At 41.7% G+C, this 128,454-nt stretch overlaps 1 protein-coding gene across 1 annotated transcript; it reads right to left on the reverse strand.

The window, feature by feature from the left end:
* Window positions 1–532: 532 nt before the first annotated feature.
* Window positions 533–80,317, reverse strand: SLC7A10 (solute carrier family 7 member 10). The gene is made up of 11 exons (XM_073307872.1): window positions 80,104–80,317; window positions 25,790–25,994; window positions 15,527–15,678; window positions 14,194–14,319; window positions 12,625–12,778; window positions 10,198–10,321; window positions 9,999–10,102; window positions 8,787–8,883; window positions 3,342–3,491; window positions 2,313–2,490; window positions 533–694 (listed from the first exon to the last, which is right to left on the reverse strand). The coding sequence occupies exons 1-11, from the start codon at window positions 80,255–80,257 to the stop codon at window positions 546–548; spliced, it is 1,593 nt and encodes a 530-aa protein (XP_073163973.1). The 5' UTR covers window positions 80,258–80,317; the 3' UTR covers window positions 533–545.
* Window positions 80,318–128,454: the final 48,137 nt, after the last annotated feature.

Consider the following 128,454-nt stretch of genomic DNA (forward strand, 5'->3'; position numbering starts at 1 on the left):
CCAAACTTGCAAATACAGAGGCTTGGGTGTAGCTTGGGTGTAACTTTGCTCTCAGGGGTAAAGTTATGCACGTGCAGAAGTGTTCACACAATTGAGTTTTTTTAGATTGTAATTTGAAAACTACCTGGGTTAGAGTTGTGTCACTGGCTCCCGTGGGAGCATGAGTAGGACCACTGGCTTTCCCTATTCCATTGACTTTTCCCCATTTTATTTTCATTATTGGAAGAGGTCCCAATCTTGAAATTTCCAGATTAATCTGCTTTACAGTACAACCCCAAGGCTGCTGGAATTGGTGATGAAGAACTTAGCTTACTGTACCTGCACTAAACTTCCTTGCTGACTGAAATACACTGTCAGAAATAAATAACCAGCTCCTTATTTTATTTTTTTAGGAAAAGCTAAGAGCTAAGGACTGTTGTAAAGGTGTAGCTCATTTCATGGGCTTCTGTATCTGACTTCTAAAAACTTTTTTTTTTTCCAAGAAAAACTTTTTGCAAAAATCAACATGTAAACAAAAAGCTACTTCTGTCTCATCGATTGCTTTATTATTTCTCAAGGACTTTTCGCTGTTTCTTCAAGGACTTTTCACTTCGTGGTAGCTGAGAATGAGTGAAAGGCAGATCATCCTCTTCTGGAGCTCCCTCTTGAGGGTGGACGACGAAACACAACTTCTGTCCCCAGTATGTCATGGATTCTATGAAAAACACAAACTCGCTTTGTTAAAGTGATGATTATTTGAGTCCTCTCAAAAAGTCTTCTACGTGAGCACGCATACATCCAAAGCTCTGCTGTTTATGCAAGTCCACGTACAGTGAGGCTTACCCCATCATACCATATTATTGCTTTTTTCCAGTGAAAATGATGAATTAATTTTTTTCCTAAAGCATTGAGTCCTGAGAGTCAAAGGACCCTAAGGGAGTTAGGCACACAATTCCCACTGACTTTCACAGGGTGGAAAGTTTCTAGACTCCTTTGGACATCCTAGCCTTAAAGCAAATAGTTTTTTAAAAAAACCTTAAAGACCTTTTTCTAGCTAAGATGTACGACTGGTGTGTAATTTATTTTCATGAGAGTGGTAGATCCTGGCTTTCCTATCTTATGCACGTGGGAATTCTGGACATACATTGGGATGGATATCAGTACTGTGCTGGGGGAATGAACACATTCAAAATCGTCACAAAAGTAGGGTGGGGGTGGGATAGTGCTAAAGTCTGATTTGCCAAAGCACTTAAGTGTTGGTTTATTATTTATTTAACACTTGAGCTCAATGAGACTTACTTGCATGCTGAAAGGTACACGCCTGAACAAGTGCTTTGCTGAACAGGCCAAATAAGCAAGCTGGATGAATGGAGGAATGTGCCATGTCAAAGAGGGGCAGAAAACATGCAAAGGGAGAACTACAGTAACCTAAATGAACAAGTTGCAGCATCATAAAAATAAAACTTGAAATTTCGTGCCTCTTCCCACAGCTGAATACTCACAGTCCAGCTGAATGGAGTAGGTCAGACTGGCTCAGCTTACATCTCTGGGACCTGGCAGTAAACCCGGGCTATCCCTATCTGGATACCATTATGAAATAATCATTTCAATAAGGTTACTTTTTGAATATTTCCCCATTGTACAAGCCACTGAAACCTTTGCTAAATTCTAGAAAGTGGCGTATTAATGAGAGCACTTTTGTACAAGGGATGTCAGCTTCTTTGCAGAAAAGAACGGGTAAGCTAGTAGTGGTCTTCTGAATTTTACTGTCAGTCACATGCTAGCTACACCTCTTCACTGCTCTCTCTCTTCTTTTTGTTCTCTCTCTCGTCTGTTTCTGTTTCTCCATTTGCATTTCACAGCCTGACCTTAGCATCCTTATGTCTTATTGAAAAATTAAGCACTGAAAGTCTGCACTTTGACAGAAACCTAGTTCCTTCTGTGTACAGGTTTAGGGTCTAAAAATTGGCAGGGGTATCTTTATCAATAGGCAGTTTTCCCATGCTCTGTTATAAATCTGATGATTTCTTGTGCCCTATGCATCATGTTTTCCTGCTCCTAGCTTTATATTGTATATTGGCATTAAGGCAGTTCTCTTTCATGTGGTCAAGAAGTAAATAATTGGGGTAAAATCTAAACACTTTGATCAGCAAAATCCTGTCCAAAGAGCTCTGCAGAGCTGCATAATTTAATGGTAGTTTTGGTGAATGCCACACAGTCACTGGGACCCTTTGTGGATTGGTGGAAATGTAGACCTGAGAGGTTGAAACAAATTCCTACATGTTCATGAACAAACAGTGAGGCTGAATTAATGAACTATAATGTGTTCTTACCAGCTAGTCTATTTATACACTTTGGTTTATTTCTCCAGTATACTCCAAGAAAAAACACAGGCACTCCAGTTAATATGATGATTAGTCCAATTCCACAGACGACTGGCTCAGAATAGAAACTGAAGATCAGAAGAAATGCCCAAAATAGCAGGTAAGTGACTGGAACAAGGAGATTCACCTAAGAGGGCAGGGAAGAGAAGAGACATGTACAGAAATGTAACAGCATTCTGTAAGGTATACAGGGGAGAGGCAGTGAGGGCTAGTGGATCAAGCAATGGACTGGGAGTCACAAGACCTGGCTTCTATTTCTATCTGGCAAAACGCAGCTGTGTGAGCTTAGGCTTCACCTCGCTGTGTCTCTGTTCCCTCTCCCATCCTTTGTCTGCCTTGTCTCTTTAGACCAAGAGTGGCCAACTTGGGCCTGAGAAGGAGCCAGAACTTATCAATGTATATTGCCAAAGAGCAACAGTAATACATCAGCAGCCCCCCACATCAATTCCCCACCCCCGGCTCCCAGTGCCTCCCACTCACCGGCACCTCCTCCTCTCTCCCGGTCAGCTGTTTTGTGGCATGCAGGAGGCTCTGGAGGGAACAGGGGGAGGAGCGAGGGCATGGCAGGCTCAGGGGAGTGGGCGGACAGGGGTGGAGCGGGGACAGGGCCTGTGGCAGAGCCAGGGGTTGAGCAGTCCTGGCCCATTGGAAAGTTGGCGCCTGTCACTCCAGCCCCGGAGTCGATGCCTATACAAGGAGCCGCATATTAACTTCTGAAGAGCTGCATGCAGCTCCAGAGTCACAGGCTGGCCACCCCTGCTTTAGACTATAATTACTACTAGGCAGAGATATGTCTCTTGCTATGTGTTTGTATGGTACATCCCACCACAGGGCCTCTAGGCACTACCATAATAAACAACAGAAATAATAATAAACAGTACTTCAAGTTCTGATGAGGGATTTGCTGTGGTTGACACATTCTTTAGATTGTTAATAGGAAGACCATAGAACTAAGAAATTTGGCTTAAATATTTTCACCTTGATAGGTCTGAAGATTTTGGGTTTCTTCCAACGCAACACAATCAGGCCTATGATTGTCACTCCATAGCAGAGGTAGTTAATAAACGACACATAATTAATTAATGTGTACGTGTCTCCAACAAGCATGATGATAATTGTGGTCAAACACTAAACAAGAGAGAAGCACATTCTTGTTTGAGTCATCACCAGAAAGGCTTACTTAAAAACAACAACGAGCAATTACGTTCCTTTTCTTTACATCCCACACTGGGTGTTGCTACTGATTCCTGTGAGTCTGTTTACTACATAAAACATGTACCACAAAACCCCAGGCTTGAATGGAGATTCTGCATTTATTTTTTTTATGTTGAAGTCAGATGCCTATAGATCTATTTATAAAAATGCATGGAGAATGTTCCCTGAAATGATGCTGCTGATTGTGGTCCTTCAATAACATCTGTGTATACTTGCAGAGCTCGCCTCACTAATGAGATGAATGACTCTGACAAGCTCTTGAAGCCCAATATTCAAAGGGGCCTCAAACCAGCCTTTGCATGTGCAGAACTGCGAGTGCCAATTAAGAGGCTGTCTTTGAAAATGATACTATTGATATTGGCATTGGGTAAATTTGATGACCCTGGTCAAACAATGACTAGAGGACACACCAGAAGTGGAAGGAAGTGGCCTGGATATCCAAAGAGGTAATGTGGAGTAAGAGATAGCCAGGGTGTGTGTAATTCTCCCCATTTTCCCTACAAAATGACTATGCACATTTTTAAGACCAAATGCTGGGCTTAATCCCACCATCTTGGTGTGCAGGTTCCTGAATTGAAACTCCAGTGATGGTCTGCTGCATAGGAGTGGGGGACATGGGGCAAGATGAGTCTGCAACCTGTGCATTGTGAACCTCATCCACGGGGACTTCCAGACTAGCACGCAAGAAGTTTCAGTGTAGCGATACAGGGAGTATCAGAGGGGTAGCTGTGTTAGTCTGCATCTTTTGCCGCTTTTACAGATCCAATTTGTAAAAGTTGCGTGTGATGAAGTGGGTTTTCACCCACGAGAGCTTATTCTCCAATACGTCTGTTAGTCGATAAGGTGCCACAGGACTCTTTGCTGCTGATACGGGGAGTGTAGCTCATCAACCATGAAGGCACCTGTAGCGTACCTGGTGCTGCTATGTGGTTGAGGGGTTTTCCATTCCTTTCCCTCTCTTGATCACAGTGTTGGCTGAACTCCCAGCACAACCCAGATATTAAGGCTGTTCACAACAACCTTGGCTTAAGGCAGAATTTGTGATACTCTGTTCAGAAAGCAGTAGAACATCTGCAATGCGCCATAGCTGAAGAATGTTCAGCACCAATATTAACTATGTACTATGTCAAAAATGAACACGCTTTGAGAAAAGGCCTGATCACCTGACACCCACCCGCCCCGCCACCCGCAGTCAGCATATTTCCAGTGTTTGCGCTTCATAATGTATACGATCAGGTTGCACACAAGGGGATGAGGGTGCTAATGAACAGTAAGACCAATGAAGGCGACTGACTTTTAACTGGAGAATGCTATAGGATCTAAACTGCTGTAAGCTTTATTCCCAGGAAGACGCTTTCTGTAACTCAGTAACTTTAATCACCAAAAATTTCCCCCTGAATTGAAGCTTTTTCTTGCTTCCTAATGAAATCAATGGAGTTTTTAATCATGGACATCAAAGGGCACAGGATTGATCCTAAGTGCTGCAGGTGTAACTACACTGGAGAACAGAGTACTTACTGTACTTGCTTTTAATGGCTTCACTCCACCAATTTCTGTTGTGTGTTTTTAAAAGCTGCTGAACTCTAGGACAGGACTTCTGGCAAAATTAAAGTTGTCTCTTATGGGAAAGGATAGATTTATTGTAGACAAACATTCTGCGGTTAGTACATTACTTTGTTCTAGGTGACCTGAATATATTATAAAGAATAAAAGCTTTAGCTTTCTTTTTTCCCAGCTAGTGGGACACGCTGAAAATGACCTATATCATTAATCTTTTTTGCATTACTACTGTTTAGATACTGGCAGATGGCTGGTAGAAATTTCCATGCATCCGCTTGCTTATTTGTACTTGCTTTGTTAGTGAATAACACTGTGTAATGTTAACAGAGCTGACTTACTGTTTATGGGCCAGATCCTGAGAGGTCTTGAGTGCCTCACTCCCCACTGACATTAGCCAGGAGTTAAGGATGCTCAGAAGATTGCAGAAAGGGACCCAATTGAGATAATTACGCCTCACTAAACTTAGGTTTTTCAAACATCTTTTGATCACATTTTTACCTGCATTAATCAAAACCCATATTTATTCTGCAACAGTGTTGTGTTCTAAAACTATAATAGTCATTCATCCATATGCTGTGTTACTGTCATACAAATGACCCAGAACTATAAAGTATCATCCATTAAATTCCAGAATCTGAGCGCCTGTAGATCCCAAGGTGGGATCCCAGAACCAATCATGATTTGTCTTTCCATTATTGTGAGACTTCACCCCGCTCAGATTCCTGTTTCCCATGACTATCTGGTTTGTGGCAGTACCCCTGAAGGTGGGTGGCTCTCATGTGCCACTGGCACCAGCAAATAATGCTAGAGGTCCAATGCATCCGATGAAGTGAGCTGTAGCTCACGAAAGCTTATGCTCAAATAAATTTGTTAGTCTCTAAGGTGCCACAAGTCCTCCTTTTCTTTTAGAGATCCAAGTGTCTCACCACTCCGTGTGCTCATGTGAATCCCTAAGGAGATCTCGAGACCTTGAAGACTTTCATCATGAAGCTGGTGACTTGAAAAGGTTTAAAATAGGAAAGCATAATATTTTATATCAATGTCATATAATACCTCCATCTGATTTGCTCTAAGTGCTCTCTTTGCCATGATTAGCTGGTTTTGTGGCAAAGCCCCTTAGGCTGATGAGATCTCAGGTGTAAGTGACACTAAGGTGATCAGCTCTGGTGTTCACTCATATCGGGATATGTATCCAGCGTATTCCTGATCAAATGACCCTGTTGCCAAATTGGTTGGCTCCCATTTCCCCTTCAAATACTTTCTTGAGTTCTTAGAGTGGAAAGTGTTGCTTGCGTGCCATACTGTTTGCTCTGATGACTATCCTGGTGGACAACAGTGCCACGGATAATGCTTGGGAAAAGTTTCAAAACATGTGACACAGGATGTCTGTACATCCTGTTCTGGCTGGGACAGTCCTTTTTTTAAGCCCTGTCCCGGCGATCCCGACTTTGGGCATTTGTCCCATTTGTTCTTGCCAACTTGATCAGCTGGCAAGAGCAAACAGGACAAATGCCCACTTTTGTCAAGAAAGTGGGGCACAAAGGAACATGGGTGGGCGATAATGGTGGTGAGCAGCAATGCCAGTCCCACACAGCGGGGGAGGCAGGGCTCCGGTGTGGGGCACGCAGGGCTTGAGTGAGCAGCAACGTCCGCCCCAGCCTTTGGGAAATATGGTCACCCTAAAGTGATAGCATCTAGAATCACAGAACTATAGGGTTAGCAGTGACCCCAAGGATCATCTAGTCTAATCTCCTGCCAAGGTGCAGGATTTGTTGTGTCTGAACCATCCAGGACAGATGGCTATCCAGCCTCCTTTTGAAAACCTCAGGTGAAGGAGCTTCCACGATCTGAATCTATTGAGCTGTGCACCCCAATAAAATAGACTTTTAAATGATTTGAACCCCATTCACTTTGCATTAATGACCACCTTGTTTAAACACCCAATTTTGGAAAGGAACAGCAAAAACATGGTAATCTTCTGAGACCTTAAGTAGGTCTACCTTAATGCACAGGCTACGATTAATTTAAAAAATCCTGATGCATTAATTAGGTTTGCCTAAAGTCTGATGTAATTTGCTATTGTAACTGCAGACTATAATATTTTTATATTACTATTTATATAGAAATTAATATTTCAGAGCAACACTTAGTACATCCCGAGATGTAAAATAAACCCCTACCACTGAATGATTCATTAATATCCAGTGTTGGTTCTGTAATTTGCACAGTAATTTAAAGGGAATGTTCTCTACAAACTGGGTAGCTGGCATTTGTTTGATTTGCCAGTTCTGCTCTGCACAGGGAGCTTGCTCATGCTCTGGCTATTTCACAAAGTGATAGTCACTGACACTCAGCACATTATTTGAGCTGATGTATTTTTATGGACAAAGGGACTTTGCTTCATCTGCATCACCACAGCTCGGCTGCCCAATGAGTCCATATAGGAGCTGGATCTTGTTTTTTTTTATACACCGCACAGATTGCGTAGTGCAGCTCAACCAGAAAAGATTCCAGACACTGAGTTATGTGGGTGTGTATGGGCATTAAAGCCTGTGCAGGAAAGATGCCAGGGCACTGCTACCTTTTGGCTAAATCATGATTTTATATTAACATAGATTATGCAGAACGGTTACTGAGAAAAAGATAGTGCTGGGCTGTGATAGCACGACTGCTATAGCTAGCCACACACTGGGAGAATAACACACTGGGAGAATAATAATATGGGTGTAAATCCTGGATGCGCTGAAGTCAGTTGACTACCACTGCAATGCAAAAGCCTCTCATTAACTGCAGTGGGGCCAAGATTTCAGCCAATGTGCCTGTGAGGGAATTTTCATGCTAACCGTTATTGAAGCATGAGGAATGTAAAATAAAATATAACTGAACATTTTAGGCTTACTACAACCCTTTAGAACCCTACTAAACTCTGGAAGGAAGTGGCCTTCATCCCCATGATGTGTTGTGGAGTAAGAGAGAGTTGGGAGTGTGTAATAATTCTCCCTCTTTTTCCTACATGATGACTATGCACATTTTTAAGACCAAATGCTGGCTCAACCCCACCACCTGGCTAACAACTCAATCTGAGTAATAACTTGTGGAACTCACTGCTATAAGGTAAGTTTACATTGTGTAAAAAAACAAACCAAGAAACAAATCAAAATCTTTCCTTTCTACATTTTAAAATGTGTCGCCTTTTAATGTAATTGGGTGTCCCCCTTGTTTTACCCAATGTGTTCAGCTGGTATATGCTTCTTTTGAATCTGTTACGCTGATCTTCTCTACTCACTTTCTTTACAGGGCCAAAGTAAAGGGGACACATCCTGATTCTCCAGAAGCTCAATGCAGAGCATCAATGTATCACTGCACAAAGCATCTAGTTTTTACAGAACAACGAGTAGCATTTAGCCCTGTACCTGGGGCCCACTATGGCTATTAGCTTGGCAGCAAGCTCTGAACTAGCCCTGTGGAGTGGAATTAGCATTGACTGCAGGGAGATTTTCTCCACATTAAATGTTTGCAGTGAGCTGACAGAATCAGTAAAAGAGCTCACAATTTCTTAAATGAAGCATTTCAGTTTGCAAACAAAGATTTTTCTAAATTGCACTCCCGTTTAAGCAGATGAGACGTGACAGAAAAAATAAAACTTACACACACTAGAAGGGCAGGGATTGGGGTGCAGTGTTTAACGTGAATCATAGCAAGCAAGCTGGGCAAGTGACCTTCACGAGCTCCAGAAAAACATAACCTGGGAAGCAGAATAGGAACATTCAGTATACAAGTTACTCCAACATTTAGCTGCACTGTTTCATCAGCCTCCATCGGCCTGATTCAAAACCTGGGGGAGTCTTGGAGTGGAAGGATGTTCTAGTGGTTAGGGGGCTAGTCTGATACTTTGGAGACGGTGGTTCAATTTCCTGTTCCACTACAGACTTCCTGTGTGCCTTGGGCAAGTCAGTTAGGCTCAGATCCTCAAAGGTATTTGGAAGTTAGGAGCTAAGTACCTTTGCGCCTTAGTCTCAATCTGGCTCAGCAACCCAGCTGTAAATATAGGGCTTATAGAACTGCCCTCCTTCACAGGGATATTTTGAGGATAAATACATTAAAACTGTGGGCTCCCAGATACTATGGTGATGGGAACCATATAAATATCTACGATAGAGCCTAAATCAACAGTCTGTCCAGTGACTAATGGGCTTTGGATCAGGCCCAGTATCTCTCAAGGTTTTATTTTTTTAAATACCTGAATTGTTATGTTTTTAAATGTCCTCAGGTTTGTCAGGTCTCACCACATTTTGAGAGCACTAAGGTATGTGACTTGGCTAAAGCACTAAGGAGCTGTATTGTTACCTCTTTCCTGACAGATGTTTGTATTTTATTTTCTTACGGAACTCATATTTCTATTAAATTTAAAATTTAAATAGACTATGGGCAAGATTCTGGTTCCAGTTCCACTAGTGCAAACTACCCATCAAATGAATGGGTTTACTTTGGATTTATGTCCATGTCACTGAGAATCGAATTTGGCCCTACAACTCTCATTTCTTCAATCTACTTTTTGAGCTAAGCATAGCTTAGCTTGTAGCTACTGAAATTGTATTGTAAAATTACATTGTCTAAGTATGTAGCCAATGTTTTATTCTTAGTACAAATCATTCCATCAGACATTTCCAGTAGATCATAAGCGCTCTTTTTCAGGAGATCCTGCTATTCAGTATGATATCTGCTGACTGAAATGGCACAATTCATAATTTAATGTTTCTAATGTGCCCAACACTTGAGATCAAGGTCTATAACACACAAAATGTCTAGCAAGCGTTGTAGAAAATTAGATAATGTTCATAAAATTGCACTCCAACTAACCTTGATGAGGTAAAAAGGTATCCATTTATTCCTCCAAATGTAGATAAGGCCACTGAGACTGGCATAACCCAGGAAAAATAGCCCAGTAACTTTTCACCAAATGTCTAAAGCAACAGAAGGCAGAGAAACTGAAATATACTGCACAGCACAGAACTGAAATTAAAGTGTATTTTAGACATCCATGGAATGGTTTACTTACTACTGCCACAGCATTGGAGGACAAGAGCTCTTGAGGTGACATGGCAGTGAAATATGCAATATTGGTGAATGTATACACAAATGTCACCAATGGGATGGATATGAATATGGCACGAGGTAGGTTCCTAATTGAAGAATTAGGAGGTTTGATAAGAAATTACATTCACATATAACTGGACCATACCACCCCACCCATTGTCCCTCCGCCTCATGGCAACTTTGGAGAAGTTTTTATCCAGTTTTGTGCTTTACTGCCCCTCCTTCCTCCCGCCACCCCATATCTGTACTTCTCTCAGTAGCTTGACATATTGCAGTTCTGAGAATACTAAAACCATTACAGGGCTTCAGGATATCACCACAGAGCTGAAGCCCATCAAACAGAATTTACAACATGGCTGCGATGGAGATACCAGAAAGCTTTTTCTTCATAAAGAATTCCTATACGTTTTCTATGTTGTGTAAGCTATACGGTAATAACTAACAAGACTAATAATGACAGGTTTCAGAGTAACAGCTGTGTTAGTCTGTATTTGCAAAAAGAAAAGGAGTACTTGTGGCACCTTAGAGACTAACCAATTTATTTGAGCATAAGCTACAGCTCACGAAAGCTTATGCTCAAATAAATTGGTTAGTCTCTAAGGTGCCACAAGTATTCCTTTTCTTTTTAAGACTAATAATGTTTCTGTAAGTTTAAGTTAGTTTACATGAGGCTCTGTTTGATAAAAATGATGCCATGGAAAATAACGGACTTGCCTTTTTCTCTCATTTATTCATTGAGAAACTTAGCCAAGTGACGAAAGCATTCTACAGACTGTGAGAGCTGTTTAGTGTGTACACTCCACTCAGGCTAATGTGTTCACTATAGCTCTGATTTTTGACTTTGTCAGATGAGCAAAAAAGATTAATAAACAGTTTTCACCAGTGTAGTTTTGCAAGGTTTTGGTATAGACATGAAGTTGGGTTTTATTTCTTTTCCCTAATGAAAATAGCTTTTTATTTTGTATTTCTCCCTCAAAAACTGTAGAATTGATAAAATTCCATTGTAAAACTTTCAGAGAGCTGGAATTGGCATCTCTAACACTCAGTTTAACCTGATGGGTTATCAATAATGTGCCAAACTGTTTTTTTTTCCTGTAGCTATAGATGCTACAAAACACAAACTGAATTATTTTTCTTCTTAAACTTGTGCATATGACAGTAGTATCCAATTCCTGCTGGCAAACACTACATTAATTCTTTCCCTTGTTTCTTTTTTGCTCAGTTGAGACCACACTAGGAAATTCTGGATGTTTGTGAAAATGTTTACAGTTGCTTGAGAGAGCACCATACGTACCTCCTTTCCCCTTAAATTCTTTAAAGATTTATAAATTGATTTATAAATATGCATAACTTTATGTACATGAACATCTCACTACTTACATAGGTAAAGTTAAAGTATGCAAATAAGTTTTTGCAGGGTTGAGGCTGTAATTTGTTTCCATCCAGAATGTGTAATACGTGAAATTATACTTTGCTTAACTGGGGATGTTGGGGTACGTGTGCTGAACATCCAGAAGCAATTGAAGACCCAAAAACTCTCGTATGAATTTATTATTCTATTTTTTCATCTCAGAAATTCTGAAACCTTTGCGCTTTTGCTGCTTCTTGGTGGAAATCACACTCCCCCTGGCTTTTCAAACATGATGGAGGATAACTCATTTCAAAGCCTGCACTATCAGCACCAAACCTGATGCCAATCACCCTGAGAGAACTTTCTTTCTATAGCCAGCAGCCAGTATCCACACTGCACATATAACTGAAGAAGGCAGGTTTCAGAAGTGTTTCATAAATGGAGTGGAGTGGGGGAGGGAGAATTCTGCCTCTTCTGTAAAAAGACATTTTAATCTCTTCTTTATGTGTTCCCTTTGGGGGGAAATGTTGTCTGAAGAACCAAGACCACAGACAATATGTTTTGGTATTATATAGATATAAAATACACACACACACACACATAAAATATAATGTAATTTTGTGAGGCATCCCATCAATGATATAGATTAATACATAAACAATAGCTAGTTATGTTTAGTGCCATTAACATATAAGCAATAGGTAGTTATATTTATGTTTAGTCCCATTAATATAGATTAATATGTAAGCAACAGACAGTTCAATAATGCCATAATGTCAGTGTTACACCTATATGATATCTTCATTCGGTGAAAGCTATGTCTAACTTGATGGGCCAAATACATTCTTAATTTCAGCACCTTCATTTAACTTGCCTCATTTGGGATCTAAAAAGGAAGGTAATTACCTTTACTTCGGATACGTATAGACATTTAGTGATGTCAGTCCTCCTGCAGAACACACTGTGCATAGTACCAACAGACTGATCCCACTGTCTTTACCTCAAAAGTATCTGGGTCATATGGAAATAAATACTTGCCTGCGGGGATCAACTAATTCTTCTGTGACATAATTCAAGAAGTTCCACCCACTGAATGCAAATGACCCTTGAAGAAAAGCTAATGCTAATTGTCCCACAGATGGAGACATCCAAAAATCAAATGCATTGCTTGGTGTCAGTTCTTCATAGTTTCCTATAGACAGAACAAAAGCAAGAAGTTAAGTCAGAAGTGTAAACTATTTTGATGGTGACTGGTGGAAGTGCCACCTACCCGGGGAACCAGGACATAAGAAAAGTATTATTTTCAGAGAATTGTAAACTTCCTAGAATTGTGTTCATTCAATTTTATATTACGTTTACTAACCTTAGACTGTGCTACACTGGTTTGCACCCTGAGAACTGGGAAACATTAACATTAAACTACCAGTGCTTCTTTTAGATTCTCATACAAAACTGTCCTGGGGCACAGCCTTGATGGTGTAAATTGTCATAGCTGTATAGACAGAGCTGCCACAAAACCTGTGTGATCCCCATTGACTTCAAGGGAACTATGACAATTTATACCAGCTCAGCATTGGTCTCTGATGCCCTACACTTTCATCTCATCTGAATGGAGTGAGTGTCTCCTCTACAGGAATCCAGGGTTCTTCGATAACATTCACTCTACTTTGAAAAAAAAAACCCTGCAGGGCAGGTGGAATTTTTCAGGCTGTGGGGCTTTTTTATTTTTAACCTGGAAAGTGGTGCCCTTGCCTCTTCCTGTTGTAAATACTGTATTTCTGTCCTCTCTACATGACCCATTTCACACATGCTGAAAACATCATCATCCCTTGGGTCCTGTGCTTTTCATTAAGGGGCTGAATCAGTAAGATACACAAGCACTTGTCTAATTTTAAGTACGTGAGTAGTCCCATTGCTTCCAGGGGAACTGGAACTACTCATATACTTAAAGTTAGGCAACTGCTTACATTGCTTGTTGATTTAGGGCCTATATTTCTTAGGATTATTTTATACAGAGTTCATCAAAAGCAATTAAAATTTGAGGAACATATCATTGATAAAATTACATTATAAATCTACCCAGTGAGATATTTCTCAATATTTCAGTTCCACGCTTTACTTTATTGAAAACAACAGTTTTCTTTGAGAGAGAAACTTGTGCAAGGATGCTACATCTTATTTCTGTAGTATGTTGCCTGTTTGATATCATGCTATGTTCTGAAGAATACTTCCTTTGTGATTGCACCCGTACTTGGAAGGAATCCTGTAGCTTCAATTAACAGCAATTAATATTAATTATTTTCAGTTTAGTTACACATTTATGTGCACCTTACACAGTGGTGTCTTTGCTAGGCCCTGCTTGAAACTTGGCCTCCCACAGATCAAGTAACTTCACCGGCTACCTCCTTCTCCAGTTTCTTTCAAATCCAAATGCTTGCTAATTGTAGCAGAGAACTCTGTCAGCAGGGGAAATAAAATAAGCCCTCAGAATTCTTCCCCTGCCTGCTAAGAACTAGAAAACAAGGGGATGGGTACAACAGGCTTTCTAAAGAGAATTTAATTTTACCAATAGTACAGTACTGATGGTTAGGCTTTCTCAGTGAGTACCTTTAAAGATCTGTATGAAGCCCATAGTAATGATAAGGGCCAAGGCTAACAGTTTTCCTGCTGTAAATATATCCTGGATGCGAGTTGCCCATCGAACGCTGGAGCTGTTCACCCAAGTCAGGAGTACTAGAGAGCAGAAAACCGAATTCAGTGGAACAAAATTTTGTATATTTCAGAATATTCATTAACAAATGCTGAGAAACATAGACTGCTAGTTTCCTATCAGCAGACCAGATGGAAATCTAGCTTGGGTTTGGATTGGTCTGATGAGCAGGATTAACTCCACCCTAGAAAACTGCCTGTTTCAGAAGGACATTTGCCAGAGCTCTATCCCTGATGCCCCCATCAATACTTAGGAAGTCCTAATTGTGGGGAGGGACTTCTGTGAACTGAGGGCATGTGTACACTACAAAATTAAGTCAACCTAACTTACGTCGGCATACAGCTGCTGCAGTAATTACATTACTTGTGTGTGTCTACACTTCGCTTCCTGTGTTAGCAGTGTGCATCCTCATCAGGAGCACCGATTAAACTGTCAGTGTGGGGCATTGTGGGATGGCTTCTGAAAGCCAGCAACAGTCGATGTTAGTAATGTAGTATCTACACTGACACTGCGCTAACCTAACTGCATTGACATTGACTCTACGCTTCTTGTGGAGGTGGCTTTATTAAGTCAGTGTAGTGGGCAAGTCATGGCAGCAGGAGTGAACCTTTAGCGTAGACACGTACATAGTTAGGTCGATGTAAGCTGCTTTGCATTGACCTAATTCTGTAACGTAGACCAGGCCTGAGCGGAAGTGGTGAGTCTCTCCATCCCTTTTCATTCTGATTTTCTCCCCTCTGGGTCCTTAGTAATTAATTAAGAACTGGTGGCATTTGTTTTTTTACACACACATATAAAGTACTTGTGAATTGCTAATCCATTTGTTGAGTTAGCAACAGTGGTTTAAATACAGTGAAAGGTTCTTAGCTACACATACTGAGCCCTACCCCTTATTCATCTTTCAACCTGAACCTCAGACCTCAGTTTATACCTAATCCAGATGGGCACATCTCCTCTTTGGTCCATTTCTTTGTGGAATATATCACCCTATAGTACACAATGAAACTGAAAATAAGACTCAGCTGAGCCAGCATGATATATAGCACCTCCCCTCCTCACATCCAGCCTCCGACCACCATAGTGGAATTGCCTTGGTTGCTGCAAAGGGGACTTCAGTGACCATTAGGGTGGGGTGGGGGATGGATTTGCCCCTTAGAGAATATTAAACCTCTTTGACGTAAAGATGACCTAAACTTCATAGGAGCATAAAGAACATTAGGAAATACTCACATAAACACACCGTGGAGAGGACCCTGGAGGCATTATAGGGTGGGATGCAATTAGGGAACACCGGTTGTAGAACATAGTTTGAAAATGTCAATGCGATAACAGCCAGGCTGGTAGGGTACATGATAAGCACTGCACTCCATAGCAGCAAAAACCTGTATTCACAAGAAAACCATTGGTGCTGCTGTTATGCCAGTAAGAATCATTTGACTGTACAACAGTTTCATAATCTGATGACTATCTTTATAGGAGGCTCAGAATTAGGTAGCTATTTTTCTAAACCCCACCAAAATAATCACTTCTCTGATTTCCCTCAACCTTTCTTTACTCCTATTTTCCCAGCTCAATATGTTTTTTCATTTAAATTTGATGTGATACAGCGCACAGTTTAAACATGCACACAACAAGGAATAGAGACATACTGTCAGCATATTGAGGTAGCTTTGCATGTCACAGTGAGAGTATCACCAATGGATTAAATGGTGCCCCTGGAAAGGAAAAAGATGTGTTCTAGCACTAGGTGTTACCACAACACACTCTTTGTTCTTTAATCTTAAAGTTGTCTTGAGCATTGTCTAATGGCTAGAGCAGAAGTTCTGAGCTATATTCCTGACTGGGCCATGGACGCTGTGACTTGTGTCAAGTTTCTGCCTGCCCTTTATTTATAGGTGCTTCTGTTTTTGTTAGCCCAACCTGAGACACATAGGACCTGAATAAGAGCAACTGAGCACCCGCAACTTCTACTGACTTCAATGGTATCTGAAACGGGTTGCCCAAAATGAGTGAATCTTTTGAAAATGTAGGCCTTTACATTCCTCAGTTGCTCACTCTGTGGAAGGGGTTAAAAATACCTGCCTCACAAAGATGTAGGAAACCTAGCTGATGTTTATAAAATGAGATCACTGGATGAAAGGGGTATATAAAGAAAAAGTATTATTTATGGGTTGCTTGTCTCTGACTAAGATACTTTGGTGCCCAGTGAGCTTCCTTCTTGCAGGAACAGAACCCTCAGGCCTCACTTCTGAACACTTCAGAGGCATCTCCTTTGGTCAGATGGAGCCTCACAAACTTTTAACATGTTCAGCGGTTTTTACTTTAAGAGGGAAGCATTCATCTTAACTTAAAATAAAAAAATTCTCTTAGGCACTGGATGGGAACTATGTGGTAAGATGTAATCAATACAAGAAGATGAGATGCTACTGATTTTTATATATATATATATATATAGTAGTGGCATGCATAACACAGCACCTAGTCCAGGGTTGTTCTCTTATAAGCTCTTCTTTCCCAGCATGCCTTTCTGTAGCTGGCCCTTTAAATTTGGCAGAGCAAAGCAGCTCCAGCCCTGAAGGAGTCATTTTAAAACTCATTGTTCTTTGCTGCACCCTCCTTTCTTGTCGCTGGTAAGTGCTCTTTGTTCCTGTTATGTTAGTTTTCCCCTTTTTGCTCCAGAGGATTATGGCATGTTCTTGCACTTTCTTTTTCTTATAAACCACTGTATCATTAACTTTGCCAATCAACTGGCACATGGAAAGAATTGGTTACATTTCAAAATGACAAAATGTACTTTAAAACCCCCACACCATTTCTCTCTTTCTTTACCTTTTTTGAGTAGTTTTCCTTCAGTTTTCATTGCTTTAAAGAGGCTAGCTCAGCCAAGTTCTTTCACACTGTTTATTATTATTTGTATTACTGTAGTGCCTAGGAGCACCAGTCATGGACCAGGATACCATTGTGTGAGGTACTGTACAGACACTGAATTTTACATAATAATTGTTATCCTGTGGCTGTGTGAAAAAGCATAACACCAGGTGTTTATCTGTGCTGTTCGTAGTTGTTTTTGGGATGTGAATGTTATAGTTATAACACATTTTGAAGTATTTTTGGATTCTCTCTAAAGGAATTTATTTGGATTATAATGTTAGAGCCTGAGGGTTAAATAATCAAAGATTAATAAAACTTAAAGATTGAAATAATCAGTTGTTGACAATGCTGATCTCTGACAATGCTGACTCACCTGATTGCTTTCCTGGTTAAATGAAAGTGCTCCTTTCCCCTCAAACCAGCCTCTGCCTGAGTGTATGCAATTTTGATGGGTGTGGACTGGTGTGAGTGCACTGTAGCACTGACACATGTGTGTGCAAGGACTGGAGTGTTTGTGAGTAAAACTCATGAGTTTTTCCCATTAATGTTGTATCATCTTCATGTACAGTGATGAATGCAGCAAAGTCCACATAGTGGTGTATACAGGTGAAAATGCATATGCCCATTGGAAGCAAGAATTTGAAAATCAGGTCCTAAAAGCAATATCTCATTCAACATCGGCAGTCACTTGTACAGTGCAATATTAAGCACATTAAAATTGGTATTTGGTACTATGAAATTTACTGGGAATGTGAATAATTCAGTAGAGAGATCTCATAGTCAATTTGTTTCACGTGGAATGAAGTATATGTAGATTTGATAAAACCAATTAAGTTAAATGCAGATTGTTGCCAGAGGATTATGAAGCCAAACAGTCAAAAGGGAGCTCAAAACAGAGATCAAATGATGATGAAAGGATGATACAATTAACATTTAGGCATATTTTAATCTTAATTTTGCTATTATTCTCAGGTGTTTTAATTAAATCCTGGTCTTGAGTAAAAGATATTAACACTTGAGCCCAAACTGGTATTTGTTAAAAGGGGTTCAATTTGTTCCTATTAAGCTTGGGGGAATTAATGCACAGATGGTTATCCAACATGATGAGTCGCCAAGGTAACGTTTGTGTCTAAACTACGACATGGGTGGGAGAGTATGATTTACAGAACAGAAAAAGAACTGTTTTGAGTAAACTAAGGCCTGGCCTATATTTAAAAGTTAGGTCTACATAGCTACCGTGCTCGGAGCGTGAAACATTCACCCTCCTGAATGTCTTTATTAAGCCGATCTAACCTCCCCACTATAGACATGGCTAGGTTGATGGAAAAATTCTTCGGTAGACAGCTGCCTCCACTTGGGGAGGTGGATCAGCTACAGCAATGGGAGAGCCCCTGCAGCCGCTGTAGGAAGCAGCTACGCGATGGCACTGCAGTGGCATAGCTGCAGTTGTAGCTGTGCCACTTGTGTTTAAGTTTCTGTATTGTCAGTGGAATACATAACTGCCAAACTAAACAGCAAGGCAAATGGTTAAAGCCGCGGTGATTTATTTTCTTAGCAGTTCCAGTCATGAAGATCGCATACTAGGGGACTTTAACCAAAGCTGATAATACAAAAAGTTCAGCTTTGAAAAAAGAAAGGGCAGTTATGCCATGTATTCAGGTAACTGCCCCAGGTGTTTGGATGGAAAGTCATGCTCCTGAGACTTGATCTGTGTGTCTGAGAATGTCAGGGCAGCAGAAGCTGAAGCCTTATGTGATAAACTTTTGGGATTATCGCTGTAATTCACTACTCCGGTGGAATCTGAGATGTTAAAACCATTCTTGTCTTACCAAAGCTGAGAAGGAGTCAGACATTTTAGAAAAAGAGGTTTAGACAGTTTAAAATAAGAACTAGGGGACTTAGGCGCTGACTTTTTTGTTTTTCTCAGTGGGTGCGCCACCCTGGCTCTGCCCCAAGGCCTCAGCCCTACTTCATCCCTTCCCTCAAGGCCTCGCCCTCGCTCCACCTCTTCCTGCCCCCGCTCTGCTCCCTCCCCCGAGCCCCTGCACCTGTCACTCAGTTCTCTCAGCCCCTCCCCCAAAGCCCCCCCACCATCCTGTTGCTGCTCCTCTCCATCCTCCCCTGGACCCCTCCCACCAGCTGCCTAAGAGCTGATTGGCAGCCAGGCCCGGAGCTCCACGGAACAGCTGATCGGCGGCTAGCCCTGGGGCCCACTCAACAGCTGTGGCTGGTGTGTGCTGAGCACCCCCTATTTTTTATCATGGGTTCCAGGGTGTCTGTGCTAGGGCCCAAATCTTCAAAGATATTTAGGTGCCTAACTCCCACTGAAATCAATAGGTGTAAAGTGCTTAAGTACCTTTGAGGATCTGGGCCTAGGGAAAATGTAGTTGTTCTTGTCAGTGATTTAGAGGGATCAGATTAAACGGAGCCGTAGCCCTGTGACACACTGCCTTTTGTTTACTGTGAGAAGATCTGAATGTACGAACTTTCAGTCGGAAATGTCAGTGGTGTGAGTGGCTAGCAGGAGCTGAGGTGCCCGACTAGCTCCTGGATGTTTCTAGGAGCAGCCTACTGTAAAAGTGCCAGTCAGAACACTTCCTTTATGTAGGCATCATGGGCTGGTGAACAGAGCATGGGTCTGGGCATCAGCAATTCTCAAATCCTAATCCCATCTCTGTTCCTGAGTGTGAGGCCTAGAACAAATTGCAGCCTTGGCGAGCCTCATTTCCCCTGTCTGTGGGATAATACAGGCCTCCCCTTGGTACTCTGAGAAACAACTTGTTAATGTTTGTGAAATGCTTTGGAAGTGGAAAGTGCTGAGTATTATATTTATTGCTCTTAATTCCTCAGCATCCATGATAGTTCTTGCTTGGTTACTCTCTAGAGAGTCCTGGAGGAAGGAGACAAAACTGCAGAGGAACGTCTCATTTCCTCGTGGACTCTTCCTGCATGCCATGCCTCTCTTTCCTTGAGTGAGATGAATGATCTTGTGTTTGAGGAGTGTTCAGACACTCTTTCTGCATGTGGTGATGGACAAGACAAGGGTTTTTTTCACCTTACCAAGGACCTAACCCTGCAGGGTGCTGAGTATCTCCTTGAAGGGCTGTGAGCTCTCAACTGGTGTGGCAATCAGTGGGGCTTAAGGGCACTTGGCACTACTCAGGATTGGCCCTTAACTGGCTTGTAGGACCCAGTGTCCTAGAGCCATTGTTTGAAACAGGAAGGAGGTCAGACATGGAGAGGAGTTCGGTAACAGCAGAGCTGGAGTCAAGAAGTTCATTTGATCCACATCCCAAGCAATTTTTCAGTTTGCTAACATGACCCTGGAGGCTCTTTTGAGGCTTCCTCAACATGATCTTAATAGGTAGCTGTCTGTAGCCACTAGGAGCTTTACACAGGCCAGAAGGCCAGGACCACTTTCTTCAGGATAGAGCCCTTGGCTACAAAGCCTGTTGGAGTTGGTGGTGGTAAGACTCCAATTGACTTTAATGGGCACTGGATCAGGCCCTTTCCTGTTTGAGAGACACTCTGGTGTAAATGTAAATCTACTAAGGCTTTTACTGATTTATTATTTTTGGATGGATTTGTAACCTACGTAAACATATTGTTCATTCTAGGCCAACGCTGTGTATTATGCAAGCATCCCTGGAGAGTAATTCTCCTCATCTACATTTTGGAAACAAATTAAAAAAGTATTGAGATCAAACATTCTCTCTTTTTGCATTTGGGTAATGAGAGCCTACTGGATTGAATAAAACAGTTATTGAATATATAGATGTACTCCAGATCAAAAAAGCATCCCAAGCTGAATTCACAAGTCAAATGGATAAAAATGAAAACAGTTCATACAAATATCTATTTTACCTACTGATATTTAAAAATATGCATTAGACATAAATAGAATGATGGAATCAAAGTACATTTCTCTTTAAGATTTGAAACCCATGGAAACTAGTAAATAAATCTCTCTCTCTCTCCACATCTATAGATATATAGATATGAATGATATGATACTATGAAACTGGTGCATCTTTAAAACATGAGGAAAACATCTTGCTCTGGAAACTATAACAAAGATAGTCCCATAAGGACAAAAAATCTCTGTAAAATTATCAACCATTCTAATTATTCCTAGCATTGTCTCAAATGCAGGTTGAATTTTTGCTTTCAGAATCTTGAGGCTTTGTAATAAATGAAAACATTTAACTTCTTATAAGTTCATTTAAGGCATGTTTTGTTTAAAGTTGGAGGTAGCATTTATTAAAGCCTTGGCTTAGGTCTCTATGCTGGACGTAATATTTATTGATTTATATGAAGTACTTGATATGATCAATAATGATCTGATTAAAAAAAAGCTTACCTTTAGTTACATTGTTCTTACTGAGCATAGAGAAGAAAGATTATATTTATCAGAAATGCATTTGTAAGTTTTATGAACCTGAACTTGTTGGTTAAATGCCACAGGCATACATATGAAGCCTATTATTTACTATTTTGGGTAATGTTCTTTTTATGACCTGTATACACATGAAAATCCGTATGTATGCAAATGCACTGCACCCAGTTACACTGCTTTGGCAATACAGGATGTGACAAAAATACTGCAGTTAGTGTGATCATATTCAAATGCTATTTAAAAATTATATCATAAAAATAATAGGAAAAAAAGGAAAAATTAGGCTCATTGGCATAAGATTCAAGCTAGTGCTATACCATCCAACTCTTTTTCTTTTTACTTAAAAAATGAGAAAGAGAGAGCGAGCGTAACTCCTCCTTGGAAATGTACATCATGCAAAAATATGACAAAGGGAAAAGCTAATCCAAACTGCATGTGCAAAGGGACACTGCTACACTGTGGGTTTTGTGTGATTACTAAGGAAAAGGACAGCAGGGTTATAGGCAAGATTTTTAAAGATGCCTAAGGGATTTGGAAGCCCAGTTCTCATTAAAATTAATGGGAATTGAGTGCTCCACTCCCTTAGGACATAATTCCCAAAAACATATTTGTAAAGTTCTCCAAAGAGCTGGATCTCAATCAGCTTGGCTTTAGAAATTAATCATTTTGGTTAGTTTGTCCTTGATAATTTGCTGTAGCAAAGAATCACACCCTGGATGCACAGTCCTGCATACCTTTCTCATCTTCCTACCGTACTCCCAGGTTGTGCAGGCACAGGGTCATACCATAAAGGGTAGCACATAGGAGGCTGCTCCCATTTTCTTGTCTATATCCTTTCCTGCAGCTGCTTCTTCCCTTGTCCCATGCAGATGCTCATTCCCTTCACAAAACCAATCTCTCTCCCTTTCTGCCCCCCAGTATCACCCACCATATTCCCAGCACTATCCTACCACTGTTTCTCCATCCCTATCCACCTTCAATGTTGCTTACTCCTATTTGGCCCTTCCCATGCCAGCTTCCTTCTGCTTGTCTATTCCTCTCTGGCTTTTAAGTAGCTCCCACTGCCCTCCACCACTGGCCTGACCAGGATTCCCTGTTGGCACCCCGCTTTTCTACTGACCAGGCTGCCCTCTCAGATTAACCACCATCTCAGTGAGCAGATCTCTGTAGTGATAATTGAGGCCTAGTGAGCCTAACATTGGGAAAGTGGATACAAGTTTATAAAGTGTTAAATAACTTATCACAACAAATGTTGATGGGAAAGGTGTAAAAGGGAGACAAAGACCAAATTAGTCTAAACAAAAAGTCCTAGTGAAATAAATGATTGTTAAAATCATGCCTAGTAAAAGAAAGAAAAGTGGGACTAGAAATCAATGGACTAAAATTGGTGTGTAGGAAATTAGGCCTAATTGGTGGACAAAATAATCAGGGGATGGACTATTCCACCCACCACTCCCTTCTGGGGTCCTCAAAAAGAGTTTTTTGTGGGAAATTAGCAACCACAATGGTGGATGCCTGAAAGATGGGAGACCACAAAGGGCTTCACCATTATGGCTGCCACCCCGGCAGCTCCTGGGATCCACAGTGACACTACTGGGTCTGATCCTGAGAGATATCCTGACCAGAGTTGGCCAAAGAAAAGCACCCACATGACATCATCGCCTCCACCGGCTTCCACTAAATCCCAAACACCATCTGGGGTGTGAGATTTAGTTAGTCCCCTCGTGTGTTCTTTTCCTTCCCCACTTCCTCAACTATCACTTAGCCAGAAAAGGTGCCTGAAGACTCCTCAACCCTATGTCATACTCTTATGACATCCTTTGGTTTTCTCCTCAGGAGCACAAATGAAGTCATTTTGGAGATAGAGAATTGGAGCATTATTTTTCATCAGTAGATAAGATTATACTTCTCTTGATATTGCCAGGCTAGTGCAGACCTAAAGAAGAAAGCTGCTGCCACTTTGATTAGGAACTAAAACAGGTTTTATTCTCCAGTTTTTGATTAGGGTTTTTCTCTTACTCTCTTTTTTCGCTTACTAAAATTCATTGATATTGTGAAATTGTGGTGGTGAATACTGACTTTCTGGGTTCCCTTATATGAAACATTCATATCATAGCAAGTGGCATTTTCTGTAATGTCTTACGCTTTCCCCCTCATTTCAAGGAGCAGCCATGATTACAAAAACTGCTGGCAACTTGTCCCTGGCAGCAATATGTCCCTGGCAGCAACATTGCTATCCATGGGAAGCAGGTGGCAATGTGGAAGCAAGTGGTCCTTGTGTGGACATTGCGCTCCTGTAACAGAATCCCTGAGCTCAGCCGGTTTGACTCTGTGTTCGCTAGAAAAAAGATATGATAGTAACTTGAGCTGGCTAACTCGAGGTGAAATTCTAGTTGAAGACAAAACAGTTTGTAGTTTTCTTTAAGGTAAACCATAATCTTTAAATTGCTTGACCTAGTATTTCATGTGAAAACAACAAACTGCTTTGCCTTCACTAGGATTTTGCCATGAAGTAGCGAACACAAGTGAAGAATACCTTTCCCCCGCTATGGAAAAACAATGCCGCATACATGGAGCCATCTTACTTTCTATTCTCGAATGGAAGAATTCAAAGTAAACTCTGCTGGTTAAAATTTACATTCTCCGTTCCTTATTTTGAATTATTCCCACAAGGGCACAATGAGCCACTTGGTTCTTAAGAGATTAGGTAGCCTGGTTGTTTAATATCTTCAGTCCTGAATTCTTTGGTGCTATATGCAAAGTGTGTCACATAAGTAGCTAATACGTACTGAGGGATGTTAATAAAGTGATGGTTCATCTCAGGAACCTAGGTTCTCACAGAAATTTATTAAGTGGCCTGAACCCTGTGGTCAGTATCTGAAAGTTACCTTTACATTTGCAGTAGCTGTCTGTACACAGAAAGTATCAGGGGGTAGCCGTGTTAGTCTGTATCCACAAAAACAATGAGGAGTCTGGTGGCACTTTAAAGACTACCAGATTTATTTGGGCAAGAAGTGGGTTTTTTACCCACGAAATCTTATGCCCAAATAAATCTGTCTTTACAGTGCCACCGGACTCCTCGTTGTTTTTGTACACAGAAACAAATTGGTGGAAGTGTGGCAAAACAAGACTGTAATCTGACAAGCATGAGCAAAGCTATAGTCCACAGGGAATGTTTTGCAGTGCCTGCTTGTATTATGGGCGTAGGCCTCACTGTCCTGAGCACAACAGTGAGCTAAAATGAGAGAATATTTTTGTTTAATACTAAAAAAAGTCAATACCCACCCCCATTCATTTTGTCATTTAAGTTTGCACAGAGTGTGTTTACTCTTCATATATAAAACAGTAACACATAAAACACCCATTTTGATTATAAAATCGCCAAGGAATCCAGAAGCATCTAAAATAGAGATGTGAATACAGACCAAGAACAGCTTTTTTAAACTTACATTTAATATGCAGTATAAACTTATTGTTTCTTACTCCTCCTCCCTCCCTTTATCACTGTATTCCTCTCGCAGTTGTTTAGGGACACACATGGTGTGAATTCTCATATTTTCCCTTCTACAAATTTTTCACAATATCATGGTGAAGTGATCTGTACACTTCTATAATATGAACCACAGTGGTGCAAGCTAAGGACCAAAATCCTGAAGTGCTTCTCTAGAAAAATTTTAATTTGGCCTGTAAGTGATTTACCATATCCTATTGTGGGAAGGTGAAATCACATCACAGAAGTAGGAGTATGTTGTCTCTTACTCTGCTAATTAGGGATGGGCTTGGACTATGAAGTCTAGCTCCAGTTCAAATTTCCCCATGTCTGAGGCTGCTCAGATTCAGGGTATTCATTCAGACTTATCTTCAGTGGTTATATCTATATGTATATCTATGAGAGAGAGAGAGAGAGAGTGTGAGTAAATACCAGATGGTATAGTTTTCAACACTGTATTTTCACAACATCAGTTTTATTCAGTTGGCTGAGGTTAGCCAGAGAGTTTCTTTCACCAAACTGAACTAAAATAACCAAAAGGTAGACATAGGTACAGGATAGTATTCTTTGAAAATGGTCAGAATCACTTAATAAAGTTTCTTATAGACAGACACTTCAATTGCAACTTCAGCACAAGGTAAAATTGACTTTTTCCACTAAATATTTAATATAGATGTTTTCAAAGCACCTCATAAACATAATAAAAGATGAAGGATTAAATGGATGCAATACTTACCCAGCTAACCCACCAAAAATCTCGGTGACATAGGAATAATCCCCTCCTGATTTCGGGATAGCAACTCCTAGCTCAGCATAACATAGAGATCCAAGGACAGCAATCCCTCCTCCAATCACCCAAACAACAAGAGCTAGTCCCACTGACCCAGAGTGTTCCAGAACTCCTTTTGGAGAAATAAAGATTCCAGAACCAATAATGTTACCTGGAATAAACAAAAGATCGGTGGGGTATTAGAGGAAGGAGATAGATGCAAGGTCTCTCATTGCTCTTCCAAGGTTTGATTGCATTTATGTTTGCATAAACCTTAAGGAAAATGTTGCAACTTAGCAAAAATCAAGTAAAATGGAGAGCATTAGGTCTGCTGAAGTAGTCTGTGGGAAGCTGGTGAACGTGTTTTTACTAAAGCACTGCAATTATACAAATTTAACAGTTTGTAAAATTGCTCCCCCTCACCTGCACTGTCCCCAACTATTATAATTAAAGGGTTCAGGATTTTATTCACAAAGAAGAGTATTTCATCTCCTTCTAAGAGGAGTCTAAGTAATATAAGGTCCATCTACAATATGGATCAGAGTCTAAATCAGGGGTGGGCAAACTACGGTCTGCGGGCAGCATCCTGCCCGTGAGCCGTTTTAAGCCGGCCATCGAGCTCCACCCAGCTCAGCCCCACTCCGGCTGGGGCATTGGGTCGGGGGGGCTACACCACCTGGCTTGGCCCCGCTCTGGCTGGGGCACTGGGTTAGGGGCTACACCACCTGGCTCGGCCCTGCTCTGGCTGGGGTGCTGGGTCAGGGGCCACACCACCTGGCTCGGCCCCGCTCCGGCTGGGGCGCTGGGTTGGGGGCTGCACCTGTGGCTCGGACCTGCGGCTCGGACCTGCTCTGGCGCTGGGTCGAGGGCTGCATCAGCGGCTTGGCCCTGCTCTGGCTGGGGCACTCAGTCGAGGGCCGCAGCACGCGGCTCAGCCCCACTCCAGTGTCCCGGCTGGGGCGTTGGGTCAGGCCGCACCATATGGCTCACACAGAAGCTGGACATGGCCCCACTTTGGCTCCTAGGTGCTCCAATGTCCCTCTCTGGCACTCGAATGTAAGCTGCAGGGGTGGTGCCTGTGGACGGGGTAGTGTGCAGAGCTGCCTGGCCACACCTCTGCGTAGGAGCTGGAGAAGGGACATGCCACTGCTTCCGGGAGCCGCTTGAGGTAAGCGCCACTCAGAGCCTGCACCCTGAGCCTCTGCCCATATCCCGAGCCTCTGCCCCAGCCCTGATCCCCTCCTGCCCTCCAAACCTCTTGATCCCAGCCCAGAGCACCCTCTTACACCCCAAACTCTTCATCTCCAGCCCCACCCCAGAGCCCGCACCCACAACAAGAGCCCACACCCCAACCCCAATTTTGTGAGCATTCATGGCCCGCCATACAATTTCTATTCCCTGATGTGGCAAGTTTGCCCACCCCTGGTCTAAATAATACATGGTTTAGCTACAATGTGGTGACCAATCAGAGGCTGTCATTTGGGGCTCTGGCCAAAGGAACAAATGAAGTTAAACCCATGTTATAGCTTGTACTTGAACAAAATCCTTAAAAAGGCTGAAGTCCTTGAAGTCCATTAAAGTCTTGATATTTCTAACATGTGCTCAGTGTCCATGGATTCTTAAGGGATAAATAATATTGTGTGAACAATATATAGGACAACGTGAACTTTGTAGTACTAATGATTGATACATGAGCTGAAGTAATGCTAAAATTACAAAGTGAACACTCGATTGTTGCAGCATTTTTCTTTCACATGGAGCCTGTCTACTCTCACTGAACTCAATGGAAATTCTGCCATTGTCTTCCTCAGGTGCAGGAGCAAGCCCACAGAGATCAGTCTCAGGGATGAGCCCTAACAGGAGACCCCTAACAGGACACCCCTGTTAGACTTAGGGTTTTCCGTGCAATATCCTTATCCTGGCAGGCTCAAGTACATATTTTTTCCAATATCAAAACTTCTATGAAGAGGATAGGGAAACTCCTGCAATAATATTCTATAAAGAGACTTTTCTCCTTTGTGTACATGCATACACACACAAAGTTGGCTAACTTTGAGCTACAGTTGTTGAAGTGCATTTCCTATCAATGCAATAACTAAAAATCCTGGATATCAGCAGTTAATCAGCATTGACATCTAGACCAACCACACTTCATATGCCTGTCCACCCACGTCATCGCATCAGATTCACTCTTTCTCACCTTCTGCACAACAAACATCCTTTCATTTCTAACATATAACCACACCCAATGCACACTTCCCATTCTTCAAATCATGCTAGCATGCATTGCCTTAACTCTTATCTCAAATTTTTTTAGGTAGAATTAACACAGACTTTCTTTGCATCGATCTTCACTGGAGAGGATGTGGGGGAGATATCCACATCAGAACTAGTCTTTTTGGGTGACAAATTTGAAGTATTATCCTACACTGATGTGTCAATAGAGGAGGTTTTAGAACAAATTGCTTACATTAATACAGTACATTATTGCTTACATTAACAGTAATAAGTCACCAGGACCAGAGGGTATTCAGCCAAGAGTTCTGAAGGAACTCAAATATGGAATTGCAGAACTACTAACTGTAGTATGTACCCTATCACTGAAAAAATGCCTCTGTACCAGATGACTGAAAAGTAGCTAATGCAATGCTGATTTTGAAAAATGGTTCCAGACTTGATACTGGCAATTACAGGACAGTGAGTCGAACTTCAGTACTGGGCAAATTGGTAGAAACTGTAGTAAGGAATAGAATGATCAGACACATAGATACATATGCTTTGTTGGGTAAGAGTCAACATGACTTTCGTAAAGGGAAGTCATGCCTTACCAATCTATAAAATTCTTTCAGTGTGTCACTGTGGATAGTTCTCTGAAAACTTCAGGTCAATGCGCATCAGCAGTAAAAAAGGCTAACAGAATGTTAGGAACTATTAGGAATAGAATAGAAAGTAAAAGAGAAAATATCATAACACTGCTATATTAATCCATGGTATGCCCATGCCTTGAATACTGTGTCTAGTTCTCAGCATTTCAAAAAGGATACAGTGGAATTGGACATGGTTCAGAGAAGGGGAACAAAGAAGATTAAGGGTATGGAAAGGTGTCCACATGAGGAGAGACTACAAAACTGTTCAGCTTAGAAAAAAAAACAGCTAAACAGGGATATAATAGAGGTCTATAAAATCATAAATGGCAAGGAAAAAGTGAAGAGAAAAGTGTTATTTGCCCTTTCCCACAATACAAAAACCAGGGGTCACCCAATGAAATTAATACACAGCAGGCTTAATACAAACAAGAGGAAATACTTTTTCACACAATGCACAATTAACCTGTGGAACTCATTGCCATGGGATGTTGTGATAACCAAAAGTATAACTGGATGCAAAAAAGAACTGTATAAGTTCATGGAGGATAGGTCCACAAATGGCTATTAGCCAAGATGTCAGGGATGCAATCCCATGGTAAGGGTGACCCTAGACCTCTGACTGCCAGAAGCCATGGGTGGATCACTCCAACTGCCCTGTTCTGAACATTCCCCCTGAAGCTCTGGTACTGGCAACTGTTAGAAACAGGTTTCAGAGTAGCAGCCGTGTTAGTTAGTTGGGGGGAAACAAGGGGAAATAGGTTACCTTGCATAATGACTTAGCCACTCCCAGTCTCTATTCAAGCTTAAGTTAATTGTATCTAATTTGCAAATGAATTCCAATTCAGCAGTCTCTCGCTGGAGTCTGGTTTTGAAGTTTTTCTGTTGTAATATCGCAACTTTCATGTCTGTAATCGCGTGACCAGAGAGATTGAAGTGTTCTCCAACTGGTTTATGTTTCTTTGTTTTTTCCTCCCCCCTCCCCGTTCCACAGACGTTCTTGTTAAACCCTGTGTTGGATTTGTGCTGGAAATGGCCCACCTTGATTATCATACACATTGTAAGGAGAGTGATCACTTCAGATAAGCTATTACCAGCAGGAGAGTGGGGTGGGGGGAGAGAAAACCTTTTGAAGTGATAAACACCCATTTTTTCATGGTCTGTGTGTATAAAAACATCCTCACTGCATTTTTCCACTTTTATGCATCCGATGAAGTGAGCTGTAGCTCACGAAAGATTATGCTCAAATAAATTGGTTAGTCTCTAAGGTGCCACAAGTCCTCCTTTTTTTTTTTGTTAGAAACATGATACTGGTCTCACCCAGTATAGCAGTTCTTATGCATGGAAGGAAGCAGCTCTCTAATAGGAGGTATTAGAAGGCTGCAAGGTACAGAATGGTCCACTTGGTGGGGAGTGGGGGGGACTGATGACTAGCTTGGTATTTCACAGCAAGACAAAGAGTCACTATTTCTCCAGTGGATGGCCCTGGTGTTCAGAGGCGATGCGTGGCGGCAGCGCTCGGCGTCACATGTCCCATCCAGAGGTGCCGCTTGGCTTGTATTGAGCACGTTCAGTAATATCTGCTGAAGCCACTGCCCTCACTCTGCGCCCTCCCCTCCCCACTATCAGCAGGTACAGGTCATCTCTGCTAGTATTTGTTGCTGGAGGGGTGTCCCACAGTTGTGGACACAGTTGTGCTGAAGTAGGGCTTTCTGCTGCAGAGTCTAGAAGGTTCCTAGCTCCTCATACATCAAACAGCCTACTCCCCCCCAGATGTCAGGCCACAGATAGAGCTGTTAGCACACAGAGATTTTTGATAAAATCATGGGAGTTGGCAACCCAGTTAAAGTAGGGTTAAATCTGCTGTGGAACCAGAATCACACACAAAAGAGCAGATTTTGCTAGTGTATTGGTACAGGAACTCAGTGAGTAACTTCTGCAGTTGCCTGACTTCTATCTTGTAACAACATTGAATCTCTTCTTAAATATTTTCCCCTGGATGACACCATTTTTTGTAGTAAAAACTACTAGGTTGCTTTACATTGGTGATTAATTGCACCTACACATAAGTGACACTATCCCCTGAGGATGCATTAGAATGCTACAATATCAGGATGAGGTAATCTCATGGTATCTCATTAAAAAGTGGCAAAATCCAAGGCAGGAGCAGACTCAATTTGATCCTATTTGTATTCAGGAAGGAACTCTGTGTGTTTGTGCATGTGTGCAAAGAAACAGATTAAAGATTGATTACAGAGTGCTGTTTAAGATTTTTCCCTTTGGATTTACAGCCTAGTACTAATTTCAGTGGATTATAAAACTGAATTACATCTTTTAAAATCAAATGATCCCTCCCACACCCCCAAAAAGCAAACAAAGTGCTGCTGTATCTTAAAATGATTAATTTAAACTGTTTATAGAGTTAAATAAATATTGATCACACAAAAATATAGAAACATTCAAAATAGAATTTTCCTCACCATTTTGAAATGACTGAGTGCTGGATAGAATCACACACAAAAGGAATTCCTATTGGACATAGGCTAGAATGATTGAAAAATATGGTAGAAATCTGGTTAATATTAAGTTTGTGGCAGAGCAGCTTTCTGGCTGACACTTGAGATCAGGACAGTAAAAATCTAATTAACATTCAAAATAACCTTCTCAAGGGAAGACAGTCACCCTGGGTGGAATGCTAAACTAGTCTGAGGGAACCTGATGAGTCAAACTGGAACAAGAACAGCTATGCAAATAAACTGCCTTCTAAACAAGTGATGTGCTGACAGGTCCAGTGCATTCCTTTTGAGTGCTGCAGATTACATAAGAAAAAATTGGAACAATAAGACTGAACGCATAGAAATGGCTAATTTCAGGAAAATGCCAAAAATACAATGGGTACTGTGCCAGAGAGAAGTGTATGACCAGGTGCAGAAATGGAGTAAACTCCATTATCGCCTGTTTTGACAGGGGAAAAAAGGGTTGTGTGGCTGGTATGGCAAGGCAGGCTATTTACACCTATGTATCAAAGTAACCTGAGAGTATAACAGACATCCAAAGAAAGGAGGGGAAGCTTCACTGACACAGGGGTAGGTGACTGAGGCCAGGTCTACGCTACAAACTTTGGTCAACACAAGTTATATTGGCATAAAGCCATCACAGTTAGTGTATTGCTTATGCATGTGCATATCTGGCTCCTTGCGTCAGCACTGTGTGTGCTTACTGGGAGTGCTTGTGTTAATGCACGGTGCGGTGCACCATGGGTAGGTATCCCAGTGTACAACTTGCACTGTTCAGTGCACTGTCTTTTGGGAAGTCTTGGCAATGTATCACTGGGCAGAAATGTGTTGTGCAGGGGTGACTGAGAACAAGGGGTCAACTTCCAAGTGTGCAACTCTCTCCATTCCATAATGTCATCTATATCCCATAATTTTTGTACCTTTTTTCAAAATCCCATGAACCTGGGCGACCCTCCTTGCTGTCTGCCATTTCTGACAGAAGCTTGTAGCCTGCACAGATCTGCACTATTGCCATAAGTGTTGCATGCACAAGATGCATGATCCTCCAGTATTTGCAGTGGTGTAAGAAAAACCGAATCAGTGGGGAACATGACAATTTCTTGGAGGACAGATAGCTGTGGGACATAATGAGAACCAATACATGTGGTTTTTAGTCTTTTTCGACTTTATGATTCCCTCTATTCCTCTGCCACTGTGGATGAGAATTTCAGTCTTTGAAAAGTCACAAAAATGCATGCCTCTCCTGGCTGCTCAGATGAAGACGTCACTTTACCCCCTCCTCATTCCTAGATAGGGGAACTCCCTCCATTTCCTATTTCTGTCTTGACCCAGCAGCAAGAATTCTCTACCTCTCACTGCCCTGATGCTTCTCCTCTGATTGGGTCCCAGCAGCACCACTTCTCTGGTTTCCCCCTCTCCTACCTCCTGCTGCCCCAGGACTGTCTCCTTGATATAGGGCCATACATGAAAGCAGGGCAGGTCTATGTTCTTAGCCCCGAGGCTCTTCCATGAAGCTTCACTCACATACTGAGCCATGAAAACTGGGGGATCGATAGTGCTTCTCTCATCGTGACAGCTCATCCTGCGGCACCAAAATCACATGACTTGCAATTAATTTGTGTAAGTTTGGCAACACTGTCTTCCCCTGGTTGCCTGTAGGGGACTACCCCTACCCACCACTACCCGCAGGCTACGGTGCTGTCATCCAATCTCCTCCATCTCCCATTCAATCACTATCCTGTGTACCCCCCTCAGTCTCCTTCCTGCCCCGACATTCCCTGCAACCCTAAATCTGCCTTCTGCTCCCCCTCACTCTTCCCTTTCACCTTTCATAGTGTCTCCGCACAGTCTCTGTGTCCGGTCTACCCCACTGAACTAGGACAGCAGCCATTTTGCCTGGGGGCTTGGCTTCAATGTAATTGAAAACAGTGGGAGACAGCAGCTGACTTTATTAAAGGCAGCCTCACTTCCACATTCAGATAGACTAATGGCAGCCATCTTGCCGACTTTAGCCCCAGTTACAGTAATAGAAGATGGTGGCCACTTTGAATAAAGGAGAATTCATGAGTTGGTGCCTTTCATCATGTTTTAATGAGACAGGTTAAAAAAACACACAAATTGCTAAAGTCATGATACAGTCATGAGAGTTGACAATACTGAGATTTGGTAATTGAGCAGAGCCTTTATCTACACATCACTAGTTCCAAACCAGCCTTAAGTCAGCAGGGAGTGTAAATAGCTTAAAATCTGCGTGTTCTGTGAACTCCTCTACAGATGTGGCCCTTCCATAGCAAGAGGTACATTGGCAGGGCAGTATGGGGAGATCTGTATTGCCATTCTCATTAATGTACCTATATTATGGATACTTTGCTTCAGTTCTACCAGCTCATGTGCACTAAATTCACTTTTTGCTTTCATGTTCTCTATGGTATTCTCTCCTGTGAACATATGAGTTCCATCTTTCTTCTTGCAATGTCTTGCTGCAGATCGGAGGCCTGCTGCAAGAGCTTTCTGTTCTTTCATTGCCATGGCTGGAGTTCTGTTCTAAGGAGCTGCCACTCTGATCCTGGCAGAAGACACCACTTGACTCTGAAGTGTGTTGAGGCATTGATCATAGTTTATAAAGAAATTGCAGAAGCAAGGGTGCAGAATGATGTGTGGTACTGTAGTGGGGCGGTGCGGCTCCCTGCTGCCCCAGAGAGGGTCGAGCTAGCCGCATTACACATGGTGGAGAAAGTGGGCACAATCCCTCAGCCCCTGTGAGAAGGGGTCTGACGGGGAGAGCCACCCCGAGAGAGCCCTGGAGATGGATCAACTAATTAAGCTCCTGACAGAGACCCAGGAGCGACAGCAGGCTGCCACCCAGCTCCAGCTCCAGCAGCAGCAGGACATTCAGCAGCTAGGAGCCCAGCTGCAGCAGTTAGTGACAGCATTACCGCGCCCCACGGAGCTGCAGCCGGGAGACGTGGCCGGGTCATCGCGCACCACTGCGCCGGTCCAGCTAACCAAGATGGGACGTGACGATGACCCCGAGGCTTTCTTGGTGACTTTTGAACTGGTGACAGCTGGTTGCTGGGTGGGCCCCTGACCAATGGGCCACTCTTTTGGCCCCATACTTGACTGGGACGGCCCACATGGCATACCAGGGCCTGGCTACGGATGAGGCAAGAGATTATAACCAGGTAAAAGCAGCGATCCTGGATGCCTTGGATGTCAGCCCAGACACCTTTTGGCAGCAGTTCCGAAGTCAGACATACCCCACAGGCACCCGACCCCGGCTGGTGGCCCAGGCCCTGAAGGAAACATGTAAGCGGTGGCTACAGCTAGAGAGCAGGACGGCAGAGGAGGTCACGGAACAAGTCATTCTAGAACAGTTCGTGCACATCCTCCCAGCCCAAGGACGGGCCTGGGTGCTCTGCCATCAGCCAGCGTCGCTAGCAGCCACCGTCACACTGATGGAAGACTTCCTCACGGCCGAAGTGCCAGTGGGGCCTGCCATCTGAGCCCACCCCCCTGGGCCAGAGCGTCCTAACGCCGAAAGGAAAGGGGGCACCCCGACCGAGTGGCAGAACCACCCCTGGGGACAAGAGGCTCGCTCAGGGCCTCAGGCCAGACGCCCCGAACTCCCCACTTGACAAGGGTCTGCAACCACCATGCTGAATGTTCCGGGGGCCAGTTGGAGTGCACCCAGGAGCCCACCGGGAGCCCCCACCCGGGGCAGTCACCCTGAACTCGGGCCCTGCTTTCTATGTGGGAAATATGGACATTTGCAGTGGGCCTGCACAGAAATGGACTGCAGCTTCGGCTGTGTCTGTGCGGGGGAAACGAGGGCCCGGCTACCACAGGCTCCCAAGATCACTGTTCCGGTAGTTGTCGGGGACCATCCCACCCAGGCCCTGATAGACTCTGGCTGCGGGCAGACACTGATTCTCCAGGCTTTGGGACCCCGGGCTGACCCCAACTTGGGAACAATTTGGCTGCAATGCATCCACAGTGATGTGTGGTCCTACCCCAGTGCCTGGATCCCGTTGACCGTGACCGGGGTCACCCAACAAATTGTTGTCGGCCTGGCCCCTCGACTTGCATACCTGGTGATCCTTGGGTGGGACTGGCCCGCATTTGAGGAGATCCTCCACTCTGCCCTGGCGGTGGAAGGAGAGTGTCCCGAGGCCTTACCGGAGGAGGAGGATGGGACCCCAGAACCCGAGGGAGGGACCGAGGAAACAGACTGCCTCCTGCCGGGGCCCTCTGTTGAACCCCAACTTCATACCGATTTTTGCCGGGACCAAAAAGCCGACCCCATCCTGAGCCGGGCCTTTGAACAGCTAGCGGCAGTCGATGGGACCATGGTTGACCCCCAGTGTGCAATCCAGTGGTCCCACTTCGAGCTACGCCGGGACCGTCTTTCTTGGATTGACAGCAATCCCCGCATGAAGGAACCATGAACGCAGCTGCTAGTACCGCGGTGTCACTGACGGGCTGTGATGAAGCTCACATATGACATCCCCGCTGCCAGGCACTCAGGCCATGAAAAGACCCTCGCCCAGATTTTGACATGGTTCTTCTGGCCCGGTGTTCACCAGGAGGTGAAGAACTATTGTAGCTCCTGCCCGGAGTGCCAGTTAGCTGCTCCCCCACGAGTACCCAGGGCCCCTCTAGTTCCCATGCCCATAGTGGAGATGCCATTCAAGCGAGTGGCCATGGACCTGGTGGGCCCGCTCCCGAAAAGTGCTTCAGGGTTCCAGTATGTCTTAATCATCATTGACTACGTCAACGGTTCCTGGAGGCTGTGCCATTGCAGAGCACCACCGCTCGGACCATCGCCAGTGAACCATCCACGGGGCCCCCACAACGTTCCAGCAACTGATGGATCGCCTGTTGCGACCACATCAAGCCTATGTGGCGGCCTATTTGGATGATGATGTGATATACAGCCGCCACTGGGAGGACCACCTGGAATGCGTAGCAGCGGTCCTGAGATCCCTGCGACAGGCGGGACTGACAGCCAACCCAAAAAAGTGTCGCATCGGGTAGCAGGAGGCCACGTACCTCAGCTACATCATAGGGGGAGGATGAGTGAAACCCCTCATGGGGAAAGTTCAAGCCCTGGCAGCCTGCCCACCACCCACTACAAAATGCCAAGTACGACAGTTCCTGGGGCTCGCTGGCTACTATCGGCGGTTCATTCCACGGTTTGCTTCCATTGCAGCCCCCTTAACAGGACTTTTGAGAAGGACAGTGCCCAGCGGGTGCAATGGTCCCAAGACTGTGAAAATGCCTTCTGGACACTCCACACGTGTCTCTGCCAGGAGCCAGTCCTATACAGTCCGGACTTTGACCAGGGGTTCATCCTCCACACGGATGCCACGGAGGTGGGGCACAGGGCCGTCCTGTCCCAGGACATTGATGGAAACGACCACGCGGTCCTTTACCTTAGCCAAAAATTATTCCCCTGCAAGAACTACACCGTACTCGAGAAGGAAGCACTCGCCGTGAAGTGGGCCTGTGATGCCTTACAGTTCTACCTCCTGGGGGCGCTGTTTACGCTAGTCACGGATCATGCTCCCCTCCAATGGTTAACGAGGATGAAAAATAACAACAATAGATTACCGCGGTGGTATCTGGCCTTACAGCCCTATGCTTTCACCATCCGGCATCGAGGTGGCAAAGACCATGCGAATGCAGACTTCCTGTCGCCTAGGGGGATGGAAGTGCCTGGCCCCGACGAGCAGGAGCCAGACTTGGGGTGTGTATGTGTGTGTAGTGAGGCGGTGTGGCTCCCCGCCACCCCGGAGAGGGACGAGCCCATCCGGGTGCCGGAATGGGCGGAGACAGGGAGTTCTGAGCCCACTCCTCAGAGGGTCAGGCGGCGACCCGGAAGTATAAAAGCTCGCCCTCAGAGCTCACTGAGGGCCCAGCCGCTGAGGAGACCAGATGCTTCCAGCCTGGCCCGCGACTGGGAAACCCCCACGGTGCATGGTGCATGCCAGGAGTTGCCGGACCTGCCCTGCGTCTGCTACCCAGAGAAGTTGCCGGACCTGCCCTGTGCCCGCTACCTGGAGGAACCCATGGTGCTGGATGCCCCGGAGGACATTGCCTGGACCCAGGTACCCCAAGAGGGGGGATTAGGAAGTAGCCCGGGGACAGCCGACCCTAATCTGGCTGTAACGCTGCCAGAGCCCATGTCAGTGTGTTGCTGCCAGGATCCCCACTGACGCAGCAGCGGGTCTTCTGCCGATGCTAGGGCCCCGGGCTGGGACGCAGTGGAGTGGGAGGGCCTGCGTCCCCCCTGCCACCCAACTCGTGGGTGGCAATCTCCCCCTCTCCCAGGTCCTTTAGAGGCCTGGGTCTGCTAACATAGAACTATTTGCTTAGCCACTGCCTGAGAGCCTGAGCTATTGACTTGGTTGCCCTGCCCTGATCCAGCGCCTGGGCCTGCTACTATTGAACTGTTTGCTCAGCCCCTGCCTGAGGGCCAGAGCTACTGACTTACTTGCCCTGCCCTGACCCAGGGCCTCGGCCTATTTCTATATACTGTTTGCTCCTGCTCAGCCCCTGCCGGAGGGCCTGAGCACCTGATTTATTGTTGCCCCACCCTGACCTAGGACCCGGGCTTATGGTACTTGTTTCAGTTGCCGCAAGGGCTGCTGAGGGAGACTCCCGCAGCCGGACTAATTTCCCCAAACATTATCTGGGTGTAGTGAGCCGGTGTGGCTCCCCGCCGCCCCGGAGAGGGTCGAGCCCTGGCTAGCCGCATTACAGGTACATACACAAATGCTTGAAAACCTTTTCATGACTATCTAGGCTCAATCTGCTGGGAAAGATGGTGAGAATGGTTTCTGAATAGGCTAGTGAAGGAGGCTGTATGATCAATTCCAACAAATCAGTGATTGGTGGCCACAGAAAACTGGACCTGAAGTAAAAGGATCCAATCTTACACTTCCTGTGCAGCCAAAATTCCCATGGATAGAGCCGAGTACATAGTGATGTATTTCCACAAGATGGGTATTTGGGCAGGATTGGTGTTACGCATTTTCATTGTACTAAGGTATATCCTACACAAACTTGTGATTTCAGATACTCTGTGAACACAATCATCCATCTACAAAGAGCCGAGGACAGATAAAGGCCAATCTAAATTGTTCCAGTAGCAGCAATGGAAAAAACTGGGCAGGTGAAGTGTGTCAAGAGTGTGAGCCAGTCAAATAAATTAGATTTAGTCTCCATCTGCTGGCACAAGAGTGTAACCCAACAGTCCAGATTTAGTACAGTAGAATCTCAGATTCATGAGCTGACCGGTTAACCTAGCGTGACCAGATACCCCGATTTTATAGGGACAGTCCCGATATCTGGAGCTTTGTCTTATATAGAATCATAGAAGATTAGGGTTGGAAGAGACCTCAGGAGGTCATCTAGTCCAACTGCCTGCTCAAAGCAGGACCAAACCCAACTAAATCATCCCAACCAGTGCTTTGTCAAGCTGGGCCTTAAAAACCTCTAAGGATGGAGATTCCACCACCTCCTTAGGTAACCTATTTGAGTGCTTCATCACCCTCCCAGTGAAACAGTCTTTCCTAATATCCAACCTAGACCTCCCCCACTACAACTTAAGACCCACTGCTTTTTGTTCTGTTTCAGAGTAGCAGCCATGTTAGTCTGTATCCGCAAAAAGAAAAGGAGTACTTGTGGCACCTCAGAGACTAACAAATTTATTTGAGCATAAGCTTTCGTGAGCTACAGCTCACTTCATCGTGTCACCTGCCACCACTGAGAACAGCCTACTCCATCCTCTTTGGAACCCCCCCTTCAGGTAGTTGAAGGCTGCTATCAAATCTCCCCTCACTCTTCTCTTCTGCAGACTAAATAAGCCCAGTTTCCTCAGCCTCTCCTCGTAAGTCATGTATCCCAGCCCCTTAATCATTTTTGTTGCCCTCCGCTGGACTGTCTCCAATTTGTCCACATCCTTTCTGTAGTGGGAGGCCCAAAACTGGACGCAATACTCCAGATATGGCCTCACCAGTGCCGAACAGAGGGGAATAATCACTTCCCTCAATCTGCTGGCAATGTTCCTACTAATGCAGCCCAATATGCTGTTAGCCTTCTTGGCAACAAGGGCACACTGTTGACTCATACCCAGCTTCTCTTCTACTGTTATCCCCAGGTCCTTTTCTGCAGAACTGCCGCTTAGCTAGTCGGTCCCCAGCCTGTAGCAGTGCATGGGATACTTCCATCCTAAGTGCAGGACTCTGCACTTGTCCTTGTTGAACCTCATCAGATTTCTTTTGGCCCAATCCTCTAATTTGTCTAGGTCACTCTGGACCCCATCCCTACCCTCCAGCGTATATATGTCTCCATCCAGCTTAGCGTCATCCGTGAACTTTCTGAGGGTGCAATCCATCCCATCATCCACATCATTAATGAAGATGTTGAACAAAACCAGCCCCAGGACCTACCCCTGGGGCACTCTGCTTGATACCGGCTGCCAACTAGACATCAAGCCATTGATCACTGCCTGTTGAGCCCAATGATCTAGCCAGCTTTCTATCCACCTTATAGTCCACTCATCCAATCCATACTTTTTTAACTTGCTGGCAAGAACACTGTGGGAAACGGTATCAAAAGTTTTGCTAAAGTCAAGGTATATCACGTCCACTGCTTTCCCCATATCCACAGAGCTAATTATCTCATCACAGACGGCAATCAGGTTGGTCAGGCATGACTTGCCCTTGGTGAATCCATGTTGACTGTTCCTGATCACTTTCCTGTCCTCCAAGTGCTTCAAAATGGATTCCTTGAGGACCTGCTCCATGATTTTTCCAGGGACTGAGGTGAGGCTGACCAGCCTGTAGTTCCTCGGATTCTCCTTCTTCCCTTTTTAAAAGATGGGCACTATATTTGTCTTTTTCCAATCATCCGGGACCTCTCCCGATCGCCACAAGTTTTCAAAGAGAATAGGCGCCTATTACCCCCCACCCTATGTCCTGATTTTTCACACTTGCTGCCTGGTCACCCTAGGTCAACCACACATCTCCTTTGGAACCATAAGTATGCAGTCAGGCAGCAGCAGAGACAAAAAAACATAAATACAGTACAGTACTGTGTTAAATGCAAACTACTAAAAAATAAAGGGAAAGTTTAAAAAAAAGATTTGACAAGGTATGGAAACTGTTTCTGAGCTTATTTCATTTAAAGAAAGATGTTTAAAAGCAGCACTTTTCTTCTGCACAGTAAAGTTTCAAAGCTGTATTAAGTCAATGTTTAGTTGTAAACAAGCATAATGTCTTGTTCAGAGTTATGAACATTTCAGAGTTATGAACAACCTCCATTCCTGAGGTGTTCGTAACTCTGAGATTCTACTGTACAGCAAAGTAAAATAAACATTTTTATAACGTTTATCTGGCCTTAGGCCAAATTCTGCTGTTACATTGCAGCAAATCTGGAGCAACATATGTAAGATATTGGAATGACCTTGGATATACACCAGAGTTCCTGAGAGCAAAATGTTACTCATTGTTTTGTTTGCATATGTGAAATACATGAATGAAAATGTGTACATTCAAAGAAGTGAAATTTGTAAGTGAAGCATGCAATGGCAAAGGGACTTTTTGTGTTATCTGATTGATATTATGGGAAGACATATGTACACTCTGTAAGGAATAGACTAGCATAGAGAGAAAATTATGATAGTAGAACTACAATACATTATTTTTGTATAATTATTCTGTATAGGCTAATACACACACTCTAGTACTGTAGCATCCATGGCAAAGAAAGTATGTCTAACCACTTGTAATATTTAGTATTATGCATAATGTGAGAACACAAATGACAATTTCAGTGTGTGCAGTGTGCGAGTCTGATCCTGCTACCATTGACATTTGCCAGAGATTGCAGTGGAAGCAGGATTAGGCCCTGTGGTTTTAATTTAGTTTTTCTAAAATTAATATTGCTTTTATAGTTTGCGTGAAGATTTATATGCTCTTTAATAAATAAAAACAAGATGTTCTCCTAATTAACTTAGAAGTATCTGACATATATCTGTCTTGGCCCCAATTATAGCAGAATCTAAGCATCTCATGCATTTATCCTCACAATACCCGTTGTGAGGTAAGGAAGTGCTATTATTCCCATCTTGCACATGTTAGGGCCTTGTCTTCACTATAAAAAAGTGTACTCTTGAGTTACCTAACTTGAGTTAAGAACATTCCTTTTTTGTAGTGATGACTGACTTGCACAAAGTCACACACAATGTCCGTGATGGAAGATGGAATTGAACCCAGGTCTCCTGAGTCCCTAGTACCCTAATCACTAGATTCCTTTTATCTTAGATAAAATATTTAGGACCCAATTCTGCATTCCTTATACTTTCATTAGCTTCAGTAAGAAGTCTTTCTGAACCTCCTCCAAATGATTAAAGCCCTTCTGCATTATGTAAAGAGAGGGAAATATAGGTATTTGTTTCTAGAGGCTTCAGATCCTGCAGTTTGGCTCCCCACTGAAATCATAATCATCTCTTTGTGACACGATCAGCATTTCAGCTGCGATCAATGATGAGGTCAAAAACAGGATTATAACTTCAAGTGGGAAATAAGCAACAGGAGCAGATGGACTTTTTAAGAAAGAATGATGCTCTTTTTTTTCAACTAGTAAAAATATTATGGAAGAGGAACACAAAGTAAAATGTAGCAATTCTGCAAGTTAAATGTTTATCCAAGTTTTCTACAAGACAGAAGTATCTCTCAAAAAACCACTTATGTGGCACACATGAAACTTGAAAAGGGATCCTGTAACAGTACAGATCTGTTTCTGGTCTACTCATTTGGGAAATTAAGTTCAGAGCTGTCCAATGTCTCTTTTACAAAGTCTATACTTTTTTTTGCCTTACTCACAATAACTATATTATTTGAAAAGGGGTGAGAGAAAGAAACCTAGTAGCCATATATGCTTGATGTTAATGAAAAGGCTTGTTGTTCCGAGTAACTTAGAGAAATTGACCCATAAATTGTTCAAGAGCCGTTCAGTCGTGCAAAAATATGACCCCTGTAGCACAGCCAAAGTCCATGAGACCTTGGGTGATCTACTCAGAATTTCTAGTCACCCAAATTAATTAAACCTCTGGTGTCTTCAAGCTCCTGCACACAATGATTCCAAGATGTGTAACTGTACTGGAAAGGAGAAAACATGTAACTGTTTGGTTTTTTTTAGCTATTTCCTTCTTTTTTCACTGTTCTTGGATATGGGAACCACTCCCTTTCATATTCATTACTGCTAAGTTCAATCACTCAAAAATCATGAGTCAGCCCTCCCCCTGCCCCCCATGAGATTTTTAAAATAATACATTTCAGGTTCTTTTTACTTGTCTTTTGGTTTTTGAGACTTTAGGGTTCATATTTTCAAGATTTTCTCTGAAACCATGAAACATACTTTTATTTTTTAAAATAAAAGCTGAGATTCTTATCTGTAATATTGACTCCAGGAACAGAGACTTTAAGAAAAATATCATATTGCAAGATTCAAGATAAAATTGTGAGAGTTGGCGGCATTGCTACTGTTGCCAGTGATTGACTGAGATGAGCATCAAATGATATGAGAGCGAGAAAATAGCCCATAATGCAGGAAATTGTGTCAGATTTTATTAAGTTTTTTAACAAATGCTTTAACAAATACTGACCTGGAGTAAATGGTGGAGCCTAAGTGAGATGACACTAGGGCTGTTATTATTTAAAATAGTCATTATGAAAGTAGAGAGAGAGAATGGACAGGAAGCATTGGGAGGAACACAACACTTTCAAAACGGGTAGTACTTTGGAATACCTCTGTTATGAATATAGACACTCCAAATACATTAAGAAAACCATTTAAGAACCTGTTGCTCAGAATAAGGGAGGATCTACAGAAGTGTTCTGGAAAGAAAACACAGGAGGACAGCATGTATGCTGCTATTTATGTTGCAGAAGCCTTTAGGATTGGGATCAGCACTGGTCCTGCCACAAAGAGAACACAAAATTGAAATCAGTTGGTACAGAATATAGGACAAAAGTAAGTTTGCTTTTTGCCTGCTGTTTTTCCTGGAGGCCAGGTTGAAGTCAATGGAGCTGTGCTTCCTCACAGCAACGCTGAATTGGGACCAACATCTTGAAAGGTAGTGCATACAGCAATCTTTCCTTACTCTTAAAGAAATAGTCTATGACTGATTTTCCCTTAAACTGCAAAGTATATACACAGATATGTAGGGAGACACAGTGCTGGACTAAGAATAGGTTCTATGATAGAAAATGGACAGTACAGGTAAGAGGAGCTGTAATCAATGGTCAGAGAGTTTTCTACAGAGATCTGAGTTCAGACCTGTCATTAGTAAACCATATAAATAACTTTATATGGACAGACCAACTGTAAACCACGTAAATTTGCTGATGACACAGAACTCTGAGTGGGCTGATGAAAACAAAGCAACTATTACATACACTGTGGATCTGCCTTGCAACAGGCAGTGAACTGTGTGTTCCACAGTTCAGTGCTCGAGGGACTAATTGAGACGGGACAATTACCTGTTCCTTACAAAAGATCAAATATATTCTTGCTTGATGGATATCATTGATGGACCAAGTAGGGAATGCCCCGAAACTAAGGATAAATTCGTGTTCACATTTTGAATGTTCTACTGTAAGTTATGCAGTATTTGTCTAAATAGGTGGAATTTGTTAATTTACACATTTGTTACTGACTAGTTCATTTGTGGACTGTGAAACCTTATTTTTATTATTATTTATTTGTATTACAGTAGCATATAGAGACCCCAACCAAGATCAGGGCCCCAACATGCTAGGCACACACCTGAAGCCCTAGCACACACGTAGGTCTTCTCCTGAAGAGTTTGCCTATCTTTTCTATTGAGAATGTAATGTGGGAGGGGAAACAGGAAAAGAGAGGTGGACTAACTTGCCCAAAAGCACACAGCAAGTTGGTGGCAGCCAGAAACAGAATGCAGATCTCCTGAACCCCAGTGAAGTGCCCAATCCACTGGACTACCCAGCCTCTCTAGTTTGATCTTAGATTTCATTAGTAGAAGGAAAATTCTCTTTTTTAACAGGAGTTCTGTTACTACAGAACAAAATAGGGAATAACCTCAAGCAGCTGATAAACCATTTTGCATCTGCTGTCTACTTTATATTTCAAATTATGTAAAATACATTTTATTTTAAGTCAGTTGCTGAGCTGAGACGTTTCAGCCCAATTAAACTGTTTACAGACATGTTGTTTGGATTTCTATAAAAATAAAATAAAAAATGCCTAGAATGAAATAGACTGGGTCAGTGGCAGTATTGACACAACTCAACACAGATGTATAAAAGAAAAGGTCTGCCATTCTCAGCATCCCCCAGTTTGGTTAATTATGTCAATTGCTTATTGGTCTTTGGGAGCTCATAAGTGGGAAAATTTGTGACCACATTGCCATCATCTGTTAGTGAATCCAAGACATGATGCACCCACAAAACCAGCCAAGAAGCAACCAAGCCTAGCTTATAATGTTGGTTCTATTCACAATTTCACCCGAGGATAGGATAGTTGAATATGTTGGTAGCACCAAAACCTGTTGTCTTGTTTAAACTTTTATGTGATTTAATCAGTGTTAAGTTTTAAATGTACTAAGATTGTCTCCATGCCATCTTTTTGAGGAGAACACACAGATGCAGCATCAGAATGTATACTTACAAATATATATGTACTTGACTCGGAGCGAGTGCTGAGCTGTGTTCATTTAAGATCTGATCCTGCATTTAGTTCTCACAGAGTTCACTGGGAATTGAGGGTGCTCATAAACATGAACACTTGCAGGTCAGGGGCTTTACTTGTTGGCTGGTTCATGTATGGGTCATGTCCTGGACTCAGTACTTCAAGAACTTAGACTGGTCTCTTCTTTAACTGTGAACAGCAAAGCTAAAAGGCCATGATTTAGCAAAAAAACGTAATTACAGGACTTAAGTTCTTCGCGAATAGGGATAGCCTTAACAAACATTTAAAGATAAGGATGAGCTTGAGTGCTTTGTTCAGTGGGGGCCACATTGAACTATCCTAGATATCTCATGTAATAGTTTAAAACAGAGATATTCAGACTGAGACTCGTGAGCTGCAAGTGGCTCTTTAATGTGTCTCCTGCTGCTCTTTGCAGCACATAGTATTAAAACACTGTGTGATTTAATTATTAACCCGTCTAAGTTAATAACCAATCAGGATGCTTGAGAATATATATATAAATAGTAAATGAAACAATGAATCACAGTGCTGTGGCTCTTTTCAGTAATGTTAATTGCTAATTTTTCTCCTGAACCACTGAGGTCTGATTTCAGAGTAACAGCCGTGTTAGCCTGTATTCGCAAAAAGAAAAGGAGTACTTGTGGCACCTTAGAGACTAACACATTTATTTGAGCATAAGCTTTCGTGAGCTACAGCTCACTTCATCGGATGCATGCAGTGGAAAATACAGTAGGGGGGTTTTATATACACAAAGAACATGAAACAATGGTTGTTACCATACACACTGTAATGAGAGAAATCAGGTAAGGTGAGCTATTACCAGCAGGAGAGACACTTTGCGGATACAGACTAACACGGCTGCTACTCTGAAATCTTCAAATTTAAGTTCCTTTGCCTTCAAATAGGATACCTAAAACACAGCATGAAGAATTGACTGACAGAAATAAATCTATACAAAATAAAGGTAGAAAAAATTAAATAATCAACCAGTTATTTTCATGTGACTCAAAAGTATAAGTATTGCATGGGTGGAAAATGAAGTATGCTCTCCTATTAATGAGATTATAAAAATTATGATACAAAATGATTTACAAGTAATAGAATGATACTTTAATGTCCACTGGAGATTGGCATTTAAAGAATGAAATGATCTTAGAATCTGACTTCAGTTCAAATATTTATGTTAAAATTCTTAGCAAGTAACAACATGACCAGTCATTATGAATTGTAATTCCAGCATTCCAACTGGATTTTACTAGGTTAAGCATTTATAATCTGATTAGGCTATGCCCAACTTTAAAGATTTTTAAAATTAGGCTACTTGAAATACTGACATGTTCATTCTTTAAGGCTTTACAGGTTTATGAAGAAGATATTTGGCTTTTGAGCACAAAATTAAGGATTTCAGAAACCTGATTTTTTGCTAATGGTGGATGGTGATCAAAACAAATAATTAAATCAAAAGTTTGGAAAAGCAGATAAAGATTTCAGCCATACTTATAATAATATTGCATGATGCAGCAATACAAGACAATTTTAAATTACTTGTTTAGATATTTTAATCAGATTATTACCTTGTTTATGCCAAGTATTGTATTTTAGTTTTTAGAAATCTTTCATAATTGTGGACCTTTGAAGAAGCTCAGTATTTAGTATAGCACAGTATTTATCACACCATCCCTTTGTCAATGCAACAAACAGATTATTTTTAAAAGAATATAAATTAAGCCTCAGTTTTCCTGGTAAATAATTTTGCTTAGTAAAAAGAACTTTTTGAAAATGTAAAAATAACTAATAGCACAAAGTTAAAATGATCAAAGTTAAAGACAAATCCTGTTTGAGAGTTTTTCAGCAAGAAGAGATGCTTAGGTTCAAAGTTGCACAAATTTAAAATAGCTGGCGCAATGCTGCTGTCATTGAAATTAATGGCAAAACTCCCACTGACCTCAGTGGGGAGGATAAAAGACTATGCCCATTTCCTTCAACAATGTCCATTATTCTTTCTAACATACTGGTAGGTCATGCCCAAAGACTATTTCCTCTGAAACATGTACAGGTTAATTTAGAAAATAATAAATTTCAGAAACAGGAAAATGTCATCCAAGCCCAAGTCCTTTCCTTTTGAAAGTATCTTAAAATTTGGGAAGGTGGAAAGAGATGATTTTTTGACCTATAACAATAAAAAGGTGATAAAATAAGATTGGTGGGTGTTAAATATAAAACAATTTAATACAAACCTTGTGTACGAGCCAAATTATGTCTGCCTTCACTTCAGACCTAAAAACGAACACCAGATACTGCCGCTCTCCTCTCCCCACACCCACAACCTCCTCACCCACCACTTCCCTTCCCTCTGTGCTGTCTCCCTCCTACTCTAACCAGCTGAAAACCTGGATGAGTCTGCAAAAATTACATTCCTCTTCCCAGCTTCTCTTCCTGGCCCCATTCCTCCACCTCTCCTATTCTCTGCCCCAGTCTAGCTATGGGACAGTCATGCAGCATACTGCTGCCAGCACAGGCAGTAAGGGAGGAAGAAGCTCTCATCTGCAGGGGGGAGCTATGAAGACAGGCCAAAGGTCTTGCTTTCAACAGGGTCCCCTCATCGCCGCCACACTACAGCCATACTGGGAGCAGGAGAAAGAGAGTGTGAGTGAAAAGACGAATGAGGGACAGAGTTATTGAGTGAAGGTGAAGGCCAGTGAGTGGAAAGGGGGAAAACGCAACAAGGGTGAAGGAAGGCAGAGCTGGGAGGGAGAGGCAGGGGAAATAGTGACTGTGAGGGAAAGTGGGTCTGGGGAAATGTGCCATAGTTAGTGTGAAGGAAGGTGGGGCCAGGAAAATGCAGTGAGTGTGAGGGAAGTTGGGGCTGGGGGTGGATCTAAATTACTTAGATTGTAAAATCTGGGACAGGTATTGTCTCTCTCTTATATGTTTGTATGGTGCCTGGCACTATTGCAATATTACTTTTACATCTAATAGCCAATGAGTGTGAGACAAGGAGCAAGGGAATGAGTAAAGTGGTGGAACCAATCAATGTGAGTTGTGAAAAAATGGAGAGAGAGAGAGAGAGAGAGAGAGAGGTTTTAGAGGGAAAAGTAATGGAAAAGTTTGCAACAATTTGAAATGTACACAGAATTTAATGTGAGGGAAAACATGGACAATAAAAAGGCTGAAGAACAGACACACCAAACCTTGGAAGAAAAAATGGAGGATGGGAGGAGGAAAGGGTTAGGGTTAGGGAAGAAAACAGCACAGAAAGTTGATAAAATATTGTTTACTTTCTATAAGGTCTGCTTCATTCTCTAGGATTTAATGTCTTACACTGTTCACAGTAAAACTGTTATGGGCTGGGTAAACCTTATTGTTACTGGTCAAGCATAAGTGTTGACTTGCATTCAGGATAAATATAAAGAATTCATTGAAACAAGTGGCTGAAATAGCAGTAGCACCCAAAACACAGACATGAAAAATCTTGGTTTCTCTTCAGATCATATAAATCTTTGAGTAGAAGCTAAACCAGGTGACCAAAGGGGTTTCAAATACAGGGGAGCTGTGTTTCCTTCAGTTTGGATTGGTGGAACTGTTTTTGTGTCTGAGGAATACAGCACAAGGAGAGAGAGACAGAAGCAGCCAGAAAGCCAAGCAGACAGTAATAAAAATGATGGTAATGTGGCCCTGAGAGAAAGCTAAGAGAGAGCTTTTTGGGCACAGAGTGCTGGCTGGAAAGGCAGCTGGGAAGCAAAGGAATTGTCTTCTGCTGTTTGATTCCTATTGTGTTCAGGAAACAGGACGTCACATATCTTCGTTAAAGAAACAAGACTGCATAGAAGAAATAGAATCATAGACGAACGTCAGAAGGGACTATCATGATCATCTAGTCTGACATCCTACACATTGCAGGCCACAGAACCTCGCCCACCCACTCCTGTAATAGATCCCCAACCTCTAGCTGAGTTACTAAAATCCTCAAATCATTATTTAAAGACTTCAAGTTACAAAGAATCTGCCATTTACACTAGTTTAAGTCTAAATAACTGACTCTCATCAGTTTCTCCTCCGAAGTGGAACAACCCACAATACCCCAAATTTTTATCTAGTAACTTGGGTCAAAAGGGGTAACGCAACCGACGACCCTTGTTGAAATATAACTTTGGGTTATGCACTAGAAGGATTTGACCGTTCAGACCTGAACCTTTGGAAGTGATCTACCACTCTCATTTTCATTCTGAAATGTTGACTGGTTTGGCGATCTGGCTAGTAGTTACATGGTATATAGGGGGACTACTCTCCCCTAGCACCCTTCAGAGGTGCCTGCCGCCCAAAGGGGGCAGGGAGGAGGTGAGGCCATGGCTAGCAGATCCGGTTGGGCACTGAGAAAAGGGAATGTTCTGAAACACCCTCTGTGCACCTTGGAACCCTGAGAGAGATTATCCAGTTCTGCACCATCCAAAATGTAAGTTTGTAAGTGTCAGGCATACTTGAGATCGCTATATTTTTTTTCTTTGCTCCTGCAAATAATTGTCTAGAAAGCTGGTACAAAATCAGAGGTTGGGTTGAAAACCCTTTGAAGACCCCTCAAGTCTTTTGACATCCTCTTCTTGCTAAATGTCTCACAACCACCTCTATTAAAGTTAAATGAGAAGACTAACAATCTTCCATCACCCAGCACGTCATCTTTTCCTCATTCAAAGCTGCCCTCTTCAGGCTCTAGAATGAATAACCTTAATTTTTACACAAATGTATAGATGGGAATCTGCTAAGTTAGTTACTTGGCATCAAATATAAGAAACTATAAACTAATAACATTTTCACTTTTTTACAAATCTATGGAAAATACATTAAAATAATGTTAATTATGACACCAATAGACAGAAGTTGTGGCATTAAAAGTTAAGGCAATAGCCTACCTTAAGGGGTCACAGAAGTGTGAGCAGAAGGTCAGCATTAACTTTGCATTTTTATAGGTCTTATTCGGTTGGTGTCCATTGTCAAATTTTTTTTTCTAATATTCTTAAGTGTGTTAAAATCAACCTTTCATGGAAGATACCTTTATGTATCCTTTCCCTGAGAAACTAGAAGCTTTCTGTTTCCTCTTTATCTTTATTTGATATTTTAAATGTATACAAGAAAATACAGTAAACAGATTAACTGTGAGGCAACAATTTGATAGAAATAATAACAAACTAATGCTTCTCACAGGTGAAGACTCTTATTTATGGCAATTTAGGTATTGGTGTGTCTCAGACAATTGTCAGTTGATTAAACACAGGGAATGGTGACCAGTTGAAATTGTGAAAATTCATGGCCAGAATTTCTGGAACAGCTTGGCTCCTATTGAAGCAACAAAGAGTCCAACTGCAAAAGAATTCAGCACACTCGGTCCTGAGCTCCTTTGAAAATGTGGTCCAAAAGTGTTACAATGAAACTGCTGGGAGCTGAGCATGTCTGAAAGTCTGGCTCTTAATTTAGGTGCCTAAACTGGCGCTGAGCTCTTTGCCTAAATTTGAACCCAAATGTGGTTGCTAAGCACTTGAATACTTGACTCTGAGCTATTTTGAAAATCTAGTTCTATGTTGTTGTTTAATACGACTGGGCCATTTGGAGAATTTTGCTTGTTTAAATCTGAGTTCAGAAATGGATAAATGTATGGTTAGACACAATTTCCTGACTAAAGCTGGGGTTTGGTAGGTGTGTTTTCACATACTATGGGCTTCATGTTTATATAATACAGAGTAGTGGTTTGGAATTATATTCTACTAACAGTGGAAATATGCTTCTTAAAGAAGTATAGCATCTGCAAAAATGGAGGGCTATTTGTTGCCACATTGCAAGCCCAAGCAGTGGCCAGATTCAGTCTGGCCCAAAATGCTCCTTCCCCTGATAAAATGCTTGGTAACAGAAATAATATGATTGGTTAAAATGTCTGGTCTTCTGAAAGTAGTTGTCCTAGTGCCTTCCCTTTGACTAAGTAATTAGTGATAATTGCTGATAACCTTTCTTTTACAGAAGAAGGCTAGATTTAAGCTTCCCTGGTAAAGTCTGTCTTATGTTGTTACTTGCAGATTTATTTCATGTGGATCATGCTACCATGGATCAGCTTATATAATTATAGAAGGGAGGAGCATATATGTAGAGTGAAACTGACCTTGTTAAAGAAGCACACAAGTCTACCATCAACACTGTAACAACTCCATCTGCAAAGCTGAGACCTTTTAGTGTAATTAGTATAGTATTTGGAGCCAAATGATAAAGGCCCTATTTTTGAAAAACATAATTTAAAGTTGTTTCTAACTACCTGCTTTGCACCTGCAAGTGTCATTTCAGGGCGCACCCATCAGAATATTTGGGTGAGCAAAACATGGACGTGAAAAATGAATGTACAAAAATGTGCATGTTCAACATTGCAGGCACAATTTTAGAATCTGGAATCAGGCACTTTCAAGAATTGTCTGTAATGAACTGGTGCACATCAGCATTCTTGAACTTTTACTGCACAGGAGACCAAACATTTAGATGACTAGTGTAGAGGACAGTCCTGCACTAGTGAGATGAATGACTTGGATGACCCAGGAAGTCCTATCTTCTATGATTCTGTGCAATAGTAAGGGAGAAAAGCACATTGCTAGGGCATAGTTCTGTTCAGTTCAGTTTTACTAAGTTAATAGCACTACAAAGGGTTTGTTAAGGCTTTATGTTGTGTTTTATTTTAAATTCAGAGCTCCTTTTATTTAGCAAATCTCTTTGTCAGCTGCACTCAGAATCTGCTCCTTTCAAGTTTTACAGTCCACTGCTGTATTTCCTGCTCCTGTGTTCTGACTCATGTACTTGGTCTAACTTCTCTGTTTCCTGTACTTCTGACTTCGTCTTCTTCTTCCCTTGCCAATGTTTGGTTATGCAGGTTGCATTTCATTATCACAGCGTTTATGGACATTGTCTGTATGCTACAGTGAGTGGTGCCATATGAATACCTAAGATAGACATATCGGGATGATCTTTTTGTTATGTTTCATAGTATGCTTTCCTTTATATTTTTTCAAAGGGATACAGCTAAATAACCCTATATCTACAGCATGCCATTAAACTGAGCGTTGTGTGTGCAGTGCTAAAGCTGTGTACCCGTGTGGTGCCCTCTGCCATCTTTCTTTACTGGGGGAAATCATGCCACCTTCTCTTCCCCATACTCTGGGTTGTGCAGGGAGCAGTAGGATTTGGAGGTAGGAATCCTGATAGGATACTGCTGCACAGGTGAAGAGTAGAACTGTGAAAACCTGTCTGAAGGGCCCACAACTCATGGATAATATGGAGCTGTGCTCTGTGGTATCATCTCCTACGCTGCCACAGATGGAGGTTTTGGGGGCTCACTGGGTGGATCAGGGTTTCTGTGATTTCTCTGACTGTTCCCTCATATACTTTGGAAGTATCGCACATAGAGGGGATGCTGCAATACTGAAGCCACAGTAGCTCTGTGGTTGAGGGGAAGGATTCCTTCCCTCTCCCCAGCCTCCATGGAGAAGCTGAATGCCAAGCCCATCAGGCTTTGGATGGGGAACAAGAAGTTCCCTCTTCTGTTTATACAATATTTTAATTATATTGAGAAGATATATCTTTTATCTGAGCTCCTCCATGCAAGGCAATCTCAGAGAGGAAATTTAATGTGCCCTCTTCTCCTGTATATAGTAGAGATTTGGAAATGCTCTTCATCCAGGACACCTAGGCTGGCTGAATCTAAGAAGTCTAGGAGGAAAGCAAGCCTGTGCCTGTGTGCTGCTTCGTGAGGTACTACAGTAAAATGGACTTAATCCTCTATTAACCCCAGCTCTCTGTCCTACATCAGCTTTCTAAATCATTCTGTACCTCAGTACCTTGATTTGAACTTTTCCCTGTGAATAGCATAATCACATTGTTTAAAATCACTGGGAGATAAAAGTTTAGAATGCCAAAAGTTGTCAGTGGCAGAGGTGCTGCAGTTGGTTGGTGTCTTGTATAGAACATTGCTTCATTGATGATTAGGCTAAGAAAAGTAAATAAAAAGCAGAGATGTATCCCCTCAGGAGGGGGCAGAAGCCAGCCCATACAGTAGATGTGGTCTGCCCCCTTAGCTGAGATAACACATAACAGTGATAGCTTGCCCTCCAGGGATGGCAATAGAAGAACCTGCTACACCTGCTTTTAATTTGTTGAGCTACAGGATTTTCAATATTTGTAGAAAAGAAAAGAAAAAATAAAATGCTGCTCTAAAATGCACCACATTCGAGTTTTTAATGTAGTAAGAAATTAATTTAGTGGCAATGGGCAATGGACAAAACAAAGATAACACCTGAGACAAATTACGTGCCCCCATGTTTCAGTCCTACAAACCCAACTAGTAGGGCCAACTGCAACATTACTGACATATAATTTTATATCTTTCCATTTAAAATACTGATTTTGTATCCATAGTCTTCTGTCACTCAGAAAATTAGCATGTTAAACAGACTAACTGGATATTAGTAATGACTGATTGTTCTGTATGAAAGCCTGACCATGCACATTGTTTATGTGCTCATCCCCCATGGAAGTACCATGATTTTTTCCAGTTAAAAAAAATACAGTCAATGAAATGAAATTATATAGCTTCATGAGTTAAAAGCCATACACGGATAAGGAATCATTGAATGAACTGTTCGCAGACACCCATGTGAATCCATGATCTATCAAAGGAACCTGGGCTGGAAGCCTCCCAGGCCTTGTTCCTGCCCCCATCTTTCCAAAAAGTGCAATTACTGCTGCCTTAGTATACTATGAACAGCAGGCCCCACAACAGCTGAACCTATCAGAATGATTCATCCAGAAGAGCCAGTCCATTGAATGAACTGAATTTGAATGTATTTACTCTGATTTCATTTTCTCAGAGATATCAGTATGTATTATTCTCCGCCCTAGCTACACACAGATTTTTCCTGCTAATGGATATAGTGCATTCCAGATTTGGGAGTCAGTAAGTGAATTCTGAAATTTGGTACACATGTTATAACACTGAAAACTCTGGTACGACATACTAACCTGGGTCTATTCAGAAAAGCACTTCAACACGTGTTTAAAGTCCCACTGAAATCAATGGAATTTAAGCATAAGCATGGGTTTGAGTGCTGTCTAGAATAGTGATGGATTTAAACAGGTGCTTAAGAGCTCTCCTGAATCAATGGAATTTAAGCATAAGCATGGGTTTGAGTGCTGTCTAGAATAGTGATGGATTTAAACAGGTGCTTAAGAGCTCTCCTGAATCAGGGTTCTGAACACTAAATATTTAAGACAGCAATCTGAAAAAAAAAAACAACAACAAAGACACTTAAGCTGATTTTGTTGCTGCATGTGAGTGGGGAATTATTGCAACAGGTCTGAAATTAGACTGTCAGGGATTTTGGGGCAGAAATTATCCTGTAAAGTTCCTAGTACTCTTTCGGGTGCAGTAAAAATAGTAGTAATAATCTTAACTTTTGAGTAGTTGATTTCACATTTTTAACATTGGGAACAAACTAGTTTTATTCCATTTAATATCTCTAAGTTATTTTAAAAGGAAAAATAAAGGAAAAATCTGAAACTATTTGGCTTGCACATCTTACAGGCTCTGCAGAGATTGCATATTCCTTAACTGTAGCTTACTTGGGTTGTGCATTTTACAAGCACTACATACCTGTGTATGTTATGAATAGCTCGCTCTGTAGGTACATGCTATGCACCTGCCTCAACAGATGGGAGAACTTGATGAGGCCAGCGGTGAAAGGGGGATAGCCCGAGCAGGGAGGGAAGGAGACAATGACTGAGGGATATCAGATAGGTCCTCCCCCTCGGAATCTCTGGCACCTATTGGCCAGCTGAGGGGGAGGAGTGTGGATTGGCTAGCATTACCTAGCTTCTAGGCTTTAACCAGAGTAGGGGCCATTTGCAGCCTCTTTCAGCTCTGTTCCAGCAGTCCCACCCTACCCACCTGAACTAGTAAGAGGAACTGGCCTGACAGATGCTGAGAGTCTAGCTGATCACCCATTTAGGGGTCAGGAAGGAGTTTTGTCTCCTATGGGCCAACTGGAAGAGGACCGGGGAGTTTTTTGCTTTGCTTGCAGCAAGTACCTTCAAGCCACAGTAGACTGCATAGGAACGTTATTAATACCTAAACAAGGTACTTGGTTGAATTATTAATCTGTTGCAATTTGTGGCCAGTTTCCAGTGAGGTTAAAAAGATAAAATGAATGGTTCCCAGGGATAAAAGACCTGGGATTTTGCTGAGGAGCCTTGGGCTCTTGAGATCGGTTGAGACCATGTGGCCTTCGTGGGCCAAGCCCAGCCTTGTCGCTGAGGTCACCAGCCTTCTGGAGCCTATCCTGAGTTAGGGGTTATGTGGTAGGGGCCTTGTAACCCCCCGCACTGGAACCAGTTAAATGCCTGAAAGAGAAGAGTATGGGTGATGGGCGTATTGCTCCTCCTTTGTATTCAAATTTAACAAAAATTGCAGCCTGCTGTTTAAAATCCATCCATGTGTCTGTCCTCATTTTGCTGCTGTGTCCCCATCAGTGGCCTTGTGGAGCTGCAAAGGGGATGTAAGTTCAGAGCTAAGTGTTTTGCTGCACTTGCAAGATCCACCACTTCTTGATAAGAAACTATTAAGACCCTCAGGTTTGCAATTTCATCCTGCTTTAGTGGCTAAGTGTAAATTTCTGTTAATAAACAGTGCTCCAGTTAACTATCTGTACTAGCATGTGTACCACTATACTTTTAAAGGTGCTGGCCCTGATTCAGCAAAGAATTTAAATATGCTTAAGTGCCATTGTCTTAAAGGAGCCTTAATCTCATTCTTAAAGTAAACTATGTGCTTAAGTGCTTTTGTAAACGAAATATGCTTTCAGGAATCAGGGTCTTGATCCTAACTTTGTGCCTGATTCAGCAAGTTACTTAAGCATATACTTGACTTTAAGCGTGTGTTTTAGTAACTTGCTGAATTGGGACTTTAAATGGGATTTGTGAGTGCTCATGACTTCACAGGATCAACCCCCTGAATGCCTTATTTAGAACTGCGGTATTGCTACCCCCAAATGTTCAAAAATTGAATCAGGCTTCCAAAAGTCATGAGTTTGGCTTAAAAAGTGCAATACATTAACTTTAAATAGTGGGTTAATTTGCCTTTTTGTTCTTGAGCTATTAGGGTTCATATCTGTAAGCTTTCTCAACAAGTACGAGGACTAGAATTTTTTTTTTAAAAGCTGGTTTCAGAGTAACAGCCGTGTTAGTCTGTATTCACAAAAAGAAAAGGAGTACTTGTGGCACCTTAGAGACTAACCAATTTATTTGAGCATAAGCTTTCGTGAGCTACAGCTCACTTCATCGGATGCATAAGTGAGCTGTAGCTCACAGAAGCTTATGCTCAAATAAATTGGTTAGTCTCTTAGGTGCCACAAGTACTCCTTTTCTTTTTAAAAGCTGAGATTCTTATGTAATCACATGACTCAAGAAGTTGGGGTTTTGAGAAAAATTTCAAATATTGTAAGACTTGCTATAAAATCATGAGTTGGCTTTCTCTGGGCAACTACTAAATGTAAATAGACGACTATGTAATTTTTCATTGTGCCTGCTCAGTTCTGTATTTTCAAATATTCTCTTAAAATCAGTGTTTGCAAATTTAGCACAGTACATGCTGCTCACTGAGGTCCACTTGCACAGCAGGTTTGCAGTTTCCCAGTTCAGCTTTTCTTAAGTCATTTTTTGCCACAAACTGGCAATGCTTGATTTAATTTATTTTACTCTCTACTAGTCCTCTGTTACAATAAAACTATCACTTGAAAATGATTCTTCAGAAATATGACACTTTAAAATTAGGGGTTATTTTTCTTAGATGCTTTTGAGCAGTGAAATCTTTTAACAGTGAAGTGCTCTTTTTTTAAGTGAAAACTTGTTACAAGTACGCTGACCCATAAAGAGAAACATCCACATACTAGTATAGCATGTCTTTTCAGAGTCCTAGATCTCTCAAGGTGGGTACTCAAAGTTGGTGACTGTTTTTGGAAATGCTTGATTTTGCCCTTGTACTTCATTTTCCTCATCTATAAAATAGAGAGAATTATCTTTACGGACCTTAAAAGAAACCTATGCAGATTAAAAAGTTAATGTTTGCTAAATACCCTGAAAATGGAAGTGCTAGATCAAAACTAAGTATTATTATGTTTGTTTAAATGTCCACATGTGACAAGGGGAGACTGGACCCCTATAATTGTTACAATCTGTTCTAGTTATTATTTGTCCCTCTGGTTCTCAACTGTACTGTGCAACCTAAATACAGTACAGCTTATTCACAAGTAACTTCAGTGAAATGTGACGGCTAAACTGATTTCAGTTATGCGGGTAATAAAGGATTAACTCTCTTCATACGCAGTTGTTTTAATTTAATTTAGGGCCTGATCCTGTGAGGCGCTGACAACCTCAATTCTCATTGACTTCAATGGGATTTGAGAGAGCTCAGCACCTTTGAAGACCTGGCCCCTAATCTTTTGTTGGGAACGTAAGAACTATAGCAGGCAACATTCCATCTGTATGTTCTTACAGTATGTACAGGATTTTGATACCTTTGTATTATTCAGTTTAAATCTTAATGTGTTGCTAGGTAACTAGCCATGTCCACAATGAAAAAACATCTAGACATTTTGTCCTCCTGGTCTTTGGCAGAGTTGTACCTATCAGTAACAAACTGTTTTATTATAACAGCATTTGCCAGCACTTTTGTTATAAGAGATTGGTCAGCTTTTTCTCCGCTATTTTAATTATACCATCAAAATAAAAAATTAATTCCAAGCTGAAATCTTGGCATTTGAGGACACAGCTCAGAACCAGACATTTATTTAATCTATTTTCAAAAATATCAGTCTGGTTGTTTTAATTTACTTTAATCCAAACAAAATATTTATAAATTATGCAAATTTGACTGCTTTCTGCTCTTTTGTAGAGGATAACTTCTGTTTTAGAAAGGTTTTTTTGGGTAAATAATTAGTTTTCCTTTTGAGCTAACTGCTTTTTAATTTTCAAAAGAAATATTAAGGTGTCTGAGATTTTGAAGTTTAAAAACACATACTAGAGTTCAGGTTCAGCGACTATGTTCTAAAAGGATCTTACTACACTCAGTATTGTGCATCCGTTATTGGTGGTGATAGTATTTTTTATTTTCATTCTTTCATTTTGCTGTTTACTGTTTATATCTAATAGGTATTTATGGCACTTAATACATGTGCATTGTCATGTCTCTCTCAAAGTTCATATCAAGTCAAGGCAGCAGTTAAGAAATAGACATTCTTTGCATTATTCTTTACGTACTTTCAGAGCACAAATCCTGAAATGTCTTTGATTTCTTTTTCATAGACATCTGAGATGCCTATACAATTTAAAAACAGCAGTAAAACAAGACTGGGCCCCAGATGCCCAGGAAATAAGCCACTCTGTCAAAACAAACAATATGGGCTGGAAAAACAAAACAACTTGAGAGGAAGAGCTGCTGAATTGGGAGGAAAAACTAGTCCAAGATAAGATGGCCTATACTGAAAGGTTTTCCAACCAAGCTCTCAAGAGAGCTATAAAGGAATTCTAGGGTCATATTCAGAAAGGTAGTTCCACTCCCGCAATTTCATTCTTCCTGTTCCATTCCTTGCTTATCCCTAACAAAATGTGATTATTTGAGCTTTGTGTGGAAAGGGAAGAATTTTACAGTATAAATGTATATAATTAACAGCAGTAAAGCCTTTGTTCACTCCTTGCAAGCTCTGCAAGACTTATCCAGACAAAAGATACTTTGGGTGAAATCCTAGCTCCATTTAAGTCAATGGTAAAAATCTCATTGATTTCAGTAGGGCCAAGATTTCACCCATGATCTTTTGGGCTACACAAGCTCAATAGCTGTGGAACACAAGATGCCCACAGTAGCACCAACTAGACAGCTGTTAAATGCTTACAGTAGAAAGATGGGATACCTGTAAGATTTCGGATTAAAAGAAAAAGGATTGTTACACAGATCAGAAGGTGATATCCTACTGAATCACACAGATACAGGAACAATTACTTTCTGTACCTCACAGAGGAAAAAAATTGACATAACCTTAGAACAAACAGCCCAATATGGAACTTGATAATATATCACTATTTTAAAAACCCACTGCACGTGGCAGATTACAAATAATTAGAAATAAAATAACTGTTGTTCTCAAAATTGTTGGACAAAATAACAGCAAAAAGAGGTAAGACATTTTAGGAGCAGAAAAAGGCCCTTCAGCCCCGTGTAAAACAAATTGCCTGTTGAGACAACAAAAGTTCTGCCCATGTATCCAAGGGAGAAAAGTAAATTTACAAAAATTCCTAACCTACAAACACAAGAAATTGACTTTTCTGTCCTCCTATCAGGTCAGTATGTCTAAATATTGACTGAAGATGTCTAGAAATAGGGCCAACTCTTTCTTAACTTACTCACACAAGGATGAGTGGTTTGGGGCCCAGAGAAAATGTGGCATTATTAACATATCTTTGCTAGACTTAATTTTTTCAGTAACCCAGAACAATTAGTGGTCTCATTTAATGTGCATTTTCATTATTTTTATGATATTTTGTATTTCAACACTATGAACCAATGTGGTGCATTAAAGAGGGAGTTCCAACCTTAACTCAGTTTCCTGGAATTTGTGCGTTTCAATAAGATCCTTATGTTATTTAAATATAGTTTTTTGTAGTTTATTATATTAAGATGTTTGGCCTGATCTAGATTATGTTACTTCACATAAGTGATGAAAGGGCCATTGTACTTTGCAGCAGAACGACTGTTACTCATCCAGATCGTTGACCTATTTCTTTGAATCATAAGTGCACTTTCTGAAGTTCTATTGCCTTCAATAATACTTTATAATGCTGTGTTTTACACCACGATTTTTAAACAGCTTTGTTTGACATGTAATTTTTAAAAGATTATAAGGACCGATTGAAAAATAAGTGAAAGTTTTTTTAAAAAAAGTGTCTATGAACTCAGTTTTCAGATGTCTAGGAGCTTCTTTTTCAGTAATACTTTCTTTAGGATTGTACACAAGCTTAAATTAATAAGGACTAATTCAGCCCTAGTGTAACTCCATTCTGACACAAAAGTAGGAGGGGATTGCCACACTTTGGGGGCTGGAACTAAAATTCAAAAAGAGCTTGATAAATTGGAGAACTGGGCTACAGATGACAAAATGAAATTCAACAGAGGCAAACATAAGGTGATGGAAAGAAAAAACAAATGCACAGATTCAGAATGGGGGATAATTGGCATACCAGCAGTATTGCTGAGAAGGATCTGGGAGTTGTGGTGGATTGCAGCCTCAACATGAGTCAACAATGCAATGCTGTTGCCAAAAAAAAAAAAAAAAGCAGCAAATGCAATTTTGGGTTCCATTAACAAGTCATGGGAGATGATAGTACCATTCTACTCTGCACTCTACTCTGGCCTTAGCTGGAGTACTGTGTCCAATTTTGGTCATCGCTGTATAGAAAGGATGTAGAGAAACTGGAAAGGATCCAGAGGTGAGTGACAAAAATTATCAAAGGGCTGGAATGCAAGCCATAGGAGCAAAGGCTGAAGGAACTGGGTATGTTTAGTTTGGAAAAGAGGAGATTTTGGGGCCTATGTACAGATCCTGCAACTCTCAGTACTGCTAGGTTATACTTGCTGCAGAACTGCTTAGGCTGTGATGGCATTGATATTTATGATGGACTCATGGGGCTCCTTTGACATGGCTGTGTAGCAGCTCAACGGATATTCTGGAGATTCTATTCTGCTAAAGAGGAAAACATTTTTTGAAGATCATCAGCGGCCCAATGAAACCATATGTGAATTTGCATGTCATTTGGAAGGCCAGGACTGTGAATTTGGGAACGTTAACATGATCATGCTCAGGAATATTATTGTGATTGGTGTAGCCAATGACCACCTGGGCGAACAGTTACTGGATGAAGATGCTAGAACTCTAACTTTTGATGCCATTGTTGGTAAAAGTGAGGCATTTGAGAGGGCTCAGGCTGGAAGGGGTTCTATGTCTCAGACTGCTGTTACTTGTGTGTCTACATTTAAACTGTCAGCTGCTCTTCTTGCTTCCATCGCTCAGAGTTTTATCATGCAACCGACTCCCACTCTACAGCTTTGGCAGCAAAAGTTGCCAGCTCCTCATTGTTTCTGCTGTGGTGTATAGGTTACTTGGCCGATTTGCCTGCCTAGCTGGCTAGAACTGCTACGTGCTGGGGTTGCTGGAAGGAAGGACATTTTAAGTCTGTGTGCTGCTAGTTCACACTGATGGGAGGTCTGAAATGCACACTGTAAATGTGAAGCTGCATGAGGCCACCTTTACAGGGGATGCTGATGTTTCCTTTAGCAGGCATGTGGCAAGGCACTGAAGCTGGTATCCCATATCACAGAAATTAATGGTACACCACTGAAGTGCATGGTAGATATGGGTGCTGAAGTTAACATTCTTCCCTCTGGGTTAGTTCATAATCTGGACATTTGCCCAACTATAGTGGTTATAAAGTTATATAGTGGGATTTGTTTGCGTTGCAGATAGTGGGTGGAGATGTATACTCTGCTCTACAAAGGCATAGCCTTGACTGCAAAGTTTTACATTAAGGGCATGTCCTATGAGCTGTGCTTACAGCTTGGTATTATGCATGAACTCACACAGTACTCCTCAGGTGTAGTTATGCTGCCTACAATAGAAGGGGATACCCAACATATTGTTTAGTGACATCGTGATTTATTTAACGGTGATGGTGTTCTGTCCACAGGATATGTTTACTCTCTGCAGTTGGATTCAGACATTGAGCCTTTGCATCACCTGCACGTTGTGTACCTCTTTTCCCTTGTGGACAAGATTTGTTTAGAACTGCATCACGTGAAAGATAATGGTATCATTTGGGAGGTGGAAGGATCTATGGATTGGTGCTCACCCAGGGTGACTGTAAACAAGAAGAATGGTGGTATTCAACTGTACACAGATTTTAAGGCACTTAATGAACATGTGAAACACGAGCAGTTTCAATACCCAACCTTCAAAGAGGTGACATGCTGGGGAAGCGGATCCTGGATTTTCTCTTCGGTGGTTTACCAATCTGGTTATTAGAAAATACCTGTGGCTGAAAGATTGCAGTTGTTATTGACTTTCAGCAGGTGATTTGGGAGGGACTGCTATCAATGACTCCCTTTTTGTTTAGTTTCTGTTCCTGAGGGATTTCCAAGTGGTCTGTCAGCTCCTTGATAATATCCAGGGTGCATGTTACCATTGGGATGACAGTATCATCTTTGCTGAGACCCTTGCTGAGTGTAATGCTATTCTGGACAGGTGCTAACTTGACTCTAACAAGCTGGCAAAAAGTACAGGTTTTGCAAAAGAGGCTGTAGTTCTTCTAAAGCATTCTTTGTCAGTCAGTGGTGTGAAACTGATACCTGAATGGCTACATGCTGTTCCTTTGCTACTGTTACCCACTGGTCGTAGCAGTTTATGTTAATTCCTTGGCCTACCCCAGTTCACAGGTGGCCATGCTCTGCCCCATTTTAGTACTCTTGCCAAAGCACTGTGGGATTTAACCCAGGGCCAGGGGCCATGCCCATGCTTATTTTGATCCAAGGAACCCTGTAGTGATTTAGGCTGATGCATGCAATTGGGGTCTAGGTGCAGTTCTGCTCCAGGAGGGATGGGCCAGTTATATTTGCATCCCATACTCTCACCCCAATGGAAGGAAAGTATTCCCAGATTGAGCCAGAATTCTTGCTGTTGTATACTTCAAAGTCTATTTAGTGGGAAGACATTTTACATTAGAAACTAATAATTTGCCTATTTCTGAGCCTCTATCAGAAAGTCACTGACCTGCTAAGTGTGAGGCTGTAGCAGTGGATTATTCAGTTGCAGCACTATAACTTTAATTTGGTACATATCAAAGGAAGACATAATTTACTTGCCGATGCTCTTTTGAGAAATTCTGCTGGGTTGACATGCTTGTATGCAGAAACGGCAGAGTACTTTGTCTACATTCTACAAAATCCATACCAAGCTCATGGTGAATACATGTGCTACATGACATTTTTTATGCATTGGAGCCCAGGTAGTCATCCCAGCAGTGCTGCAACAGTCCTGGATGTGTTTCATGAAGGACATTTGGGAGTTAAGAAGATAAAGGAACTTCTGCATGATTATGCTTGCTGGCCAGGGCTGTACTCAGACATTGAGCAATGTATGAAGGCATGTTCAGCCTGCACAATGCATAGAATTACTGCTCCTCTGGCCCCTTTGAAATTGGTAGTCATAGACAGACCATGGCAGAGCATTGCAGAGAATATTACTGGCCCCTCAACTGCACTGCATGGTTTTTGACACACTGGTTTTTGACTGTTGTAGACTATTATTGACGTTACCCATTTTCATTCATAATTTCACAAGGCACCTCAAAGAAGCTCATTTCTTGCCTAAACACTTTATTCGCAATGTTTGGGGCCTACCAGACAGCCTTGTTTCAGATGATGGGGACACCTTTTGTATCAAGAGGGTTTGAAGGCTTTCTGATGAGCATTGGTATAGTACATTATAAATCTGCTGTGTACCATCTCTAAGGAAATGGGACAGTGGAGAGATTGCATGGGACTCTGAAAAAGCGTTTAGCCTGCATATTGGAGGAACGTCGAGGTACACCCTTCCCTATTGCATTGAGTCATGATTTATATATTTGGTGTACTTCATGAAAGTACTGGAGAAGTCCCTTTCTACTGACTCTTCAGCCAACCTGTGAGGACCAAGTTGACTATGCTGATAGAAGAAGTTTCATTCCACCCTTTCCCCTGTAAAAGTTGGATCTCCTACTTTGAAGGGTTCAAAATGCTGGTAACTTGATGTAAATAAGAAAACTGCTCAGGCAATGCTTGGTGTAGCTTGCTAAAATTAAACTTTAATCACTAGAAAGCGTGTTTTGTTTTGTTTGTAACCATATCTGTCTCTTTTTCTCTTATTTAATATCACTTACATTTCTGTTCTTTATTCATAAACTTACTCTTGTTTTATTACAAAACCAACTCAGTGCTATGTATTAAAGTGAAGTGAGTTTTCTACTAACTTAGACTCGTGTACACACTGTCTCTTTGGAGGCAGTGAACTTAATAATTTCTGTGAGTGTCACAGTAATAAGCACTGGATACTGTAGAGAGATGTCTCGGGGGGAACTCAGGAATTGGGTGTATGCTACCTGCAAGGCAAGGTTTAGCCTGGAGAATCTTGAGGAGTTTGTTGGTGGAGCAGACAGGCTAGTGTGCCAGGGGGCTGACCCACAGTCTAATTGCCAGCAAATCTCACTCTAGCTGAGGCAGTGAGGTAACACAGTAACTTACGGCTCTGGATGTCCTGAGCAGAACATCACAATAACACACATAAGGGAACAATGGAGGGAGCTATTAATTGGGGAATTATGGGAGAATGTTCTTGCCTGACTCCAACCAGGCTGGCAAGGTTTCTCTTCCCAGGGCTGCGATGCTAAGAGGATGCCAAAACCTTAAAGATGTTGACACAGAGAAGGCGGGGGTTGAGTGGGTTGTCAGCAGCTGCCCGGGGGCAACCTCTGATAAAGAGACCCACAGAGCCCATTATGTAGCATGCCCATCTGCTTCTTTCAGCCCGAGGTAACTGGGCTGAATGGAACTTACCAAAGATTGCAATGACAGGCAAAGTATTATTGGTTTTACCCTTTGCTCTACATGCTATGTATCTTTGTGTGAATTAATAAAGCTTTGTTTTGAAGAAGCTGTTTTTTAAGTCCCTTTAAGGAGCCACAGTCACAGGTGCCAAATACAGGGCCTACAGGTGCCAAATACAGTTGGGCCTGTCATATTTACAGTTGGGAAATGGAGGCTACCACCCAGAGATCCATTTCCAGAGTGGTTGAATAAAACGGTTCCACTTTTGAGAGAGTGAAGGAAGCCAGGAATGTCATCTGAGAGGTGCACTTGAGATGAGCAAAAAGGGGTCTAAGGTGAGTCTTGCTCTGTAACTACAACACAGTGAAACACCCATCTCCAGCAGCCGATGTTACACAAAATAGGTATGAAAGACTAATGGATCTGTTTATTAAACTGAGTGATTAGCATGTGGATTCAATAATAGTGAATGATCTCTAGTGACAGAAGAAGTTCCATAATGAATGTAAGTTTCCAGATCTTCTTGGAATACGAAAGAGAACTGATTACTTTGATAGTCTAGATTTGTTTGGCTCCTGTCCCTTATTAGCAGGACTTTGCCCTCCCTAACCTTGCACTGATATTCTGATGAACTGTATGGTCAAATCAGTGTTGTCTGTATAACTTTGGAGTATATTTGATTTTCTTCTTTTCACTTTCCTATTTCCTTCATATTGTGAATCTCAATATTTATTTTATTTAGGAACTTATTCATCTCTTTCTTTAACTCCTGTGATGATGATGATGATGATTTCATCAATTGAGTCTACTGCTTTATTATCATATGTCAAAATTAATTTAAACTAAATTTTTGGTTTTGGGTCTCAATTTAGCAATTGTTTTGATTGTATCTTCCTAAGTTAATGTTTTCATCAACTTTGCTATTGCGTGACTTTAACAACTACCTGCTAGCCTAAAACCAATCCAGAAGAAAAGGGAATAAAGATTTGTACCATCTAATGTTTATTTTTGTGTCTGTACATTGTCTAGGCCCTTAATCACATGCTTAAATATATGCCTATTCAGGACAGCACTTAAGTATGTGCTTAAAGTTAACTGTGTGTTTACATGCCGTCCTGAAGGGAAATGCTTTCCTGAGTCACAGCCTGGACAGGTGTCCATATCACATAGCAGTTATCACAGTTGGTATTAAGTGGAAATCTCAGCAGAGTTGGAGCAAGAACTGAATGAGTAGGAGCTTCTTACCCCTAGAAGTATCTCCTTCAGTTTAGAGGTGAAGCATATGGGCAGGTCAGTGTTGGAAAGTTTTAATTTCTTTTGTCTTTATAGTACTTTTCTGTGGGTGGCCAAAGGCCATGAGTCTCTTGGACCTTTCATAAGAACGAAATTCATTTTAAAAATGAACAAAGCCACCTCAAAACTAAAACAGAACTTTGCCCTTGCACAAATTCATCTGATCGCTCCTTTTTTAGAACTGTAAATGATTCAATCTGGTCTCTGCAATCTCACCTCTCTTTGCCACTGCAAATAATTCTACTTCCTTTATTTTCACAGTGGTTTAAATAGTTGAGGTGTTTTGTCATCTGGTTGATTCAGTCCATATCCTCTCTCAGTGTTCAAAAATGAAACTTGCCAAGGTACTCCTTGGAAACTTTAGAAGGTACTCCTGATCAGTGACCTACAGAGCAGTGATGATGACCCCATGAATTTCTACATTCATCTAAATATAGAACTCTCCACTCCATTTACCTTTTTTACTTTTATACTTTATTTTCAACCTTGTTCATCATATATCTGTAGTAATCTTGAATAACTTGCTTTTGATGTTCATCAACAATAATAAAGGGAAAATTTTCAAAGCCACAAAGGGCAGTAAGGTACTCAGTTGTCATTGAAAGTCAGTGGGAATGGGGGGCTTTACTCCTATTTAGGTCTTTGACAGTCTTCCCAAAATGTTTTGCTCTAATCTTTGAAACATTGTGAGAATTTCTTACTGGTGGAATTTTTTTAAATGAATGAATCTAGGAATCAGAACACTGGATATTAGCCCTAAAGTGGAACTTTGTGACCTATAGATTTTTTTTAAAGTGTGGGTCAAATTCAGGTCCTATTCCCTGAGGCATAGACTTATTAATTCTAAGTAATGTTAATGTGGGCCCAAATTCTGGTCTAAGTTTAGCCTCACTAGAGTCCACCATGCAAATTATTCTTTCCTTGTGCAGAAATAACCAACAGAAGATGGGGAATGGCCAAGTCAGTCACCACATGCAATAAAATGGGGGGATCCATGCCCTGTGCTTCTTTGGTTTTGGAGAACCTAAACTGGAACACAACTATATGCAGTGATATTCCTGACTATTTTTATGTATACAGCATTAATACTGTATAATACATCAAACCACGCAGGAAATCTGTGTCTGGGTGAACCTGGAGGCATTTTGACTTCTAGTCCAGAGGATGCTGAGTAAATTATCATGCTGATGTGTTTGGCCTTTGATGGAAGGAAGAGAGGGTGCTCACTCTGTGACTGTAAATGTCCTGCCAGCCAGATTAACAAGTTGCACTGGGAACAATTTTGTAGATAATCACTTGCCTAATTTAAGTACAAGGTTCAGTCCTGTAATACTTTCAGGCAAAACTCCAATAGAGGTCAATGCCAGGGGCACTTGTGGACTGAGTCAATAATGAATAAAGAGAGAGGCTGGTAAGCCAAAAACACATTTACTAGTTTCCTTCAGATTTGCAGGAGAGCAAGATTTGTGTATTTTCAATATTCTGCCATATACAATAATGAAAGAGGCAGGCAGGCATGGAAGAGGGATGTTGAGATGTGCACTTTACTCTGTGTTCTTGGTGGTGGGGAATGCAGTAGAGAAGCTGCAACTCTTTCTTTGGAGGACTGATGGAATTTTTTTGGAAACAGACAGAAAAATAATATTGTTAGGATAGATTAAATTTTGGGCATTTCAGCTTTGACAAATACTCTGTAATTTTACGATGCCTGCCACCAGGCTAGGAAAGAAAGCATAGCAGCTAGGAGAAAAAAGCAAAACAAAACAAAAATAATGGAGGCTTCAAATGAAATGTTTGGGGAGGGAAATTAAAATAAAAGGCTGCCTCTACCAAACCAGCAGGTTATGAGGCTGTGTAGCGGGGCGGTCACCCCGCTCCAGCCCTGAGGAGGGCTGTGGCTCGGGGAGTCAATCAGCTAGGCTGATTGGAGAAGCAGCCACAGGTGGGTCACAGCTGGCCCTATAAAAGGCCAGTGAAGCCAGGAGCTGTGAGAACTCTCCTGCTAGCTCTTGAGGGAGGAGGACCTAGCTGCCTAGGAGCTGAAGGTGCAGGCAACCAAGAAGGGCTGGAGAAAAAGGTGAGAGGAGCTGGGGTGCTCCCTCCTGGCAACTCCTCAGGCTGCAGGTCTTGGTAAAGGCCTACAAACCAGGTACTGGGGTTGCAGAGGCTGCAGCCCAGGGTAGGCAAAGGCAGCAGGTCCAAACCCCCTTTGCTGATGATGAATGGCTTATATACTGCAGTCTGCCCCAATGAGCGAGGGCTAAATGGTGACTGGCAGTAGCCATATACTGAGGTGAGGTGGGGATAGTGGGTTGGGGGTTCCCCTGGGAGGGGAGACACAGAGACTGTGGGGGTACTGCCAGGGGGCAGAACCCAAGGGAAAGGGGCACTGGGATCCAGGAGGGACACAGGGGCCAGCGACAGGTGAAACACTGGCCAGCAGGGGGTGCTCTGGAGGCTGGTGAGCTAATTCCCTGGATGACCAGCAGGAGGTGCTGCGGAGGTGAGTCTCACATCGCTACAGGCTGCCAAAGCAAAAAAAATGTCAGATGTTCCTAACAGAAAAGGCTACATTATGTTAGAAGGAAATGAATAGAAAGATGCATGAAAAGGCAATTTATGGAATTGCTGAAAGGTGGCACTGTACTGCCAGACCAGTAGTAATACATTACCAAAGGATGCTACCTTTGTTTTCTTTTCTATCCATGAAAAGGCAAAAGCCACTGTTCTAAAGTATCCAAATTTCTGATAACACATGCAAGACACCTTAAGTAGGGTGATTTCCAGTAGATTTTGGGACATCCATAATAGAAAACCCATTATTTTAGCTCTCTCATCCTCATGGTTGCATTCTGCACAGCCAGAAGTTGTCATTGTAGGGAAGGATAGGAAAAAAAAGTCATTCTGTACGTAACTTCTGCCAACAAATAAACTGGAAACAGAGTTGTAGTAGAAATGCTGAAGGCTTTTCCTTTACCATCAAGAATGGTACAAACAACTCTTTGAATCTCTAAAAAGTTCATAATTAAGATTGCAAGATTGAATTCCATTGTATCCTGTTCCTCTCCCACAAAAGCATATGAAAATGACCTGGTCATGTCAACATTGTTGTTTTTATTGTTTTTTGTTCTTGCTCTTTGTACGGTACAGGGGTCACTTTGCATGCCACATTCTCCTGGATGGAAATCAACTGTGGCAGGAAGGCAGAAGGATAGACAAACAAAATTGTATCTGTGTACTGCAAGATGCAATTAGGAAAACTGAATGTTAAATTGTTTTGTCTTTTCCCTTCTTGCTGCCAGGAATCTCTAATTAGAACTTTTTTTCGTCTTCTCTCTATCTAACCCACTTTAGATTGCAGAGGTGAGCTTTACGCTCAGAGAACTTGTAGGATTTCCATGGCACATTATTGCACTTATGTTGAACTGTGCTATGTTTTAACTTGCTGGTGGAGTTGAAACGTATTTTCCACTCCCCAGATATCTGCCTTGAATGATCCTAATAGATAACTGAATGCTGGTATGGCCATAAATATCTCTACAGAAAGATTTCACCACCACAGTTTATTCAGCAGAGTGGTGGTACGCAAATTCAAATCATTCAGAATCACTCCAAACTTTGGGTGGGCACCTCTAAGTTTCTTTTTCTCTCTCAGAGTAACCTCCAATTTTCCCCATCGACAACATCAAACTCTTCCTTTTATTCTTGGTTATAAGACAGAAACTCACCATGTTGGATATTATATAATTCCAAATCATGTCTGCTTCCAAGCTATTCTTTTAGTAAGTCTGGATAATTAGTGTTCAGTAATTATGAATCTTGAGTCTGGGCTAGGACTCAGGATTTCACTAGAATATTTTTTTGCAAAAACCTGATAAATCAGTAGCAGTCTGTAGATATTTTCTAGCAAGAAAGAAGTTTCATGAAGCAGAAATTTCACTGCCACCCTTAAAAGTGATACTTCTGTGAGTGAAGTGACAGCATTCAGACAGTGGGTTGCCATTTGGGAGGGCAAGGTTAGGTAAACAAAATACTTTATTTTATTTAAAAAATTTTCAGATGAATGTATGTGTAGATTAATAGGCTCTTCTGAACCTATCTAGAAGTATCCAATGTCTCTTGAACCGGGTAAACTGATAAAACCATGATTATCAGTAAAACAGGAAATGTGTGAGTTTTAGCTAGATATGACTTCATGGTCCAATTTCTTGCTTTTCTAAAGAGTGTAACATAAAGAGACTGATTTACAAAATTAGCTACATGCAACTGCCAGTGCAAAAATGTGCATGCAGCTCTGCACCAAATTTGTTTGTGTAAGTAACACAATTAGGTTAACTACATGAGAGTATGGAACATTAGATGCTTGCTACCTTTTGTACATAATTACTCAATTTACTTTGCAAATGACATGTACATTTGCAGGTACATTTTGCAAATATAACGGATAATGGTGAATTTTAGGCTGAAAGGTTGTGTCTATGCTACAATCACAAGATGTAATTACAATTTGTGTAGACATATTCATTCTAACTTTTATCTAGCTAGCTCAGGTACCAGAACCACAGCAGTGTGAGCTAATCACCCAAGCAATTATCTAGGATTTCTGGCATGCTTGTACAGCCCATGCTGCTGTGGTGTGACTGCTCCCTTACCTGAGCTAGTATATTAAAGCTAGCTCAGTATGTCTATGCAAGTGGAATCACACACTGAGATTCCTATGTAGACATATCTTGTGTCATATTATGTTTCTAATTGTTCTCAATTCCTGTGATTTTCTAACAATGGCATATGGTAGAAATTACATAGGGTCAAGTCCTGAAGCTCCTTACTTTGTGCTTTTACTCAATCTGTGCTCAAGCAAAAGTCCCATTAAAGTCAAATATGGGGAAACGTGGTCTAGATGAAATTACTATAATGTGGAAAAACCACTGGTTGAAAAAACATACTCAGAGTTGTTACCGATGGTTTGCTGTCGAACTTGGCGGATATATGTAGTGAGGTCCCACAGTGCTCTGTCCTGGATCTGGTACTGTTTTTAGAATGTTTATTGATGACCTGGATGATAAAATGGAGAGTACACTTATAAAATTTGCAGATGACTCTAAGCTAGGAGGGGTTGCAAGTACTTCGGAGGACAGGATTAGACTTCAAAAAGACCTTGATAAATTGGAGAATTGGTCTGAAATCAACAAGATGACTTTTAATAAAGACAAGGGCAAAGTATGACACTTAGGAGGGAAAATCAAACACACAAGTACAAAATGGGAAATAACTGGCTAGAGTAGAACTACAGAAAAGGATATGTGGGTTATACCAGATCACAAATTGAATATAAGGAAACAATGTGTTATGAAAAAGGCACATATGCTGGAGTGCATTAACAGGAGTTTTGGGACATGAGAGGTAAGTCACAAGAAGTAACTGTTTCACTCTACTTGGCACTGATGGCACTGGCCTCAGCTGGAGTACTGAGTCCAGTTTTGGTCACCACAGTTTAAGAAATATGTGGAGAAAAGGTCCAGATGAGAGCAAAAAAAAAATTTAGAAAAACTATGAGGAAAGATTAAAAAACTAAGCATGTTTAGGCTTCAGAAAAGAAGATAAAGGAAGACCTGATAAGCACTTAAAATATTTGAAAACTTTTATATATAAAGAGGAAGGTGGATCAATTGCTCTCCATGTCCACTGAAAGTAGGACAAGAAGTAATAGGCTTAATTTGCAAGAAGAGATATTTAGGTTAGATATTAGGAAAAACTTTCTAATTATATGGATAGTTAAGTACTGAAATAGGTTACTGAGGGAGGCTGTGGCAATCCCATCATTGGAGGTTTTTAAGAATAGGTTAGATAAACACCTGCCAGGGATGATCTAGGTATGCTTGGTCCTGTGAACGTGGAGGGATGACTTCTTGAGGTCCTTTCCAGCCTTACATTTCTATGGTTCTGTGTAACGCATGCATAAAATATCACTGAATTAACACTTTTGGATGTTGATGTCTGTTTGCAAACTTGGTGTTTGAACAATTATGCAATAGTTGTAAAAATTATTTAATAAATGATAGAAGCACATGAGCAATTACTTTTAAAATTGCATTAATTTAATCTAGGTGAGTTGCTGAACCTTCATATACAGTATTGCTGAATATGTTAACAGGCAATTAATAGCTGAAACCCAGAATAGGTCGTCTTTTCTTGTATGTGACTGTATTTAAAACAGAGACCAGGTAGGGTGCTCCTACAGAAGCTCTCAGGCACATTCCAAAATTCTGCAGTAGAGAAAAGGAGTACTTGTGGCACCTTAGAGACTAACCAATTTATTTGAGCATGAGCTTTCGTGAGCTACAGCTCACTTCATCAGATGCATGCCGTGGAAACTGCAGCAGACTTTATATTCTGGACAATGGGGTGGGAGGAGGTATTTTTTCATATTCTCTGTGTATATATAAAGTCTGCTGCAGTTTCCACGGCATGCATCTGATGAAGTGAGCTGTAGCTCACGAAAGCTCATGCTCAAATAAATTGGTTAGTCTCTAAGGTGCCACAAGTACTCCTTTTCTTTTTGCGAATACAGACTAACACGGCTGTTGCTCTGAAACCTGCAGTAGAGAAGAATCACCAGAGAGGTTTGTTACCACTACCAAACACAGTGGTCACTCTGTAGACATTAAGAAATGGTCTCTTTTTGGACTGGAACAGAGAGGTTTTGTATTTACAACAGGATATCCCAAAAATGTGTTCTTTACCACAACCTAACAACCTTTTGGGCTGTCTTCTTCAAGTATTAGTTCGTCTGAATAAAACTGTTTTGGTAACATTTGTAACTTTTTAAAAACTATTTCTGCTTCACATCAGAAAGTTATGCTGATGAGGGAAAACAAAAATCTGTCCACTGGGATGGAGCAGTGGGGGTGTAGGCCTTTATATTCTTGCCTGAACACTGTACATTATTATTCATATGAGCAACTATTGGGGTTTCTTCATATTTATTTATGCTACACTGAAATAGCATTTCTTTCCTCTCACCCCCTCCTACTCCTTAGAACAGAGGTTCTCAGCTGGGAGGCAGGCACCCTTGGAGAGGCATTGGACTTCAAGGGGGGGATTCATTGAGCCTTCTGATGTGTCTGTGGTTATGGTAGAAATGTATGTGGGCAAACTCCACTCAGTCAGGTTTGGCCTAGCTGTCCCTCTGTCATGACAGAGGGCTGGCCATGCCAAATTTGAATGAGTGGTGTTGCGACCTGCCACACCGGATTGCAGTGCCACTCAGGTTTGGTCCTGCTGCCCTAGCCAGAATCTGTTTCCCTAGGAAGCTGCCAAGTTTGCCTATAACTAGAGTAGGCCCTGTGAAGAGGCAAAAACTTCTGACTAGAGTATATACATATCTCTGCCTTCTATGGGATGGAATTGGAATTGATCAACTGTAGGGCATAGACCTTCTATTAATAGCAGCAAATAGAGATTCTCCTTTAGCTCAAGTGGCAGAACCCTGTACTTTTGGAGCAGGAGGAAATATGTTCTTGCTCTGCTGCAGCAGTGAAGTTTCAAGTGGCCATGCTGTGTTACATAATGACAAATGCAAAATTTTGAGAGGCCATGGATTTGCTACAGTATCCTCCAGTACACCAGATAATGACACTTACAGACATGAAAGAAAGATCATCCAACAGGACAAAGTACTGTCACCAAATTGGCACTCCACATTACCATCAATTCACTATGCTAAGGAACACTTGGAAAGCAAAAGGAAAACTCAAACTATATTTGTAATTGGAAATAAAAATAGTAGTCATGCTTTATTTGAAACAGAAGTAGCAACCGCAGAATTGCCCATCACATATGTATATTGTCTTGTTCATGATACTTTTAAAATAACACCCGTTCATCTTCACCCCCTTATTGTAAATTTTCAGTTTGAATTATTGGAAAGACATGCTCTTTTAGGGTAGTGATCTGTAATTAAGTGTTTATAAAGTCTGGCTTTCTGTGGGAAATTTTACAAGGACTACTAATTTATCAGTTTTAAATTTTATTGGGTTATATTTTGGTGTAATGTGTACAAGTTAACAGTATACATTAAATTACTTTTACTTAATAAATTTAGGGCAAAATTCTTTTCTGCTGCATTTAAAACATACTTTTATTTAAATATCATGTACTATAATACGATATAGAGGCAACAACCAAGAATGTTGTATGCAAAATAAGGAGTATACTTACTCCTTGACTCTACTCAGTCTGTGTCTGAGATATGCTCCTGCTGTGAAATCCTGCCCTATTGAAATCAATAAGATTTTGACTTCAAAGGGGGTGGGATTTCACTGCTGACATTTAAACACTTGAAAAATGTTAGAGGCTCACTTTTTCAGACGGTGCAAATCCAAGATAATGGCCAGAATGGGGTGTGCCATCACTTCAGAACTTTGCTGCTATGTTTGCAGTTAGTTGTTCCCAGCATTCACTGATTTGGAAAAGGTTGTCCCCATCATTAATGTGAGTTAGGTTCTGTTTCACAGCAAATTTGCAGGAGAGGTTGATAATCACAGAAGCATAGAATATCAGAGTTGGAAGGGACCTCAATGCCACTTCAGGGCTATGGACAAATTGGCTGCTCTGTTCAAAGAGTCTTAAACAGATATTCTACTGAGATGCTTAAGTCACTCAATAACACTTTTGGAGATGTGTTTTTGGAGATGACTTTGGAAAGTTTTATGATTTCAAGTGTCATTAGACTGTGGAACTGAAAGGACTGATTGTAATGTTATATGCATAGGCATGCATTGCCACATACCATGTACAAAGCTACTACTGTTACTCATAGTTGTGCATTACTAAAGATTTCACAATATGTGGCAATACATACCCATATGTATGATATTAAAATCAAGTCTAGCACATGTGATTCTAAGATTTTTCTGAGTGTTTTTACCAAAGCATGGAATAAAATTCAGAGAAGTCTCAGGATCTTTCTGGTGGTAAAGGCCATCTAACCCAGGATGGATACAAATTTATGATTTTAAAAAAATTAAATTGTATTTGTATTTAATTAGTTTTTTAAATTAAAATTTAAAATTAAATTTGAAATTGATAACATATGTTAAGGCCTAAACTTATTATAGTCAATTCAAATCATTTAATACAAAAGATAGTATTAAGCAGTACATGTTTACTGCCAAGCTTCAAAGAAAGTCAGACCACTGAACTGGTGAAAGTCACTGGCTAAGCACCTTGAACCAGAGTTTGTTAAAGTGCTTAAACCTGTTTTTGACAGTAGTAGCCTTTTCTGCAGGTGCAGAGAATATTTTCTTCATTGCAGTTAATGTAAAGCTGGATTGCTACCTGCCAAGGTTTGTGTGAAGATGTCACTTTTTTCCATGTGGAAGTAGGGTTGTCACCTTCCTGGCTCTGTCTCCCTCCCATCATCCTACAATCTTCCCATAATGCTGAGACCTCCCTGAGAGATCCAGAGGGAGTAGAAGGAGGCTGGTGGGCTAAGACCACCTTATCACACTGTGGCAATCAATAGGAAATCCACTGTAAAAACCAGGAAAGCGTTAGGCTGTGGAGCTGCCCAATGCAGTGGAAACCTCTTTAAGGGGGGCGAAGGTGAGGAATGGTGGGGAGCCAGGGCATAGGGGATCAGGAGAGACCACAGAGATGCCAGCAAATCTCTTGAAACCCAGGAAGATTTCAGGGGATCTGTGGGTATTGGGAGCTGTTCATTTCCCCTGCCCATTACTGAATTAAGTTACATCAATGTTAGTCCTACTCTGCACCAGTGCAGTACATCAGCATTAGGGGTTGCACTGGGGTAATTACACTGATGTAGTTATATTAGTGCAATTTTTTTAATGTACAAAAGCCCATACTCTCCCCAGTAATTGTCATTGCATGCAGAACTCTTTGCAACATGAGAACTCCCCTCTGTCTTTTAAACAATTTTCTTAATTGTATTGACAGCAGTTCCACCAATCAGTTATATAACAGTTATTCACTCAAGAGAAATAAACAAATTAGAGTCCCAGTCTTGCCAAAGAGCAGAACCTGCCTGTGCTCTGTGACCCACCCAGGTTGTGCAGCCATGGTGACTACTTTGTATCCTCATGGGGGGAGGGGGACAGGGACGGGACTCCTTCCCTCCCAGAGGCTGTGTTTGACTCTGCTGAGGTCAACTGCCAGTCTGACAGTTGGTGCTTGTGGATGAGGTCGGAGAAGGTACAGAGCATATATAGCACCTCCATGGCCTCTTGACATGGGGCAGATTCCTCCCCTGTTGCAGATGGGGTGGTACAGCTCTGAAACACAAGTCAAACAAGGTGATGTGAAGGGATGGGGAACCCATTAGAATCACTGCATCCCCATGGTAATTAACTGGGGAGAGGTCATGAAGAGGAGGGAGCCAACACACCCAGTTACAGAATTGCTCACTCTGTCAACCTTATTGTGAGTTTCCCAGTATTTGGTAGTTTTCTTAAAGCCACAACTACCAGATCCATGTGATTATTTGAGAATCCCAGCTTTCAGTTATAAAAGGAATGTTTCTAGCCCTCATGGTTACAGAGAAAAGCCTGGAAACGTTAGCCAAGTGAATGGTGAAGTGAAAACCCTCCATGTATGATTTTTTTTAAAAAAAATCAATGATTTCTAAGACAATCTTATGATTTTTGAACACTTAAGTTTGGCAATTTGGAAATTACATCACCCTATAGAAAGTAGTTAAACACTACCTTAGTCCCCCTCTCACCTCTCTGCTGGATTTGCTGCAGCCCAAAGACTCTAGTTACTGTACATATCTCCAGCCCAGGAGGGTGAGGGTGGGAGACCTCACTTACAATAGTTCTCTGTCCTTGTGCAGCTCCACAGCTCACGCTTGTGGCCTAGTTTATTTTCCTCCCCACTTATACACCAGACCAATTGCCCCCAGCACAGTTTGAGCTGGTGAGCAGGTAATTAATGTAGCTTTCAGGGAGTTACATTCCCTGTACAGCTGATGCAATAATAACTTGCACATATATATCACCTTTCATCTGAAAGGGGCCCCAAAGACTTTACCAAGGTTAACAGGGATGTACAGAAGGACAAAATTGTAACCTTACAATCTGCCCTGAGTAAAGATGGTGTGTAGCTGCATCACTCCAGGAGCAGACTGGAGAATGAGCTGTGACTCTATCACAATTCATCCCATACTTCACCTTGGTTCTGGGGGGGAGTCTATGCACCTGGATGTCTAATCTCTTTGACAAATTGGGGATGGATCCAGGGCTCCTCTCACTCACCCCTCCAGCCCCCTTCCATCCATTTGCTCCTAGTGAAAAATATGGGTAAGTAGCCTGTGCACTGCCAAATGCCCCCCTCTGACATGACCAAGCCAAAATTTGAGCAAGACCGATCAAGGTTGAGGGTAGAGCTTACGCCTGTGTGGGTAATTAGACTAGATAGTTACAGCCCTTATTGAGACTCCTTGTTGAGTATGGCCCATAGTGATCACCTCACTCAGCGCTGACATACAACCACCTATGAAGTGAACATAGCAGTGGTTTAACACTGCATAGAAACACTACACAACAGTTTAAGGCATGAAGTGAATAAGAATAGCATATCCAAATGAAAATGAATTGAGAATTTAACTAAGCAGACTATAATTACCCAAACTGGCATTTGGCCAGCACACTAGGTCAATTAGCCCAGCTCTTGCACAAAGATCTCTAATACCTTTTGAGATCTTGCCACAAGGCCTTTAATGACTATAAGAAAAGGAGTACTTGTGGCACCTTAGAGACTAACCAATTTATGTGAGCATAAGCTTTCGTGAGCTACAGCTGAAGTGAGCTGTAGCTCACGAAAGCGTATGCTCACATAAATTGGTTAGTCTCTAAGGTGCCACAAGTACTCCTTTTCTTTTTGCAAATACAGACTAACACGGCTGTTACTCTAAAACCTTTAATGACTATAGATAGTTAATACATAAATTTTACATCTGATCCAATGTAACATCTGTTATAAATTCATTTCCATTTGTTGGCATTGGTACTTTGATGCTGCGTCTGAAGAGACTTTGAACTGGATTGTTAAAAGTTTGGGATACTTTGGGCACTATAGTTAAAACAGGTAAAATAACAGGTGATCTTAGTGTGTTCCTTAAGTCACTCCTGAGTGAAGCTGGTTAGTTTAATGTAACACTGCACAGATTATGTTCTGAAAGGGCAAAATCTTAAAGCCATAACATAAGCAGTCTAAGGGTATGTCTTCACTACCTGCTGGATCGGCGGGCAGCGATCGATCCAGCGGGGCTCGATTTATTGCATCTAGTCTATACACGATAAATCGACCCCCAAGCACTCTCCCATGTACTCCAGCTCTGTGAGAGGCGCAGGCGGAGTTGACGGGGGAGCGGCAGCAGTCGTGCATTGATATGAGCATGCAATATCAACTGGGATTACACACACTTAGAGAGGTGTAAGAATGGATGATTGTGTGTTGTACAGATACTCAAGAAATCAGTATAGTCAGCTCAAATTTCTAAAATGTGTAATCAAGATAATACAAAATTCATATGATGATGATGAGCTACTGAAAAAGTAGCAGATGAGATATTCTTAATCTTAGTACAACTATAATACCCCTTGTGTTCAGCAAGATGATGAGATCATTGGGATACGAAAGGCAATGCAAATAGTTCAGGTTCAGACCGGATTGGTTTTGAGAGTTTATAATTCAAAAGGAAATGTTAATACAGTACTTCTTTAACTTTTAGCTACATTGTTAATAATTCTAATAGTTGGTTTTGCCTGTAGAAATAAAATGAATGGATTCCATTTCAAGCATAGTCTTAATTATAAAGAAAGGTGGACTAGAATGGATTGTAGACTTTTGACATTTGGAGCAGGCTCACTGTCCTGTACCTTTGTGCATATTTTTAATCTCCTAATTGTTTAATGTAAGATGCCAGAGCTCTGGAAACAGGTACCAGTTAGCACTTTTCATAAATACATTGTGAGAAATCATCTCTAATGAAATAGAATGTTTCTTTGTGGACAGTTAACTGGTATTGGAAAAAATCTGATTTTTTGTCTCATCACTTAATATAGTTATATTAGTAAATGGAAGACAACTAGAGTACAATAGATGACTGTTAATACGTTGAGGTTCTTATCTATTGACTTAGTCTTGTGAAGTCTTAGAGTTTTATTTGTAAACCAATTGTATTTTGGCATTTCAGATTTAGACAATAATTTGTAATAGGCTTTAAATCAAAAGTGGTTAAACTCTGTTTTGGATTACAATGCTGGATGTTTTGGCTGACAACTTTAGGTCTTTATGTGGACTTCTACTGTTGCCTTTCTTTAAGATAACCGAGAACTTGTTTTGATATATACTGTAAAATGCAGTGTGGAAGGTTCTGAATCTCCTGTAGTTAAGCAACTTATATCTGCTACTCCCCTTGATTATGGTGACACTTTCTGTATACTGGCTTTTCAATCAGAATTTTCAGAAATCGTAGACTCTGGCATCAGACTCTGGCATATTAATCAATGCTATAGCTTATTGCACCACCCCCAAGAGCACCTTGTAAAAGAAATGACATAATTCTAGGGGGTTTATCTATTGGTTTGAAATACAGGCAGCACATAATAAAGTTGTTGTACCTAGGAATTTTCATTGCATGGGAAGGAAAAGTAAGTGTTTCATATTAACAAATGAATGCCTATGAAATGCATTTTACTTGCTAATCTTTCTTCTGTCTCTATATACTAAATAGTGCTCAATAAATATTGATTCCCTCATCCAAATATGCCCGAAGAGAGCTAAATTCGTTAATCTGCCTCTCTAGGGTACAACGGGGAAGAAATGAAATACAAACACTTGGTGGTTGTTGCCTGCACTCTGCAGGGAGCTTACCAAAGGCACTCACAGCCCTGATATCTGCTCACCACCAGCCTGCGTGCTACCCTTGACCACCCCGCGGAATAACGCTTGCACAAGCAACGGAGATGGACCGAGTGTAATGATACCCCCCCCCCGCCCTTCTCCCAAGGCGCGCACGCTGGCTCGGGGTCACAGCCGGGGCCGGACCAGCCAGTGCCGCTGCCCTCGCTTCGGCTGAGACGTGGCTGGCTCGGTGGCCGGACCCCGGCCGGGGCAGAGCGCTCTTACCGATAATGATGGCACAGGCGCTGACCAGCCCGATCTCCTTCTTCAGAGTCACTCGCTCGGGGCTGCTGCCGCTCCTGGGGGCGCGGGGCGGCGCTGCGGGCGGCTGGGCTGCGATGCTCTTCCGGAGGGTCCGGTGCTGAGTCTCCCCAGCCATCGCTCCCCCGCTCCTGGAACCGTCCCCCAGCGACTCCCGCGCCCTCTGCCCCGCTCAGCCGGAGAGCCGCCGGAGAGCTCGCCCGCGGCCGGCGCATGCGCCGCCGCCCGCTGCGGCCGGCGCTGAAGTCCCGAGGAGCTGGGCAGCGGCTGCTGGGGGCGCCGCTCCGGCTCGCGGGGCCACTGCGGGGGCTGCCCCCCACGGCGCAGCGCGGCCGGGGGAGCCCAGTGGGACAGTCCGCCCCTTTCGCTTCTGCCCATGCTCCATAAACCTCAGGCCGCCCCGGGGGCACGCGGAGAGGGGTTTGCACGTGCCCGCTAGGAGAGCGAAGCTGCTGCCCCGCTCGCCCTTTGCCCCGAGCTGGGGTCGATTTCTGCCTCGGAGCGGTCGGGGAGCCGCCCTGGGGGGGGAGATCGGGGAGCCGCCCTGGGGGGGGAGATCGGGGAGCCGCCCTGGGGGGGAGATCGGGGAGCCGAGCAGGGGTGCGACAGCCAGTGGCAGGGCTGCACAAATGACAGGTGGCTTTTCAGTTCTGATCCGGCTTTAAACTAGTGCACCAGAAAACACCCAGACTGTCAAAACCACCCCGAACTGTCCGTGCGCGCTGGCAGAGCTTCCCCAGTACTGTGATGAACTGTCATGGAGCTAGGCAACCTGGGTGGTGCTGGATCTGCAGGGAACCTCCCTCCCTGTGGGATTTGTCGTGGTCCCGATGCTGGTGATATCCTGGTGTGTTCCCAGGAAGGTTTCATAGCGCAGGACCTTTTTATTCTAGCAACGGATTGCCCAAGACATGTAATACCTCTCTCACTTCTGAGTGTCTTTCAAATCAGGTTTTTATTCAAAATTTTCTTTAAACCATTTTTGTTTGTTGGCTGGTTGTTTTAGGCTTATTTTTTCTCTCTGACAGAACTTACTAATGTCAACAATTTTCTTATTAATGTTTCAGAGTGGTAGCTGTATTAGTCTGCATCAGCAAAAACAACGAGGAGTCCTTGCGGCACCTTGGAGACTAACAAATTTATTTGGGCATAAGCTTTTGTGGGCTAAAACCCACTTCATCAGATGCATAGGGTGGAAAATACAGTAGAGAGGTATAAATACACAGCATATGAAAAGATGAGAGTTGCCTTACCAAGTGTGTGTGGGGGGAGTCAGTGCTAAGGAGCCAATTCAATTAAGATGGAAGTGGGCTATTTTCAACAGTTGACAAGAAGGGAAGAAAAATCACGTTTGTAGTGCTAATGCGTTCAATGTAATCAAGGAGGCCTATTTCAAACAGTTGAAAAGAAGGTGTGAGTATCAACAGGGGGAAATTAGTTTTTGTAGTGACCCAGGGAATAATTTTCCCCTGTTGATACTCACATAAGGCAACTCCCATCAGCAGGGGGAAAATTATTCCCTGGGTCACTACAAAAACTAATTTCCCCCTGTTGATACTCACACCTTCTTTTCAACTGTTTGAAATAGGCCTCCTTGATTACATTGAACGCATTAGCACTACAAAAGTGATTTTTCTTCCCTTCTTGTCAACTGTTGAAAATAGCCCATTTCCATCTTAATTGAATTGGCTCCTTAGCACTGACCCCCCACACACACACTTGGTAAGGCAACTCTCATCTTTTCATATGCTGTGTATTTATACCTCTCTACTGTATTTTTCCACCCTATGCATCTGATGAAGTGGGTTTTAGCCCACAAAAGCTTATGCCCAAATAAATTTGTTAATCTCTAAGGTGCCACAAGGACTCCTCTTATTAATGTTAATAGCTATAGAAATGCTTTGCCAGTTCCTTCAAAGTTTTTGCAAAAAACAATAAACATATTATATTGCACATTAGAAGAATAAACTAACATTTTAGGTTTATTTCTGAATAATTGTCTTTGGCCACAATCTTACCTTAATAAATGATGTAAGTATAAATGAGTAGTCTGGAGCAATTTTCCATCAGCATTTTCTGGGGCTGTCTTTAAAGGGAGCATTGAAGAAGTCGGTGCTTTTCTGTTAACTTCAGCTACTTGTTTGATGCAAGAGATTAGTAAACTATGGTAGATGTTAAATCCCAGGAGACATCTAGTAGTATGATGATGGGTGACCTTCCTCCCCCATTCTTGGCAAGGAGGAGGTTATCCATCACAGGGACCAATGCCATGTCCTGACATGAAGCCTGACTGGGAGGGGGTCTGGTATGTTAGCAGGGTATAGTTTGAAATGCTGCTTTCTTTGTGTTTAGATTATCTTGTTTAAGAATAGGAAGTTAGTTGGCAAGGTTCATAGGGCTTGTTAGCTCATCTTCTGTGAAGTAAAACCTAATCTTAATGGTCTCAGGCTATCTGCAGTATCCTACCCCCCCCCCTCCACACCTATAATGGTGTTTTAGTGTGGCTAAGACACAGGCAGATTAAGGTTGCAAACAACAAAATGGTGTTTATTGAGATAGACAACAAACTAGGACTCTCTGCAACTAAGATAACACAAAGAATAACTGCTCAGTTGTTAACACAGATGATGGAAATGGGGATGAACCCCAGAGCCCAAACCCTTACACAGTGGGGTTTTACAGAAATAACAGAGAAGGACTATACCATGTCTTGCAGACATTGGACAGGAGAACAGGAACACAGACAGGAACCAGGACCTAAGGGACAGGTGTCAGGAATGGGAACACAACAGGAATTGGACCTCAGGATCTTTGGTGCCAGGTAAGTAGATCTTCAGTATGGAGCCTTCTGTCTTCTATTCTTGATTTCATCATCCTGCATGCTGAATGTGGACACTATATCCGTGATGATGGAACAGGTGAGTGGAGGTAAGTCAAGGGAACCTTGGTAGGTGTTGCTGGTTCACCTCAATTCTATTCCCTCAGGGCCCTAGCTAATAGCAAGGCTGGTACTCTGGGGGAGGGCTTCTATGCCTCACTGGGATGACCTGCTTTCACAGCATCCAGAGACACCAAGCGCCCCTCAGAGGGTGAACACTCCTTTATATGTGTTGTCCATTGCTAGGCAGATTTTTACTGCCATGAGACAGTACCATTCCTGCCTTTTCCTTGCTTTGGTGCCAAACTCGAAAAGAGGGCTAAAAAGCTGAAGGAGAAGGGGTGCCAAGATGGAGGACAGGTTGTCCTTTTACCAATCCAAAATGGCAACTATGTACACTTAATAAATTGAATCTTTCCTACCCAACAGGCCCAGAGATTGCTTCTTTAGTATTGGTTGGCCTATGGTGTGCTTTAAGGTGATTGGTAGATATCTTTCCTCAAATGTGGTATTGACAATCTCAGGCAATAAGGGCCCAAATTAATATTGAGCATTTTTCACTAACCTGAAAGAGTGACCTATGCAGAAGGATGGCTTTGACACAAGAGGCCTGGATTCAGTTTTTACTTCTGCCACAGATGTCCTATGTGACCTTGGTCAAGTTACTTAATTCTCTTTGCCTCAATTTCCCAACTGTAAAATGGTTGTCATAGTATTTTTACCTCCCAAAGGATGTTAAATACATTAATGCTCAGTACTGGGGTCTGGTGCTACCCAGATAGTTAGATATGTTCTATATGTCAAATTTCCTATAATACTTCAAGTATCTCTTGCTGTGTGAATGGACTGAATTCACTGAACATTAGTGGGCTCGCTGGTGAGTATGTATTACAGGTCTCCCTCTGTGCCTGATCCACAGAGGATATGAGTCTGTTACAACCCAGCTATGGAAGCTTGGCTCTCTAGCTCAAGCTGGTTTTAGTTCTGAGGTTCCTCAATTCAGTCCTAGGTTTGCTGGCCAAGATAGTGGCCATCATATTAACAGTTCTGAGCTTAGTGCATGGATGCTGTTGGCCTGAGATGAGTGATCTACTCTGTGAAGTAGGTGGACAGTTCTTTACAATAAGCCATGCTGGCTTCTTGGATTTAGGTATGAAAGGGACTTGGCATCAATCAAAATGGCATAGTCCAAAAATTCCAGGTGGGCATCAGTGGCAGAAGAAACAAAGATCTCAGAATGTATCAGCTGTGGAGTGTGACAGGAACTTTTTGTGTTCAACTTGATCTGATTTTTCTTGAAATTTGCACTGTAAGGTTGGTCTGACAAATGAGAAATCATTTCAGGCAGTCAGTGGACTATTCCCACTGAAGGCAATAGAGTAATTGTAAATGATTTTACTTTTTAAAGCAGTTTTATTCTGCTGCCGTCAAATACGGAAGACATCATATTGGTTTTCAAAGGTCATGTTTTATTCTCAAATTGATCTATCACTCTGTAGAGATGTAGTTTCTGAATGAATTGCTAAAGGAAAGACTGTTAAAATGTACCTTGAGTATCTCTGTTTACTGAATTATTAGGGTGTATTATAATAACTAAGATTTTTACAAACACAATTTCCCAGTGAAGTATGTAGGTAAGTAGTACTATCCTTATTTTACAGATGAGAGAACTGAAGAATAGCGATGAAGATCTGAAATATTCAAAAGTAGCCTCTTATTTTGGTTGCCTAGCCTATGATATAGTATTCAGAGATTCTGAATACCTGCACCTCCCACTGATTGCAGTTGAAGAGGTGAGTGCTCAGCACTCTGAATATCAGGTCTTAAGTATCTACAGTTGGGCACCCAACATTAAAGGGCACTTTTTGACTATTTTGGCTTAAGTGACTTGCTCAAGGCCCAAGGAAGTCAGCAGCCAAGGTGGAACTAGAATTAAGAAGTTCCTGGCTCTCAGTCCTATGCACAGATGACTAGACTAAGCCTTAGTGACAAATTTATCTTTTCCACCACAGTCTATCCCTTCCCAAGTGAGGGGAATGTTTAAAAAAGACTGAACTTCATAGAGCTAAGAAGGAAAAAAAAAAGTCTAAACTCACTGGAACCAAGTTGAACAGAGTCATTTAAAACAAACTGAGGGAGGAGGTTAAGGGATGGCACTGAGTTATGGAAGATATTTCACAGAACAGCAAGGACAAACAATCCTCTGAAGTCGAGGCACACTCACTGTTCGAGGAGAATAAAAAAAACAAATTTAAGGCTAGTGAATTACTGAACCGTCTTAGTTTTAAAAGTATATTTTCAATATAGTTGTATTTTAAAGCATATTTCAGTGCCTATTTCAAGTCAATCACATTAGACCAATATTGATTGTTAAATGACTTTCAAAGGGACGTGGGCTCCTAACTCACTTTGAGTGTGTGTGTGCATTGCAAAAAAGGGCCCCTGGCAGCAAGTCTCAGAGCCCGGGTCAACTGACTTGGGCTTGTGCTCAGTGGCTAAAATTACTCATGTAGACATTCGGGTTTGGATGTAGTCTGGGCTCTGAGACCCATCTGTCTCACTGGCGTTCAGAGCCTGGGCTCTAGCCCGAGCCCAAATGTCTACACTGCTATTTTTAGCCCTTTAGCATGAGCCACACAAGCCCATGTCAGTTGACCCAGGCTCTGAGACTCGCTGCCATGGTTCTTTTTCTGCAGTGTCGACATACCCTTAGGCTCTTTTGAAAAATTTACTCTTTACCTTAACATTTCCAGGGTATTTGGAATAGTTCGTGTTACAGTGCATCACACAAAGCAATAAGAGATTTACATGATTTTGTACCATCTGTATATTGACTGAAGTAAATGAAGCTGTCCTGGCACCATGGAAATTGATAGATATGACAGTTTGTTAATTACAAAACTAATTTTGAGTAATTGGATATATTTCCAGCAAAGAATAAAAATAATGTAGGGTGATATTTTCAAAAGTTTCTAAATGACTTTTTGAAATGTTGCCCATAATTCTTTTTGTATTCAATGATCTGCTCATCTGACCAATAGCTCTCTCTAATAAAACATTTTTCATGGAGTTAAGGTATGCCAAGAACCTAATGAAATGTAAGATCAATTAACCTTGAAGAACAACCAAAAAGTCCACTAAATGCATAGTTGTTTAGAAAGATATTTTGCTCAGTCTATAGCATGATAAATTTTTTTTAAGATACTGTTTTAATGATACTGTACATCAGTCAGCTTGATTGCTTGGGGATACATATTGGAGAAATTGTGGTGAAAGGAGGTGTTTTTTTTTATATATGTGGTGGACATGTCAAGTCATTATAGAATATTGTAATGCAATTTGTAGCCGAATATAATAAATTGTTGGGTATTTATTATCAAATTATCCTTTGGTCATCCTTCTGGGGCTTTCCTTTTGTGTGACCAAAAGGAAATTAAGAATTAATCTATCATCTGCTAGTACTATAGCTGCTAGGGTACTGATAGCCTGTCACTGAAAAAGCAAAAATAGTCCAACTATGGGAGGTTGTTATTATGGAAAAATTTAACACACCCGTTTAGCCAGCAAAAGAGGAGGACAAATAGATATGTGGGTCAGTATTTTATTCAATAATTAGACAAAGAGCATTCACCTGCAAAAAAAAAAACCAAAACAAAATAACTGAAAACCCTAAACCGGCACAACTGTCTGTTTTTTAAATATTAACATATTTAACAGACCAGTTATGTCTATCAAATGTTAATCAGAGATTTCACTCAATTTAATAAAATCAATAGAAATAACATGCCATGAGATGTTGTAATGATTCTCACTCTGTAATATAACACCTTGCTAAAAAGAGAGATCTAACGAGTATTTTATTGTATAAGGTTTCCTTACATAAAGGTTCACTGTTGTAATGATTATTGTTTTGTTTCTCATATTTACATAGTCCGTATTTGTAAACCTGTTCAAACTTCCTAAACAAACAAAGTGTGTGTGTGTGTGCACACACACACACAAATGAATAAATTAGCAAAACAACAAAAAAAGAAAAAATACATTGCGTTGAGTTTCTGTTTTTGCTGTGGTAGAATTTTGGGTTTACTTTGTGGTTTTGTATAGTGGATAAAAGTCTTGTTCAGCACTCTTGCGCTGATTTCTGTAGAATACAGTGCACTGCTAGGTTAAAAAGGGAATATTTTAAACTCCATGGAATCAGCTAAACATCTCCAGAGTTAGTTTGCGAAAGCAGCATGAATGTTCTGTGTTCAGGCCAGTCTTTACCAGATGTATATTGATAAGTGTGTGGACCTCACTCTCTGATCGATAGGACCTGCCCCAGAATCCTCTTGATGGCTTTCATGATGCTGCATGGATTTTTTTGTACTCGGGAATTTTATTAGTAATAAGAAACCAAAGTAATGAAAAAATAACACTGCCCCAGGAGGACTTGTTAGGAGATCAATAAGCAACTAACAACTGGAACAGGAGGAGGACCCAAACAGCAGTCTAAACTGCCTTACTAGCTCCCCTAGCATTTCAGTATGTACCATAAGTGAATCCAGAAGGATGACAGAGTGGAACCCTGCATGAGAGAGCCCTTTGGTCAGGGTATCCATTGAAGCACTGGGATGGGCTGCCCATTACTAAAGGCTGCCACTGGGATGGAATGCCCATCACACACCAGACTTGAAGGGGTTAAGGTAGCCAGGTGGGCCAATTAACTCGCCATTCTACACCTGGGCAAGGAGCCAGGGAGCAGGGACTGATTAAATGAGACTCAGCTGGTCAGGAACAGGAGGGGCCTATGTAAAGCCCAGGAGCTGAGAGCATCTGAGGTCTGCAGGGAAGTAGTCTGCAGTTACTTCCAGGGTGCAGGAAGGCATGTTTGGGCCTACAGTTACTCCCTGGGAGGAGGGAGTTTGGGCTTGCAAACCCAGAGAAGGAGGAGAGCGAGAAAGGTAGCCTTTAGCTCAGGGTAAAGGTAGTAAGGGATGGGGGTAGGACAGACCTGCTGATGGGAGGGCCCTGGAACTGGAGTAGAAGGTGAGCCTGGGTTCCCCTACCAGCCACTGGGGAAGTGGTGCAGACCCCAAAGCAGAGAGCAGACTACCTGGGACAGTTGGCCTTGGAAGACTTTGATATGCTGGAAGAGGGAGAATAGCGACCTGGCTGGAGGACTAAGTCACGAATAGAAAGCTGCAGCTCCTCGAGCGAGAGGGGCCACAGAGTGAGAGAAGATGATGGATGGGGAGACCACCCCAGGAGGGTGCAACACCTGGAGGAAGCTAATCCCCAAAGCCACCAGGAAGAGGCACCCGAGCAGTGAGTGAACCCCATGACCCTCCCTCAGTTTAAGGGGAAGAGCCACCAGATGCAGGCATTAACTAATTTGGGGGGACAACAAATAAAAAAACAGGGATGGGAGTGAAGGTCACATGGATAGAATCAGGGATCCACAGGGGAACACTAAACAAAGAACCCCGGACAGCTCTCACTGCTCCTCGAAGGCATCCAGGGAGGCAGTTGTCACAGCCCAGAGGAACTCTGCCCAGAGAGGTGATCAAGAGGGATCAGAAGTACGCCCCACAGTCAGAGTTCTCCCCCATGCCCTGTCCAGTTTCCTCCTACTGGTATGTGAATGGCCACCTTGGAGGAGGAGATTGATGAGGAGGTTTCACAACTTTGCGGGGCCACAGGGGTGTGTGTGTAGATCAGGAGGTGTGGTTAAAGGTACAGCCAGAGCCTCAGGAGCAGGTTCTAGAGGAGCCACAAGAGGGGCTGTAATTTGGCATACCCAGAATATGCGCCATTGTCTCCATCTTGCTACAGAAGGGACAGGTGTCAGGGGAGTTCATGGACCGCATCATGTGCATGCCTGTGCTCACAGCTTCATGAAGGAACCACCAACTCGTATCCCTGGTGGGCTGTGAGACCAGAGTGGAATGCAGATTGGCCCATCAGAGTACTTTGCCCTCCTTGGGTGGTAACACCACTAAGCACCTGGTGTATAAACCATGTGTTTATAACCTTGTATATCAACAAAGCCTCATAATCAGTGGTATTAAAGGCTGCTAAAATCTACAAGAATCAGCATGGACACCTGGTCTCTCACCATGAGAAGATCTCGTACCCATGACACCTGCAGAGTTTCCATATCATACCCAATCTGCAAACCAGACTGACAGGGATCAGAGATCCCAGATGGACCTGCTTTGCTCAGACCACCTCAATCTTTTTTCCCTAAAAGGGAAAGCTAGATACAGGACAGTAATTGTGAAGACTGGCTGCACCGAGAGAGAGGTTTTTGAGGAAGGGCCCAACAACTGCTCCTTTGAGAGAAGCTGGCACCCTGCTTTGGGGAATCACAATAGGGATATTCTGCTCTCCTGTTGCTGGGCACAAAGCTTTCTGGTGGGCACTTATGTGCTGTACAGGACAGAACTTAGTCCATGATTGTAGGCAATGAACTTCTAAGTTTAGCTTAATTACCAAGTAGTGTCAGTATTATAATAGGGCAGGCAACTCTATCAGAGCTAAAGTGGACTATCACACGCTTGTTTTAGAAGGCTGAGCTAAGAGTTACTATTACCTCTATGAAAAAACTAGTTTTAGAACTAGAACTTGTATTTTGAAACTATTTTATTCTGCCAACTACAATAGGAAACAATGTTTTTTGCCTAAATCCATTTTAGGACATTCATTAAGTGTGTCTTTTGACCTGTGTGTTCATAAACAGTGATTTCCCTTTCTAAATTTTAGGAACATTTTCATCAGCTCTGAAGGAGCAGGCAGGTGGCAGATCATGCCATGAGCTTTTGATATGTACAGATCCATAGTGAAACATAAGAGTTGAAACAGTAGTGAGCCAGAAAACCTGTTGTAAAAGGCAGCAGTGACAAAGGACTACCCACGCTAGCTGCCAAAAAAATGTTCTTTTTTTAGGCTGAGTGCCTGTCTGTTTCACTGTGTTTTCTGCATTAGGATTAAGTGCTTTTTGGTTGCTTTTTTTATTTAGGTTGAATGTTATCTAGTGGTTAACATAATTATGAAAAATGTGTAATTCAGAGACACGTATATTTCTAACTAATAGTTCTCTAAGACAATTCTCAAGAGCAAAGACTTCTTTTAAACTGCCTTGGTTCTGAACATACTGTATCTACTTGAATGACGAAACATTAGTAAGCAAAAAAGCCAAAGTTCTTTGTATGAAGGCAATTGCTGCATAGCAACTGCACAGAGAGGATGCAATCAAGCTTGCATGTGTTCTCTTTTCTTGCTATTTTTGTCCTGATTTTATCAATGCTTTGAAATGTACAGAAAATATTAAAGATGTTGGTAACAGTTATTTCATTATTACATTCATTGGTACTTCTCATATTAAAAGCAAACAAATCAGTTTAATTATTGTACTTTAAGAAGAATATTTAGATAGAATTAAGTTTGTCACGTGATGGAATTGTGCTATAAAGTTTTAACATAGATATGAACACAAAATGTAAAAAATATATTTGAGATGTCTGCAAGGGCAGAGTTAAGATATGTAGAGGGATATTTGTCAAGGTCAATAGGCCCCAAATTTGATCTGTTCCCCCTCCCTCAGTATTTAGTTTCAAACTCCCTGTAGTTCTTTCTCTCTTTTGTCATCTCAAAACAAATGCTTCACTACTGTTTTCTTAATATTTTGTTTTGATCCCAGTATCCATGAGCAATCGTACAAAAACAGATGAGAATATACATATTGGAGGAAAAATATTTGGTAAGGAAACATAATTCAGTTTCAAACTTCAAGGGACATTATACGCGAAAGTGAGGAAACAACTTTTTAAGCTTTTAAGTACTTTTAAGCAAAACAAGCAGGCATGTTCACTTAGCAATAGATCATTTGAGAGCCAGTGTGATTCATGTCATGAAGTCATTCTTAACTGATGATGTTGTTGTTTTATCTTGACTACTTATTGAGAGTGAAATTTACCCTGGCGAGGAGGATGTGTGTAAGGATTGTCACACAGGTAAGCCACATGGATGGGCACAGCTAGAACTGACTGTGCAGGCATGCCCTCTGCAAATCCTTCACAACATGCAAGTTGGATTGTCTGGCACCAGAGTGTATGTCTACTGCAGTTAGACACCCTTGTCTGGCCTGTTCCAGCAGGCTGGGGCTTGGGCTAAGAGGCTGTTTAATTGCTATGTAGATGGTTGGGCTCTGCCTGCAGCGTGAGCTCTGGGACCCTCCCATCTCACAGGGTCCTAAAACCCATGCTCCAGCACAAACCTGAACGTGTTCAACACAATTAAACAGCCCCATAGCCTGAGCCCTGCAAGCTGGAGTCAGCTCAGTTGCAGATGTCTAATGGCCATATAGGCATACCCAGAGAGGCCAACACATAGAGGACGTTTGGAGGTGAGCCACAGGAGGGGCTGTGGGATTCCCTGACTGTACAAATCGCAATGGCCTTATCTTGTGTAATCAGTGCATAGTAGAAGCAGCTACAGCTGAGAAGGCTTGTCTAAAGCTTTTAGATTGAGAGGTGAATTTCAGCATCCAGTAGAGGGACAACATGAAGCCTTTTCCCTTAAAATAAAATTCAGGTAGACTTAAAGTAAATAGCATTGGCAACTTTCACAATTTACTTACAAGTATCACAATACTTTTCTGTCGACCCTCAGCTCCTGGAGTCATGAGAATCTCAGCAATCATTTAAAAAAAAAAAAAAAAAAAGCTTTTGTGGTTGCGGAGAAAAGATTGAACACATGAACCCAATGGCTCAAAATAGCAGAAAGCAAATAAAAAGGACTCAACGTTTTATTTTAAAATGTCATGATTTTTAACCAAACTCATTTTTGAATGCTTGATGTTGATAATACTGAGTAAAAGTAGATTGAAAAAAATTGATTTGCAATCACAGCTTCCTTGGAGTAGATGAATTTCTTTTAATGTTTGGGAAAACAACATATTTACATTTGGACCATGCAGTGATGCCACTAAAATGTCAGCATTTACCAACAGTTATCACACATGGTATCGGAGCCGCTCTAGTTTTCCTCTATGTTTAGGAAATAATTGTGTGGTGTCGGCTGGCAAATGTTCAGATGCTGATGTTCATAATTAACCCTCCCGTTCCCCATCTCAATACCTACCATAATATTTCTAAAACTGTAAGGGGAAAATCCTGCTCCACCACTGGTCAGTCAGTGTAGTGAAATTGTGTGAAAAGTTGGTATGTCTCCTTAAGGATCTTCACTGCTCATGGCAGTCCACTGCAGTTTGCTAGTTACATACTATTTATAGTTAAATGACTTGCCCTGGTTCATATGGTGTTTAAATTCAATCCACTACAGAAGGCCAGCACAGTGCCTACAATTAAGGGCTTTTGTGGCTTTGATGATATTTAATGCCCCATGGCTAGTGCTCAGGATTCTTTTTATAATTTCAAGTTTAGCTCCTCAGTTATCAAATACTTGCTATAAACATCCAATTTTTAGCAAAATGTGCAAGGGAGTTTCAAATTACTAAACCATCTTTTCTCTGTCTTTAACCCTTTTCTTAAATGATGGAAATATTCACTGGGTTTCAACAAAATACTTCCCCACAACTGATAGTTTGTCTAGTCACTTTCCCCACCAAACACAAAGCACCCCGAAAAAGGGAAAAGAATAGGTGCGCCTGTATTTCAGTCAAGTTTTGGTGAGTGATAGTTGTTTTCAGCTTTAGGCTGAAACTATAGCTGTTTTCTTGGTCTGGCAGGGTCCCTGGTCCATCTGCCGTGAGTTTGGAAGGATGAGTTGGAGGCAAAATGCAGTTATAGGATAAAGTTTCCATTTCCTTCCTGGTGGCAGCAACCAACGGAGACAGCATCAAATATACAAAGATCAAACATCAGGACCAGCTTGGGGGCATTAAAGATACTGGGTAGCATTTCTAAACAGTAGATCTTAAAGAGGAAATGTAAAGTTTACAATTTAAGCTCTTACATTGTTAACAGAAGTGAAAACAAAAGCCTGCACTAATGCAAATACAGGCCAAGCAGCTGTCATTAAAGCATACATGAACATGTACACATGTCCTGCTTAAATATGCAAATAGCTGAATGCAGATGTGCAAACTGAGGTTACATATTTCATGTATGATTCTCACCTATCTGCCCCTCTTCTCACTCTGCTTTTGTATTCCTAATGTGCCTATAATTATATTTTCTAGGCACTGCAGTTATATGCACATGCAAACACCTACTTGTATGAATCCTCTTGCAAACAAGTTACAATAATGCACCTGTGGATATGTTATTTGTATATGCAAGTTTAGAGACGGCTAAGGAAATTTGTATTTTGGATTTAAAAAAGTGGTAGCTCTGAAACCCATACCAGATGACTTCAAGGGCTAGATCCACACATTAAAATAGATTTTGGTACCCAGAAAGCTGATTTTATAAGTGAATGCAACTGAAAGATGTTTTGGAATAGAGTCTGGAAATGAACCTCTAAGATATCTCATAGTACGAATCTTGATACTCAATATCAAACACTTCATAGCTCTTAATTACTACTCCAAAAAACTGTATAAAATGGGAAACTAATGAATGCTGGAGGAGGAGGAGCTCTATAGCTGACATTTTAAAAAATGTAGGGTGGAACTTCCTTGGGAGCTAGTAATGAAACTAACTGGGCTGAGTTTGGGTGTCCCTGTGTGAATTCATAGAAATGTAGGGCTCGAAGGGACTTTAAGAAGTCATCAAGTCCAGCCCCCTGCACTGAGGCAGGACCAAGTAAACCGAGACCTCCCTGACAAGTATTTGTCCAACCTGTTGTTAAAAACCTCCAGTGAGGGGGATTCCACAACCTCCCTTGGTAACCTATTCCAGTACTTAACTATCCTTAAAATTAGAAAGTTTTTCCTAATATCTAACCTAAATCTCCCATGCAGCAGATTAAACACATTACTTCTTGTCCTACCTTCAGTCGACATGGAAAACAATTGATGACCATCCTCTTTATAACAACCCTTAACATATTTGAAAATTGTTATCGGGTTGTTCTTCTTCTCTCAAGACTAAATGTGCCCAGGTTTTTAATCTTTCCTCATAAGTTATGTTTTCTCCTTTGTTTTTATTGTTGTCCTGTAGATTCTGTCCAATTTGTCCATCTTTCCTAAAATGTGGTGCCCAGAATTGGACACAGTATTCCTGCTGAGGCCTCACCAGTGCTGAGCAGAGTGAGACAGTTACCTCCCTTATCCTACACACAACACTCCTGTTAATAATCCAGAATTTTATTAGCCTTTTTTTTTTTTGCAACTGCATCAAATTGTTAACTCATTCAATTTGTGATCCACTGTAACCCCCTAAGTGCATGGTGTCGTCTGCAAGTTTTATTAACATACTGTCTACTCTGTCATCCAGGTCATTAATGAAAATATTGACTAGATTAGCATCTGTTGCTTTCATTGTGCTAGACAGCAAAATGGACTCTCTTTGGAACAGTGGCGGATTAATGATTTTGCCACCCCTAGGTCCAGAAATAATTGCCACCCCCCCCCCCCCCCGCACAGCTCACCTCTGCCTCCTCCCCTGAGTGCGCCACCGGCTCCTGCTTCTCTCCGCTCCCTGCCAGTGCATGTGCGCAAAACAGCTGCGCAAAGGAGGGGGGCAAAGGGAGGAACACGGCATGCTCAGGAGAGGAGGCGGGGCTGGGGCGGGGATTTGGGGAAGGGGACGAATGGGGGGGGGAAGGGGTGGAGTTGGGGGCAGGGCCGGGGGGCAGAGGGTGTGAACCAGCACTGGGGGAAGCAGCCTCTGGCTGCTATTATAAATTTGCTGTCCCTGCAAATTTGCCTCCCTAGGCCTTGGCCTTGGCCTTGTCGGCCTAGGCATTAATATGCTGCTGCTTTGGAATGTTTTAGGCCTGACCCTACAAGTTGCTGTAGGATTTGTGGTCTCTCTGAGTATTCCAGGAACCACCAGCCCTTCGCAAGTTCAGAGTCCGGCCCCCTTGGTGACGGCTGTCTGACTCCTTATCAGAGCCTAGTGGTGGAACTTCACTACTCACCATCTGAGTACCTGGTGTGGCAAAGTGTGGGATACTTTTGTTATGTAAAAACTGACTGATTTGAATGCTAGAGATCTGTTCTGCTATTTGGCTCCCTTTTAAAAAATGCGCTATTTAAATATACAGTAGTTAAACTGCCCTGTTTGTTTTTCTGTGTAACACCAAGTAGCTTCAAACCTGTTCATTGTGTATTCTTGCTTTAGTCGTAATGAATGTTTTATTATATGCCACTTATAACCAATGGCTTGTGCATTCTTTGACTGGAATTGCATGGGGTGTAGTTGCAATTTTATTATGACCGCATAATGCGGACCAGAATTTAGGCAAAACATGTTTGGTAATGCTACCAGCTGAGTACTTCAGTCTGCAAATTACAGAGTCCGGGAGCTAGAGCGTCTGTGTGTGTGTATCTAGCATCCTGAATCAAGAATCCCCTTTCTGTTTACCACATCTGAGTCCTGTTCTTCTAATTGTGAATGTTCTGTGAGATTTACTCTATACCATCTTCCGCTTTGTTTTGTATCTTTATTGTGATTAAAAAAAAATATTTCTTTCCTCCCAACTTTCCAAGCCCTCCCGCTACCTTCTTTCTTTATCAATGAGGACAACACCACAATCCTGCCTGTCATTCACACGTCACCTGGGCATCCTCTTCGACTTGGACCCCTTTTGGTCCTCACATCCAGGCTATGTGTAAATTTTGCAGATTGCCTCCTGTCCATCCACACAGCTAAAATTCTCATCCAGGCTCTTATAATCTCCCATCTCAATTACTGCAACATCTTTTTCTCTGGCCTTGACAAATCTAATATTGCCTCACTCATGTCCATTCAGAATGCTGCTGGAAAGATCATTTTCCTAGCCTGTTGCTTTGACCATGTCACACCTCTCTTTACATCCCTCCACCAGCTCCTCCTTTACTGTATCAAATATAAGATACTTATTTCCATTTTCAAGGCCCTTCATGACGCTGATTCCTGCCTCCATTTGAAAACTGTTAAATTTTCAAACCTTCATATTTTCTCCCATACTATCCCTCATATTTGGGAGGAGTTTCCAGTAAATATCTGCCAAACTACCTCATTATCCTCCTTCAAATTCCTCCTTAAAACTTTATTTTGCTGCAATGCCTACAAAAAACTTGATAATGGTTAGGCCACTGATGTGCTGAGACCACAGCCTGCCATGCTGACTGGTATTGTCTTTTTCTTTCCTTATGCTCCCCCGACTCTGTCTGTCTGGGACCATTCTTTTGTTCTGTGTTTGTAGAATGCCTAATGCTATGCCTATGGATCATAGTCACTATAGTAATATAAATAATACAGAAAGGAGAGGAAAAATGTTTCTACAGGCTTTAAATAAGTTGTCGGGAACAATCTCCCACTAGCGTGGAGTTGGGCTACATGACCTAATAGGAAACAGAGATGGAAAAAAGCTGTGATTTATATGAAGATTAAAGTTGACAAACTAAAATGGAAAGTCAAGAAACATTAAAGTTGTTCCTTGAAGCAAAACTCACTGTTATTTATCATTAATGTGATCTTAGTGTACTAAAGAAATCTAATTTTTGGGGGATTCATTTAGATAATGTGAAACTAAATACTCTCATATTAATCTGTGTTCCAGTGCATTTAGGTAAATGGGAAGCCTTAATGATTCACAAGGACTGTGATTCGTAGAAGCCTTATTGGTACTGGCACTGTATTTTGTGTTCTCATTTCACTGTAATTGCAACTCTTTGTTTTGTCTTCCAAGAATACAAACACGTAAGAAAGGTGATCAATTGTGTGTGTGAAATATCTAGTGTTTTGTTTTTTTTTAATCAAGGCAAAAATGTTGCATGTCAAGTTGTATCTTAACATCGTCTATTTGCAGTTTAAACAGCCTCCTACAATTTTTCCCTCCCCTAATCCAGGCTAGCAGTGGCTTTTGAAGCCACAAATAAAACTAGTACTGGATTGCAGTCTAATTTTAATGGGGTGTAATCCTACCCTGCTAATCAACCAAGATTCCTATTGGTTTAAGAGGGAGTTTTACCTGAGTTGGATTGGACCAATGATACAGATATAGACATTTTAATTTCATTAAATTATAATCTGTGGGACCAAATATAAGCCTCAATCTCTGAAGAACGAGGAGATGAAAAGTCTGGATACATCTCACCTCAGAGAGAATGCAGAGATAAAGTTTCTTGACACCTTAAATGACTGCTTCTTGGAGCAGCTAGTCCTGAAACCCACCAGAGGAGAGGCAGTTCTTGGTTTAGTCCTAAACAGAACACAGGATCTGGTCCAAGAGGTGAATATAGCTGGACTGCTTGGTGATAGTGACTATAATGTAATTAAATTTAACATCTCTGTGGCGGGGAAAACACCACAGCAGTCCAACACTGTAGCATTTAATTTCAGAAAGGGGAACTACACAAAATGAGGAAGTTAGTGAAACAGAAATTAAAAGGTAAAGTGCCAAAAGTGAAATCCCTGAATGGAATGGAAACTTTTTAAAAACATCACAATAGAGGTTCAACTTAAATGTATACCCCAAATTAAAAAACAGTAAGAGAACAAAAAAAGTGCAGCCGTGGCTAAACAGCAAAGTAAAATAAGCAGTCAGAGACAAAAAGGCATCCTTTTAAAAAGTGGAAGTTAAATCCTAGTGAGGAAAATACAAAGGAGCATAAATTCTGGCAAATGAAGTGTAAAAATATAATGAGGAAGGCCAAAAAAAGAATTTGATGAACAACTAGCCAAAGACTCAAAGTAATAGCAATTTTTTTTTACTGTACATCAGAAACAGGAAGCCTCCTAAACAACCAGTGGGGCCACTGGACAATCGTGATGCTAAAGGAGCACTCAAGGATGATAAGGCCATTGTGGAGAAACTAAATGAATTCTTTGCATCAGTCTTAACAACTGAGGATGTGAGGGAAATTTCCAAACCTGAGTCATTCTTTTTACGTGACAAAGCTGAGGAACTGTCCCAGATTGAAGTGTCATTACAAGAGGAGGTTTTGGAACAAATTGATAAACTAAACAGTAATAAGTCACCAGGACTAGATGGTATTAAGTTCTGAAGGAACTCAAATGTGAAATTGCAGAACTACTAACTGTAGTTTTCAGAGGAACAGCCGTGTTAGTCTGTATTCGCAAAAAGAAAAGGAGTACTTGTGGCACCTTAGAGACTAACCAATTTATTTGAGCATGAGCTTTCGTGAGCTACAGCTCATCTGATGAAGTGAGCTGTAGCTCACGAAAGCTCATGCTCAAATAAATTGGTTAGTCTCTAAGGTGCCACAAGTACTCCTTTTCTTTTAACTGTAGTTTGTAACCTATTATTTAAATCAGCTGCTGTACCAAATGACTGGAGGATAGCTTATGTGATGCCAATTTTTAAAAAGGGCTCCAGAGGTGAGCCTGGCAATTACAGGCTGGTAAGTCCGACTTCAGTATCAGGCAAACTAGTTGAAACTATAGTAAAGAACAAAATTGTCAGACACATAGATGAACATAATTTGTTGGGGAAAAGTCAACATGGTTTTTGTAAAGGGAAACCATGCCTCACTCATCTACTAGAATTCTTTGAGGGGATAAATAAGCATGTGGACAAGGGGGATCCAGTGGACATAGTGTTCTTAGATTTTCAGAAAACCTTTGACAAGGTCTTCACCAAAGGCTCTTAAGCAAAGTAAGCTGTCATGGGATAAGAGGGAAGGTTCTCTCATGGATTGGTAAATGGTTAAAAGATAGGAAACAAAGGGTAGGAATAAATGGTCAGTTTTCAGAATGGAGAGAGGTAAATAATGGTGTCCCCCAGGGATCTGTACTGGGACCAGTCCTATTCAACATACTCATAAATGATCTGGAAAAATGGGGTAAACAGTGAGGTGGCAAAATTTGCAGATGATATGGAAGGGAAAATCACTCATTTGTTCTCTTCTCATTCTAACTTTAATTTTCTACTATTCATCCTCCATCTCCTCTTGGGCCTGATTATTTTCACTATGAGGATAGTGTGAAATAAGCATATAAATGTGAGAGAGAGGATCCATATTTTTTACTGATATTTGGTGACAAAGATGTTCATGTGTCATACTAAGTGACTCGGTGCCGTGAGGCCCTACACTCAACCTGATAGAATTCCTCTGTTTGTAATGCAATAACTTTTGACTGCCCCATCTGATCAATTCCAAAATTTCAGGGACTGTTGGAGGAGTCAAGGGGCAGATCCTACTGATTTTCATGAAAATAGAAAAATGGAAGGGGCAAATGAGGGACACACGTAGCCCCTTGCATCTGCTTAGCAGAGCCATCCACTTCAACCGCCTCTGCAACTGTATATAGGTCAAAGAACCAGTTGATGGCAACCATTCATACCTTCCAGCATAACAACACCCCCATCTCAGCCCATCCTCCCATTGCAGTTTAAACTTGTGACACCCTGACTGACTTATCTCCCAGACAAAACGAAGAGATATTAGAATGGTGGGGGGAATGGGGACGTGTGCACACAAAGGCTCTGGCTATGTAGGAGCATGGGGGGTCCTAGTGTGGAAGGAGGGTGGAATGAGGGGCATCCAGAGCCCCAAGCATAGGGGGAGAACGGGGATGGCAGGGAATGGCGGGAGGTAGGGGTGGGGTGGTGCACAGTGAACCCCTGGTGGAGGTGGTGGGAAGAATGTGGCTTGAGGGAGTGGGGGATACAAAGTGCTTCTGTTGTGATGGCAACAGGGGCCATACAGATCCCCTGCCGTTGAAGTGGGAGAATGGGGGACAATGATACTGGGGAGGGGGACATGGTTATAGTGAAGGGGGGAATGGGAGCCACACAAAGACCCTGTCATGGGGAAATAGAGGGGCACAGAGAGCCACTGGCATGGGGTGAGGGGGAATGTATAGACATGGAGGAGGTGGGGGGCTGCAGGGAGTTCTTGAAATGGAGCTGGCTAGGGAGGATGGCACACAGGAAGTAAGGGGAATGGAGGCATGCAAGAAGCCACTGGTGTGTTCAGTGAGCTTAGCCTACAGAAGCAACCCTTTACTAGTAAGGAAAATCAAATTCTGTTTTCACTGTTAGAAGCGAATGGAATGTGACTGAATCTATTTGCTAACCACCACTGGCACGACACCTGTGACCTAGCTAAGGAACCTTGGGAGGAACTTTTCCTCCCGCTATGGTCCCTGTATGCTGCTGTGGCAGAATAAGGGGGCTAGAAAAGTCCCAAATCCCGTGGGGGAGAATTCCCTTGGTGCAAGAACTGAGTAATACAGCCACAGGATATCATGTGAGGCCCCATCTAATGCCTGACTGCAGGGCACCCAGGCTGGAAGGGACCTCCTGAGTCACTGAGTTCACTCCTCTGCTGTCACAGGCAATCCTGTCATATAATCCCATTCATAAATTAATCAAGCTCTAGCTTAAAACTAGCTAGGTTATTGGCCCCCACTACACCTACTGAAAGGCTGTTCCAGAACGTCCCTTCTCTGATAGTTAGAAACTTTATAATTTCCTGCCCCAATGCATTTGTTGCCAGTTTTATACACATTTGTGCTTGTGCCAATGTTATCCTTTATCTTAAATAGCTCTTTTCCTTTTCTGGTGTTTACCACACCCCTTCCCCCCCGGCCCATTCCCCAAGTTTTTATAGAGAGCAACCATATTCCCTCTCAGCCTTTCTTTTGCTAAGCTAAATAAGTAAAGTTCCTTTAGTTTTTCTTTAGTAAGACCTAATCATCTGAGTAGCCCTCTCTGTACCAGTATGAGATCATTTTTCTTGAGCATGGGTAACCAGAATTATACACAGTATTCCAGATTTAGGTTTTACTAGTGCCTTGTACAAAGGTATTAATACTTCCCTTTCTCTACTGGAAATACCTTGCCTGACACATGCTATGACCACATTTACCTTTTTCACAACAGCTTCACAATCCTATGATCAACTAATACACAAAGGACTTTCTCTTCCTCTGTCGTAGCCAACTGTTCATTTCCCATATTATAGCAGAAATTCTTATTAGTCCCTGTGTGTATGACTTTGCACTTTGTACTATTAAATTTCCTCCCATTTCTATTACTCCCATCCTCGACACCATCCAAGGATATATGCTAGCACAGGGAGGGGACAGGGCTGTAGTGAATGGCAATTCTGGGTGGCACTGGTGACAGAAACAGCTCATCTTGAGCAATCATAATTGTGGATCCCCAGGGCTGCCTAGATGAATCAGTGTTAGTTTTTGGAACCTGCAGAAACCCAGAACTGGGTGGGCACAAAAGAGGGATAAACCCATGTTAACTGTTATTTGACCCCCCTGGCTGCATCTATAAAGAAGGCTAGTATGCACCAGGAAATTGACCAGAACGAATATTACTGAATGAGCTATTCTGCAGTAGATATTCCATAATAGCTCCCTGTAGCTATTCCTGTGGACTCTATTTGGAATAAAAGTCACTTTATTCCAGAACAATTAGTGCACTATGTGAATTTTAAAATGTTCAATTTACATTTTTAAAATTATTAACAGAGCTAATAAATTGTTATGGACATATTTTTGCGGTGCTAACTTTACAATTCTACCACGAGTAGGTTTGGTGTATGTGCAAGTTTTGATATGAAGGCTGGTCTTCTGGAATCTGCAAAACTAGGATGGTGCCTGCCTAGGAAGGTAGCAGTATAACAACTTCTCCTGTCCTCAGTTTAAAAAAAAAAGTCCCCCATTTCTCAGGTTTTCTGTACCAGTTAATTCCAGGAAATTCCAATAGCTTCCCCCCCCCACCCCCTTCTTCCCTACAGAATTCTGACTTGATGGGTCAGCTTTTCTAATTCGAGCATTTCCAAAAGTTTTGGGATTCAGTCAATTGATTTAGGTGAGTCACATCACTTCCAACAGCTGGTGACTGTGATTCTTGCTGTAGATAACAACTGGATAATCAGTTCTTTTTAACCCTTCTACAGCACAGATTTTGGGATAAAATTCAACAGAAACACTAACCCAAGAACACTAGTTTCTATGACAACTGGCAACCCCCTGTCTCCTTAACAGAGTCCCCAAAATCTTTCCAAAATGTCTTAGTTTTTGGATGAGTCCAGCTTCTGTGAAGACATTCATCCATTTCATTACTCTCTCCAGCATTTCCCTGTCCCTGCACCATAGATACATTTAACTAAAATTTTCATTTTTAATTAAAATTATGTTAAAAGATTTTTTTCAAATTAGGTCTCACTCTAGCTCATAAAATAAATATTTCTTTGTTTAGCAAACTCCAAACAAATGTTGGCCATTGCAACCTATATCTCTATTTATGTATAAAGGGTATAGATCTGTTTAAAAATAAAAAAATGTGAAAACCAAATCAATGTGAACCAAAGCACCATCTCTATAGGTACTTATTCTTTGGGAAGACCAGTAGATGGCACTCTCATTCTATAACTGAGCTGCATTTTTGCGTTGAAATGGTCACAGTTGTACTCTGATCATTTTAAATAATAATTTCTTGGAGTTCAGATTCTTAGATGGAAACAAAATTTATTATAGCAGTAAAAAGTTTTCATTGTGAAGACAGTGGAGCCTTTTTGAATTCAATGCAACATTTAGGTAAAGAAAACTGAATTGCAGGACTTATATTCTTCTTATGGCTTTTAAAAAATCTAAAAATCCTTCTATGTGTTTCTGTGAAGACTGTATACATGTACTATGTGATGTGGGAAAGAGGATCTTATTTTGTGATAATGACTGGAATCAGTGCTACAGATATGGCTACATAATGTTGGCTATGCTATATCCCTGCTTTTCAATACTTGAAGAAACAAGTTGAGAATAAGCAGGATGACACTGTCGCTATTTGGGGAGAGCCTGTCCTGTGTTTTACCAATTCAAATATTGGTTTAAATATATTTTATGCGTAGGTCGTTCTCAGATCTTGTGAGACAGTATCAGGCTCATGTGTAAAAATTCTTTAGGTTGTTTATAAAGCATTCTCATAATATTAATCTAGCTAATTATATTAGTTGTGGAATGCTGTTTTCTGCACTGTTTCCATTTGTGATTAGGCTGCTGATGGTACTAAGTCCATATGATTTCATTTTGATGGTGCAAAAAAACTTTGGATCATGGCTGCACTTAAAATCTGTTGGCCGTGCTCTCAATGACTGCTCCAGGGGATACACTTCAGCGACTGGTGGTAAGAGGCTCACTTCTCTGGAAACTGATTTTTCCATTAGAGCCTGCATTGGGTTCAAACATCAGGGCATAATGAAACAAATTTTTGTGGCCAGCTTCTTGAATAACCTTTGCAATACAAAAGACTTTTTTTTTCCCCTTACTAAGAAGACAGGGTTTCTGTTATATTTTGGATCTGTAATTAATTAGTGCTTACATCAGCTTTTTCCTTTGTAGCTTTTTAAAGTGCATTAAAAAGGTGGGATATACATTATTATTCCCACATTTTCAGGTGGGAAAACTGAGGCATACAGTGATTAAATGACTAGTCGTACATGTTGCAGAGTTTCAGTGGCAGAATCAGAAATAAAACTTAGATCACCTGACTCCCAGCCTGGTAACCCCAAATATAATTTTCTAAATAAACAAACATGATCTTCTTTTGTACATCATTCACAGATTTCACTTACAGCTCTTTATGGGGTATGCCTATTAAAAGAACCCTATCAAATTTGACAAAAACTAAACTGAAAAGCCCTTTTAAAATGGTTTTTGTAAACAACATATTCCTGATAAACAGAAAAACTCTCAGACTTCTACAGCAAGGGATGAAACATGGCTAAAATTCTGGTGTGGCATCCCACCAATGACAATCCCAGGGCACGGAGTTTGTTGGAATTGCAAGCTCTTGCAAGCACCTCAGGTCATTCCTCCATTTCCTCTCTCTCATTGCTCCAGGGTACACGAGTCCTGATCCCTGGAACACCCGGCAGCATTTTGTTACTTTCAGTACTCAGCCTACTCACAAGACAGAGATGGAGTATAGTAAAACATGTACAGCCACACGTGTGTGTATATGCCCAGCTTCACAGAACACTTCCTCATCCTCAGTTGGCTAAGGACCTGGTCACCTGGAATTTTAAAAGTCTTGAAGCCCCTTTATAGAGCTGCTAGTTTTCTTTCAGAATCAGATGGACATTTAAAATGTGCTAACCTTGACTGATCCTTTAACAATCCAGTTTTTGTTTAGGAAAAAGTTGCATGGGAACATGGTCACTATAGAGGGGCAACGTGGTCCAGCGGATAGTGCACTGGCCTGGGAGTCAGTGGCAGATGCTCACCCTTTGACCTTTGTGACCTCAGGCAACTCATATTATGTTGTTGTGCCTCAGGATAATGATACTTGCTTTCCTTTTTAAAGTGCCTTGAGATCTGTGGGTGAAAAGCTCTATATAAACGCTAGGTATTATTGTTAGTATTATTACTGGTGGGCTTTTCTAGTTGCATCTCTTTGCAAACGTAAGTGAGGACTTGCCTATTTATATCATATGTGGTCACCTACTGGCAGACAACAGACACCTTGGCAGGGAGTTTGTTGTTTGCTGCATCATCCCAAGCTTCTGCTTTCATATTGGCTTTTTAATAGAAAGGGTTGGGTTCTTGAGGTGTTTTCTGACTAAATTCAGGATGTAGATGGGCATGGTTAGGTTTTCTGGGTGCATCTATCTATGGGGTTAACAAGAGTGCAAGAGCGTAGAAGGCCCAAATGCAGCAAGAGAGCAACTTACACAAATACAAGTGCAAGGAGGAGATTCTGTAAACCAGCTTGATTCCTGTGGAGTTTCTGGAACAACTTACAAATATACAATGTGAATGTGTTGAAAAGTATAAACACAGCAAGATGAATGGGCTCCCTTCCATTTGGGCTAATCTTCATCTGTTTGGAAGCATCACTCAAAAAGTCTCAAAAAGATGCAGTTGGAAGCCAGGTACCAGCATTTGTTTGCTACCTGTGCTTCGTGATTAAGGAAATGCAAAAAGAATTGTAAGCTAAATGAATCTCCACTGCTATAAGTGACTCAAGGACTAATTTTTAGAGCTAACCTTCACTAAACTTCATTGACATCCTCAGCCTCTTCTCTCTATCTCACCTGCCTTCCTGTAGTACTCTGGGATCCTCCCACCTTGCAGGGTTCTAGAGCCTGGGCTCCAGCCCAAGCCTGAACGTGTCCATCACAATTAAACCAGCCCCCTGAGCCCAAACCAGCAGGCACAGGCCAGTTGCGGGTTTTTAATTGCCATGTAGATATACCCCAAGTCTCCACACAAGACACAGCCTGTTTCAAGATGTCTTAGCCTCCTATGTGTCCCTGAAAATGCCTCTTCCTAGATACCCTCTCCCTAGTGCTTGTTTCTGATTTCTGCCTCTGATGTGAGCAGTGTCTGCTGCCACTCCACTGTAGGTGAATTGTCTTCCTTGACTGTCTTTGTACATATGCTTCAACCCAACTCAACTAGTGTTTGGTGGCTCCTGTTCTGACACTAAAGTTGGAAGGTGGGTCATTGAGGAAAGAAACTCATATTTAGGGGATCAGGGTGTATTTCCAGCAGGACAGGAGAGCGGCTGGAAGAGGAGCAGACTGGCTGTCACTCCAGACAAGAGCCTCAGCCTGTCATTTTGCCCCAACTGCTGGAAATCCTTCCTTACCCTGGGTTAATGCTCCCGTGTTCCATACTTGCCAGACAGCAGGTCTGCCAGACCTGCCAGTGTTATACAGCCAGTTACACAATGTTCTAAGGGGTAAACTGCCCATAAATGTCAGAACTAAAGCAATATTTGATAAGGAAGACTATATGTTGGGGAAACAAGCTAATGATAAGAACTGCAGTTTTGTTTAACCCTGTGAAAATACAGAAGATTGCAAAGGGTGTTTTCCTAAATAAAGCAAGTGCATGTAGTGCTTCCTCCTCTCTTGTCCTGCACTCTGAAAGAGTTTCCTCTTGGCCTCGGAGTGCAAAAGAGAAGACTAAAATGAGCCAAGACACATACACTGGGAGCAAAGCAGAGCAGCACGGTGTGTACATGGAGTCAAACAGAGTGACAACTTGGGGCTTGTATCATCTCCACATGCTGGAGCAGCCTTGTCCTCGCTACTTATGTGCCTTAAGTTAAGCATGTTCTTTAGTGTTTTGCTGGCTTGGGCCCACAGTCAGTCTGTTTTCTTGTAAGAATGTTTTCATGTTGAAAAGTCTCTAGGTACCAAATAAGATCCTGTATTGTATCAGGAACAGCAAAGTGTTGGCAGCTCAGACAAACTGTTATTTTTTCTACCTGAGTTGTGTACCATTCAAACCAGACGCAAAGTAAATCTTCAGGGCTAATCAAAGAACCCTGCTTAGTTTGGCCACTGCTGAGGGCCTCACTTCCTTGGGAGAATCGGAATGACTCCACTGATTTACAGACAGCATCTGCTCCTCTAACGTATATGTTGATGGATGAGTTTAAATGGGAAAGGTAGCAAAGATAATTGAGTTAAAAATTGGGTACTCTCTCACTAGAACAACTCTGTGTGTATGTACAGGGAAAGAGGGACTTTAAAAAGTGTGCTGGCAAAGCACAGAATCAAAGAGTTGCATGCTGGATACATATCTTTGCCACTGCTGAGTCCATCTTCAATATCTGCCTATCCCACTTAGATCCTGTCACTCGTTGCTGATAGGACCCTATGATACATGAACCAATCACAGCCTATCCTCTTCAGGAAATCCAGCCTCCTAGCACCCAACCCCCACTCTGTGGGCTGAGAAATATTTATTGTGGCTGCTTATGGCTACTAAGTAGTAGGTGTTTCTCTCCAGCTTGCCTGTAGTTACAGTACTTTGTTTCCTTCTACATATAAATGTGCATTGCCTATTCCTTGCCAGTGGACCAAATCCTGAAGTCCTTATTCACTTTCTGCTTTGTCCTTACTTGCACAAAATTCTCACTGACATCAATGGCAGTTTTGTTTGATTAAGGGGTTAGTAAAATCTGAGAAAAGACATGAGGATCTGGCCCATTCCAGTGACTCAAACTTATTTACTGTAAAAGTCTCATTATTCTTATGACTCAGACCTTTGAATCCACACCCTGAGTTACATTAAAATGAAACTGTGGGATATAATAAAACTCAATTATATGGATGTGATATTTTATTAGGAGTGTTCTTAAAGACTTGATTTATTACAGCTTGCGGACCAAGTCATCAACACTTGTTCGTTAATTTAAAAAAAAACTTTTTTTTTTTTTGGTTTTGTCCCAACTGCCTTTAATGTAAAGTGAAAGGAATCCTCCCCGGTTAGCTCACATTACACATCTTCATGGAGGCTAGACAGAACTATCTATGGAACTTATATCACTCCCATTAAGTGGTACCAGAGTATATCACACTCTTTAATGTATTTGTCCTTGCAACAGCCCTGTGAGATAGGGCAGTATCATTATCCCCATTGTACAGATGGGGGAACTGAGGCACAGATTCTCAAAAGTATTTAGGCACCTAAATACCTGAGGTTCTGGGCCAGAGAGGCAAAGCAGCTCCCCAAGTTCATATAGGATGCTTGGCAGAGTAGGGAATTGAACCAGTGTCCTAAGATACTGCCCTGATCACTGGGCCATCCTTCCTCTCCAGTAATCCAGGAGTGAGAACACCAGAGAGCTTTCTTTACACATACTTGTAAATAATGTGTATATTGTATATCTTCCATAAAGAAAGAATAGTCATGCAATTCTGAGTTACTACAGAGATTTCTTTCCCAGGTGTCTGGCTGATGGGTCTTGCCCACGTGCTCAGGGTCTAACTGATCGCCATATTTGGGGTCAGGAAGGAATTTCCACCAGACAGATGGCAGAGACCCTGGGGTTTTTTTTGCCTTCCTCTGCAGCTGGGGGGGGTCACTTGCAGGTTTAAACTGGTGTAAATGGTGGATTCTCTGTAACTTGAAGTCTTTAAACTATGATTTTGAGGACTTCAGTAACTCAGCCAGAGGCTAGGGGTCTATTACAGGAGTGGGTGGGTGAGGTTCTGTGGCCTGCAATGTGCAGGAGGTCAGACTAAATGATCAGGATGGCCCTTCTGGCCTTAAAATCTATGAGTCTATGTTAAAAGTAAAAAGTGTGTGAAAATGAGAGAGAGCTGGAAAATAAGAGCTGATTTTTTGAAAGACACAGATTGATGCACTCTAAAAGATGAATTTGCCTATCGGCCACGATGACAAAATGATCTGCAAGCCCATAGGCTAACATTGCTTTTCACTGGAAGTCCGTGAAGTAAAGGTTTTGCACGTAGGCTCATGTCTGATAAATGCCCTTTTTTCTTTAAAGTGCTTGTGAAAAGTGAAAAGGCAGCTCCAATGCCTGAACTTGTCTACTGAACAAGCTAGCAGCTGTGCAAACTTTGCCACACAGCTCCACCATACACCACAAACCTCAACGAGAGGTGTAAATTTGTTGGCTAGCTCACCACCAAGGAAGGACTGATGCCATAGCAGAGTTTGTTTCAGACCCTGGACTCAGATCTACTCTCTCTGTCCAGCTCACACTGAACTCATGCCGGCCTTTATAATGACCAGCTGCTTGTCAGGCTGTCACCTGAGCCCTAGCCCCACAGCCTCAGCTGGGAGGAAGTTGATGGCAGAGGAGTCTGCACTTGGCTGCCCGTGCTGCTTTGGTTGTACCTCCTGCTCTGCAGGTAAGGACTGTGTGTTGGCATGGCCCAGGTGCTTCCCACAGAGAGCTGAGAAAATCCAGTGAGAACTGGGGCTGGAGGAAGCCCAAGAGAATTGGAGGAGGAGGATGGAGTGGCTTGCTGCTTTTGGGATCTTACTGTGGTTTGGAGCAGGAGGGTATAGTTGGGGCCCTGGAGTGTCTGGTGATTTGAGGGACTGCTGAACCCCTACAGGGGATGCAGCTGGGGGGGAATGGTCTGACGAGTGGAAAAGAGGAGGCTACTAGAGCAGGGGTGACTGGAGTTGAGCACAGCAGAGGGCAGGGGATTTAGAATGCCCCCAGGGTAGAACTCGAGGAGGGTGCTGAACTGCCAAAGAGAGCTCCAGTAGTGACTGCGAGTGGGAGAGAAATGGGAGCAGCTGGGTGAAGCGGGTCAGCGGCAGCCACAGGGGCTGCAGCTCTGCAGGGAGCCATGTAGGACTAGTGTCTGCAAGTAATCCAGATGTTAGGTTGCCACGCGGAAGACAAGTGGGGAAGTAGCGCGCAAGGCTAGAGTGTGCACAGGTGGCTCTGGCATGGGCAGCTGGGAAGGTGATTCTCCTCCTGGTGCTGGATGTGGCTGTGGGGTGGGAGGTGGGCAGCTATATCTACTAGTTGGACACATCCCAGGAGGAGGAGAGATGAGTGCCACAACTGGTCCAGCAGACACACCAGTAGCATGTACTTCTGGCAGCAACAGAGAGACAGTTAAGCAGAGAGAGGAGATACAGCATCAGCCCCTTGGGGTAGCAGAGCCCCTGTCCCAGGCACGAGGTGGGGAGGTGTTAATAAGGGGAGGGTGCCTCTGCTTCTGCCGTGGGCCAAGCGAAACAAGCTCTCATGGAGGGGAATAGTAGGGTAGTCTCTCCTTTGGGACTCCCATTCCATGCTCCTGAAGCTAGAGGGATGTGTGGCAGTGCGGCAGTAAGAAGGGAGAGGCCGGTGTGGTCTCACCCTGGTGCTTTGGTGGGCCAAAGGAGCAAGGGGGGGCTCTGGCGGCCTCTCCTTTACAAGCTCTGGTGCTGGAGAGACCAAAAGAGAGAGTGGTGGGTGTGAGTGAGGGCGTCTATGGGTTGAGGGTAGGAACTGCACCTCAGGGTGGTATTGCTTCGTCCTCTTTCTCTCTCTTTGCCCCTAAGGGGAGATAGTTATGGTGGAGACTGCGGCAGGTGACTTGAGGGGCCCACAGGGAGAGTCAGATGACAATTGTTTCATGTTCTCTGTGTATATAAATCTCCCCACTGTATTTTCCACTGAATGCATCCGATGAAGTGAGCTGTAGCTCACAAAAGCTTAAGCTCAAATAAATTCGTTAGTCTCTAAGGTGCCACAAATACTCCTTTTCTTTTTAAAGGAGAGGAAAGTGGACTTTGAGGGAGTGGGGATCACAGTCTCCATTCCATGCCAGTCCTTCGTCTCCCTCCTGAAACTGCAAGTAAAGGTGCCAATTCTGATGATGATTGCGACAAGGACCTCCTTCTAGAACTCTGCAACCACCACATTCATTTGCTAACACCATCCATAAACATTTTGATCATGGTGACTTTCAGTCATTAGGCACCTGGAGTAGATTTGAAGTGGTGACCTAGAGATGACAGGCTCCACCTTAGGCCACTGGCAACCTCCAGAGACACCACCCTTTTTGCCATAAATCCTTTTGATAAGGAAGAGATCCTGTATCTGTTTCTGCAGCCTGTGTTCAATAATTCTTCTGCATCAGAAATAAGCTAAATGTTCCCTGCCTGTTCCTTCACAAATCATTTAAATTGCATTCTGATGGTTTATGGAGTGTCCTGTATGACATGTATTATTCTCTGTTTAATAAAGCATATAGGTTCAAAAATATGGCCAGTCCATTTGATCTCTGAGGATGGCTCATATTTTTAAATGATTTTTACCTGTAGAGTCATTAAATCATCATCCATTTTCTGCATCACTGCTAGGAAATAAATAGGAGCTCCTGTCAGTGTAATGAAAAGACCCACAGACCAAAAAACTGGCTCTTGAAAGATACAGTAGATCAACAGGATAGCCCGGTGTGGAGCAAATGACTGGAAATTCAAGACTTTTCTGAAAAACAATATATGCAATGGCAGATACCTCCGAGACCAGCTGTGCCATTTCCTGCAGGCATTTTACTCACTATTTCCTGGAATGCACACTACCTTCCAAGACTAATGCCCACAGAATTCCCATGGAAATGAAAAGCAGTGGTAGGTGCAGATGGGGTGGAGTTGGGAGGAAGAACATGCCTGTACATGTTATAAAGCTTTAAACAGTTTCCCACTCCACCATATTTAGCATATATTCTGAGGGTTCTTGAACAATGGATTTGCAGTGTACCAGCACAAAATTATTTAGTTTCAGGTACACTGAACTAACTATGAGGCACTGAAAGAAAGGGACCCCTTTCAGTAGCCCATTATTCTCACTTCCACCTTCCTGGTAATAAAGTATTAATGTACTGAGATGTGATATTAAGACCGAGACGCTGCCTGCAAGCTTGAGACAGGCTCTTACGCTCTTTGTTTCTGTGGTTTGCCTGCTTCTGCATTTCTGAAAAGAAACATATTTTGAAGGGAACTTTGAATCATTGTTTGCCCACAGTGTGGCTGCCGCGTGGTTCTTGGTTTTCAGGTACTTAGTCTTGGTCCTGAGCACCCAGCTGCTAACCTTTTGTATGCTCTGGGTGAGTGAATTACTTGTGGAGGGTTCGGTAGAACAAGTAGGAATTTCTGTTTCTTTAAATCTATAAAAATAGCTGAGAGGTGTAATGCACAATAAAGCTGCCACATTAACACACACTGTGCTGTCTTCTCATTGTTTTGATGTGCAGCAGTGGTTTCATAGCTGTCTCGGAAGGTGTTATGAGCTTTGTTTCAACAGGGATAATAGTCCAAATCCAAATTTTGCTTCATTTTTATATGGTTTCAGAAAACTAAAATTAAGAATGGCATTTGCATTTACCCTACTCTTCACAATTACGAGGAAGGTGCAGGAATGAGAGTTGGTTCCATTTAAAATGAAAGATTCAGAAATGCTTATCCTCTATTATTCCCCCTGTGAGTGAACTGAGAACCAGAGCTCGAGTTTAAGGTGCTTGAGCACAGACTCCTTCCCTTCTATTCCTTTCCCCTCTTACTCTATTCCCTCCTCCTCCAATCCACTCTGTATTTCTTTCCTCTCCATTCACTAACTCTCCTCATTCATTTTGTACCCTACTTTCACTATGATCTCCTCTTTACCACTCACCTTCTCTTCTCTCTTTCCTACTTCATCACATATTCCCTTTCCCTGGCTGTTGCTGGTTCTGCACAAAAGTGGCAGGGGGAGAGAGAGGGACAGGAGGAAGGATGAGTCTTGGAGCCCCTTCCCCACCCCTGTCCTGAGGACCAGAAGCACCTTCCCCTGGCCAGACCGGTAACACTGGAAGTGGCCAAAAGAAGCGGAGCCCTGGCTGCCTTTCTCTCCTTCTTCCCCTGAAACTGGTGGCGGCAGCAACAGTGACTGTGGGAAAGGGAAAGGAGTACTTGTGGCACCTTAGAGACTAACCAGTTTATTTGAGCATGAGCTTTCGTGAGCTACAGCTCACTTCATCAGATGTTTACCGTGGAAACTGCAGCAGACTTTATATACACACAGAAATCATGAAACAATACCTCCTCCCACCCCACTGTCCTGCTGGTAATAGCTTATCTAAAGTGATCAACAGGTGGGCCATTTCCAGCACAAATCCAGGTTTTCTCACCCTCCACCCCCCCACACAAATTCACTCTCCTGCTGGTGCTAGCCCATCCAAAGTGACAACTCTTTACATAATCAAGTCGGGCTATTTCCTGCATAGATCAAGGTTTTCTCACATCCCCCCCACCCCCATACACACACAAACTCACTCTCCTGCTGGTAATAGCTCATCTAAACTGACCATTCTCCAGGTTTAAATCCAAGTTAAACCAGAACATCTGGGGGGGGGGTAGGAAAAAACAAGAGGAAACAGGCTACCTTGCATAATGACTTAGCCACTCCCAGTCTCTATTTAAGCCTAAATTAATAGTATCCAATTTGGATACTATTTGGGGAGCATCAGAGCCCAGTAGAAAAAAGCCCTCATGTGCAGCAGGCTCTGATCGGGGCATGATGCTTGTCTGCAGGGTCCAACCTGCCTTGGGTACTAGGAAAAATATTGCTGAGCATTGCTGGAGGAGACAGCAAATTGAACGGCAGATAGAAACGTAGTGGCCTTATACAATTTTGCAGTGTTTGCAGTCTGAACGACAAATGCTTTTGTACAGTACTAAATTCTTTGGGTAAATGTTGGAGCCCCTTTTTAGAGAGAGTTTCATGTTTGGCATTTCAAAGGAACCTCGGTTCCTCCTGTGTGTTCATTAATGGCTTATACAATGTTGTATTCCAAAAAGTATTATTCTGTTCTGCTAAACGGTAACAGTGGAGTTGCATAGTATTCACTGACTACTTGGGACTTCTGCATGATTCACTAGCTCCAAGTGAGACTGCTCAGCATGGATTTGTAACTTGCAAACCTGTTCAGCTGGCTCATGGCAGCTTGTTGTAACTTTACTGTGGGATCTCCAGAGATCCTCTGCTAGGTGGTGGAATTTCTATGATAATGCCTCAGGCTTTGGCATCGCAGTGGAGAGTTTTAGAATGGGGTCTCTCCTCCCCTTCACATTAGTTTGCTCAGTTCAAAATATCAAAGAAGCTTTTTATTTATTTATTTATTTATTTATTTATTTTTATTTTAAGTTTCTCTAGCTCAGTGTGGTAGATCCATTTTTCAATAGGTGTAGAGGAGGATAGTTATTGGCATGTTCCTGGCTAGAATTCCTACTAACGACTCCCACGCTACTTGTTGCAAATGCACCTTCCTTTGCCAGTCTGGACTCTCATGTTGGTCATTGTAGGACTCTTATTGTAGGGCTCAATCTGATCAACCTTAGAATCGAGTGCCTATAACATAGAGGTGAAGCAAACATAAGTTCCAACGGGCAGTCGGCATAATACTGTAAGTATGTAAACTCTGGTTTCCTTGGGAGAAGGATTGTATCTTCCTCTGTTTTGTATATGTTATATATCACCAAACACACTGCTGGCACTTCACAAATAAGAAATAATATTAAGTTCTGTCCCTTAGGCAGTAAGTCCCTTCTAGGATATGCACTTCGTATGATTGACCTGACTGTTTGAAGGAGAGTAAATACTTTCCAGTTTATTAATGATATAATAAATATAAAGGGGACTTGATACTGCACTGATGGGAGTTTTACCAGGAACTCTGTTACTATGATGATGGGCTGTATAAGAAACTGAACGGATAGACAGATTGGGCTAAAAGGGCCAGATTATGACCCTGGCTATGCTCCTGGGCAGAGGAATAAGGATGTATGAGGGTGAATCCTTCCTTCCCTGTGCTGGCTACCTGTATCATGGTCATGAGTAGCAGCAGCGGGGAAGAACAGATGTTTGGTGCAGGTAAGGGGACACTTCATTCTCCCTTATTACACTGCATACGAGTGTAGCCAGGGTCACAATTTGGCCCTGTGAATTCAGTTGCTCCATCTCTCTAGCTCTCGTTAAAGGATTCTTTAAAACAAACCAACAAAAAATTCTATCTCAGAAAACGGGGCCCATTCCGATATTCTTTGTTCATTGACTTCACTGGGATATTTGGGCATAGTGGGTATGTAGAATTTGGCCCAATAGTTCATTTTTTTTCCTTCAAACTTCCTGTCTCAAACCTGTAATTTGACCCTTTCTGGTTCAGACCATAATTCTGCAAATGTGTTTTAAAAAGTTGTGATGTTGCACTGTGTATGATTTTATAAAAATAAGCTAATAAGTGTGAATATAACGTAACTGGAATATGCTTCATGCAAAAGGTCTCTTGTAAGGCATCATTACAAAGCTTATAATCTACTGAGTGTGGTAATCCTATTTGTATAAATGTATCACTCTTGTATCTAAAACTAGAAATATGAAATATAACTCTGAGGACCTATTGTAGTTATGCAAAGTGTGGGCCATTCATGGTGGTTTGGAATCTAAATGGCTCCCATTAACCAGGACAATTACCTGTAGATTGTAAGTCTTCCTGTATACCTGTGGGCTGGCAAGTGGGTAATGAAATCTTACAGTGACATGTGATCATGTCACCTGAACTGGAATCCATCTTTAACCTGGCGCTTTTCCATTGAGAAGAGGGGTGGGAACCCAGAGGGACAAAGGATTCCCACCTTATGCAAAAGACATATAAGTGGGTGGAACAGAACAAAGGGCGGCCATCATGAGAAATCCCCTAGCTACCATCTGAGCTGGAACAAGGGCTGTACCAGGAGAAAGGATTGTGCCCAGACTAGGAAGGTGTCCAGTCTGTGAAAGAAACTTATTGAAACTTATTGAAACATTAAACATTGATGGTGAGATTTTATCTGTATTCAGTTTCTTACTGTATTAGACATAGACTTGAGTGTTCTATTTTATTTTACTTGGTAATTCACTTCTTTTGTCTGCTATTCCTTGGAACCACTTAAATCCTACTTTTTGTATTTAATAAAATCACTTTTTACTTATTAATTAACCCAGAATATGTATTAATACTGGGGGGGTGGGGGTGGGAAACAGCTGTATATATCTCTCTATCAGTGTTAGAGGGCAAACAACTTATGAGTTTACCCTGTATAAGCTTTATACAGGTAAAACAGATTTATTTGGGGTTTGGACCCCATTAGGAGTTGGGTATCTGAGTGTCAAAGACAGGAACACTTCTTAAGTTGCTTTCAGTTAGTCTGCAGCTTTGGGGCACGTGGTTCAGACCCTGGGTCTCTGCTGGAGCAGACTGGCATGTTGGCTCAGCAAGACAGGGTGCTGGAGTCCCAAGCTGGCAGGGAAAATGGGGACAGAAGTAGTCTTGGCACATCAGTTGGCAGTCCCAAGGGGGTTTCTGTGATCCAACCCGTCACAAAAGTAATTTCTATTTGTTTATCTCTGTCAAGCACGACATTATTTGGCAAGTGTACATTAGCACAGTGTAGTGGGAAAGCCTGTCTTTTATATGCACCCAGTTGCCTCACATAAGCAGATAAAGCTGCTTATAGGAAAGCTATTTTTGCACTTTCAGTGCTGCTGTGACTTGAGGGTTTCTGAAGAAATGTAACACTGCAGAGTTTCCGCAACCTATGTTCAAAAATATTTCAAAGTTATTCATGCTGTAAAATGTTCTAAAGATTGTAAACTCATCAAGTTTGTTTGAATTCACTATTTTAATGTCTGGGCTGTTTCACCCCTTGTGGACCACATCTATTCATAATAGGGAATGATTCCTTTTTGCATGGCAGCAACACTTCAAATGGAGTATTATGTGTATAAAGTTTTTAAATGCTCAAAAACATTCCATTAGAGCACAATAATTGTCTGGGATTTTAGAATTTGATTTGGCTAAAAGTATTTTGAAATTTTTTTAACTTTACACAATGATTAACTTGAAATTGCTTGAAGAAAAATAAATGCTGTTTAAGAGCCTGGTTCTGCAAACATGGTGCTTACTGTTATGGAAAGTCAGAGGGACGAAGCACTAACCTTGGTAGTAAGCATTTGCAGAATCAGGCCCCAAGTAGCATTCTTTGGTTTCAGCATGAGCTGTGTGTGAATAGGTGTATGCTGTGTGACAGCAAAGTTGCTATAGTAATTATTCATTAGTTCTAAATAATAGGATAATTATGAAGGTAAAATTACACACACCCTTATACACCCTCTTTTTCTTAGTTTTTCCATTTTTAAGAATGTCTATAGCACCCTGTTGTAAAACAAGGCACTCCCCCCAGTATGTGCTCAATTGTGTCGTTGCTTCTTGCCCGCTCCTTGCAAGAGCGACTGTGTAGACAGAAGTGAAAAGGTTACATAAATCTTGGAGGCATGCACTTACAAAACATTCAAACTCCATTTTCTTTCACCTGCTGGGATAATGAAAGTAACCGTGGTTCTTTTAAACGTATGCTTGGTAGAATGGTGATTGTGCTCTCCTTGAATGTTCTTGAATTCTCCTATACTCCAATCCTACCTGTGGCTCTCCAAAATGGCACAACTGAATTGGATTGGGGGCATGTTTCAGGAAGCCAGAAGCTCAGTCAAGGGATCCATTCTCCCTGGATATACTACTTAGTGAGGTCTCTTGGCTCAGCTGCACAAAGTTTTTGTGAACTTAGCTTTTTGGGAACAAGACCTGGACAATAGGCTTGCTTTAGAGATTAGGTAAAGAGTATTTCTGGCAGATAACTGAAGGTGCAGTAAGGCCCAGATCATGCAGTCAAAGTCCCATGGGAAGCGTGGGATCTAAATATTGGAATTTTATTGGCAACCACTGCATATTACTTAATTCCTATACCCCCTACTGTTGGAGCATATTAAATAAGTTCTGTATTAAAATCACAAATGAGTTTGATTCCCCATAGTTTAAATTCCAGGGTATTACTAATTAAGAGATCTCTTGGTTTTTGGTACTGTTTCTCTCCCTGTCTGTGTGAAACTTGCAAGCTGCTACAGAGTCTGCTCTCAAAGCAATTCTTTGTAACAACAACTACTCACACAGAGAGAAACTCAAAACAATACTCTGTAACAACAGAAACAGCACCCAGAGACTCCCCACCTTTTTGTTTTATTCATCTCGCTTTGTTAACAATTGTGATTAAAATAGAGATAGAGGATGTATGTGGATGGATGCTTGGTGTGGATAATAACTGAATGATCAGGGAGGTGCCAGCCTAAGAATCCAGTGTCAATCAGCTGAAGAAGGCGTCAAGTGGAAATAACCAGAGGACCCCGGAGGGCAGACTGGAATCCACCCAACAGCCTCACAATGGGAGAACCGAAGAACAAGATAACATCTGGCAGCACGGAGCCGTCAGGAATGTGCCATCTGCTGATTGATTCAGCAACAGCATGATGAAGCAATTCCCATAGACTGGCACAGGAAGAAATTCCTATAAAAATGGACTCTAGAAAGTGAGAACTTTGGGGTCTGATTCTGCAAACCAACTTCCAGGAGCATCAGATGAGCATCTCACAAGGCCCTGCTCCCTCCTCATGTCCAGGCCACCTGGCCAGTGGTTTGGCATGAGCAACTCTAAGGCTGGTAACTATGATAGCAACCTTGCAGAACCTGTGTGTGTGTGTGTGTGTGTGTGTATGAATTAATGTGTGAATAAATATGAAATTGAATGGAATGTTATAGCTATAACAAACTTCTTACTATAATTCTTTCTGTATTCACAATAAATGTGGCATTTTGCCTTTCCCCCTTTAATAAGATCCTGCTGGTTTTAATTTTATTGGTATAACACTCCAGCTCTATAGGTGTTGGAGGAGTTTGTAAGGATGCAAGTGCAGAATTAGATCTAAAAAGACTTGTGTAGTCAAGTCATACTTCCGGGGCTGACTTCTTTTGAAAGCACAAAATCTTTTGGGAGTTGCAAGACAGAGCAATTTTCACCATCAGGTAAAATAAAGTGGTTAGTAAAATTGATTGTGTGAAAGGCAGAAAGTAATAGGAAGGTTGAAATAATTTGGAGTGTTCAAAAGAAAGGTCTAAGTGGTTTGGGGAGATTACTGGCAAAAGTCTACCAGCCAAAGAGCCTGCAGTCATTTGAAAGCTATAAACTGGTTGGAAAGCTAATGCTTCCTGACCTTGTTGGTGGGATTTATTATTATTATTTATTAATATTACCATAATGCCTAAGAGCTGTAGTCATGGACCAGGACCCCTTTGTGCTAGGTGCTGTACAAACAACAGAATGGATTTTGGTGATGCAGTATTAACAATTTCACTGATCACTATAATCTGTTATGCTGTAAAACTTATATGTGTTTACAGGCAAAGTTCAAAAATGTTTTGTATATGCTATAATCTTCAAAATAAACAGTGGATAACTGTATGGGTGACAGTGTAGTCATATAAATAAGGAATACTACATTTGTTGCAAAAAAGAGTCTTCCGCATACTCACTGGATTGTTTAAAAAGATAGAATCATGACTGTAAAAGGGAAAAGAAGTGCTACAGTGCAAGTATCCAAGCAGTTTGGACTGTGGGGCTCTTCACTTCCAAAGCACTCTTCAAGTGTGCTGCTGCTTACATCTTCGCCCTCATCTCCTCCTACACACCCCCATGTTCCTTGTCCTCCATCCAAGCTTTTCTCCTGGCTGCTCCCTTTGTCTCTCTTGCCCACACCCAAGATTATGCCTTTTTTCACACTACCCCCCTAATCTTGGAGCAACTTCCCTATTAACGTTTGCCAGACACCTTCCGTCCTCCCTCTTCTCCTTCAGAAAAATCCTAAAGGTCCAAATATTCCATGAAACGTTTCAGTAATTGTGGCCTCATGTCATGCTATATTTGTTCTGTCTTGTATTGTAACCTTTCACACATTTAGATTGTAAGTGCTGCAGAGCAGAGACTTGTTGCTTGACACAGCTTGCCTTTTGTCCAACGCCAAATGGAACTGCAGCACGTTGGCCCCGATTCAGCGATGTACATAAGCACTCGGGTAAACTTGAAGTCAAAGGGACTACTTTAGAGTTCAAAGTTATGAACGTTCTTGAGTACCTTGTTGAATCAGGTAGGAATCTGGAACCTATACAAGTAAGAAATAACCACAGAAATGTTCCATTATGCTCAATGGAACAAAATAAAAAACTGTTATGGAAATAATAAACAATAGACAATGTTATGTGGTATAATCATTTGCAGATCAAGTATGGATGTTCAGCTGTGCAAAAAAGTTAGAACACTAGGAAAAGGAAGAGAGACAGAAAAAATACACACTACTTTACTGTGTATGTTCTGCAGAATACAATAAGCTCCATTAATGTTTAGTATGTTTGTAGTAAATACATTAATACCATTTAAATAAATATCCCTATGTCTCTGCTGTTGTATCCTTTCATAACTAGTGTCCACAAGGTTACTGTGTGAAGCTTTTGACAAATTTGATTTAATAAAACTGTTTGCTTTTCAATAGGACAATTTGTCTGAGGATTTTCTCAGGTTTTAAGCTTTTTCCTGCAGAGACTGTGTCTACTTCTGTTTATACAGTATCTATCACAGTGAGGCCCCAGTCCTGATCAGAGCCTGTGGCAGCTACCATAATACAATATTAAATAATTTAAAATGAATTAGGCCCCACAACAGCCCTGTGAGCTATGTAACAGTTTTAACCCTGATTTACAGGTGGAACAACTGAATCACAGAGGTTGAGGTCTATGTTTCCAGAAGTATCCACCAAGTTTGGCAGCCCAGCTTTAGATACCTAGGTCTGATTTTCATAAGTGTTGGGCACCCAGAACTCCAGTTGGAGTTGATGGCAGCTGTTGATGCTTAGTGCCTCTGAAAAAATCAGACCCTAGATGTCTCAAACTGGATACTCAAAACTAGCAAACACTTGAAAATGGAGGCCTGTGTCACACTGGTCAAAAGTTTGAACCATTTCTTACAGGACATCAACATGAGAGCCAGGAATACAACCAAAGTATTCAGAGTAACAGTCATGTTAGTCTGTATTCGCAAAAAGAAAAGGAGTACTTGTGGCACCTTAGAGACTAACCAATTTATTTGAGCATAAGCTTTCGTGAGCTACAGATCACTTCATCGGATGCATACTGTGGAACGTTTAGAAGATCTTATTATATACACACAAAGCATGAAAAAATACCTCCTCCCACCCCACTCTCCTGCTGGTAATAGCTTATCTAAAGTGATCACTCTCCTTACAATGTGTATGATAATCAAGTTGGGCTATTTCCAACACAAATCCAGGTTTTCAAATATCAAAGTATTCTGACTCTCAGTTCTGTGTCTTAACGACAAGGCCATACTTCCCTCATGTCAATTGACTGAAAGGGTGAAATGTCATGCCATTACTTCAGAGGTGAGTAGCTATATTGAAAGCAATACCGTGGGGCGAAGCAGCAACTCTATAACAGTGGTTCTCAACCGGGGTATGCATATCCCTGAGAGTACACAGAGGTCTTCCAGTGGGTACATCAACTCATCTAGATATTTGCCTAGTTTTATAACAGGATACATAAAAAGCACTAGTGAAGTCAGTACAAACTAAGATTTCATACAGACAGCGACTTGTTTATACTGCTCTGAATACTATACACTGTAATGTAAGTACAATATTTATATTCCAATTGATTTATTTTATAATTATATGGTAAAAATGAGAAAGTAAGCATTTTTTCAGTAACTGTGTGCTGTGATACTTTTGTATTTTATGTTTGATTTTGTAAGCAAGTAATTTTTAAGGGATATGAAACTTGAGATACACAAGACAAATCAGACGCCTGAAAGGCGTAGAGTGATCTGGAAAGGTTGAGAGCCACCCCTCTATAACTGACAGGTTTCAGAGTAGCAGCCGTGTTAATCTGTATCTGCAAAAAGAAAAGGAGTACTTGTGGCACCTTAGAGACTAACACATTTATTTGAGCATAAGCTTTCGTGAATTACAGCTCACTTGAAGCTGTAGCTCACAAAAGCTTATGCTCATATAAATTTGTTAGTCTCTAAGGTGCCACAAGTACTCCTTTCCTCTATAACTCTTCACCTATTTCATGTCCATTCCCTCCAATTTTGAAAACTGTTGTGCATAAAGAAAACACTCTGTCTTTGATTTCACTGAGCTGCATTTGTCAGAGAAACTCAGATTGTTTAAATGAAGTGAAAAGGAAGATTTTGCATTTACAGAAGGGAGCTTGAAAGTTAATGTTTCCTGCGATGTTAATGTGGGTGATTAAGAAGACTGTTCTCTTCTTTTAGTGGCATCAGTGCACGGAAATTGAAGTTATTTTGTCAGTTTTTAAAAGGAAATGAATAAAACCTAAAATTAGAGACTCTTTGAGAAATCAAAGATTATAAAAGAAGGACTCTAATAAAATGTGTCTGCTTATTATGCAGGATTATCTCTGTCATACAAATTGTTCACGTGTTACAAGCTCAGACAGCAAGCAAGTATTCTTTCTCATCTTTAAGGAATGGTATCTTATCCTTTTCACTTTGGTTTTCTACAGTAGCATAATATTATACTTTCAGATAAAGCTATTCATTTTCAACAGTATCCCTATATGGAAACTAGACAAAATTGCAAAACACTTTAAAGAGGAAAACTGGTGCTAGAATAAAAAAGGAGGAAGGTTTTATTGCTAAATTAGGAACTGGGAGGTCATATGAAAGACAGTTTTCCTGAGGAAGAAGACTGGTAAATATGAAGCAAGAAGTTTTGCTAGAAATGCTATTGCAATATATCAGTATACAGTACATGTTATGTAAAATGCAACATTATTTCAGCGATCACATTTATCTATATAGGGAATGTACTCCATAACCAAATGATAAATGCATAGCGTTGAGATTATGGACTCTAGTCTGGGCATTGTGTGGGTTTTCCACACCAGCAGTGTATTTGGTATAGTTGCTTTTAAAGCCTACCAGCTATTTTAGGTCTGTTTGTTCTCTAGGGCACTGAGAGGAATATACATGAATCTGAATCACATTTTGTGCCTATGTGGTGTTCAGTGTAGATAATAATGATTCATTTTTAACCATATGAGATGAATGAAGCAAGGGTTATTATAAATGCCTTAATGTTTATTCATAAAGCATTTAGGGGAGGTACCTGAGGTATGAAAGGCACTTTTATCAATTCAGATTCTATGCTGCTCTAATTCGTTAACATTTCCCAAAATATAGTAGACTTTTTAAAAACACAGTGAAAACCAACACTTGTACATTTACCCCCAAATCTAACAGCCTAATGTCCTGTTAATTTTTGTTCTACTTTTTGTACATGTTGAACTGTTATTGTGTCTGTTCTGAGATGTATGTTTAGACTCTCTTCTGAATAATTCAAATAACCTACTTTTAACTAAAGTCCTTAAACCATATTGAAGAGCTGATAATGGCAGAGGGATAGCTCAGTGGTTTGAGCATTAGCCTGCTAAAGCTAGGTTTGTGAGTTCAATCCTTGAGGGCCATTTAGGGATCTGGGGAAAAAATTGGGGATTGGTCCTGCTTTGAGTAGGGGGTTGGACTAGCTGACCTCCTGATATTCTATATCCTGATACTCTATATACAGTCCCAAAGAGATTTTTCTTTGAAACAACAAAACAAACCTTCTATTGCTTATGTAGCGTATTTGAGAGATGCATCAGTTCAGACAGTGACATTCAAAATGAAAGTTACTCAATGGAAAAGAGAAGTCAACATGGATTCCAATACCTTTGCATACTTAGGCATTGGACTAAGGACCGTATTTCAAACTTACTGAGACAGTTTTGCTCATTAGTACAATATGAGAATTAGAGATGCATTATTCTACTTACTAAGTCATCTCCCCAGCCAAAAATGGGTATGTTCAGCAAAAATAAATTACAATAGAAATGTATGAATTCTAATAAGGACTCAATCCTGCACTTTTTACATGTTGCACTTCCCTTCTTTAAGCACTATTAGTTAGCATGCGTGGGGACCATTGACTGATCTTGCCTGTGTATGGATAATCACATTTTTATTCTGGTTACATCACGGTTTAATTCTCTCCATATAGGCAGGTCCAAACTGTGTTAAGCAACTGAGTTTAAACACTATCAGTTTCATAGTGTCAGCCGATTTAACAGGAATTTTGTATACAAAGGACTGCAGAAATTTGACTTTTCTTTGTAATTAGTAATATTCTAGCAAATATACAACCGTCCTACCCAGAGGTGAAAGTAACTTAAGGGACTTACCGATGCACAGGGCAGCCCAGGTCCTGAGCCAACTGGAAGGGGTGGGGCCTCGGGCGGAAGGGGCGAGTCTGGGGCCAGACTCCCCCAGCCAGCCCTTCAGTGCAGCCCGGCGGCGATTAAAAGGGCCAGGGCTCCAGCTGCAGTAGCAGCGGCTGGGAGCCCTGGGCCCTTTAAATCACTGCCGGAACCCCATGGGAGTGGTAGCAGTGGCAGCAGCTGGGAGCCCTGGGCTCTGGTGGCAATTTAAAGGGAGCCCTGGGCCCTTTTAAATTCTTGGGCCCCAGAGAAGCTGCCCCTTTTGGCTCCCCACATCAGCGGCCCTGCCGGTACGGTACTGGACTGTACCGGCTTACATTCACCTCTTGTCCCACTCCAAAACACATACTTGCTTCTACATTGCCTATATGTAGACGAGACTGAGTTCACAGATCAAATCCAAATTTAGGGACAATGACATTTTGAATAATCTTTTCCATAAATTTGAAGAGGAGCTAAAATCTGGCTTTTCTTACACTTAGAATGCCCAGTGTATATACACAATTCATTAGTCTTCATGTATAGCAAATAATTGCAGTAAAATTATGTTTCTTAATTATTTTAGAAAACATAGATTTGAGTAACTTTTAATAAGTGTCACCAGCTGGGGAAAAAAAAGACTTTTGGATGTAAGAATGCTTTAACAAACTAAAAAAAAGAAGAGGAGTTTTTTCTCTCTTGCAATTTTTTAAAGGAAAGCTTGTCTTTGGCCTCTGCAGTTACCTGGTCTGTACCTTCCCTCTTTTTCACCCTCCATTAGTGCCCTTTTTCTTCTCTGGTTTTTCTTTGAGCCCTTCGTGCTAAGTTTTAAAAACTAAACAATTTACCTTATTCGTATTAAAATCTAGTTATTTAAAATGTACATAAATTAACAATTAATGATTTCTGTTGGAAAAAATCTATTTTTTTGGTGTGACAGATATCTTTAAATCATTACTGGTTTAACCTAACCTAACTGGTTTAACATAACCTCTCTGTGCCTCAGTTTACTCCTTTGTAAAATGGATATAACAGCAGAGGTTGTTGTGAGGTTAAATTTAAATTAAGTCTTTAAAGCACTCTGAGATTCTCAGATGAAAGGTGCTATACAAGTGCAAAGTATAATTATTATACTTGATCTGTATTCTTTTGATGCATTCTTCTTTTATTAACAGGTTTTAAAAACAAATATTTATTGGTTTTGAATTGTTTGCATGAAATAAAGTCAATCCTCTGAGAATATAGTAGGTAATTATGCTAATATGGTAGTCGCTGATAGTTACTAGATTATTGCCAATGTCTGGTTATTTTTTCTACTTTATATAGTACATCTGGAATCATCCTCTTAATGATGGGATGAATTAGATGAGGGCCGGGAGGGGATGGATTCTTGTTGCTTCCCTTTAGCTTTAGAAAAGTTACCAACCAATAATAGGCTGCAATGCCATTGTTGGTAGCTCCTAATTAGGTAGACAGAGATGACCCAGATAACATTACAAAGCAATTATTTCAACAAATTGCCCTTGGAATCAGTGCTTTATGCATTCTTAGCATGTTGCATTGTTCACTGTTTGCCAGCCTCATCAGGCGGTGTTTTGTTTATACCGAGTGCTTTGGTCAGTAGGCCACAGTCAGTGTCTCCATCTCTGTCTGAAATCTTACAGTCCTGGTGAAATCTCAGTAGATAACACATAGTGCTTTGAAACATATCATTTCATTGGATCAAAAATTATGTTGCTTCCAGATGGAATAACCAGTACATAGGAAATAAAAATAGGTGATTGTAGCAGAAAACTCTGTGTTCCAAGGACATAATCATTCAGAAAATGTTGAGTTCTAAACTGTGCTTGTACTTTAACATAGATTTTAGCATGTGATTGGGCTTTTCCTGTAGCTGAACATTCATAAGCCTTAAATAGAAAGGCACTATTAATAAATAAGATCGGCTAACTCTAGGATAATGAACTTCTTTCAATAAGTTTACTGTTTTATAGGCAGGTGGGGGACAGTCCTTATGCTTGTCCTCACTTGGCATATACTATAAAGTGTGTCCATGCAAATCTTTTAAGACACAAGCTTGTTGTGTTAATTTTGATGGACTAGGTAGGCCCACAGAGGCAGTCTTCTGAAATCAAGGCCACATAATGTGACAAAGCAGACTTGTCTTTCTGGCTAACTTTTTTTGGAAACTTACCTGAACAGGTATCTTCCTATTCTGAGGCACCCTAACCAGACTATGACACTGGTGGGTGGTGCTTGGGGGAGAGGAGTGAGTGGCGGATGCAGGGAGGGAGGGCCTTAGGGAGGGGGTTGACAGGGGCAGGAAGAGGTTAAGTGAGGGCCCTTAGGGAGGGGGGTGGAGCAAGGGCAGGGCCTCAGGGGAAGAGGCGGAGTGGAAGTGGGGCCTTGGGTTGGAATGGGGGTGGAGCAGCCACGGCGGGGGAGGGGGAACATGACCGTGAGCCTACCACATAGAAACAAAATAGAGAGTGTGTGTGAGTAATTTTAGTAAGCTTTTCCACCTTCATGCTGTAGTTGTCTTGACTAGGATAGGCCAAATATTAACCCCATACATCTATAAAAAAGCATGTATTTGTTAAAAGTTAATCCAGCTCTGATTTAGATTAATTAATAGCATGGAAACTCAGGGTGAATAGCCAAATGAAAACTTCTAGCTGGATGTTACCTAGCATGTATCTTGTCTTCGACTTATCCAGAAGTCTATGAACTTGAAGGATAAGGTGCCCAGGGAGAAGTACATGGGTGTCTATAAGGTTTGGTTGGCTCAGGAAGCATTGTCAGACAGACCTGAGAGGTCATGGAAAAGGTTGACATCTATAGTGTTCCGCCAGAAGAGAAAGGGCAGGAATACATTGTGATGCATGCCACAGTTCTTTATGAAGGCATTTCCTCCTAGCTGCCTAGCTTCCAGACTGCCTAATACAGTCTGTGGTGCCTAGCATTACTGCCCGGGGACTCGGTCTAAAATAAACAGTCATAGAATGGACTGATGACTACGTGGACAAAGTCTAAATAAAGACCACTGGAGTCTAAATAACAATTCTGCCACTACACTGACCAGACAGAAATCTTCTGTCCTGTACTTCTCTCCTGCCTTGTAAGAAATCAGAAATCATTGATATAAATCTAGCTGAGCCCGTGACAAACAGAATTCCAGGTCCATGAAGAGACTGATAACTACAAGAATCTATAGGTACTACACATTTACAAATGTTTATGATTTAAAGTCAGTCAGTGGGAGATATATGAAATGAAAAGATTTGAGAAAGACAGTATCCTTTGCTGGCTTTGCCTTTCAGATTTTAGAATCAAAAGGGGAAAAGGAGGAATATGTCACTTTACAGGTAATTAAGGAATGATCAGAAAGTATGGACCAGTTGGTCACACTAATGGCTTTGAGGATGATAGGTTAAGTGCACCTGATATAATTCTGGATAACCTTCCATATGTGGCATGGGAGAGACTTACCTTGATGCTAGTTAGAATGATAGGGAAGAGGTGCAGCTGTGCTGCTGCAGTGCTGTAAGTGTAGACAAGAGCTCTGTGTAAGCTCGAAAGCTTCTCTCTCTCACCAACAGAAGTTGGTCCAATAAAAGATATTACCTCATCCACTTTGTTTCTCTAATGTCTTGGACCAACATGGCTGCAGCAAAAAAAAATTTTTTTTTTGCTTGTGATGTATTTGTAGGGTAAGGATAGAAAAATTCCTTCTCTAAACTCCCTGTTACTTTGTTCTAAAAGTTCAGAAACTTCTTCTGTGAAGAAATATATTTTCCCTTCCTCACATGTGTGAGATTTGTATTATCATTTAAATGTATTAAACAGTGCTATTGACTTCAGTCCAAGTCTTTCACGTCTTTGCGCACACACGCAAAAGTGTATAAATGAATCAAAGGTGAATCTTGGGCTTACTGCAATCAGGTGAAGCGCTGAGTTTGTGGAGAAAAAAATCTCCACCCTTACAATTTTGGTGCAAGACCTGTGGAACTGGCCAAAGAACGTTACTGCTGCCCAGATAATTTGCTGAGTGGGTGAAGCTTTCTCCCGCTAATATACAAGTATGTCAGAGAGAGAGAGACAGAGAGAGATTGAGAATCAGAGTGTACATTTTTATCTGGTAAGAGCAATAAAGTAGTAGAGATCTCCAATAACAAAATTACTGATTGTTACCACTAGATGGCAATTAAAACACATCAGATAAAGCAAGCTGGTAAAACAGCCCAAACCTCTTTTAAATCATGCAGTTTTCTTCAAAGAGCTTAAAAACTGGCCTTTTTGAGTGCAGCTTTGGCTTATCTATGTTTTCCTTAGAGCAAAACAAACAATTTCCTATGACAGGGAAAATATTGTTATAACTAAGCTGAATTGTGGACTGCATGTCGTAGTAATTTTGGATTTGGAAAGGTCTGCATCTTCTTTCTTGCAGAGTTGCCTCTGTGCTGTGAAAGCCTCCCCCCTCTTTGGGCAGGAGGAATAATAAGGTCAGCAGCAAGTAGGAGAGTTCTTGGCAGGGTGGCATATTGGAGCCTTGCTGCCAGGAAGTCAGAAGGGGCCCCAAGCGTGTAGGGTCTGATCCAAAGCCCATTCGCGTTGATGGGAGACTTTCACTTTTGTGCATTTTTTCTTGCTTCCAGGTAAATCTACCAGAATAGATCATCCTTTTAGGTACATTACTTTACATATCTTACACTATCTATTGCAATCAGTAGTATTCTATGTTTGTGTATGTATATGTGTGTGTTTATATTACTCACAGTGAAGATATGCTCTAGACTATACACAGTGCATACTGAAATACAGAAAGGCTGTGTGATGCAATTGAATTGAAATTTCCCCACTTTGTTTTTTAAACAATGTATTCTTCATGCATATGCTATGGAGTGTACTTAAATTTGAATAC

The sequence above is a fragment of the Lepidochelys kempii genome, chromosome 12 (assembly GCF_965140265.1).
Source record: "Lepidochelys kempii isolate rLepKem1 chromosome 12, rLepKem1.hap2, whole genome shotgun sequence".
NCBI lineage: Eukaryota > Metazoa > Chordata > Testudines > Cheloniidae > Lepidochelys > Lepidochelys kempii.

What these genes read in the sequence shown, in the direction of transcription:
- SLC7A10 (XM_073307872.1), bottom strand. Translation starts at nt 80,257, where the DNA reads ATGGCTGGGGAGACTCAGCACCGGACCCTCCGGAAGAGCATCGCAGCC. An exon ending in GAATTAGTTGATCCCCGCAG is followed by an intron (nt 10,322 to 12,624) that starts GCAAGTATTTAT and finishes TTCTTCAATTAG; the next exon opens with GAACCTACCTCGTGCCATAT. An exon ending in TACCTTTTTACCTCATCAAG is followed by an intron (nt 8,884 to 9,998) that starts GTTAGTTGGAGT and finishes TCTGCTTCCCAG; the next exon opens with GTTATGTTTTTCTGGAGCTC.